Source organism: Gossypium arboreum, chromosome 2, assembly GCF_025698485.1.
Source record: "Gossypium arboreum isolate Shixiya-1 chromosome 2, ASM2569848v2, whole genome shotgun sequence".
Lineage (NCBI taxonomy): Eukaryota > Viridiplantae > Streptophyta > Magnoliopsida > Malvales > Malvaceae > Gossypium > Gossypium arboreum.
Genome location: NC_069071.1, coordinates 113,690,647 through 113,811,539, shown reverse-complemented (window position 1 = coordinate 113,811,539; position 120,893 = coordinate 113,690,647). Strand labels below are relative to the sequence as shown.

The 120,893-nt window shown below is 31.0% G+C and overlaps 14 protein-coding genes, 1 long non-coding RNA gene and 2 pseudogenes across 22 annotated transcripts; 9 read left to right on the top strand and 8 right to left on the bottom strand.

Moving 5' to 3' along the window:
* Positions 1 to 4,315: 4,315 nt before the first annotated feature.
* LOC108464908 (APETALA2-like protein 3) lies at positions 4,316 to 7,532 on the top strand. Its single transcript, XM_017765194.2, has 10 exons — positions 4,316 to 5,131; positions 5,269 to 5,294; positions 5,420 to 5,450; positions 5,553 to 5,640; positions 5,735 to 5,880; positions 6,289 to 6,333; positions 6,422 to 6,525; positions 6,619 to 6,755; positions 6,838 to 6,954; positions 7,062 to 7,532. Exons 1-10 carry the CDS (start codon positions 4,632 to 4,634, stop codon positions 7,311 to 7,313), a joined length of 1,446 nt encoding a protein of 481 aa, XP_017620683.1. The 5' UTR covers positions 4,316 to 4,631; the 3' UTR covers positions 7,314 to 7,532.
* Positions 7,533 to 14,593: 7,061 nt separating this feature from the next.
* LOC108466789 (uncharacterized) lies at positions 14,594 to 15,468 on the top strand. Its single transcript, XR_001868699.2, has 2 exons — positions 14,594 to 14,770; positions 15,145 to 15,468. It is a non-coding gene; the product is annotated as an uncharacterized LOC108466789 (long non-coding RNA).
* A 6,981-nt stretch (positions 15,469 to 22,449) lies between these two features.
* LOC108466765 (geranylgeranyl pyrophosphate synthase, chloroplastic-like) lies at positions 22,450 to 23,526 on the top strand. The gene has a single exon (XM_017767133.2). The coding sequence runs from the start codon at positions 22,468 to 22,470 to the stop codon at positions 23,371 to 23,373; it is 906 nt and encodes a 301-aa protein (XP_017622622.1). The 5' UTR covers positions 22,450 to 22,467; the 3' UTR covers positions 23,374 to 23,526.
* Positions 23,527 to 33,552: 10,026 nt separating this feature from the next.
* LOC108466308 (geranylgeranyl pyrophosphate synthase, chloroplastic-like) lies at positions 33,553 to 35,252 on the top strand (annotated as a pseudogene).
* Positions 35,253 to 43,344: 8,092 nt separating this feature from the next.
* LOC108466307 (beta-glucosidase 44-like) lies at positions 43,345 to 46,161 on the top strand (annotated as a pseudogene).
* A 2,969-nt stretch (positions 46,162 to 49,130) lies between these two features.
* Positions 49,131 to 52,242, top strand: LOC108461340 (nuclear transcription factor Y subunit B-10-like). Of its 2 annotated transcripts, none has more exons than XM_053025205.1 (6): positions 49,131 to 49,389; positions 49,507 to 49,746; positions 49,905 to 50,481; positions 50,605 to 50,679; positions 50,904 to 50,948; positions 51,864 to 52,242. In XM_053025205.1, exons 2-3 carry the CDS (start codon positions 49,517 to 49,519, stop codon positions 50,044 to 50,046), a joined length of 372 nt encoding a protein of 123 aa, XP_052881165.1. In that variant the 5' UTR covers positions 49,131 to 49,389; positions 49,507 to 49,516; the 3' UTR covers positions 50,047 to 50,481; positions 50,605 to 50,679; positions 50,904 to 50,948; positions 51,864 to 52,242. The 2 variants fall into 2 exon arrangements, with proteins under 2 accessions (XP_052881165.1, XP_052881164.1); XM_053025204.1 differs by having other exon boundaries at positions 50,892 to 50,948.
* A 1,134-nt stretch (positions 52,243 to 53,376) lies between these two features.
* LOC108464539 (protein SRG1-like) lies at positions 53,377 to 56,299 on the bottom strand. Its single transcript, XM_017764895.2, has 4 exons — positions 55,974 to 56,299; positions 55,452 to 55,702; positions 54,399 to 54,720; positions 53,377 to 53,884 (listed from the first exon to the last, which is right to left on the bottom strand). The coding sequence occupies exons 1-4, from the start codon at positions 56,214 to 56,216 to the stop codon at positions 53,648 to 53,650; spliced, it is 1,053 nt and encodes a 350-aa protein (XP_017620384.1). The 5' UTR covers positions 56,217 to 56,299; the 3' UTR covers positions 53,377 to 53,647.
* A 3,598-nt stretch (positions 56,300 to 59,897) lies between these two features.
* On the top strand, positions 59,898 to 63,487 carry LOC108467227 (PWWP domain-containing protein 5-like). Its single transcript, XM_017767814.2, has 3 exons — positions 59,898 to 60,060; positions 60,210 to 62,070; positions 62,170 to 63,487. The coding sequence occupies exons 2-3, from the start codon at positions 60,219 to 60,221 to the stop codon at positions 62,796 to 62,798; spliced, it is 2,481 nt and encodes an 826-aa protein (XP_017623303.1). The 5' UTR covers positions 59,898 to 60,060; positions 60,210 to 60,218; the 3' UTR covers positions 62,799 to 63,487.
* Positions 63,488 to 64,432: 945 nt separating this feature from the next.
* LOC108464163 (uncharacterized) lies at positions 64,433 to 69,168 on the top strand. Its single transcript, XM_053022819.1, has 9 exons — positions 64,433 to 64,816; positions 65,184 to 65,378; positions 65,824 to 66,090; positions 66,452 to 66,486; positions 66,576 to 66,734; positions 66,844 to 66,870; positions 66,964 to 67,114; positions 67,213 to 67,877; positions 68,023 to 69,168. The coding sequence occupies exons 1-9, from the start codon at positions 64,693 to 64,695 to the stop codon at positions 68,791 to 68,793; spliced, it is 2,394 nt and encodes a 797-aa protein (XP_052878779.1). The 5' UTR covers positions 64,433 to 64,692; the 3' UTR covers positions 68,794 to 69,168.
* A 915-nt stretch (positions 69,169 to 70,083) lies between these two features.
* On the bottom strand, positions 70,084 to 71,677 carry LOC108463708 (40S ribosomal protein S23). Its single transcript, XM_017763614.2, has 4 exons — positions 71,546 to 71,677; positions 70,684 to 70,839; positions 70,469 to 70,595; positions 70,084 to 70,381 (listed from the first exon to the last, which is right to left on the bottom strand). The coding sequence occupies exons 1-4, from the start codon at positions 71,548 to 71,550 to the stop codon at positions 70,241 to 70,243; spliced, it is 429 nt and encodes a 142-aa protein (XP_017619103.1). The 5' UTR covers positions 71,551 to 71,677; the 3' UTR covers positions 70,084 to 70,240.
* Positions 71,678 to 72,261: 584 nt separating this feature from the next.
* LOC108463733 (interactor of constitutive active ROPs 2, chloroplastic-like) lies at positions 72,262 to 75,341 on the bottom strand. 4 transcript variants are annotated; one of them, XM_017763639.2, is made up of 4 exons: positions 75,148 to 75,341; positions 74,351 to 74,429; positions 73,966 to 74,149; positions 72,262 to 73,881 (listed from the first exon to the last, which is right to left on the bottom strand). In XM_017763639.2, exons 2-4 carry the CDS (start codon positions 74,368 to 74,370, stop codon positions 72,340 to 72,342), a joined length of 1,746 nt encoding a protein of 581 aa, XP_017619128.1. In that variant the 5' UTR covers positions 74,371 to 74,429; positions 75,148 to 75,341; the 3' UTR covers positions 72,262 to 72,339. The 4 variants fall into 4 exon arrangements, with proteins under 4 accessions (XP_017619128.1, XP_017619133.1, XP_017619129.1 ...); XM_017763644.2 differs by having other exon boundaries at positions 72,262 to 73,878; XM_017763640.2 differs by having other exon boundaries at positions 73,966 to 74,146.
* A 6,602-nt stretch (positions 75,342 to 81,943) lies between these two features.
* Positions 81,944 to 83,099, bottom strand: LOC108466306 (cytosolic sulfotransferase 17-like). Its single transcript, XM_017766638.2, has one exon. It carries the CDS (start codon positions 83,080 to 83,082, stop codon positions 82,090 to 82,092), a length of 993 nt encoding a protein of 330 aa, XP_017622127.1. The 5' UTR covers positions 83,083 to 83,099; the 3' UTR covers positions 81,944 to 82,089.
* Positions 83,100 to 84,478: 1,379 nt separating this feature from the next.
* LOC108463679 (ribonuclease MRP protein subunit POP4) lies at positions 84,479 to 91,634 on the bottom strand. 3 transcript variants are annotated; one of them, XM_053025202.1, is made up of 13 exons: positions 91,319 to 91,634; positions 89,101 to 89,323; positions 88,977 to 89,012; positions 88,811 to 88,887; positions 88,462 to 88,727; positions 88,011 to 88,079; positions 87,818 to 87,876; positions 87,101 to 87,202; positions 86,883 to 86,972; positions 86,739 to 86,766; positions 86,368 to 86,463; positions 86,090 to 86,272; positions 84,479 to 84,793 (listed from the first exon to the last, which is right to left on the bottom strand). In XM_053025202.1, exons 2-11 carry the CDS (start codon positions 89,300 to 89,302, stop codon positions 86,460 to 86,462), a joined length of 933 nt encoding a protein of 310 aa, XP_052881162.1. In that variant the 5' UTR covers positions 89,303 to 89,323; positions 91,319 to 91,634; the 3' UTR covers positions 84,479 to 84,793; positions 86,090 to 86,272; positions 86,368 to 86,459. The 3 variants fall into 3 exon arrangements, with proteins under 3 accessions (XP_052881162.1, XP_017619094.1, XP_017619065.1); XM_017763605.2 differs by lacking the exons at positions 84,479 to 84,793; positions 86,090 to 86,272; positions 86,739 to 86,766; XM_017763576.2 differs by lacking the exons at positions 84,479 to 84,793; positions 86,090 to 86,272; positions 86,368 to 86,463 and having other exon boundaries at positions 86,573 to 86,766; positions 91,319 to 91,628.
* A 1,670-nt stretch (positions 91,635 to 93,304) lies between these two features.
* On the bottom strand, positions 93,305 to 94,923 carry LOC108466462 (mitochondrial import inner membrane translocase subunit TIM14-3-like). Its single transcript, XM_017766824.2, has 3 exons — positions 94,767 to 94,923; positions 94,488 to 94,666; positions 93,305 to 93,746 (listed from the first exon to the last, which is right to left on the bottom strand). The coding sequence occupies exons 1-3, from the start codon at positions 94,797 to 94,799 to the stop codon at positions 93,587 to 93,589; spliced, it is 372 nt and encodes a 123-aa protein (XP_017622313.1). The 5' UTR covers positions 94,800 to 94,923; the 3' UTR covers positions 93,305 to 93,586.
* A 916-nt stretch (positions 94,924 to 95,839) lies between these two features.
* On the bottom strand, positions 95,840 to 99,188 carry LOC108463363 (protein IQ-DOMAIN 2-like). The gene is made up of 6 exons (XM_017763311.2): positions 98,931 to 99,188; positions 98,590 to 98,686; positions 97,646 to 97,933; positions 97,014 to 97,235; positions 96,776 to 96,895; positions 95,840 to 96,687 (listed from the first exon to the last, which is right to left on the bottom strand). Exons 2-6 carry the CDS (start codon positions 98,662 to 98,664, stop codon positions 95,992 to 95,994), a joined length of 1,401 nt encoding a protein of 466 aa, XP_017618800.1. The 5' UTR covers positions 98,665 to 98,686; positions 98,931 to 99,188; the 3' UTR covers positions 95,840 to 95,991.
* A 10,547-nt stretch (positions 99,189 to 109,735) lies between these two features.
* Positions 109,736 to 112,179, bottom strand: LOC108466925 (elongation factor 1-alpha-like). Its single transcript, XM_017767304.2, has 3 exons — positions 112,115 to 112,179; positions 110,826 to 111,307; positions 109,736 to 110,729 (listed from the first exon to the last, which is right to left on the bottom strand). Exons 2-3 carry the CDS (start codon positions 111,285 to 111,287, stop codon positions 109,848 to 109,850), a joined length of 1,344 nt encoding a protein of 447 aa, XP_017622793.1. The 5' UTR covers positions 111,288 to 111,307; positions 112,115 to 112,179; the 3' UTR covers positions 109,736 to 109,847.
* Positions 112,180 to 117,538: 5,359 nt separating this feature from the next.
* LOC108466743 (uncharacterized) lies at positions 117,539 to 118,316 on the top strand. 2 transcript variants are annotated; one of them, XM_017767117.2, is made up of 3 exons: positions 117,539 to 117,776; positions 117,864 to 118,006; positions 118,091 to 118,316. In XM_017767117.2, exons 1-3 carry the CDS (start codon positions 117,692 to 117,694, stop codon positions 118,109 to 118,111), a joined length of 249 nt encoding a protein of 82 aa, XP_017622606.1. In that variant the 5' UTR covers positions 117,539 to 117,691; the 3' UTR covers positions 118,112 to 118,316. The 2 variants fall into 2 exon arrangements, with proteins under 2 accessions (XP_017622606.1, XP_017622607.1); XM_017767118.2 differs by having other exon boundaries at positions 117,553 to 117,776; positions 117,864 to 117,997.
* Positions 118,317 to 120,893: the final 2,577 nt, after the last annotated feature.

Here is a 120,893-nt window from a genome sequence, read left to right as displayed (position 1 = left end):
AAATTTATTTTAAGTATTTATATAAATTATTGAGTTTAGGGCATAGATTCGGGTGGACCCATTAGGTTTCGGGTTATACCCGCAATGTATGGGACAGGTGGAGCCATTTTAAAAAGTGGGCGACTGTACGGATGCTGCCCTTTCAAACCTAAGACAATGCCCAACTATTTCTATTATTGTTATTATTGTTGTTATTATTTTCTTTTTTGATTTTTTTCGTTTTATTCATTTAAACAAGACACAGATATTTTGTTAATTTCGAAAAATAGTAAAAAAGAATTTGTGAGTTTTTGGAAATTGATTAATAAAATGATTGGAATAATTTTAAACAAAATTAATTATTAAAACATAAATGAGATATAATTTAAATTTAAATAATTCTAAATATTAAGTTTTTATTTTTGAAAATTTTAAAATAATAATTCTATCAATTTCAATTGCATAAATCATTATATATATATTTTAAATACTATTATTAATAGGAATTATGAACAACAATAATATAAACGATAAATAAATTGTTACAAATTAATATACAAATGTCATGTCGTAAAATAATCTCAAAAAAAGAGAAAGACAATTTGAAAGTAACTGCGACATTAAAATAATTCAGAAATTAATCAGATATGTATCAACTTGATTAAATCGTTGAAATTTGCATCCTAGCATCGCCATCATCAAATCAACCCAATCTACAAAAAAAATGTCAAAAACCTTAAGAGACCTATTGTATCAGTGATGCACAAAAGGACAAATCTCATGTGGTTTATCTTCGTCCTCGTCATCTCAAATTTATCAATGACATCGTCGCAATGATGTATCATTATAAAGCCCTTCGAGAATGGTTCCTAATAGATACGACAAACCCTTATATTGACAAATCGAGTCTAAAAACGAGAACATGACTAAAAATTAAAAGTATAAATAAAGTCAAATTGCTTTCAAAGAAAACAAATTGGAAAAAATAAAAATCACGAAAAATGTGTACAAAATAAAATCACAAAACTTTGGACAAAATAAAATCACGAAACTCTGGACAAAACCAATGTAATGTGGACTGAAATTAAAAAGAGAATAAAACTATGAATAAAGAATTTTTTTGAAGAAACTGCGACTACCAACCAACCCAAAGGCTTGCGGCATTGTCGTCGAAGCAAAGGTTTACTTTTAAAAATTGAGCCGCTAGGATTTTTTTATGAAAAGAAAAGAGATGATATATTAAAAGGGAGAATATTTGATGCATCATCAATGAATAATAACATGACATATATTCATTAAATAAAATAAATAATAGTTTGAAGAACTTATAAATAAATACTAATAAATTTATTTAAACATAATTAAATAATAATTACTTATAAATAAATGTTAAAACCTTAAACCCTAAACTCGATATCTTAACCATTTAAACTCGATACCCTAAATTTGAGAGTTGTTAATATTTATTTATAATTATTATGATTATTTAATTATGCTTAAAAAAAGTTATTCATGAGAATTATATTGGCACGACAATCTCATACTACCTTAGCAAGGAAAATATCAAAAACGGACCAAATAGTACTATGTTTGGCAACAACTGTCATATAATAGACACTACCATACGAAAAGTCCTTTCCTTATTATTCCCCAACACATGATGTATGAAAGATCTCTCTCTTCTCGTCACTTAAGTCTTTCACCTACTTACTTAGCCCTCTCCTGTCTCCTCCTCCTCCTACTTTTCCTCTCTCGATTCTTCCGTCTCTCCGTTTATCACAGATGAACTAATTTCATAACCACTACTATCATTACCTTCTTATATCCTCCTTATAGAATTTCAGTATCAACAATAATTTGATTGTCTACATGAAAAATCTCAAACTTACAAAAACCTACTCATATAAACATTTATTATTTTATGTGGTATAAATGTTTAAATTAAATCCTTAATATCTACGCCCCTACCCTCGATTATATACATAAAAATAACATGCAAAACTATAATAAATGCTAACATCTATGTTTTAATGAGGTTAGGCTTATACAATAAATATACTTAAATGAAAAATAAATTTAATTTAAAATTTGGAATTGATTTATTATTTGAATTCCTAAAATGTAGTAAATAATATAAATTTAAAAATTAAAAATTAAAATCATAACATATAATAAATTCAATATTTAAATTTGAATCTATTATTTACAAAAAAAAATTTCCATTAATATTCACATATAATTTGAACTCATGGGTATCTTATTTGAACTCACTGTTTATTATCATAAAATTTAGCTACTTTTTATTCGATATGTTTTGATATACTATTATTACATTAAACTTTAGTTAAATTTAATGTCGAGTTGAGTTAAACCTTAGTCGGAGATTTAAAGTTTTGTTGACAAAAGGTGACCCCCCAAATCTAGAAGGCTCAAGCTTGAGTTTATAATGTGTGGGTTTCTTTCTCACTATGCATATGTCTTATATGGGTTCTGTTTTGTTTTTTTTTTTTTCCGATTCTCCGCATGTTGTGTATCGTTTGTTGATTCTACATAACATTGTAGTTTATCATACATGTAGTTGTACTTGTTCTTACAATTTATATTATATCTTGTACCATGTCTTGTACTAGTGAAACTTAAAAAAAAAAGCACCTAATTATATTTATTTTTCTTTTAAATTTACTACTTAAATTATAAAATATTTTAAAATGATTGTCTAATTATATTTTTTCACCATTTAACTATAAAAATTATGAAGTAATTATTTTTTCTATCATCAATTGACTACCATAAAACGGAAACATCTAAAATTAATAATAATTAGATGACAAAAAAAAACTAAAAACTTCGACGATAATTTTCTAATTCTTTATAATTAAATAAAATTAATTTAATATCAAAATTTTTACTGCTGGATCCAACAAAATAATAATATATGGAAGGTTGAATCATGGCCGTTGAAAACCTAAGAGGAAACGAAGTAGATGAAGGACACTTGTCGAATAAGGGGCAGGCGGTGGAGTGTGGGGCCGTGGGGGACGGTTTCTATAGCAATAGTGGCTTAGCCTAGGCCTAGTGATTGTCTAGTCACACTCGTTTTCCTTCTTTTATTTCCTTTTTTTTTTAAATATTTTTTTTCTTAAATCTCTTTCTTTCTTCCTGACAATTCTTGCATTTCGATATTAATGCAATCCAAGTGAAAAATAAATAATCATTACTTTTATTTTTTACAATAAAAATTAGTTTCAAATTTTAAAATATTTTTTAATTTCTTAATGTATTTATCGAATCGAGCCTAATAATTAATCATCCGTATCTTATAGGTCCATTAAAGGATAAATACTAATTATAAGTTTTAAAGTTACTTCATACCCAATATAAAAATTAAACTCTCGACTATTAATTAAGGTACGAGAGACTCTTATCATCTCATCTAACTCTTGAAATTAAATTTCACATTACTCATATCAATTAGCCATTTGATAATTTTAACTGTCGATTTAGTCTGTAAATGAAAGCATATGTTATTTTGAATTTATTAATATTTTTAAAAATATATTTCATATTTACCTATATTACATGCATCCAATATGTTTACATTCAAATATAGAAATTATTATTATTAATTGTGTTCATTAAAATTTAATTGTATAAAATTTAAAAATAATTAAATGAAAAAATATTAAAATTTATTTTAAAAATATAATTTTATATTAATCCGTAAAATTAATGACACATCATAGACTGAAAAGGGCCGAAACAAATAAAACAAGTCAAAAAATTAATCAAAATGGAAATTAAACTATTTAGCATCGGTCTAAAATATGATTTACACGTGTCAAACTTAACATTTAACACTTTACCGATTGGGACTTAGTTTAGTTGAACTATTCAAAAGTCTTTATTTAAGTCGTCAGATTGGTAAAATTGTTGCTATATGGATTTCTCTATTCGCATTGTTTGCATCAATCAAAATCTTTCGTTCCCTTTCTTTTCCACAGTTTAGTTTTTTCTTCGACACTAACTATCATATTGATAAATTTAAACTTTTACTCATTGATGAGTATTAATCTATTGTATCAATCGTTAAATCAATACTTAAAGTTATAGGGTCAAACTTAAAAAAAAACTTAACAGCTCGATAATTTAAATAATTTTTTTGAATAATTTAATTATAATTTTATAATTTTTGGAAGTTTTAAGTTATTAATAATTTATTGAACCCTAAAAAACACTTGTCTTATAACGAATTTCAAAAGAAAAAGCAACAAGGGAGTAGGATTTTGATTTTTGATTTTGTAATATAATTTAGAAAAAAAGAAAAAGAAAAGGATGATCAAAAATGGCAAAATAGGTAGCTATTTGTTCCCTCTTACGTCCCATCGTTCCCTTTTGAGGGACCCCTCTGGCGTCCCTTCTCCTTTTTCTCTTTGTTGCTTGCTTCATCTTTCACCTTCCTTCACAAATCACAAGCCATTTGTTAAAAAAAAGAGAGAGCCTAAAATGAATCCTTCCATAGCTTTCCTTTGATATATCCTCCTCCTTCTTCTTCAAACCCACACTTCATTTCTTCTTTACACTTCATATTTTCCATTATTTTTGACTCTTTTGAATCCTTTCTTTGTTTTCCCCATTTATTTAAAGCTTTAGTTATGGTGCTGGATCTTAACTTGACTGTTATTTCCGATGTTGATGACAATTCAATGGCCGGAGGTTTTTCCGGTTATAATAACAACCAAATGGATAGTTCCGGCGGGAGCTTTGGTTCCTCCGTTGTCAACGCCGACACAGCGACAACCGCCGGGGACGATGACTCCTCTTCCAACGCGGCTGCCACCGACACTTTCGGTTACTCCTTCGACATCCTCAAAGCCAGCCGAGAAGAAGAACTGGATAAATACAACAACCGGACAACCATCCCGCTTTTCCCGGTCGACGTTGAAGGAAATGGCTGGAAGTCAACGGGATGGCTGGATCTCGCCGGCTCCGGCGAAGTAGCCGCGGAGCAGAGGATCGTACCCCATCAGCATCAACAGCAAGTTCAGCTAAGGCAACAAGTGAAGAAGAGTCGACGTGGTCCCCGTTCTAGAAGCTCTCAATATCGTGGCGTCACGTTTTATCGTAGAACTGGACGATGGGAATCTCATATTTGGTAAATTTATATATACATGTGTGTATACATACATACACACATACATATATGCGGTATTATTAGCTCATTTTGCTTAATTATACTGTTTAAACTTTTTTTTTCCTCATTGGGTTTTTTTTGTCCTTCTAAAAATGCAGGGATTGTGGGAAACAAGTGTACTTGGGTGAGGAGAATTCGATCCATTATTCTCAATATATATTTTTTTTTTGCTTTTTTTTGAAGCTTTGAAAATGATGGGTTTTAAATTTTAAATCTTTAAAAAATCTGGGTTGTTGTTTATTTCTACAGGTGGGTTTGATACAGCACATGCTGCGGCAAGGTAAATTTTTCTTCTCATATTTTGGTCATATATTTTTGAAATTTTGGGTTTTTTTTTGAAATTTTGGGTTTTTTTTTAAAATTTTATTTTGATTTTTAACAGAGCATATGATCGAGCAGCAATCAAGTTTCGAGGAACCGATGCTGATATTAATTTTAACGTTAGTGATTATGATGATGATATTAAACAGGTTAGGGATTTAAATGTGATTAAATGAACTTAATTTATGCCTTCTGAAATAATACTTTTCAATTCAATTGAATGATTCATTTTTGTTTTTGTAGATGAGTAATTTCACAAAAGAAGAATTTGTGCATATCCTGCGTAGGCAGAGCACTGGTTTTTCAAGAGGAAGTTCAAAATACAGGGGCGTTACGTTGCACAAATGCGGCCGATGGGAGGCTCGAATGGGGCAACTTCTTGGCAAGAAGTAAGCTTCATTTTGCTAATTTATGACCTTAATTTCATTTAGTTAGTGTTGATCTTTAATTATGTTTATTATATATACTTTGGTATAAATAAAGTCCCAGCACTCAAAATTTTGTTATATATAAAATCTTTGGTAGAATATGAATATGGTGTATTGTATCGAGCATTATCCTCTGAATATGCGAGAGAAACTTGAAAAAAGTTTTGAGTGTACCCATGTTGCATGCATAGGCATATCAGATGCTCGTTATTAGAATCGTTCGGTTTAACCTAAACAGTCTAAAATGGTATTAGTGTTTTGGTCGATATGTTGTTTTAAGTGGTGACATTAAACTAAGAAGTTGAATTATGAATTGGTAACTGTTGGAAACTTGGTTTTGATTGGTTTATCATAATTCTTTTCTTGCAGGTATATATATCTTGGGCTATTCGATAGTGAAATAGAAGCCGCAAGGTGTGTAGATCATAAATTTTCTTGTGATAGTACCAATTTTTTTATTTCTCAACCAGCTCGATATATGTTGTTCTTGTTTGAATATCAGGGCTTATGATAAGGCTGCTATAAAATGTAATGGAAGAGAAGCGGTCACCAACTTTGAGCCAAGCACCTACGAGGGGGAACTAATCTCCGAATCTGAAAACGGAGGTACTTTTTTGTTTTGAGAATTGTCATCTTCAATCTGCATATATTTTAAACAATTTTTTAGTGTCCTCTAAATTGTTGGTCCTCTTGTTACAGACCAGAATCGAGTTCTTGACTTGAACTTGGGCATAGCACCCCCTTGTACGTCCAATCTCCAAAAGGAGAATGAAAATTCAAGCAACTTTCCTTTCCAGCACAGCTATGATGGCTTGCCTGTTGCGAGTGGAGCAAGGGTAATGTTGATTACATCCTCAAAATTTATTTCAGTTCATTGATTGAAGGATGCATTTGGTTGCTTATATTCGCCCGTTTCAGTTCGAGAACTCTGCTTCGGCAACAATGAGAGTTCAACCTAGTCTTGGCCAAGCAACAGCATTCAAGCACGTTCCGAATTGGAATGTTGCAAACCCCAGTTTCTTTCCAGTTTATAGGGTATAAGCTCCACATCTCTTTGGTTAACCCCTAATTTGCAAAACTATTTCCTACCTGTAGTTCGAAATAACGGTGTCGGTTGACGGTTTTTGTTTATTTATTTACAGGAAAGAGCAATAGAGAAGAGGATAGAAGTAGATTCCACACCATGGCAAATCCAAGGTCCTTATGGTGGAACAAAAGAAATGTCACTCTTCCCTAGTGCAGCATCATCAGGATTCTCATCTTCAATAATTACTTCACCATCAGCTGCTGCTGGCCAACTCCGAGTTCCCAACGCAACTTTCCTCCAACACCATTTCCCCCCGGTGATCATGAACCCGAGCACCCCCCATTTCTACTGCAGAACCGAAAGGTAGCTGATTACCATGCCACCCCCATCTTATATTATCTGTAGCTAAATCGATGAAAAAAAGAATTCGAGGGCGTACCGAAATGCCGGTATTTAAGAAGGCTGGGCTAGGCTACTTGACTGATCATATTTATTGTTGTAAAGCTCATCAAAGCTACTTAAGCTAATGTATTATATGTGGTTGAAATGAACAACATTTGGTCAATTAATTAGACTTGGTTTGAAAGTGACTTCTTGTTTTATGGTTTTTGAAATCTTTGTTTTATGTTACGTGTTGCTAGCAAATATGTTTAGCCTCTTGAGACATGAATGACTGGCAGATAGGGAAAGCAAAATGTTAGGCATAATAGAGAATTTTATTATCATATATCTTAAAATTATATTATATATAAAAAAGGTATTTCCATAATTATCCTCGGATGGGTGGGTCTTTTCGTCTTGGTCTGACTAAAATTCGATTCGATTTGAACAATTAAGTTAGAACCTAATTTTCGATTTGAAAAATAAAATATTTGAGTTCATTGGATTGGGTCGTAACCGTGTAACCGTTTGATTTGGGTTTTTTTGTCATCCCTAATTGATAATTTATGGTCAAATTATGGTTTTATATTCATTAGATTTTTTTTTAAAACCCAAAAACATTTTTTATTTAAAAGTAAAATTCTAGTTGTTAAATGGGTATTCTTTTAAGCTAAATAAGCAATATACGTCGATTTCTTTTAATTTTTTTTAATTGGTCAAGTAGGTCATTTTTTATTTTTATTTGAAGATTTAGAGAAATAAGTCGATTTTAAAGAGAGTATGAAAGATCATCAACTTGGGTGTATTTTTTTTGGGAATTTTCAAAAATTATTTCCAGCTGAATTCGTTTTTCCTTACATGTCAGTAGAAAGTTTGTCCAGTTAAACACACTTTCATATACTCTCCCAAAAATCAACTTATTTCCCTAATTTAAAAAAAACCTATTTTTAAATTAAATTTTCATTTAGAAAAATTTAAAGTTAACAAAATGATTATTGATATTTAAATATTTTCATAAAATTATATTGATAAATTTAGTCTTTATTTGTTTTTTTTAAAGTTAAATTTTACATCAATTTTTATTAAAAAGAATTTAAAATATGTTGAATTACATTTTAAAACATATCAATATGACTTCATGTTAATTTTTTAAAATTATAAATTATTTATTAATATAACATATAAGACAAAATAATATCATATATTAACATTAAAAATACACGGATTATCATGTAGTTTGTCACATCAACATCTTAAAAAAACCAATATTTTAGCCAGTATTTTCCAACTCTTTTTTAAAAGTTTATAATCAAATTTAGCCCCTCAAAAATAAGGATGAAATTGAAAAAAAAAAGAAAATATAAAGGTTAGTAGTGAAATTTGTGATTTTAGCATGAGACAAAAAACGCCTGTTTTTCCTATTAGATAAAGGGCCTCTACTTCCATAAGTCAAGCCAGTAAACTGAAACTATTCACAGGTACTTCATTTTAAGAATAATAATTTAAAAAGAAAAGTTGAAAAAAAAAGAAAAAAGAGAGAAAAATGTGTGCAGTATTGGCAGTGCATCTGCTTTGTTCAAGGAAAAGTAGTAGACCATGCAATTGCAAAAATAAAAATGAGTAGTGAGAGGTGAGGGTAAGAGCAGAGCAGCCATGAAAAGGCTGGTGTACCTTTCATTGTAAAGAATAGTTGAGGTGTTTAGAGGCTTTGATTATTCCACAAGTGCATCAACATAGTATTGTTGTTGTAATAGTGTGTGTATTTGACAGCTGCTTCGCAAACTTCAAGGGATCTTTGTTTTTTGTTGGGATAATATACAATTTGACCCCTAAAATTGTCTATTTTACCTACATGGTCCCTGAACTTGTATTCCGTCGACTATGTTGGTCTTTCTGCCCTAACACTGTTAGTTTGTATTGACGTGGCGTTTTTAGCTAGGGGTGTTCAAATGGTCTGTTTGGTTAATACCCGAACTGAATTACTCGAAATGTAAAAATTTTTAACTGTTAACCGAACCAAAATATCTCGGTTAATTCAGTCAGTTAACGAAATTAACCGAAATTTATATATTTTTGTCTTTTGGTTAAAATAAGTATACAACATATAAAAAATACATTGCTGATGTTCATTTTCTTTTATTTAATAGTTCAAAAAATTTTAAATGGAGGTGACAACAACAAATAAGACATTAGAAACACCACATAAGTCTTGAAAATAACAAATATTTCGGTTAAATTAATTAATAACTAAAATTTTAAAAAACTATTAACCCACCTTCGACCAAACAATTTCAGCCACTGACCGATTAACCGTATTAGATTGGTTCAGTCGGTTAATTCAATTTTAATCGAACTGTGAACATCCCTATTTCTAGCCAATATGTTAAGGGAACAACTATCTCAAAGGTTATGGTGTTAGTGCAGAGGGACTAACTTGATTGGCAAAATACCAATTGAGGGAACAACTAGGTCCAAAAAGAAATTAGGGACCAACTAGATACAAATAAATACGTTCAGGGGTCAAATTATATATCAACTGCTTTTTGTTTCTCAGTCATAATAATTCATGCATGAAATACTGCTTCCAACAGTGACTCAGTCGTCCCTGACTTGAAAACAACTGTTGCATCTTCATTTTTTATTGGGCTCTATGTCTAACTCTTTCGTTTTAGGTCTTACCCTTGGGTATTGTACTGATTCAATGGTTCTACAGCTATGGGGGTTTCTCTTGTATCCATGGAATCCTTTTTAGTGTATCATTATCAAGTTTTTGAATATTTTCATCTTGGTTCATAGACACAACCAATGTCAAAACCCAATAAATTATAAGTCTATATTTTTATAATATTAATATTGAAAAAAATAGGATGAAACAATGCGAAGTAATTATGAATATAACCAACATCTACGACTGCAAATATTTGTGGAGTAGAGATACTCGTAGTAATCCTCGTCTCATTCAAGTATATCAAATAAGTATTCGATTGAGTTGAAGCAAATAATTGCACTTTTCCATCTTCACAATCATATCCTCTCCTCAAAATGGGTAATTCAAGTTTTTCTATAGGAACACAAATTTGAATCCCGAAAAAATCATACTGAAAAGATTAATCGAATTAAAAAATACTAATGTTCAACAAATTATCTGATATTTTCGATAGCTCTCAATAAAAATAGTGGACAAATAGGGAACAAGAAGCAGTCAAAATGACCCACCACATTCAACATGCCAGCTCTATATGTTGGCATCTGGTTTTGTATAGGCAAACAAATCATTTATGGAGTATTATTGCATTTTTGAAAACCAAGATTAATCATAGGTTTGGTTCATTTCTTTTCATTTCCACTTCCATCATCAAACGTGATAAACATTTATATAAAAGTTGGTTAATATACCACTTTGATCCCTCTTAAATTCCTTTTTATAGTAAATTAATCACAACGTTAATCTTCAAAATTTATACGTTCTGTCAAATTACTCTAAATTGCTATATAAATATTATTTAAATCCAAATTGCTTTACCCCTCTACTGGTCTCATTAATATTTTGACAATGAAATTTTTTATTAAAAAATTAAAAATTATATAAAAAATTAAATTTAAATATAATAGAGGGGCGAAAGCTAGAAATTTCATTTAATTTGTCTCTATGCAGATAGGTGTGAGCCATTATTGTTCACTGACAAAGACCCACGTGTTCGACCCTGTTTTGGCAGCAACAACAACAGTGCTATTTCTGCCAAACTTTTTGTGAACTATTCTTTTTTCATCAATTATTCATATATACCGTTCCATGAAAAAGGACCAATAAGTAATACTATATAAGTACTGGTGAAGGGCATCGTCTGCTAGGGGCTTTACTGTTACTTCTTACTACAACATTAAAGCTGTATGGAAACAGGGGAATTCCTGGTTTTAGGGCTTGGGTTTTTGTCTCTTTTGCTGATTCATTTTGGAACTTTGTAGGAGTAAAAGTATGATGGATCTAACGGTAATTTGATTGTATTTTCACTTTTTAAAAAATGAGTAAATTAATATTTATATATTAAATTAAAGAGTAAATTAATTATTTTTATTAAAAAATTTATCTATTTGTATTGTTAAAAATTTTAAGATAATGCAACTATTTATAATGTAGGGTTTGTATTTGATATATAATCAAAGTATCCTTGTTGGTACAAGCGTTCAATAAAGAAGAAGATAGCAAGAGATGGTAGTAGTGATAAGGAGGTCGGTTGGGAGAAGTAAGGAGAAGGGAGCTTAAGGTAGATAAGGAAGATTGTGTGCTGGGTCGAATGCTTATGGTTATTGAAAGGAAGAGAAGATCCCATTATTATTGTGTGTTGGGTTGTATATAAGAGGAGGATCCATTTGTTTGGTAATGTCATATCATTAACAACTTTAAGATATGACGAATGTATGATTGAGTAGGTAGTAAAGCTGTTACACCTTGATTGTTGTCAAGTGTAGTACATCATTCTTTTGTTAAGATAATATGAGATTATTAATCTTAGTGTCCTCTTAATAAGTGCGTGACCTAATGAAGAGTACACTATTTAGTGATGGACCTAATGGGAGATAAAACATGTTGGTGGTTGGTCACCCAGTGACCAGCTGGATGGTGCAAGTTGGAGAGTCATTCGTACTAACTGGAGGGTGCAAGTTTGAGGGTCGTTCGTGAACAGTGGGTGCTTCCAGGTTGCTCCCCGTGACGCCACTTGTCTTGGATGCTTTACTCGTGAATATGCAATTCAGTGGAATATATTTGGGTGACCATACGACAAGATCGAGTGTCGTAAGCCTGTGATATGGCCGAGCCATTATTTATTTTAGCAATCTCCAGGTCACGCACATGTACTAAGATATAGACCACAAGTCTAGAACTAGACTCCATGGGCATTTGCAATTGGCCAACCCATATATATTTTATTTAATATTTATCTTTCATCAAAATGTTAAATATAAATAACTGTAATATATTTTAATATTTACATTATAATATTATATATTTAATTTTTGTATTAAATAAATTACACGTAAAATTCAAAGAAAACTAATATATTATAATATGTAAAGTGAGAAGTTTTGGGGGATATTATTTGTAGTAAAAATAAATGGAAAATTTGGTAAAAGGGGTTTCGTGTATTTAATTTGTTTTTAAGGGGGTTTTGCATTCTTAAATTACAACTTTAAGTCCCTAGGGTTTCAATTTCTTTCAAACTTTGAAATTTAAACTTCAGGATTTACAAATAAGGACCTCCATGCTTTTGATAGTTTGTCAAAATTCTCTAGCACATTATGATAGCTTGGCGACTCCATTAAGGACATAGAAAGTCGAACTGTCGAAACCATTTTTTTCAAAGAATTTAAAAATGATGGATCGACTTTTGGAAAGCGAAAATGGAGTCGCCACCAATCTTTTTTTTGTTTAGGTGTGATTGGATCACCTTGTAAAAGTGGTTGTTTTTAATAAATGGTTTGATTTATTTAAACAACAATTTTGGTCCACGTAAATCAAGAAAACAGGTTCGGGAATCGGTTACGCACAAGGAAGGATTAGCACCCTCGTAACGCCCAAGAATTGGTACCTAGTTGATTAATTAGTGTCTTAGTGTCGAAAATTTGAAAACTTGAAAGAATTTAAAATGCGATCCCTTTTTGTAAAGAAAATGCTCAAATGTTAAAGACCTTCTCGTCTCAAAATGTAAAATGTCACATCCAGTAAGTTAGGACACGACATTTTAAATTTTCGAGAGCGAGCTTGCCTTTTATATAAAAATTCGTGTATTTCAAAAGGATATTCGGTTAGTTAAGGTGAACGAGGAAAGTCGAAACCCAGTAAGTTAGGGCACGTTTCCTCGAATTACCAAACATTGAACATTGCCTTGCCTTAGAAAACACGAGTGAAATTCCAAAGGGATATTCGATTATTTTGAACAAACGGGAGATTTGCAACCCAGCACGATAGGGCACTATTCCCTAAATTGCTAAATACCGAACATTTCCTTTGTTTTTATAAGTTTTTTTTTAGAAAATATGAATGAAACTCTAAAGAGACATCCGATTATTTTGGGCAAACAAGAAATTGCAACCCAGCACGATAGGGCACGATTCCCCGAATTGCTAAACATCGAACATCATCTCCGTTTTAAAGAATTTTTAAACGCATAATTATAAACCGGCTTGGAATACCCAAATTTAACTTGAATTAGATTTAGAGAATTAGAAATCATAAAGTGATATTTGTAAATCGAAATAAAATAAAAAAAGGGGATAATATACATGAGCATAATATATGCATTAATATAAAATAAAATAAGAGACGAGAATAACAAAAATTAGCTAACACGCGAAATAATCACAGATCAAATATAACGAAAAGTAAAATAAAAACTTAAGTAAATGATATATACGTAAATAAATAAATAACACAAACAACGATAAAAAAAATAATAATAATGATAATAATAATAATAATAATAATAAAATAATAATAATAATAATAATGATAGTAAAATCAAGAGCATCAAAAAACATAAATAAATGAATTTTTAGTATAAAAGTTAAAGGAATAAAGAAATAAGTAGATGAACAAGATAATAAATAAAACAATTTAGTTTGAAACTATAAACAGAAAATAAAATAAATAGAACAAATAAGACCGAATAACAAATAATATTGATGGAGCAAAAGGACAACGTGATAAGGATATTAATAATAATAATACAATGACCAGTTGTAATAAGCCATGAATGTAAAAATAAAGGCAAAAGAATAGTACAAAACAATGGTGAAATAAAAATAAAGAAAAAAACAAAATGGAAACTAAAAGAATTTGAATTAACATAAAAAATGAAGTCTAAGGCGTAAAATATAGGTAAATTAATAAATCTAAAATAAAATAAAATATAAGGGGTTGAATTTAAAAAGAGCAAGTAAATAAAATACTAAAGAAAATAAAAATAAAACCAGAATATTGAAAATAATAAAAAGAAGGCCATCAAGGATCGAAACGAATCACGCTGAAACAACGAAGGACTAGCTGGAAAATATTCCTAGCCTTTTATGCGCAGTGTTTCGAAGGACCCAGATGTAATCCAAACGAAATCTAAGAGCTAAATAAAAAAAAAACAAAAGAAAACAGAAAATGGGGGCTGGTCGAATAAAGTTGCAAAGGAGAAGGATTAATCTAGCAAATCTCCCATTTAGGGATAATGCACACCCCACTCCACCAAACATGCCGTTTCATCCTCATCATTTAAACATAAAAAGACCCCCTTTTTTTTTTATTACCAGCCCCAATTTCAAACAAAAGAATAGAGAGCTTCTCTGTTCTCTCCCCCTCCCCCTTTTCAGCTAGGATTTCAAAAACTCATCATCGCCGTCGTTCACCATGCCGAACGGAGAGGAGGACTCCGACGACACAGCCACGAGGTGGATCCGGTAAGACTCTCTTCTCCTCTTTTTTTTATTTTTTATGTCCACTTTCGTTTAATAGATTTGTAAACAAAAATAAAAAGAAACTAAAGAACAAAATGAAAACCAAGAGAATACGGTCGGAAATCAACCTTTTTTGTATTTTTTTTTTATTTCTGAAAAATCCTCGGTACAAGAATGGGGATCCCTCCTTTTACGATTTCTTTCGACCTCTATTTTTAGCCAAAAAAAAAATCAGATAGAATCCAAAATCCCCCCCAATACAATCAGTTTCATTTCGGCTTTATAGCCGATTCCCATATTAAAATATTATTGTTTTATTCTCTGCTACTGTTTGTGCTTTTTGCTGCCATTTTTCCTCTTTTCCAAATGTTTTGCAGGTCATGGGAGTGTCAGACGCGTGGAAGGCCAGTGACTGGCGCCCCGAGCGGTGGTGGCGCACGTGAGAAGGCTGGTGGCTGAAGGCATGCGGCTGACAACTTTGGTGGCTGCTGCAATTTTTTTTTTACATAGTGGGCTATTATTTGGGCTAGGGTTTGATGTAAATTGGGCTTGGGTAATTTGGCTTTGGGTCATTCAATTGGGCCCGGGCAGATTTGGGTCCCTACACGAACCATGAACTTAACTTCTGACATTTAGGGTGTTTGTAAATATGTATGATTGTCGATTGAATTTTAATTCAGTTAGTATTGTTGCCAGTATAAGAGGATATGAGTTTGAGTGCACTAAAGTGCATTATCCTCTTAAAGGTTGAGGAGGGGCTATGAGTAATTCTAGACATTATATAAAAAATCAAAGACTCGACATTGTATCGAAAATTGGACCCCCTAAAATCAAACCCTTCCTTTTGAAGCTTGTAGAGGGTGAGGAAAAGGGAACATTATCCTCCATGGCTATCGGTAAACTAATTTGGGTTCCTTTTTGTATTAGAATTAACATTAAGCCAACATATAATAGCCCTTTTAGTTGACTGACCGTAGGATAGAACCACGCCCAAATCTTCGTAGAAATAAAAACCTTGTAAGCTGCATACATAATTTTTGTTACATGTGTTTATGGTACTGACTTGATTTTTCTTTGTCTCCTCATGCATCATACGTAGTATTTTGTACTCATGTTGAATCTTTGCCATCCCATATGTTAGTCTTTTATTATTTGTCTGTGTATTTCGTGCTTATAATAGATCATCATAAGAATTACTGTGCCATACAATATATATTGATAAGATGTGCTTTGTTACCATCTTTGCTTTAGTGTAAGCCTATGCGTGTCTTTTGATGGCCATTAAATCTCTATGATTATATTTTGTGTTGCCTATAAGTTTATCACGATCACCATAAACCTTGTATATAAAAGACTTTTTGTTTTCGTTTTTTTCTCTATAAGTATTGTTCATATGTTCATGCAACCTGTTAGAGATAGTGTGACCCGAATCCCGTCACTTGTTGAAGAAACAAATACAGTGGCAAAATAATGGGATCTATGGGGGCGAGAGGCCGGCACAAGTTGAATCTGTATAGAATTATTCTTCTTCTATTTGACTTTGATTAAAATAAGGTTTTTCAACCTTTAAATAGATGTAGTTGAAACTCCTCCTCCTCTACCCGTGGTTTTTCCCCGAAAGGATTTTCATGTAAAATCTGTGTGTTCTTTTTTTTGTTATCGCTTTGCGATCGTTCTACCGCCATTATCGACGTTTGTTATAACACATCCATTCTCTTAAGGCATATAGGATAGACTCTTTTCCACATGTATATAGGAACATCACATTATTTATTTTATGCGTCATGCATTCATGGATAGTCTATGATAAAGCTTTAACACCTTTGCAACGACTTGCCATTCATGTTTATAGGGCCAAGTTACATTGGAAAGAAGAAGAACCCTAAGGATTAGAAAAGCCTAATATTTCTGACATAGAGGAAGCCCATAAAATGAATGTGAATGAGGAAAGGTTAAAGGCAATTGAAAGCATGCATTTCTATAGGTCTATAGAGGCAGAAGGTCTGTGCTTGGCTCTTGATGTTGTCGTTCCTTTAGAAATTGAAAAGTATGATGGAACTAGTTTGTATCTTTATAAGAGATGGGAAGAGCTATTCACAACCTCTATTAATTTACCACATTCGGTAGATATTCCATTTGGTCTCATCGAAAATGATTCCACACGTCGTCTTACCACTACACCTAATGAGAAAGGCAACTCGATAGATGGGATCCACGATCAATTCCATTATTCTCTATAAATACTTCCCACAAACTCTTTGTATAATCGCTTCCTAAACTATTCATAGTGTGAATCGTCTTCATACTATTCATAGTGTGAATCGTCTTCATCCTATCGTTTCTGTATACTCTCATGGTGCAAATTGCCATTACAAATAAGGATGAAGTGAGAAATTTTGTTTAAGAGGAATCGTGATAAGATTATAAAATTTGAGGGGCCAAAGTTAAAAAAATTGTATTAAAAATGCTTAAATTAAATTATAAGTTTTCAAAAGAGCTAGAATTATATATATTTTTCATTTAATCTAAAGTTAAAAAGAGACTAAATTAGTTCTTTTAATTTTTGAGAGGAGCTATAAAACAATTTTCCCATTGAACCTAAAGAGGTCTAGACCCGTACCTGCCTCTTTGGCTACTCACTAGTTACAAGCAACTCCTATTTTTTCATTTGTGTAACGCTACATAACAAGCAACATCAAGATATCTCATCTATCTTCAACATCGAAATATCTCCTGTTTCATAACTGGGACACATCACCTGCCTTCATCTGCTTCAAAACTTATCGGCTTGGATCTTGAAATCCATAAGCACGAAAGCTTGCAGCAGCAGTAAGTTAGGCAAAAATCGTGGCAACCTCGGTATGAAGACATTGCAAGTTTCATGCTGTAATTCCAGCTTTCGAATCGTGAGCAATCATTATATGTTCCCATACAGGACTTGTTGACGTGTTGTTGTTGCTTTAGACTTAATCGCACTTTACATTAGCCATGTGTCTATGGACAATTTTTTTTTTGTCAAAATCAGGGTGTCTATCAACAGTAGCAGTGATCACCCATCACTTTGACCCCGATCAGATATTCTACCGCCATGCCCGGGCCATGACTCAGAGCTTAAAACAATTTAACTCATCCTGAATCCGAACTTGTAATAATCTAAATTTTACGGTTATCGGGAAAGTGAATTTTCGGGTCTCCATTTCTAAAAAAATAGATTCGTAAATATTTATTAAAAATATTTACGAAGTCAATTGAGTGGTTAATTAGACTTTAATTAAGTAAATTTAGTTTAATTAAGAGTAATTAGTGAAAAGGATTAAATTGAATTAAGTGTGAAAGTTTAATTATAGAATAAAGAAAAGTGAAGGGACTAAATAGGAAATAAGCCAAAAGGGATGACAAAGGTATGGTTAAAATAAGTTAAATGTGTACAAATATAAATGGTATACATGTATTATACATGTGTATTTACTTATTATATAAGTAAAATAATAATAATTAAAATATATTATATTAATATTATTTTATATTAATTAATTAAATAAATAAAAGTTATAACAAGTGTAAGGTGATAAATTAATATATGTGTATTAATAAATATACACATGTATAAATAATAAATATTATAATAGTTTAATAATAAAATAAAGAAATGAAATAAAAGAAATGAAAAAGAAAAACAAAGCAAACGAAACAGAGAAGAACAGGGGAGAAAGAAAGGAAAGAAAGAAAGAAAGGGAGAAAAGGGAAAATTGAGGTTTTGAAGCTTTAAACTTTAATGGATATGTTAATTTAGCCCTTTTTACTTAATTTTGATGTTTTAAAAGCTTTAGAACAAAGTTTTGATGAAATTAAGTTGATATTTTGAAAGTTATTAGATTTCTAAATATTGTTCATGTTGAGTAAAATGATGAATTAAGGGCTAAATTGATAGAAATTCAAGTTAGAAATGAAATAAGGATTGAATTGTAAAGTGATTCATAAGTTTTATGCTTTAAGGACTAAATTGAAAGAATTTCGAAATTATGGTTTTATGATGAAAAATAGATAATTATGTCTAAGTTTGGTTAAAAATTGAGTAGAAATTGAATTGTAAATTATGAGATATAATGAATTTTGTGAGACAAGGTCAGAATAAATTCGGGTTCACCTGTTCTGACTTTGGAAAATCACCAAAAATTGGAGAAAAATAATTAGAGGGTTAAAGTTATATGTTCAGAATCCCTAATGAGTCTATTTTTAGGAGAAATCAACGGGAATATTATCCGAGTTCTGTACTGTGAGATAATTAATTTTTAGTGAAGAAGGGTCGAAACTGTCAGACAGCAGAATAGGGGTGAATTTAAAGAATAAATTGTACTTAATGGCTAAACCAAAAATTCTGAAAATTTATGGTAAGAAGATTTGTGAGTCTAGTTTCAGGAAAAATTAACGGATCTTAATTTAGAATTCTGTAACTCAAGATATAAATTAGTAATTTATTAATGATTATGAATTGTATTAATTTCAGTAGTCAATGTGGTACGTAAAATCTCGCTAAGAAAGGACAAGACAAAGTCAACGGAGTTAGCTCGAAAGTTACGGTTTGTATTTCTATAACCCGAACTTAATATTTAATTATTAAATTTATTATTTATTATGTATGGTAGGTGCATTGATTAAATTATTTGAAATAAAATAAATTATGAATATGTGTAAATATGTGAATTGTGTATTGATTGAAAAGTGGTTGGAATTGAACCAAAGTATGATTATATGTGAATATCTGAAATATATATTGGTATTGAATTGTATACTGATCAGAAAGTGGAAAAGTGAATTTGAATTGAATTGAATTGAATGGAATGGAATGGAATTATGATTAATTGAAATGTGTATTGGTTGGATATTGAAATATGAGAAATTGTGATTGAATTGAAAGCGAATTTGAAATAGAAAAATGATTTGAATACCCTATTAACTAGTCGGACTGAGTCGGATATAGTTGGCATGCCATAGGATTTGGAAGTGTTCAGGCACTGAGTGCCATACTGGTGTGTTTGGTTGGAATCCGTATATCCGCCAAAGTCCGAGTCTTGTTAATAGGGGTAAATATGAATATTAAGTAAAATTGGAATAAGAATTAAATTTCCTATTAACTTGTCGGGCTAGTCGGATATAATTGGCATGCCATAGGATTGGAAGAGTACGAGATTTATCGACTTTACCGATCGGGCACTTTATGTGCCGTATTTTAGGCACTTATGTGCTAGTTACTGTTACCGCTACTGCTACTGTTACCGATTCGGCACTTTGTGTGTCGAATATTGTTACTGCTACTGTTATCGATTCGGCACTTTGTGTGTCGAATCGAATATTGTTACTGCTACTGTTACCGATTCGGCATTTTGTGTGTCGAATATTGTTATCGTTATCATATCGATTCAACACTTTGTGTGTTGAATCTTTATCTTATATCGTTACTATTCGGATTTGTTCCAATGAGGTACTCGTGTACCGCATTACTACTCTTATTCTTTATCGTTTCGCCGGCCGATGAGGCACTATGTGCCGTCTTGGTGTGTTGGTTGGATCCGTATCCGCTCGAGTCCGAGTCATGTTAATAGGGTAAATAAAGGTATAAAATAACGATTATTCTTGAATAATTGATTGTTACCGGATAATTGATCATTATGGATATTAGACATTCTTGAATAAGCGAATATTCTTGAATAATTAATCATTACTGAATAACTGATTGTCACTGAATGAATGACTACTACTGAATAACTTAATAGTTACTGAATATCTGATTTTACTGAATAATTGACTGTTACTAGATAACCAATCAATTGATCGATATTGAATAACTGGTTATTATTGAATAATTGATTGTTACCGAATAATCGATTCTTGAATAAATAATTATTCTGAGTGTTAATGAATATTACTGATTGATTAATTGCTATTGAAAAATAATAAATGATTTGAAATTTAAAGTAGACCAAAACATTGGTTGGAAAGTGAATGTTTGAATTCTCATTGAGTTTGAATAGTTCAATATATGTATTAATATGTTTTATAATTGTTTAAGTGTTCAGATTATAGAAATACCACTGAGTGTATACTCAGCGCACGGTTTGTTTCCGTGCGCAGGTTAAGTTAAGGCTAGACTGTTGAATCAGCATTCCAGGCCGATCCCGAATTCAACGAGGTAAAGTATGTTGAGTACTATTGATAATGGCATGTACCTAGGATGTTTAATGAGAGTCATTTAAGTTATAAAAGTATTGATGAAATAAGTAAATTATGGTTGGCAACGGTATATAGTATGAATTTTGAAATATAAAAAAAAAATCGTATTGATTCTAAATTAGTTCCAAATTGAATTTACTGTCCATATTGGACCGCGAGGGCCTATTAAAGGGACGACATCTTAAAACTAGGATAAGTGTGAATATTTATTTTAATTAATAACTGAAATTGGACTGTACTGACTGGTAAACAGTATAGGGTTAGGGGACGTTACAGAACTCAAACCTGAAAACTAATTGTATACCCAACTCTGATCCGACCTGACCTGAATTCAAATTTTTCATTTAAAATTGTGATTAATTAAATTAAAAAATTATTTATAAAAACATGCCTAGATGACCAAGTAAAAAAATTATTACACCATAGAAGAAAAAAATAAGGAACGAAAATTAGAGGGATACTTGGAAAAATATATTGAAATGAGAGAAGAAAAGAAACTAACGTGAAATGGGAGCAAATGTGGTAAAATGACGTAAGTAGTGATAAATTTTAAGGATTTTTTAACTTAATTAATATTAAAAAAAATATAAGGGTAATTTCATAAATATTTCGGGGCGGGGCGATTTCTAGCAGACCTTACCCTAACCTTCCACGAAACTTGATGTCAAGAAAAAAACCCGATTCTATTGGGTCGGATTGATTCGAAACTTTTCGATTTCAGGTTTTTTTTTGTCATCCTAATATTTTCCTTGTTGCGGGTGCTCTTTAAAGAGGTAAAGGTCTGATAATAAAATATGCTCTATTCTTATGAGCAGAGATCGAATCTCCCATTTCGTAATTAAAGGATAAGATAAACAATAACCGATCAAGTAAATTTATGATTAAGCTAAGCAAAACAATAACAAATTTTGATCGGAATCTTATCTCAATCTTATAACTTGCGTTTACGGCTACGTTTTAATGATGAATTAAACAAAGTTTTTATCGGAAACTTATCTGGAAAACAAAACCAAACTTCTACTTATGGTCGACCCATTTTAAGAGATCAGGTTTTGTATGTTAAATTATTTTCTTAAAAGAATGATAGTTTGTTCTTAAATATAGTTTTTAAAGAATAAGTGAATTTTTTGACAAATTTCTATTATATTAATTAATAAATTTTTAAGATGATTTCTCACGAAATAGATTTTAAATCAAATGCAATCAAATAAAATCAATTAAATTATTTTTATTAATAAAAGAACTTTAGGCTGGCTGGCATGTTAATTATTCCCTTACAATAAGGTCCTTAACCAACAAGCATGGCTAGCCATATTCAAATTTGTTTAATTTCATGCTGAAATATGAAATTTAATGATAATAGAACAGGACGGGTTGATGTGGAATTTATTGCCGATTCGGGGTTTTCCAGCTTTATAAATAACACTTGGTTCAACAATGGCATTACATACCAATTCAAGAGCTTCATTATGCAAGGCAGTCCATTTCAAGGATTCGAGTTTGAAGCATACATGGCCATAAAGGCCAAAAAGATTAACAAAATACTTGATGATGCAATACCATTGCGACATCCTTTAAAAATTAATGAGGCAATGAGGTACTCTCTTCTAGCTGGTGGCAAACGTGTACGTCCCATTCTTTGTATTGCTTCATGTGAATTAGTGGGAGGTGATGAATCATTAGCAATGCCAATAGCTTGTGCTATAGAAATGATACATACAGCATCGTTAATCCATGATGACCTTCCTTGTATGGACAACGATGATCTTCGAAGAGGTAAACCAACAAACCACAAAGTTTTCGGTGAATCAACCGCTGTTCTTGCCGGTGATGCACTTCTTTCCCTTGCTTTCGAATACATTGCTTGTAACGCAAATAACGTTTCACCAGATCGTCTGGTTCGAGTTGTTGCTGAGTTAAGTTCAGCAATAGGGTCAAAAGGGCTTGTGGCGGGTCAAATTATGGATATTGAGAGTGAAGGAAGAGTGGTGAGCTTGAAGGAATTAGAGTTCATTCATGTTCATAAAACAGCTAAGCTATTAGAAGCTTGTGTTGTTTGTGGTGTAATAATAGGGGGTGGAGATGATAATGATATTGAAAAGGTTAGGATATATGCAAGGTGTATAGGGTTGTTATTTCAAGTGGTGGATGATATTTTGGATGTGACTAAGTCATCAATGGAGTTGGGGAAGACAGCAGGCAAGGACTTGGTTAGTAATAAGGCAACTTATCCAAAGGTGATGGGTATTGATGAGGCTAAAAATTTTGCCTACCATTTGATGAATAAAGCTGTTCAACAGCTTGCTTGTTTTGATACTGCAAAGGCTGCTCCATTGTATCATTTGGCATATTATATTGCTAATCGACAGAACTAATTACTTGTATTTATTAATATGTAATTGGAATAAATGTTTGTTGATGTAACCCTTGAGTATGGGTTTTATGTAGGTAAAAGTATCATCCATATATTTATATTAGGAGTCAAATTGTATTTTGTCATTTCTATTAATAAAACGAGTAAATTAGTTCTCGTACATTAAATCAAAAAGCAAATTGGTCATTTCTATTATAAAATCCATCTATTTGTATTGTTAAAAACTAACGTGGCCAACAGATTAACTAGACAGTGACACAAGATGAGTCACGTGTACTTCATGTTGACATATAAGGACTGTTTTTAATAATAGAAATGGGTGAAATTTTTAAAAGGAGGACAGATTTACTCTTTAATCTAACATAAAAGGACTAATTTACTCTCTTTTTTAGTAGAAGGGGCAAAACGCAATCCGACCCTTAGTACAAGAACCTTTATTTTACTTTTACTATTTTATGTACTATTAGTGAATAATAGTATAACATCTTATCATTAAATAAAATAAAAATAGTGGAATATTTATAAATAAATACTAATAATTTTATCTTTACATAATTAATTATGACTATTATAAATAAATACTAAAAATTCTAGCAGATTTAGTTCACAATAAAATCATCGATTCTGGCCAATTACTCTAGAAGTTTTAGGTCTCAAGTTTAAGGTGATAATTCTCTTCACCGATTCCAATTTTACAGAACATCAATATCTTGAATATTTCATGTAAAGATAATATAATTTTTTGCTCCTGAACTTTTCAAACAACGAGTTTCCAAAAACACCACTATCAATAATAAAAATGAGGCTTAAAGAATAGATGGCTCAATAGAGGAATATTTTTCAAACGAATTCAAGTGCAACCGCAGTTTTCCAAAATGAGTTGAATTAGGGTTTTATGGTCCGAAGGTTTACTTAGTCATTTCGATGGTTAGTGTAGTCTTTATGATCTGACTATAACGTCTAGGTTAGGTTAGAGAGGCTACAATAAGGTACCTTTTTCCTTTTCTTATTCATGTTTGAAGCTTCCCATGTTTCTTCTTATTTGATCTCATGGTCAAGAAATTTTCCAAGTATATAAACTATTTGTTTCGATTATATCAATAATCAACTAATTTGAAATAATTACCATATATAGTTTAAGACTAATTATTAAAAATCATACTTGTATTATTAAAATTTATACAAGATTGGAATGTTTGTAATTTCATCATCTCTTTTTCCATCCATTTTTTTAAAAAATTATGTTGTTAACAATTAAATTTAAATTTTAAATTCGAAAAATAAAAATACTAAATTCCTAAAATAAAAATATAAAGATTAAATTTTAAAAGTACAGAGCACAGACACTTTAAATTTACTCTATAATTTAACCCCAAAAATTAACTCAACCTAAACCTGATACCAACTATACTAATTAAATTATAAAATTAATTTTCAATAAAAATAAAAATAACAAAATTAAATCCAGTTCATTTACTCTTTCTTATTAATTACAAACCAAACTTGGCTGATCCCTAATTTAATTCAATTAAATGTTAAAGAAAAGTAGATAAAATCTAACACCCAACCTATAAAACCAAAGGTTGAAAATATGTGATTTATTATATGTCACATCAAACATGGGTTAGGTATATGTAATTTAAGTAAAATCTATATTTTTCTAAAAAAAATGTGATTTATTATTTTTGATGATTGAGTCTTAACTCGATTGTATTAGCATTGTTGTTAATGCAGGAAGACGTGAGTTTAAGTGTGTTGAAACATATTATCTTCCTATTTATGGGTTGGGGAGGGGCTATGGATATGTAAATCCACAAAAATTTGAGCTTTGATTTGTTAAATTTTGTCAAGTGATTTGCTTCAATAGTTAAATGCTTTGGATATGTGTTTGAAGTCATATATTCAAATCTCGTTTTTTGAAATTTTTGCTATTTTTGTTTCTGTCCCTATTTCTGTTTATTGCACTTAAATTTTATTTTTACACAATTTGCGCTAAGAATGATCTTGCTAGTTTAGTGGTAAGGAGTCAACTTATCTTTGAGTTTTGAGTTGGATTTTATTTTATTATCTTTATTTTATTTTGAAATTAAAAAAAAAATTCTCAAAAACTTTCCCCACTTTGCACATTCCTTCTTTTCTCCCTATTCAGTTCACTTTGTTTCTCTTTCCTTTTCATGTGGATTCTAGAAAAGGAAGGTCTTCGAATTTTCTTTCTTCCTTTCTTCATTTTGTTTCCCAAAATTTTCTTTGTGTTCTTGACTTGTTGTTCTTGTGGTACTCAATTTTTGTAACGCCCCTTACCCGAGACCGTTGCCGGAGTCGAGCACAAGGCACTACTAAACTTATTTGAGCACTTAACCAAATTCAGATAATTTATATCATACTTTTCAGACAAGCTGTCCAACTGCGTCATAGTTGCTAAATAATTCATATCTCGAGTTATAAAACTCGAAATCCAAATCCGTAAATTTCCCCCGAATTTATACTCATATATCTACTTAAAATTTTTTTTATATAATTTTTGGTTGGTCCAATTAGTACAGTTTATTAGTTAAATCCTCCCCTGTTTCCGGGTTTGGCTACTTTGACCCCTGTGCACTACGAACCAAATTTCTCTCTGTACAAAATTCAAATAATCATGCCGTTTGTTTCTATTAAAAATATACCCAATGAGGAATCCATACATATACAGTATGACTCATAATTATTTTTGTGCAATTTTTAATGATTTTCTAAAATCAGAACAGGGGAACTCGAAGTCATTCAGACTCTGTCTCACCACAATTTAAATATCTCACAACATAAAATCCAATTGCATGCACCGTTTCCTCTATATGAAACTAGACTCATTAGGCTTTAATCTCATTTTTTTTCCAGCCCTTAACTCAATTTCCACAATTTATGGTGAATTTTCAAAGTCAAACTACTGCTACTTACCAAAAACTATTTTAGTACAAATATTGTTAACTAGTTCATAACATCTTTACTTCAATTCATTCAAACTCTATGCATGCCATATAAATCTTTAAACATAAAACAAAAACTACCAGAATTGATCTGAATAGTGTGCCCTGTTGTGTTGATCCGATCTACCCACTTCAAGTCAATCTACATAAAAATATTAAACACACACAAGTAAGCTTATTGAAGCTTAGTAAGCTCATAGGCATGAAAACACAAATCATATCAAATATCGTACACAATCATATATCTATTAGTTTAACTATTTCATCCTCCAAATCACAATTTCATTAATAACTCATTGGAATAATTTCCATATGGCTACTCACAATTTAACTCCCTTAGGCCCATTTCTCATTTACTTCATTGTCAAATTAGGGAACAATAAGGGAATTGAGTGCTTCATTATCACATTGCCATAGTAAACTATGGTCTTTCACATTGTTACGCATCACACACGAAGCCATAGCCTTGCCATGGTCTTACGGTTCACATATCATACCGAAGCCATATCCGGACATGGTCTTATACGGAATCACATTATCACATTATATCGATGCCATAGCCCACTATGGTCTTATACTGAGTCACATTATCACATTGCACCGATGCCATAGCCCAGCTATGGTCTTAAACGGGCGCACTTATCACATATTTTTCGTCAATTCATCAGGGTCACAGAATAGAAGCACTCAAATCCATTGTTCCTACTAATTTGTACTTTTAGTTACACATTATTTATTAATTAATGCAAATCGATAGTATTCATCAACAATGAAATACTTTAACAATCATAAGATTTTCATATCAAAACATTGAACTTTGCCATATGAACTTACCTAGACTAATTTGCAAAAGTCGTAGAAATTCAGGGACTATTCTTGAATTTTCTCCTTTCTACGATTCAATTCGTTTTCTTGATCTATAATTATAAAATCATTCCTTCATTAGCATCCATTTCAATTCTATTTCACTTCACAATTTATGCTGTTCAAATTTCGAAATTGCACTTTTGCCCCAAAATTTACAGTTTTCACAATTTAGTCCCTGCTCAGTTCACCCATCAATTGAACTAATTTTTCTCAATTAACACTTTATTTTATCATTATAAACTATTTCAAAACCTTTTATATTCTGAATTTCAATAGAAACCTTCAATTCACAACTTTTTCACAATTAGGTCCTAAATATCATTCCCTATCAAAATCACTTAATAAAACCACCTTAATATGAAATTAGAACTTAAATTTCATAATAATTCATCATAAAATTCCCTTATCCATCCAGGGTAACTTCCAATTTCACCCATAAAATCAAAAACTAATGAATTCTACAAGTGGACCTAATTGTAAAAGTCATAAAAACATAAAAATTATCAAGAAAAAGCAATAATTAAACTTACATGATGTAAAATATGAAAAACCAGCTTTCTCCAGACCTTCTATGGCGTTTTGGCTGATAAAATATGAAGAGATCTTTAGATTCTTCAATTTTATTCTTATTTTATATGTTAAAGTTGTAAAATTTCCAATTTTGCCCTTATTTCCCTTATTTTTCTGCTGATTTTCTTGCCTTTGCCGTCCAGCCTATTCACTTTTAGGCTTAATTTCCCTTTAAATCTTCCTTCTTTTAACACTTGAGCTATTTAATCCTTTTAGCAAAATTTATTTTTATTACAATTTAGTCCTTTTTATTTAATTGACTACGTAATCGTTAAAATTTCTCAACCAAACTTTAATACTAGCTAAATGAAACTTCATAAATATTTATAAATATATTTATAGCTTGATTTTCAAATTCGAGGTCTCGATACCTCGTTTTTGACCCGTTTGACCTAATAAATTCTTTTAATTCACTAATTTCACCATTTCACAAATTCTTCTAAATTCTTACTTGACTTATAAATATTAAATTACTATCTTGTTCAATCTTATTTGTCGGATTTAGTGATCTCAAATCACCATTTCCAACACCACTGAAAATTAGGCCATTACAATTTTGGTGGTGGGTGTTGATTGAATTGTTTATAACTCAGTTCTTGAGTAAGTACTGTCGATATTTGTTTCTTCTGTTACTGAAATTTTTCCTTTCATTATTTGTTTTTTTTTGGTAAGTTGGGGTTTAAGTGTTGTGTTTTCTATTATTAATCTTTTGGGATATCTAGGTGAAGGTTACGGAACGATTAATCCATCAGAGGATTACGGCTTGTGAAGGTGTTATTTACGTCCGAGGGTAAGGGATTTATGCCAATTTGGAACCGTTGTGGCTGTTTGGGTTAATCGTTTTGTGGGTTGGATTGATATTTTAGGAAAATCAAGGAATTTATCCTCTCAAATCGATTTGCTATTGTTGGCTAATTCGTTAAGTGTATTATGCTTTAGGTGCCAAAATACTTGTTTTTGGAACCTACATCGGAAAACTTCCAGAAGTGTAACAAAAACTTGAAAAATAGTGAACAACTGAAAGCTGAAAAACTGGACTGTCGATGCCACATGGTTTATGTAACACCCCCTACCCGTATCCGTCGCTGGAATAGAGTACGAGGCATTACCGAGGAGTACAAAACACTTACAGATAATTTAAATATATTTTCATAACAACTTGTCTCGATTTCATACTATTTCATATTTAAGCTTTACTCACCAAAGTATTTGAAATATCATCTTTATGCAAATAGCACACATGAGGTACATAATTCCATAGTTAAGAATGAACACATTTATCAAACATATTCCACATTCATATATCAATGTCTTACATTTCCATATATCAATAACCGTCATTTTCTCTTGTTTTTCAGATAATTATGTGTAACCATTGATAAGCATGTAATTCACTGTTTCTTCCTGTCAATCACAATTTTAAATGACAAATTCGTATGAATCAGCTCAACCTCATTAGGTGTTTAAATTCTGTCACTTTGATTCACATACTCATAATTTACTAACATATCCTGTCAAACACAATCTCTGAATGATAAAATCACATAATTGAGCTCAATAATAATAATGATAACATTACTTACATTTCTTTTTCCACATGTTACATTTATGACTTACCAACTTGTCCATCCAAGGAACAGCTTACGGATTTGAGTACATCGTGATCTAAAGCCCAAAATCTAGCTGAAGCACATAAGTGTTAAACGGAAGCCGAAGGCTAAGCTGAAGCACATAAGTGCTAAACGAAGCCGGAGGCTAAGCTGAAGCACATAAGTGCTAAGCGGAAGCTTAGAAGGCTAATGAAGCTCATCGAGTGAACTGAAACCCCAAAGGGTTAACTGAAACTCATATGAGTTAACGAGGCTCGTAAGAGCTAAGCGGAAAGCAAACACGAGAATTGCAAAAATGCTGAATCTCGGTTTACTTGGGTAATTCTTGTCAATTCATCTTTTCTTTGAAAGATTGTACTCATTTCTGCGTTAGTTCCTCCGAAATTCTCGGTTTAATTTCATAACTTTTGTACATAATTTACTTATTTTCAACAATTAACATACATAAATATTAATCACCATTCATAAAATAATATTGAAATTTAATAATATTAACAAATGGTCACTAAATTTAGTTATATAAACTCACAAGTTCGATTTTTGTATTATAGCGATAATTATAATTTCATAATAAATATTCTAAATAAAACATTATATCGTTTCTAATTCAACACTTATCGATTATAATTGGGCATGTGATCAATTTATACACGAGTCATTCATATATTTTTATATATTTTCCTCCCCCTCCTCTCCATCCACATCCTTAATATAAACAACACACTTGTAAGTAACATTATCTATAATTTTCACTATCTACTTATGTGAATATTCAAGCTGTCCATCTATGTCATAGATACTAAATTATTTTTATCTTGAGCTACAGAACTCCAAATTAAGATCCATAAATTTTCCCAGAAACTATATTCATATATCTTTTTACCATAAAATTTTCATAATTTTTGGTTGGTCCAATTAATACAGTTTATTCATTGAAGTCTCCCCTGTTCTGCTATCTGACAGTTCCAACCCTTCTTCACTAAAAATTAATTATCTCCTCGTACAGGATTCGAATGATGTTCCCGTTTGTTTCTCTTGAAAATAGACTCATTCAAGATTCTAAAAATATAAATTTAAGCCCATAATTATTTTTATTCCATTTTTTATGATTTTACAAATTCAGAACAGGGGAACCCGAAATCATTCTGACCTTGTCTCACAAAATTTATCATATCTCATGATTTACAATTCCATTGCTTACATTATTTCTTCTATAAGAAACTAGACTCAATAATCTTTAATTTCATATTTTATTCATCCTCTAATTCCATTTCTACAGCTTTTGGCGATTTTTCAAAGTTAGACTACTGCTGCTGTCCAAAACAGTTTTAGTGCAAAATGTTGATTTTCATTTTGCCCCAAATTTTACAATTCATACAATTCAGTCCTTGCTCAATTAACCCCTCAATTAAGATAATTTTCTCAATTAATACTTTTAATAAACATTATAAGTTATTTCATAACTATTGAATTTCAGAATTTCCACATAAAACTCTAACTTCAAACTCTTTTACAATTAGGTCCCAAACATTCACTTTCTATTCAATTCTTACAATAAAATCAACATATAAACAATTTAAAGCTCTAATTCCATGCCAAATCATCATATACTTCCAGCACATATGTATAGAAACTTTCAATTTCTTTCATAGAATCAAAAACTAATGAATTCAACAATAGGACTTAGTTGTAAAGTCACAAAAACACAAAAATTTCGAGAAATAATCAGAAATTGAACTTACTTGAAGTAAAAATATGAAAAACCAGCTTAATAGAACTCTTCCATGGCGTTTTTATGATGAGAATGCGGAAAAATAAAGAGAAATCTAGATAATTCCACTTTGGTCCTAGCTTTATTAAGTAAATTTTGCAATTTTCCAATTTTGCCCTTAATTCTCCTTATTTTCTTGCTGATTTCATGCCCTTTCTGTCCAGACCAAATAGACTTTGGGTCTATTTTCCTTTTAAACCCTCTTTCTTTTATCAATTAAGCTATTTAATCATTTCCCACAATTTTGTATTTGATACAATTTAGTCCTTTTTGTTCAATTAACTATCAGAACTTTAAAATTTCTTGACGAAACTTTAATACTAACATATTAATACTCCATAAATATTTATAAAAATATTTATGGCTCGATTTAAAATTATCGAGGTCTCGATACCTCGTTTTCGATTCTAATTATTTTAATATTTATTTTTAGTATACTATTCACTATTTCAAAATTTTTCCTAACTTCACATTTAATTTATACTCACTAAATTAATAATATTTCCTACTCATTTGTCGGATTTAGTGATCTCGAATCACTGTTCCGATACCACTGAAAATTAGGCTGTTACAGTTTAGGTCAATTGGGCCTTGTAGGCCACATGGGCTAGCCAAGTAGGCATGTGGGCCACACAGACGTGTGAGCCCAAAATTTAAAATTTATCCCTAAGGTCGTAATCATCGTATGAATCGAATATAGCCCTTCCATAGGGTTCGTGTTTTTTTATGTTCTGTTAGCGTTAAATATGATTTATGAACGCATGAGTAGTATGTTAGATGTGATAGCATGATCTGTTATATGTTAATATTATCTAAATTTGATGTGTAAAGCATGTATGTAATACATGTAAATGATATTTGTTTAGTTCTACATATACATTGGGGTGGGATTATAATTATTGAGGAAGTGTGAGTAGTTTAATTTATCTATCATATTTGGTGACTCAGGCACATATATCTGTTTCAGGTGGGTTACGGCATTTTGATCATGGGCTTAGTCTGCATATATTCTATAAAGTGACATATGATCACTTAGAGGTATGTGGGGTTGGATGGGTATTTAATGCCCTAATTAGTGTTTAGGGATGGTTGGAAATGGTGTGTAGTGAATAATGGTAGGATTTGAATCTATATCTGTTATGCATTTGAATCTGTATTTGCTATGCATTGATGTCTATATCAGTTCCGTAGTTTGTTTAAGCATGATTATCTAATTTATTGTATGTATTGAGTTATACACTGAGATTGTAAGCTCACTTTCTGATTGTTTGATTCTTAGGGTAACCCTCAGACATAAGACGGATCAGTGTAACGAAAGCTCGGTTTTACATATTTGCTTTGCATTTCCTTAACTTTTGTCCTATTTAATCTAATTTCATTCCGTTGGACTATTTCAAAATTTGGGACTGTTTTGAATTTTTGGAACTGTTTTTAAATCCAGTTTTTTGTTTTATTTTTCATTTAGAACCATTAAAGCATTTTAGATGACATCAAATCTTTATGCAAATTATGGACTTCAAAATCAAATCGTGTTTTCCAAAACTTTATTTAACTAAAAAATTCCACTGCAAAACAAAGTGATTTTACAAGTAATCATCAGCAAAACTAATACATTATCTAAAAGGAAGTTTTCCTCAATCAAACTGGAGTTTTTTCACTCCATGTTGGCTTTAATTATTTTACTGTTTCAAAATGGTTTATGGATTTTCGAACGAATTTAGACAACACCTCCAGATCTGGTCATAACATCTAGGTTAGGTTTGAAGTGTTACAGGATAATTCTATACATTGTGTCAAAAAAAGTAGATATGATTAAAACCTATAAAAAATGGTTTAAAAAAATTTGTAATTATTTGCTCAATTTTATTAATTTTAGTAGTGAAAAGTGTCAGTATTACTTCAATTGTACTTATCTACTCAATTTTAAACATTATAAAGATTAAATTACCTCATTATTTTCACATGGATTAAATTGCTGGTTATCTTATAGGTTATTAATTAAAATAGTTATCACTATCATCAAGTGTCCTTATTTATTTACTTTCTATTAAATTGGTGGAAAACAATAAATTGCTTCTAACATTATAATACATAGGCATTCTAGGTATTTATCCTATTAATTGAAAATATTCTCATTAAACTAAATATTTATTTATAATAATTAATAATTATTATACAATTATTAAACTATTAATTTTAATTCTTATACAATTATTAATTATTATAAATAAATATTTAGTTTAATGAGAATGTTTGCAATTAATAGGATAGATACCTAGAATGCCAATTTATTATAAGGTTAGAAGCAATTTGTTCTTTTCCATCAATTTAACCCCTATATTTTTAATAGTTTATTAATAGTTTAATAATTTAACTATAACTAATTAGGGATGATAATGGAGCGGGACAGGTCGATACGAAATTTATTGAGCGATTCATGTTTTTCCATCCTTCTAAATAACACTCAGTTCAACAAATACGGCACATACCAATTCAAAAGCTTCATTATGCAAGGCAGTCCATTTCAAGGATTCGAATTTGAAGCATACATGGCCATGAAGGCCAAAAAGATTAACAAAATGCTTGATGAAGTAATACCATTGCGACATCCATGAAAACTTAATGAAGCAATGAGGTACTCTCTTCTAGCTGGTGGCAAACGTGTACGTCCCATTCTTTGTATTGCTTCATGTGAACTAGTAGGAGGTGATGAATCATTAGCAATGCCAATAGCTTGTGCTATAGAAATGATATATACAGCATCGTTAATCCATGATGACCTTCCTGTTAACATTATGATTAATGGCAGACAATTTTAATGGCAAACAATCCAAGTGGTGCAAGTTAAGCACCCTAAAGTTGACTTTGAAAAAGTGGCATGGGATAATTTTTTTTTGGTCCTTGAGATAATGGGCTATTTATTGTTTGGTCCTTGAACCTCAACTATAAATAGGCCTTCTCATTTCTCATTTCAATTCATCCCAACCAATCTTTCTCTCTTAGTTTTCTCTCTTCTCCCATTTGAGAATTCTTAAGGAATTCTATTTGTTTGTAATATTTTGGAGATAGTAAAGTTATCATCGGTGTTAGTGCCCGAAGGCGTAGGTATAATTTACGAACCTCGTTAAAACTCTTATGTTCTTTTTGTCCTATTTTCTTTCAATATTTGAGGGTATAATAGTAGTATTTAATTGTGCTATTAAATTACTATAAAGGGATATTCGACTAAGGAAAGACTTGGTATTTAAGAGATCCTTGTGATCCACCTCTCTTCCCTGGGAATTGAACTTTGTGTGATTTTTTAGTACAATAATTTACACGCTTCCGACCCTATTGGAACAACACTTCCTTGTATGGACAACGATGATCTTCGAAGAGGTAAACCAACAAACCACAAAGTTTTCGGTGAATCAACCGCTGTTCTTGCCGGTGATGCACTTCTTTCCCTTGCTTTCGAATACATTGCTTGTAAAGCAAATAACGTTTCACCAGATCGTCTGGTTCGAGTTTTTGCCGAGTTGAGTTCAGCAATAGGGTCAAAAGGGCTTGTGGCAGGTCAATTAGTGGATATTGAGAGTGAAGGAAAAGTAGTGAGCTTGAAAGAATTAGAGTTCATTCATGTTCATAAAACAGCTAAGCTATTAGAAGCTTGTGTTGTTTGTGGTGTAATAATAGGGGGTGGAAATGATAATGATAATGAAAAGGTTAGAATATATGCAAGGTTTATAGGGTTGTTATTTCAAGTGGTGGATGATATTTTGGATGTGACTAAGTCATCAATGGAGTTGGGGAAGACAGCAGGCAAGGACTTGGTTAGTAATAAGGCAACTTATCCAAAGGTGATGGGTATTGACGAGGCTAAAAATTTTGCTTACCATTTGATGAATCAAGCTGTTCAACAGCTTGCTTGTTTTGATACTGCAAAGGCTGCTCCATTGTATCATTTGGCATATTCTATTGCTAATCGACAGAACTAATTACTTATTGATGTAACCTTTGAGTATGAGTTTTATGTAGGTAAAAGTATTATGCATATCTTTATATTAGGAGTTAATTTGTATTTTACCCCCTTTATTATAAAAACGAGTAAATTAATTTTCGTATATTAGATCAAAAAGTAAATTACCATTTATATTAAAAAATTCATCTATTTGTATTATTAAAAACTAAAGTGGTTGACGGAATAACTGGACAGTGACACATGACAAGCCACTTGCACGTCATGCTGATGTATATAGACTAGTTTTTAATAGTAGAAATGGCTTGTTTGCTCTTTAATCAAACATAAAAAGACTAATTTGCATTTTTTTTGGTAGAGGGGGGCAAAATGCAATTCAACCCCTAATACAAGGGCTCCATAATACTTTTATCATTTTATGTAGTATTAGTAAATAATAGTATGACATCTTATCATTAAATAAAATAAAAATAGGAGAAGACTTATAAATAAATACTAATAATTTTATTTAAATATAATTAATTATAACTATTATAAAAAATACTAAAAACTCTAGCAATTTTAGTTCTCAAGTTTGTTGTGATAATTTTCTTCATCGATTCAATTTCGTGTAATTTTATTATTTGTGAACAATATATAATTAATTTAAATATCTTAAAATTATTATTCATGCAATATTAAGTTTTGATTTACACAATATCAATATCTTGAATATTTTATGTAAGTACAATATAATTTTTAGTTCATCGAACTTGACAACTGATTCCACTTTGCTTCATGTACTTTTTATCCACTTTAATGTTTGAATTTGGTAACTAAATTTATTTTAGCTCCTAAAACTTAACAATATAAAACTTTAGTTTTTAATATTGTGTCGCATCATCACTTGAAAATTTAAATTTTTTTATAAATTTTGAAGTGATAACTTAATACAATCTTAAAATATTGCATACAATGTTTTAAACATGACATATTCAACCCATAAATAAACAAGAAAGAAAGTCTGCGGTTCTCAGCCTGAAAAAAAAAAATCTGAATTAAGAGTACTGAGCAGCCATGAAAAGCCTGGTGTACCTTTCACTGTAAAGAACACTTGAATGAGTTGAAGGCTTTGATTATTCCATAAGTGCCTTTCAAAGCTTCTCCCCATAACATAGTATCTGTAAATATTGCATAGCCAGGCGGCAACTGCGTCTCAAACTTCAAGGCTTTGGTTTCTTTAGTCTCTCGGTCATGCATGCATGCATTAATGCTCCACTTGGCTGATGCAGTGATGCCTCTGCTGGTTTGGGTTCACCACTGAGTCCCTGACTCACTATATCATCGTCTTGTTTTGTTCATATTGTTGTTGGGCTCTATGTCAAGTGTTTTTTCTAGGTCTTACCCTCGAGTATTGTTATATAGGGTATTTCTATTTTCCAATGGTTTTTTAGTAAGATATATCGTACTCTTTTGTATATTTTCCACCTTTGTTCTTAGACACAACCCTTATATGTCAATAGGATAGTATAAAAATTGGTAAAAGTATTATAAAACCCTTATAATAAGAGTAGATTACATTTTATCTTTTATATTAAAATTATAAAATAAAATAATTTTATACGTTAAATTAAAAATAAAAATAAAAATTTCTGCCTCGTACCCGTCCAAGTTCCTGTATGATTCATTATATGTATATGAAACCAATGAACCCTATCCCTTATCTCACTAAACATTATGAGAAACACAATTTACACTAATCATCCCATCATCATCATTATCATCATATTCTGCATGCCAGCTCTATGTGAAAACCCTACCTCGTATATATAAAAGTTTCAAAACCCTGTTTTTGTTGATGTCTGTTGGATATGTCTTCGTTTTGCAAATATCCATGCATCTCCATGTATGTGTTTGTATATATATGTGAGTGTATGTATAGCTGAAGGCTTTTGAAGCCAACATCATCGTCACTGTCCATGACCCACGTGGTCGGCTCGGTTTTTGTAGCAGCAACAACAGTGTTTGCGTCATTCATATACAGTTGCTATGTAAAAGGACCAATAGTTATTACTATATAGTAATAGTAAAGTTGGTGAAGGGCAGCGTAGGCTACAGTATATATTACTTGGTTGAAATTTGCTATTACTCCTTATATTTTACAAAATTATGGATTTAGTATTGTATTTTAATTTAACTATTTTTAGTATTTGTATTTTTAAAATTTTAAAATTCAAATATTTACTAAACAATAATTATTAAATTCATTATATTATGTTATTTCCAGAATTTAATATGTCAATATATTATTATATGTATAATATCATATTAACTTGTTACTCTTAGATAAGTGTAACATCGATGTAACATTCCTTACCCAGATTGTGTTGGTATGGGTCTCACTATGTGGGAAACCCATATTTTCTGCCACAATGTTTTGCCTTCTTTTTTATTTTGTCAAAAACCAATTTTTTGGCCTTTTAACGTGGGAGTGGGTAGCATTTTTTATTGAGAGCAAAATTCTCAATTTCATCCAGAGAGAAAGAGAGTGAGACTGAAGCTCGTTGGAGAAAAAGAGAGAATAGAAAAATCAGTTTTTCAAGCTTGGTGCAGCAGTGATGAACTCTTCAATCGAAGGTCCATCCGTGGTTCGATTGAGCTATTTTTTGGACAGCAGCTAGGTGATAAGGTGTTCTTGATTTTGGACGGTCGGATTTTTCATCCGAGTCTTGTAGTATCGAAAATACCCATTTTTTAGCAGCTGCGTTTTTTGTGATGTTTTCTCATTTTTCTCTCTTTTGCTAAAGATTACATATTGTTAGCCTTGTTGGAGTTGAATGCTTGTTGTAGGCTTGAAATTGTGATCTTGTAGTTGAACATTTGATGATAGTGGAGCTCTTGATCGGACTCTAAAGTCCTGTGGTTTTTACCCTTGATTTAGATGGGTTTTCCACGTAAAAATACCGATGTCTCTATTTATTTTTGTTGTGGTTGCATTAGTTGATTTGTGGTTGATTAAGGTTGCTAGAGAACATATCTTGTGCTATTATGCTTGCCATAATTTTTTGACAGGAGTTATAGGAAGAGAAAGAACACCGGTTGTGCTTTCGCTTTGTTTCGATTATTCGATTTCTTCCTAACAAACTGGTATCAGAGCTTGGTTATTGTGTCAGATAATTATGGAAATTAATACGAGCAAGATGATTATGTTGAATGGCACAAATTATCAACTTTGGCGGAATAAAATGAATGATTTGTTGTTTGTGAAGGCTTTGCATCTTTCGGTCTTTACTACTCAAAAACCCGATTCAAAAGTGATGAAGAATGGGAATTTGAGCATCAACAAGTGTGTGGCTTTATTCGCAATTTGTTGAAGAAAATGTTTGACCACATTGATCGGAGACACATGCTCGAACATTGTGGGAGAAGCTTGAAAGCTTGTATGCTTGAGGTCGGGCAATAACGAGTTGTTTTTTTGAAGAAAATGATGGGCTGAAATATAAAGAAGGAATGTCTATAGTGACCATGTTAGTGAATTTCAGAGTGTGATGAATCAGTTGCTTGGTATGGGTGTCAAATTTGATGACGAGATTTTAGGACTTTGGTTGCTTGCTACTCTATCAGACTCTTGGGAGACCTTTCAGGTCTCACTCATTAATTCTGCCCCACAGGGTATTATTACTTTGGATTTGGCTAAGAGTGGTGTGTTGAATGAAGAGGTTAGAAGAAGATCTCAGGGTTCTACATCACAGCCCAAGGTGTTGGTTATTGAGAACAAGGGGAGAAACAGAGACAAAGATGGAAAGGGTAGAGATAAAAGCCAAAGCAAGTCAAGATCGAGATATAAGAATCTTGAGTGTCATCATTGTGGTAAGAAAGGTCATATCAAGAAATATTGCTTCAAGTGGAAGAAAGAGAACAAAGGTGGTGGTGATAAACATGATCGGAATGACGATGAAAAATCTGAGCGCGTTGCTACTGTTGCTCGTGAAGATCTATTAATTATTTATGATGAGAATTTGGTCAACCTAGAATGCGACGAGACCATTTGGGTGATTGATACTGGTGCATCACTTCATGTCACGTCGAGGAAGGAATTCTTCACATCTTATACTCTTGGTGATTTTGGGGTATTGAAGATGGGTAATGACGGTTTGGTTTCCGTTATTGGTATGGGAGATGTTAGCTTGGTGAGTAACAATGGAACAAAGTTAACTCTCAAGGATGTCAGACATGCACCGGATATCCGTTTGAATTTGATTTCTGCAGGAAAGCTTGATGATGAGGGATTCTGTAACACCTTCAGTGAAGGGCAGTGGAAGCTGACTAAAGGCTCCTTGGTTGTGGCTCGAGGAAAGAAGAGCTCAAATTTGTACTTGATGCAAGCTTTGACTTCTCGAGAGACGGTGAATGTGACAGTGAATGACAGTTCAACTAAGTTGTGGCATAAACGACTCAGTCACATGAGTGAGAAGGGGCTTAACTGTTTAGCGAAGAAGAATCAACTTTCGGGTTTAAAGAATACTACACTGAAGAATTGTGCTCGTTGTCTAGTAGGAAACAGAGAAAAGTTTCATTTAGAAGCCATCTCCTCATAGAAAATCAGAGTTGCTAGAGTTGGTCCATTCAGATATTTGTGGTCCGATAAAAGTAAGATCACATGGTGGTGCACTTTATTTTGTAACTTTCATTGATGATTGTTCAAGAAAGCTATGGTTTTACACTTTAAAGTCTAAAAATCAAGTCTTTGAGGTGTTTAAACAGTTTCAAGCATCAGTTGAAAGGGAAGCGGGAAGAAGTTGAAGTGCATTCGATCGATAATGGTGGCGAGTACAGTGGTCGTTTCATGAGTATTGTGCAGGACAGGAATTAGACATCAGAGAACACCACCAAAGACTCCACAGTTAAATGGGTTAGCTGAAAGAATGAACCGAACATTGATTGAGAGAGTCAGATGTTTGTTGTCAGATGCAAAGTTGCCAAGATCGTTTTAGGCTGAAGCTTTGAATACAGTGACACATGTGATAAATCTGTCTCCTAGTGTTCCTTTGAAAGGTGATGTGCCAGATAGAGTTTGGTTTGGTAAAGACGTGTCACATGATCACCTACGTATGTTCGGTTGTAAAGCATTTGTTCATGTTCCAAAGGATGAAAGATCCAAGTTGGATGCCAAGGCTCGACAATGCATTTTTATTGGTTATGGTCTAGATGGTGAGTTTGGTTATAGATTCTATGGTCCAGTTCAGAAGAAACTCGTGAGAAGCAGAGATGTTGTCTTCATTGAGGATCAGACCATTGATGACATTGATAAGACGGAGAAAGTGGATTCACAAGGTAGTGGTAACTTGATCGATGTGAATTCGGTTCCCCTAGACTCTTCACCAGATCCTATTTAGGATAATGTGCATGGTGATGTTAGTGGTGACCATCAGACTATAGGTGACTTTGATACTCCCATGGATGATGTTGTGAATGATCAACAACATGCACCTATAGCTCCACCAGCAGTTCCACTTCGAAGGTCTTCCAGAGATCGACGATCTTCTGTCAGGTATTCTCCTGCTAAATATGTTCTTTTGACTGACAGGGGAGAACCTGAATGTTATGAAGAGGCTATGGAGAGTGAATGCAAAGATCAATGGGTTGAAGCGATGAAAGACGAACTTCAATCCTTGCATGAGAACCATACCTTTGAATTGGTGAAACTGCCTAAGGGCAAAAGAGCTTTGAAGAATCGGTGGGTTTACAGGTTGAAGCAAGAAGAGAAGTCTTCATCTCCACGATACAAAGCTAGATTGGTCGTCAAGGGTTATACTCAGAAAAAGGGGGTTAATTTTGAAGAAATATTTTCTCCGGTTGTGAAGATGTCCTCTATAAGAACTATACTGAGTTTGGCAGCTTGTTATGACTTAGAGGTTGAACAAATGGATGTAAAAACCGCTTTTCTTCATGGTGACTTGGAAGAAGAGCTTTACATGGAGCAGCCAGAGGGTTTTGTTGTACAAGGGAAAGAGGACTACGTGTGCAGATTGAAGAAGAGCTTGTATGGTTTGAAGCAAGCTCCAAGACAATGGTACAAGAAGTTTGAGTCTGTTATGGGGGAGCAAGGCTACAAGAAGACTACTTCTGATCATTGTGTGTTTGTTAAGAGATTCTCTGGTGATGATTTTATTATTCTTTTGCTCTATGTTGATGATATGCTTATTGTTGGTCAGAATGCTTCTAGAATTGAGAAGTTGAAACAAGAGTTGAGTAAATCCTTTGCAATGAAGGATTTGAGGCCAGCAAAGTAAATTCTTGGCATAAGATTGACACGTGATAGAAAGGCCAAGAAATTATGGTTATCACAAGAGAGGTATATTGAGAAAGTACTTCAAAGGTTTAGTATGGACAAAGCTAAAGCGGTGAATACTCCCTTTTACTATGCACTTTAGATTGAGTGTTAAGCATAGTCCTTCCACAGAAAAGGAGAAGGAAGAGATGCAGAAAATTTCTTACTCTTCAGCCGTGGGTAGTTTGATGTAAGCAATGGTTTGCACGAGACCAGACTTGGCTTATGCCGTTGGTACAGTTAGTCGGTTTCTTTCTAATCCAGGCAGAGAGCATTGGAATGCAGTGAAGTGGATTATGAGATATCTTCGTGGCACTTCCAACATGAAACTTTGTTTCGACAATGAGAAACCTGTTCTTGTTGGATATACAGATTCAGACATGGCCAGAGACATTGACTCGAGGAGATTCACTTCAGGTTACTTAATCACTTATGCAGGGGGAGCTGTGGCATGGCAATCGAGACTGCAAAAGTGTGTTGCATTGTCCACCACCGAATCAGAGTTCATTGCAGCAATCGAAGCATGTAAAGAGATGCTTTGGATGAAGAAGTTTGTGCATGAGCTTGGTTTTACTCAGGAGAAGTATGTCCTGTATTGTGATAGCCAGAGTGCTATTCATCTTGGTAAGAACTCAACTTTTCATACTAGATCTAAGCATATTGATGTGAGGTACCATTGGATACGAGATGTTCTTGAAGCTAAGCTATTAGAGCTTGAGAAGATACACACTAATGATAATGGTGCTGATATGTTGACGAAGGCCTTACCAAGTGGAAAGTTTGAAGCATGTTGTTTGACCTCCGGCATAGAGGCATTCCCCATATAGTTGGAGGGGGAGATTTGTTGGGTATAGGTCCCACTATGTGGGAAACCCATATTTTCTGCCACAATGTTTTGCCTTCTTTTTGGTTTTGTCAAAAGCCAATTTTTTGGCCTTTTAACGTGGGAGTGGGCAACATTTTTTATTGAGAGCAAAATTCTCAATTTCATCCAGAGAGAAAGAGAGTGAGACTGAAGCTCGTTGGAGAAAAAGAGAGAATAGAAAAATCAGTTTTTCAAGCTTGGTGCAGCAGTGATCAACTCTTCGATCGAAGGTCCATCCGTGGTTCGATTGAGCTGTTTTTTGGACAGCAGTTAGGCGATAAGGTGTCTTGACTTTGGACGGTCGGATTTTTCATCCGAGTCTTGTAGCGTCGGAAATACCCGTTTTTCAGCAGCTGCGTTTTTGGTGATGTTCTCTCATTTTTCTCTCTTTTGCTAAAGATTACATATTGTTAGCCTTGTTGGAGTTGAATGCTTGTTGTAGGCTTGAAATTGTGATCTTGTAGTTGAACATTTGATGATAGTGGAGCTCTTGATCGGACTCTAAAGTTCCGTGGTTTTTACCCTTGATTTAGAGGGGTTTTCCACGTAAAAATACCGGTGTCTCTATTTATTTTTGTTGTGGTTGCATTAGTTGATTTGTGGTTGATTAAGGTTGCTAGAGAACATATCTTGTGCTATTGTGCTTGCCATAATTTTTTGACAGGAGTTATAGGGAGAGAAAGAACACCGGTTGTGCTTTCGCTTTGTTTCGGTTGTTCAGTTTCTTCCCAACAGATTGTTGACGACCCTTGATAGGTGGCACTACATTTGATGCTTGAAAGCTTCCAACCTCCTACTCAAATCAAACTATATCATAAAATCCAACTTATAACAAAAGCTCATTTCTTAAACATTTTCTCTTTTCATTATACATATAGTTAGTTATAGATTCTCTAAACCAATAAAATATTGTTTAAAAGATTTGATTTTTTTTTATTTGATTTCAAAATATTATATTATGAAAAAATCATTTGGCATCAAAATTTTCCATCCCACACCTCTCTATAAATAGGGATGGATAACAAGGTTTTTAATTCATTAAGAAAACCAAGCCTTTAACCACCATGAAGCCTTTAGTGATTTTACTATCTTTCACTTTTTTTAGTACAACTTTATATGCAAATTCCCATTCACAACAGCATTTTGACACTGGAGGCTTGAGTAGAGAAAGTTTTCCAGAGGGATTCTTATTTGGAACAGCAGCATCAGCGTACCAAGTGGAAGGAATGGCTAGCGAAGATGGTAGAGGGCCTAGCATATGGGATGCATTTGTTAAAAGTCCAGGTTAAATGAAATGGTCTCTCTTTTTTCTTTTTCTTCTTTGTGGCCTTATTTATTTATTTATTATTCTGATGCTAAATGATGCGATATGACTTGAAACAGGACGTATTGCAAATAATGAGACTGGTGAAGTTTCTATTGATCAATACCATCGCTATAAGGTATCTTTTTTCCTTTTTTATTTCACATTGCATTACAAGAAAAGCATTCACTTTCTTATTCCTGTGTGAAGCTCCCCATGCTTCCAATTTTATCACTACCTATTGTCTTTCTTCTTGTTTGCAGGAAGATGTTGATTTGATGCAGATGTTGAATTTTGACGCCTATCGATTTTCGATCTCGTGGTCGAGAATTTTCCCAAGTATATAAGCTATTTGTTTCGATTATATCAATAATCAACAAATTTGAAATAATTATCATATACATTTTAAGACTAATTATTAAAAAATCATACTTGTAGATGGGACAGGAGAGGTAAACTGGAAAGGAGTTGACTACATAATAGATTGATTGACTATTTACTAGAAAAAGGTACGTATAGATACAGATACATACACATGTTGAGCATAGTTAATATAACATGTGGCATGAACGCAGGAATCACTCCACATGCGAATTTGTATCACTACGATTTGCCACTAGCACTTCAGGAAAAATATTTAGGTTTGCTGGACAGACAAGTTATGTAAGTCCAAAAACTATAAATATTTTTCAAAGAGAAAAGCTAATATTCGAGAAATTTTGCTTAAATTGGAAAATAATTTTACTGTGATTTGAATTTTGTAGCCAGGATTTTGCTGATTATGCAGAATTTTGTTTCAAGACATTTGGTGATAGAGTAAAGACTTGGATGAGCTGCTCTTGGTTTTGACAATGGCATCAACCCTCCTAATAGATGTTCAAAGCAATTTGGAAATTGCACTGATGGAAACTCTGCCACCGAGCCTTAGATTGCAGCACATCATTTGATTTTAAGTCATGCAGAAGCTGTTAAAAGATATCGTGAAAAATATCAAGTAATTGTCTAGAAATTGTTGTTTTTTTATATATTTACGTAGATGTCTAATATACTTATTTGAATGAATTTGATGAGGTCTCTTTTCAGGCTAAACAAAATGGAAGAATAGGTATTTTCTTGGACTTTGTTTGGTACGAATCTCTAACAAGATCTAAAGCTGACAACTATGCTGCACAACGAGCAAGACACTTTCATATTGGGTGGTAAAATCTCTGATGAATACACAAATTAATCATCCTATAGAAATGCTTATATGTTTTGCGAAAATATAATAAATGAAACATTTCTCATCCAAAAGACCAAAAATATACCAACAGGTCCTCGTTGTTTTAGCTTCATTTTCTTTCAAAAATTCATATCCAAAACATATTGTTATTGAATTTGATTTTGTAGGTCTTTGCACCCTCTAGTTTATGGAAAATATCCAAGGACGATGCAGAAAATTGTAAGAGAAAGGCTTCCAAAATTCACCAAAAGTGAAGTGGAGAAAGTGAGAAACTCATTTGATGTTCTTTGTGTGAACCATTATACTTCGTACTACATATACGAGCCGCATCAACCTCCGTCCAATGTAACTGGTTACCAACAAGATTGGAATACTGGGTTTGCTTGTAATTTCATCATCTCTTTTTTTCATAGAATTTTTTTTTATTGTTTCCTTACTATGAACTAATTAATTTATGTTTTCATTTAACAGATGAACGCAATGGTGTACCAATCGGTCACCGAATAATTATTGTGCAATTACATCATCAACTTTTTCAATCTATTAATGCTTTTTACAGAACATAAATTAATATATAAAAAGTATTATGCTCAATTTTGACTTTGGTGGCAAATTTAAGATGTTTATCTCAGAAATGAAAATTTGATGGCATTTTCAATCTTTAATATTCTTAATCATGTCAATTCTAGCTCAAATGTCTAATTTACAAGAAATGTAGGCTCACTCCGAATGGTTATATGAAGTTTCATGGGGTATGTACAAAGCAGTGACGTATGTAACAAAACGTTATGGAAGCCCAAATATAATTTTTCTGAAAATGGTGAGACGACAAATATTTCCACTCGAATATAATTTTTTTGTTTGTCCATTTTTTATTCCTTTAAAGAAAGTGTATCTAATTATTATTTTGTTTTGTTAATTAACGACAGGAATGGATGATCCTGACAATCTCACATTTCTTGAATCGTTATATGATATTAATAGAGTAAACTTTTATAGAAGCTACTTAAAGGAATTGAAAAGAGCTATGGACGATGGAGCTAATGTTACCAGCTACTTTGCTTGGTCAATTCTAGATAATTTCGAATGGTTATTAGGATATACCTCGAGATTTGGTCTGGTGTATGTTGATCACAATGATCTCAAGAGATATCCCAAGCTCTCAGCATATTGGTTCAAGCAAATGCTCGAAAGAAAGAATTCTTAGTATTGATTAAGAATACTTTTAGGATTTTAATGTCGTTTTAGATTTTTTTTATCGTGATTTTGGTTTTAACTTTTCTATTTAGAATAATCTCTTTCTAGATTTATCATTTAGAGATTTTGTAATAAATTATTTGGTAGACAAATTTTAATTTTATAATTTATGGTGAAAAATGTTGTCTAGCCATATTAAGGTTCATTCCTTTTAAAGATACCTATCATTCATTGTATATGAAATTTACTTGAAAGTTATATTTGTAAATAGTGATTAATGAAAATTATAAATTAAATAAGAGTATTATTAGATGTTTACAACTTTGAACGTTACAAATCTGTAAACTAAAATTTAAATAATTTTTTTATCTCGATTGGGATGAACAAAACTCGATTCGAAAAAATAAAAAGAAAATTAAATTTCGAGTTAATCGAATCGAGTTATTTGAGTCAACTTAAATAAGTAATTCGAGTTTTGAGTTCAAGTCCAAGTTGAATTTTACAATTCAAATAACTCAAATAATTCGAATATTTCTAATAACATATTAACGTAAATACCCCTTTGGTCCTTTTCAATTTTTAAAATGAGCAAATTAGTCTCTCTCTCAACAAAAATTACAAAAAATTCAAAAAATTTAAAACTTAAAATATTTTTAAAAATTTTAACATTTATAATTTTAAAATATTATAAAATTTTAAAAAATTCTAAAGAATATATAAAGAAACTTAAAATTTTAAAATTTTCTAAAAAATAATTTTGGGACCTAAATAGATAAATTAATTATTCAAGCTTATCTTTTTATTTTTTAATATATATGGTTTCAAATTTATGTGCTCAAACATGGAATTAGTTTATTGCAACAATATTTTAATTGACATGTTTAGTTTTTTAATATAACTCGAACAATTTTACTTGATTCGACTCGACTCGATTCGAAAACATTTCAAATCAAATTAGGATGATAAAATACGATGATAAAATACGACTCGTTAACTCGAAATTTTTTCACTTGATTCGATCAAAGGCTCACCCCTAATCTCTAACACTTACTATCAAATCAATTAGGATTTAAGGTAAGCTCTGCTACTCATCAATTGGTATCGATCAACCATTTTGATCGTCGAATTGTCGCTTGAACATCACTAGTTGGACTTTAAAAAAAATTTAACAATTCAATCACTTAAATAAAAACTTTCTAATAATTTATTGACTTAAATAAAAAATTTTAAATAATTCAGTAACTAAAACGTAAATTTACTAATAATTTAATGATATTGAATAAGCCTTACCCATTATAAAAATATGAAATAAGAAAAGTATTCACTCAAAATTTGTGATCACAAGCTGAGAAGTAGCCATCTCTTTACTTGAAAGATGAATTATGACAATAACATCACATTGCCATGTCCACCATTATTGTTGCACCATCACATCTCCTTAACCCATGATTAGAAGAAATAGATCTTAGGTACATTAGGATATAGGGTCGAAGGTACTGGAGGATATAGGGTTGTCTAAGGATTAAAATGAGAATTTGGTATTAACTAAAATTTCATTTCAAGGAAAGTTCTGGACATCTAATTATAATTTTAATTATTTTATTGTGAAATTACGATTTAATCTTTATATTTTAATAACATAATCTTATCTTATTGTTTTTATAAGAAAAATAATAATATGACGGTCCATAAGACGTCCATTGCAACTTATAGATGAGTTTTCTTTGTCATAGATAGTACGTAATAGTACTTAAAATTTTTTTTTTGGTCACAAATGGTACTTAATAGCTCTTTCATCAAATAAAATCAGTGTTTTAGAATCGGATTTGACTGATTGGCCGGTCGATCGAACCGATTGGACTAAGAATCAACTTGGGTACTGTTCCAAAAATAATTAATACAGATCAATTGAATTAAACTAAAAAAATTAATTGAACCGATTTTTCTCTATTTTGTAATTTTTTTTATTTTTTTATGAATTTTTAATAATTTAGTTAATCGAATCGAACAAACCAATCAAATCGAGAATCAGTGGCATGATCGGTTTAACCATTGATCTGATTCTAAAACCATTAATAAAAACCATGTAACCCAAAAGAAGTCTAAGCGAGAGGAAGAAAAATGAAAGAAAATATAAAGTAAAAAAGAAAATAATTTTTCTGTTCTTTTTACCGCATGATAAATTTTAATTTGATACTTTAAAAAATAGATTTAACGATTGAACTAACAGAAGTACTAATCCGAGAAAAAAATAATTTAAGTAACACTTATGACAAAAAATATTTAGGTATTATAACGAGAAAACGATATAGTTTAAGTACCAATTTACAAATTTTGAGGTATATAATTTTACTCAATTGAATTAATATTTAATTAACCGAGACATTAATTCAATTAAAAATTATTTCCTTCTATGTAAGCATTATGTCATTAATGACATGAATAAAAATACGTCATAGCATTATCATAAGTTGAATGTACAGCTTGCTTTCTTTTAATGACGTGAAATATTTGGAGTAAACTAATAGAATAGTAATTTAAGCATCAAAGTTTACCCAAAATAAATTTAGGTAAATTATATTTAAAGTTACTGAATTATTAATAAGTTTACATTTTGATCATTTAACTTCGAAAAGTTCTAAAATAATCATTAAACAATTTAAATTTTTTATTTAAGTTACTTTTCTCCTCTTCTACAGTTTAATTTTTTCAAGAAACAATTTTGAATGTCATCAATTTACAAAATAAAATCTAAACAACTTTCTTTTCTGATCTTCGATATTAATCATTAGATCAGCTTGGATCTAAGATTTTTTTTTTTTACTCATCGATGAGTTTTATTCCATCATATTGATCATCAAATCGTCGCTCGAAAACATTCGAATAGTCTTGTGACTATTTTGTAATATTTTAAAGTTAAACCATGAAAATATAAACTTACTAATATTTTAAAAGCTTTAGTGTAATTTACTCATAAATTTAAATATCAATGTAAGAAAAAGATATTATTTATGAATAAAGCTATAAATAATAATAAAAAGGAAAATAAAAAACGACGGCGTTTAGGTTCTTTTTGACAGAGTGAAAATCACCGAACAAGTGGTCAAATAAGAGAGCAGAGTAGCACATAAAAACCGTGCCTCCCATAACGGAACACCTTCAATATATTATTTTTAAAAATAAAATAAATAATAAAAAGGGAAAACTCAACGAACGGTGTTGATAAAACCTGGTTGGCTCATCAGATCTGATCTGAGTCGACTTATCTTTTTCCTTTCTTCTCCAGCGTCCGATTTTCCCTTGAAAATCCAATCTCTTTCACTCCCGCCCTTTTCCATTTTTCTTTTTAATCAATTTCAATTTTTTTCCCACTTTCTGGTAATTTTCTCCCTTTTTTTTCTTCCTGGGGTTTATCATTTATGTTTAGAAAATTAGAGATATTTTGATTTTAATTAATATTTATTATGATTTTCGATGATTTATTGGATGAGTTAGGATTCTTTACATGGCGACGTCGGCACCGGTTCCGGCGAGTCCAGGCGGCGGTGGAAGTCACGAGAGCGGCGGCGAGCAAAGCCCGAGATCCAACGTGCGAGAACAAGAGAGGTTTCTCCCTATCGCTAACATTAGCCGTATCATGAAGAAAGCTCTCCCTGCTAACGCTAAGATCGCTAAAGATGCTAAGGAGACCGTACAAGAGTGCGTTTCGGAGTTCATCAGCTTCATCACTAGCGAGTTCGATTCTTTTGCTTATTTCCCTTCTTTCTTTTGTTTTTCATTTTTTTTAATTAATTTTGGCTTTTTATTAACTGTTTTAGCTGAATTTTGTTAATTTCATCATATGAAATTTATTTATTTTTAATTGTAAAATTGGGCATGAAATTGATGTGCAGAGCCAGCGACAAGTGCCAGAAGGAGAAGAGGAAGACAATTAACGGGGACGATCTTCTCTGGGCTATGGCAACTTTAGGGTTTGAAGATTACATCGATCCGCTTAAGATTTACCTTACCAAATATAGAGAGGTAATTATCTAAAAACTGTTCTTTGTCATTTGATCCATTTTTACCCTTATGGTTATTTTGGATGTTTATTTGTGACCTTTAATCTAAAGTAAAACTTATTATCATCCTATATGTTAGAGGCAGAATCAAATGACTTCGTAAAAACTTAATAGGTATTTGACAAGTATATAGATAATAGTGAATTAACAAAAAGAAATTTATATAGGTAATTGTCCATGTGAAAATAATGGCAAATAAATTTGGCTTATGGATGGTGACATATATGAGATTTCAATTTTTTTTCTCTGAAACCAAAGGGCCCTCTGGTTTTAAATAATTGTGTATTCTCTGACTTCTATATTGGTTTTGATAGCTAATTTTTTTGTTAAGTTGTATTGGACTGATTTTTGTTTTTTGGTGTGTATGTGTGGTTATTTTCATGGTCAATTTGGGTCATTGCAGATGGAGGTGAGTTAATGCTTTTCTCTACAAATCAAGTTGCTAATTATTAAATATTATATTGCCTCATATTTGTCTCCTCTAAGCTACCTCTCTGATATGCTTTGTTTTTCAAACTATGTTGTTTGGTAGGGTGATACAAAGGGTTCGGTTAAAGGTGGAGATACATTTGCTAAGAAAGATGTCCAACCAGGTCCAAATGCCCAGGTAGGGTGTAAGGTTTTTTTTTTTTTTTCGTTTGAGATTTCTCCTGCATTCATTTAAGTTTTGGTCCTCACTCATGCATTGCACATCTTTTGTTCCTTTCTTAAAATTAAGGTCCTCCCTACACAAATTATGCCATCTTTTTCTTTGATCTTTCTGGTAAACTAGACAAGCTTTGACATCTTATTCCATCTTCTGGTAAATAATTCTCACAGCTTGCTCATCAGGGTTCATTCTCGCAAGGTGTTTATTATGGGAATTCTCAATCTCAAGTAATCTCTCTCTCTCTCTCTCTCTCTCTCTCTCTCTCTCCCTCTTTTTGTGCTGTGGAACCTATTAATGCATAAACACACTAGTGACTCCTTACATATGGCAGCTTGTGGTTATCCATCTCCTTTTTGTTTGGTGATGTTGAATAAGACGACCTTTTCATTTTTCATTCTGATTACTTTTTCATATTGAAAAAGTAATAAGAATGAGAGGTGTTAAGCTTTTTATCTTATGCTTGTTAACAATCATAACCTAGCCTGTCAAAGTACAAGTGGTGAACATTTTTTATTTGCTGAATGCTTTTCGCTTAACCTGATAATAAATAACCTAATAACATTAGTTTGTCAATGAAACCTCAGAAAGTATCTTCACAGAGTTTAATAGCTATTTGAGTATTGTACTACTACTACATTTATTTCCAAACTACCCGTGATGATTCATTGTTGTTGTGATGCATCATCTTCCATCAATTTTGCTTTAGGGTGTGCTTGGTTGAGTGAAAAGAGGGAAGGACCAAAAGATGAGAGTGGAAAAGTTGAAGCAAAATAAATTTTGAGCTTACTTGATAAGAAAGAAAAATGAGAGTAAAGAAAATAAGAAAGACGAGTATTTTCCATGATAATGCATAAAAAGAAATCATTTTAAATTGGAATGACAAGAGGAGACAAAATGAGAGAGATATAAGTAAACATTATACATTTGTTAAAATTTTCATTTTTCCATCTTTTCTACCAAGCACTCTAGTGAAAATATATATATATATATAATGCTTATATCTTTCAATTTTCTGTCTTTTCGATGTTCTTTTCACCCTACCAAGCAAAGACTTGATGATATTACTCGATGATGTTTAAATTTTAAGACAGAAATAAGATTTAGTTGGTCAGTCCGGTTCTAATATCTCGTCACTTTTGTAGTCACAAGCCCATATGATGGCTTCTGATGCCAGGCACTGAGAACGAGACCAAATCCTTCTTGAGCCAATTTCATCATCCAAATCTCATTGAATTATCATGTTTCAATGGTGGCAAAAACAGGTGTGAAAAACTGACATTTTGGATGGTTCAGATCATCCTTCACATGTAAGCTGTTAATATCAGTATATTTGGAGTAGATTGAGTTGTGTGAAAGAAATGGTGTAAATGTTAAGAGGGTATTATTGTAGATTTGAACTGTTGGAGAGAACATAATATTGTGTTATTAATGACATTGTTTAGGGAACTTGGTAGTTTATGTTCATCATATATTTATAACTGAACAATTTAAGGTTCAAATACAATGTACAAAGTTTATTTATGTGATTGCTGATTTCTACTCTTTGGATATTGTTATTGTTGCCAAATTTGGTGATTGTTGATTTCTACTATTTTATGTATCTCATTTTTATGGAATTATATGATTTCTTGTCAAATTTGGTGATTGTTGATTTCTACTCTTTTATGTATCTCTTTTTTATGGAATTGTATGCTTTCTTATTGTGGAAAAAAATTGGAGGATAGGGTAAGGATTAGCTTAGAATTTTTATTGGGTTACTTTCTGAAAAGTTTGGTTTGGAAAAGTAAAGACTTTTGAAAATTGTTGTGCAAAAAAAGTTTAGCATTTATATCAAAAGTATTTTGAAAAGTAAAAATAAGTTATTTTAAATTATATTTAAAATTGTTGAATATAAATATTAAATGTTTTTTAAGTAATTAATATAAATTGTTTATAATATTTAATTTGAACATATAAATTATATATTAGATATTAAAAGGTAAATTACACTAGTAGTTACTTAACTATTAGTATTTTTTTTTGTCATTCAACTATTCAATTTTTTCTTTTATGGTCATCAATTGTTAAGTTACTTATACCAATAGAAGGATGTAGTAGTTTTTAAATTGTCATAATAGTAATTTTAACCTTCAAAATTTATATATTTTATCAATTTAGTCTTAATTATAAAAAGTAATTTAACTCTTAACATTTACACATATTTTGGTCTCTTTTTTATTGTTTTACTTTTATTTGTGACATTAATGATTAATTTTAAAAGAATAAGAAAAATAAAAATTATTATCTTAAATTTTTAGATGGTTTTATTTTTTAATATATTTTTGATCAAATTTAGTTGATAAATTTATTTTTTATTATATTTATAATCTAAATTGATATTTGTTAATTCTAAAATAGTAATATTACATCTTCGTAATAATTATTTCTATCACTCACGATTTTTAAATTTACAAGAGTTATGTTTATACACTATTATAATATCTAAAATATGATTCATATATCAAAATTGTATTTTACAAAAAAATTATATTAATTGCTTAAAATTATTTAAAATCGATATTTCACATATCACAATATTAACAAATTTAAATATTATTTAAATTATCTTTATAACATCGTATCTAAAACAAACACTTTTTAGAACGGCTAAAACAATTATTTTAACTTTTCACAACATTTTTAATAACACTTTAATTAAATTATCCTAATTACATACAAACATATATTAATTGTATATTTATTACATTCTTTTTTCAACCCAATCATTTATTATTTTGACCCCAAACTTAACTAATTTCTCATTAATATATACAGGTGTTTTACTAATAAATATTGGCTGCAAAACGCAAATTTAAACCTTAAAAACGATATTATTGAGAAGATAACTACGAACCTTATACATAAACTGTAAAACCAACCAATTATTTTAAACTTGTGCAGTATGGAGAGCTCTCATACCTCTTTGGTAATGCTCCCAATGTATGATTTCATAATCTCTAACATGCTTGAAAAGTCTTGGTCTTTCCTCATTCACTAGACCATCTTGGGGTCCAATCTCTTTGTTTTTCTCTGGTGTGTAGAAAACTGCAATTGATGTCCTCACTTTCTCTTTGTCTGTTATTACTCTATGAACTGGGCTCTTGAATATCCCATTTGTCATTATCTGTCACAAATTTCGAATATAAAAAGTAAAACAATATGAAAAATATTCTTTGAAAAAATCATAGTCATCATTATTTTCGTGTTTATTTCTTGTATTATAATCAAGTAAAAGTATCATAGATGACATTGTACTAGGAATAGGATTATATTTTAGTCCATTTATTTAAAAAAATAGACAAATTAATTATTATATGTTAAATCAAAGAGCAAATTGATCTTTTATATTAAAATTTTCATCCATATCTACTGTTCAAACCGTATTGCTAATAGAATAACCATAAAGTTACATGTGACGTGTCGTGTGTACTTCATTCTGACAGACAATGACCAGTTTTTAATAGTAGATATAGATAAAAATTTTAACAGAATGACTAATTTGCTCTTTGATATAATATCTAGAAACTAATTTATCTATTTTTTGAGTAGAGGGATCAAGTCAAAACACAATCCGACTTTTAATATAAAGGTCCACATTACACTTTTATCATCATAGTTGTGTATGTATGTACGCATACCTCCATTTGATCACCCATGAGGATGAAGAGGGCATTTGGTACGGTGGGAACAGTAAGCCATTGTTGATTTTGGAGGATTTGAAGGCCATCAATATCTTGCAAGATGATGGTGTAACCTGTGCCATCTGAATGAGGTTTTAAGCCAAGAACAATGTCAGGCCTTTGACAACATGGGTAATGGTTAAACCTTGCTTGCAATGTTGCTCCTTCACCAAATTGTTCCAAGAAGCAGTTTTCCTCTAAATGCAATGACTTAGCCATGGATTTTGAAACAAGCTTTGTCACCATCCTCATCTTGCATGTGTAATTTTCTAAAATTTCGCTGCAATAAAGAATGGTGGGTTAGTCACATCTTCACAACCATGAAGCCTGTTATGGTTGCGCATAAAAGTCCGTGATCAAAGTACATAAAACAGTCTAAGACAATCATTTGAGTAAAGGAAAACTATATTCATATCACTAATTTATTAGAAAGTTTACGTTTTTTTCAAAAAGATACAAAATAGTTACTAAACTATTTAAAAATTTTTGCTTAAGTCATTGAACCAAAATTACTTGGCAGTTAAGTTTTTTTTTTAAATTTGGCTAGCAAGCTCCTAGTGACAATTTGACAATCGATATGATGGATCAATGCCTATAGATGAGTAGAAGAACATATCTTAGATTCAAGTTAAATTGACAGTCAATATCGAAGACTGGAGAAGAAAGTTGTTAGATTTTGGTTCATTTATGATTCAAAATTGTTTTGTAAAAAAAGCTTAATTACAAAAAAGAAAGGAAAAGATTACTTTTAATTAGTGCAGACGTACAATGGTGCAAACAAAAAATATCATACAACAATGATTTTAAGACTCTCATAGTGAAAAACCATCGACAAACTCATGTTATGCATAGGTGTACTCAAATTGAATGAAAGGGGAAAGGTCCAAGAATTTCAATACCCTTCAATTTAAGCCATTTTCAACATAATGTTTACTTTTTGACCCCTCCAAAGTTTTAAAATTTTATTTTGACCCAATATCGAATTCCTAGTTTTGCTCCAAGGTAACTCACCTGAATGATTGAGGGTTTTGAGGCCAAAACTTGGGGACCCTTAAATCATAAGGGTAAACAGTGAGAAGCAAACGATCTTGCCAGTCAAGGAATTGACCTTGTTCAGGGGAAGGATCACCTCCATATCCTTCCATCTCTTCCACTACTCCTTTGCTGTATTTCTTCTTCTCTTCCATTGACTGTCGAAAGAATTCCCTCGTCACTTGCTGAATCTCATCAAGAAATGAACTTGGTATCCCATGATTTATAGCCTGAAACAAATTAACCATCCTATTACACACATCTCAAAAAATAGGTAAATTATTTTATACATATTAAATACTTGTAGGGACTAATTTTTAACAACAAAAATAAATAAAATTTTTAATAAAGTGATTAATTTACTCTTCTTTCTAATTAATTTATCTATTTTTTTTTTTAAATAGAATGGAGTAAAATGAAATCCAAATAAGAGAGTTTTTAATGGTACTTTTAGCTCTAAAAAAGAAAAGAAAACTGGGTTTACACTGTTGAATTCCAAACCTGAAAGCAACCCCAACAGCATAGTGCTGATTTCAGCCTCTGCAATTCTTCTTCAGTGCTTGATGATGAGAGGAGACTAAGGTCGATAATAGGGATTGGAGCTAACGGGGAAATTGGAGCATTTTGAGCATCTTTTTCATCTCTACAAATGTAAAGTGATACAGGTTGTTCGCCATTGACGACCATTTCTTGAACTCGCCTTGACAACAGCACCTCAGCAAGGGTATTTGAAGAACTCGCCATGTTTGATACTACTAAGATTACTCGGAAATCGCTTTGTATTAACAAGGTGAAGTTAAGTTTATAAGGTAGGCGTTGAGGGGTATCAAACAGAAATAATGACGTCTATGTCACACTATTAATAGTTTTCCGTCGTATCAGTAATTCATTCTAAATTTTAATATTTTTATTTTAAAAAAAATTAAACCTAAATAAAAATTCCGAAATTTAGAACAAAATTATTGATGTGATCGGAAATGTATAATATCTCTATTTCATACTATCTGTAAATTAATTTTTCTTTTTTAAATGTAATTATAAAATAAAATCAATTAAGAATGAATTGCATTTAAGGTCACTAAATTATTAGTAAATTTACAAAATAGTCATTAAACTATTTGAAAGCTTTTATTTAAGTCATTAAATTGTTAAAATCATTATTATACTTGTATGACTTTTTTTGTTCGCATTTGATATTGATTTTGACTCCAAAGGTATCTATTGGTTGATACAAAAGTATGAGAACGACATTGAGGTATATATTTAAAGAAAGAAATACTTTGATTTATTTTTAAATTGAATAAATATAATTATATATGTATGTAATATATATACATAAAATGATATTTTATCAATAATTATATAAATAATTTATAAAAAATCAAACTAAAATTTTATATATAAAATTTTATAAAACTACATATTAAATTAAAATTTATGTATAATTTTAAAATTCATCCCTATAGCTTGTGTACGAGGGTCGGTTAAACTTTCAATGACATTTGATTGGACCAAATTGAAAGATAATTTTTTTTTTGTATAATTTTTCTGAATAGATGTTTAGATATTTTTGTGCACAGCCCTTGATGACCAGAGGAAAAACGTAAGCAGTGATGTAATTTAATTTAATTTTGTGAAACAATTATTTACGTATTATTCATTTCTTTTAAAAGAAATTATGTTTAGTTTTTTTAATTATAAATAATAAAAATTATTTTTTCTCAAAATTAATTTTTAGACCATGACTTTAACTAATATTTTGAAAGTGTGTTAGCCCGTCTTTGAAGATCAATGATTTATTATGGATTGGATCCAATTGAATCAAACGAATCAAAAACTTAATTTAAAGAGATCCGATCAGATAAATTGAAGACTTATTTTGAATATCTCTAAAATATTCTAGACTTTATTAAGATATTCTTGATGTTGCATTTGTTGTGCTTTGGTGGGAATACAGATTGTGTTTAATTCTTTATAGTACCAAGTCCGATATACTTTATGCATCGAGGTTTTAACACTTAAATTGTTCTATAAACAAATTAGTCGTTGAATCTTAATTTTGTCAAAATCATAAATAATAATGAAATTCATACTAACAAGAAAGTGAATCAACGTTATTGGATTGTGTGCCATCACTATAAAGTGCCTACGCATATCAAGCCAAAAGTTGCTTCAAAATCTTGAGACTTGAGGTTGAAGTAGGCATCAATATTTAAAAGATTATTGTTAATCTAGTGCGGTATTTTGATAGTGGATGCTCTCACCACATTAATAGTAACATCGTTATAGTACCTAATATAACCGTCACCGTTATTTTTACACTAATTGTAAGTAAACGCATTGTCCATCCAAATGGGCCGTTAATATAAGTTATAGATGAGTCTATAATACCAATTTTATGTCTTCAAAATTTAATGAGGTGTCATTATTTTATTTTATTGAGGCTTAAAAACTAATATGATTCTAATATAAGTTATTCCCTACAATAAATATAGATTCGATAATGGTGAATGTACCAAATTAGTCCATCTACTATTGGATGGATCAATTTAGTCCATGTACTATTAAAAAAAATCAATTAAGGCCAAACTAGAACATAGCTAACGTTATACTGTTAAAAAAGTTTTTATGGTTCTGTAAATAAAATATTTTATCTAGAATTGAATTGCAATTGAAAATAATAAATTACAATATATTTTTTCAATTCAATTATAAAAATTTTTATTTAGATCAGACTTGAGTAAAAATTTAGACTCATTTTTCGAGTCGGATCCGGGCCTAATAATCGGGTCTAAAATATTGTTAAAACTTGGCTCAAATCAACCCGACCCATGAACAACTCTGATTGAACATTGGTATGTATTCTTTTCACACAGGTAAGAGTTTTTTTTTTTTAAATTTTAAATCACTAACCAACCCCCAAAAAAACTCAATTAAATATCAGGATATTATTTACTTTTTTAAGTTAACTCCTTATTTTCCGTCATTTTCTGAGCATCCAAACAAAAAAAAAAACCTCCAAAAGTCAATTAAAATACCCAGGATATTATTTACTTTCCCAAAAAAAGCAATTTTTGTTTAGAAAGTCAACTAAAATACTATTATTTATTTTCCAAATATATCTCCTCATTTTCTCAAATTTCTCAGCATCCAAACAAATCCGATCTTTAAAAACAATAAAAAATACTAAAATAGTGTACGCAATATCAAAGAAATTCAAATCTTGAAATACATAATCCTACTGGAAAATCAACCTCTAAGGAAATAAAATTAAATCCAGAAAAATAATAATCAATAAAAATATTAGGATATTATTCAAAAATCAACAAGAAAATTCGAACGAGAAGTACATCGTTAAGGTTGAGAAGAGATCACGGTCGGAATTGAAGGTCGATTAAATGACTATATTTTAAGGTCGAGCTTAGATTTTGTTGAAACTTGAGTCTCAATTTCATGGTTAACAATATCACTTTTAATAAAAGTCATTTAAAAATTCGAGAAGGGAAGAAGGAATAGAGTTTGTTAGTGCTATTTTTGAATTGAAAAACACGCCAAATAATGAACGCGACTATTAAATGACTAGGGTTATGTAAATTTATTATTCGTTAAATATAATTGAATTTTCACGTGATATTGATTGTGTGATCAAATAACAGTAAAATAATATGTTAGTTTAATAGCAGCAGCTAACAATGTTATCAATTTGGACATACTAATAATATTAAATATCTAAAACTATCTCATATTAAAGTATAGAGATTTCGTTAAAAAAAAGGGCAAGTTGCACTTGAGGTCATTAAATTATTAGTAAGTTTATATTTTGGTTATTTAATTTAAAAAAGTTACAAAATAGTCACTAAACTATTCAAAAGTTTTCATTTAATCACTAGATTGTTAAAATTGTTGTTACATGTCTCCTCTATTTGCACCGTCTGTACCAATTAAAAACTCTCTTTTACCTTCTCTTCTATAGTTTACTTTTTTTTTTCATGAAATAGTTTTGAACATCATGAAACTACAAATCGAAATTCAAATCGCTTTTTTTTCTGATCTTCGACACTAATTGTCAAATTGACTTTGATCTAATGTATATTCTTCTTCTACTCCTCGATGGTTACTGATCCATTGTACTGATCGTTGAATAATCGCTTGGATCCTCACTTGTCGGACTTTATAAGAAAAAAGAAGATAACAACCCAATAACTTAAATAAAAACTTTCAAAAAATCTGGTGATTAAAATGAAAACTTTTGAATAATTCAGTAACTATTTTATAATTTTTTTAAGTTGAGTGAATAAAACATAAAGTTACTAATAATTTAATAATCTTCAATGTAGGTTAACCAAAAAAATAGAGACTAAATATCAAATTTCAACATAGTAGAGGGACTAAAACACAAAATTAGACCAAAAGAGGAAAAGAAAAGAAAATGAAAATCCTGTTTAACACACCAGACACGATTCCACTTCCCTCAATTTTTTTTTTTTACTCTCTATCCCCAAAACCCTTTTTTCCCAAATTTCTCAGGTTTTTTCATATTTGACTCTCGAATTAGAGCAACTTCATTTCTCTGCTGCTCCAAAATCAAGTAATTTCGTTAATCTCATTGCTAATTAGTTTCATATATTAGTACTTTTTTTTGTTCTTTTAACTATTTACTAGGTTTGTTTTATTCTAGTGAATTTAGAGTTTTTGATGTTTTCTTTTCCTTCTTTCTTTTCTTGTTATGATTTTTAGGGTGCTTTAATGTCGCAAAAAGTTAGTGAAGAAATCGACTTGAACTGTGATGCTGTTTCGGTTGACCGTGAAAACGGGGATAATGATGTAAATATTAGGGATTCTGGAACTTGTTTGAAAGAAAGTGCAAATGAGGCAGGGGAAGGAAGCAAAGTTGAGAGTGTAAAAGATGAAGAGGTAAATTTGGAAGCTGATATTGGGTCTTTAGGTGAAGAGGTGGCTTTCGGCTCGGGTGAAGTTTCGAAGATGGAGGTTGATGGAGAGTTGAAAGGAAATGGAGATGGTGAGTGTGTCTCTGTGGAAGAGAAGAAACCAGTGGTGGCCGAAGAAATGGCTGTGAAATCTTCTAGTGAGGTTGCTGAAGACCTTAATGTTGGACTGTGTCGTAGTGGGGATCCATTGCTAGAGGGAACTAGTGTTCAGTCTGTCTCAATTGTTGACGATACTACTCATTCTGGTGACGAGAGGCTGAATTCTCCAGATTTAAGTGATGAAAACTCTTTACCTTGCGGGGACCAGAAAGAGAGTTTGAACCATCGATCTTCTTGTGGATTAGAAAGCCGGGATATGGAAATTGATGCACACGATGATACCAAAAAGAAACGAAATGCAGAAAATAGGTCTAGTGTGTTAATTGATGGGGTAGACTCGAATCAATCTACAAGCACGGATGAGGACGAGGATGAGGATGAAGATGTAAAACACGAAGAACCTGAATTTTGTGTCTCGGATTTAGTGTGGGGTAAAGTAAGGAGTCACCCTTGGTGGCCAGGACAAATATTTGATTATTCAGATGCCTCATCGAAGGCAAAGAAGTATTTTAAAAAGGGCTGTTATTTGGTTGCGTATTATGGTGATCAGACATTTGCTTGGAATGAAGAGTCACGGATCAAGCCGTTTAGGCCTCATTTCTCGCGTATGGAAAAGCAGAACAATATGGAAGAGTTTCACAATGCTGTGGATTGTGCTTTGGACGAGGTTTCTAGACGGGTAGAGTTTGGTCTGGCCTGTTCCTGCATTTCCAAGGAAGCATATGCTGAGGTCAAAACTGAGATAATTGTTAACGCTGGGATCCGGGAAGAATCTAGTAGAAGAGTCGGTGGGGATCGATTCTCGACTGCTGCTTCTTTTGACCCTTCTGAACTTGTTGAGACTATGAAAGCGTTGGCCCTTTCACCTTTGTACAGTGAGGTTGATAGACTGCAATTCACAACATCACAGGCACAATTATTGGCATTCCATCGTTGGAAAGGTTATTCCCAGCTACCCGAGTTTCTAAATCTTGGTGGCTTATTAGAGACTGATGCAGAAATCCCTTTGTTTGAGGAAATGAAAACTGAAGTTCCTAGTTCCAAGGTTGAAAAAGAGATGCCCGAGAATCAAGATAAAATCCCTGCAGGTTCGTGCAAAAAGGAGAAAAGCTTGTCGGATTTTTTAGCTGAAAGACGGTTGAGTTTGCAGAAAGTTAAAAGGAAATTGAAAAACAATGCTGGTGACAAGTTAACTTCTTCTTCACCTGCGAAAAAACTAAAGGCTGTTGACACTCTGCATGATGACTCAGCATCGAAACTGAACAAAAGTTATGTGTCACCAGGGTCTGGTGATAAGTCTTTGCAGTCTAAGCAAACTTTCAGGGTTGGAGCTAGCATACTTAGGGTTGCAAGTCTACTCAATGGTTCAACGGTTTCATCTCCACTATTTAAGCATTGCGATGGGAAATTTCAAAAATCTGCAGTTAACAACAAAAAGAAAGGAAAATCTATGTCTGGCAAGTCTCCTGGGAAGGTTTCTCGGACAGGTGCTTCATCACCTACTGAGATTCACTCACAGCTTTGCTCGGCTGCCACAGATCCCTTGAAAGGTTATAATTTATTGACCCCTATAGTTTCTTTCTTTACAGAACTGAGGAATTCAATTGCTACGGATCTTAACTGCTTTGAAATGTCTGAACAATCTTTAGATCAAGGAACGGATGATATAACGAGGGAGAAATCAACTGGTTCCAAAGTTACTGGAAGGTCTGAGCTGGCCTCGATTAAAGACTCTTCTTGTCCTGACAGGATAATCCGATGCCTTCCTGAAGAGCAATCACCGTTTGACAAGGGCAATGAAACCTCCGAGGTTTCTCCAAACACACAACCAACTGTTCAAGCAAGTGTCAATACGGATTCTGAACCGAAACATACAGTGGAAGGTGAAATTCTTGGAACAGAAACAGAGAAGCAGCAGATAGCAGACTCAGATGAAAGTTTTACGAAGGATCAAACTCCAACTGCCCTGATTCTGAACTTTTCAGACATCGATTCAGTTCCCTCGGTAGAAGACCTTAATAAAACCTTTAGCCATTACGGGCCATTGGTTTCACCAGGTGCTGAAGTGTTCAAAAAGAGCACCCGAGCCAAAGTGGTTTTCAAAAGACGAGCAGATGCAGAAATGGCCTTCAGCAGTTCCGGAAAGTACAGCATTTTCGGTCCCTCACTTGTTAGTTACCGCCTGAAACGACTAGCTGTTACACCAACTAAAGCTTCTACCGGTTCAACGAAGCGAATCAGGGTGGGTGAAACACGTGAAGATGAAAATACTACTTGATGATGGCTTATAGTATGGTGAAAGTTGATGTAGAAAAGAAAGGTTAAGCCATTCATAGCTCAAGGTATGAACTTCTAAAATGCCTTTCTTTATGAAAATTATATTATTATATACAATTATCTTGGTAGGTTGTATTAGTTGAAAATGTTGGTAGTATCAAAACACTTGACTTAGCTATCAAATTCTTAGTGGCAAGCAGGTTAATTTACTTATGGCTTAGTAGCTAACCATCTCTAACATTTTGATTTTGTTGTGGTCAAAACTTCTTTTACATTCATTTTCACCACATTTTTTGCATTGCTTTTTCTATTTCTCTGGGTGTTGTATAGAAATCCTTAAGCATCAAAGCATCATTTTGAGTATGGATTTCTTGTTGAATCAGATGTTTTCTTAAATTGCAACAGCTTTTTGAGATAAAAGATGGAACCATTAGTAAGTCTCAAATATTTAGTTTCATCAAATTATACCTTTGAGTTCTATTATTATCAAGTCAAGACACTTGTGTTCATTTCATTGAGTAGTTTTAAGGTACAAAGTTGCTCATTTGTGAATTTCTGGATCTTGTGTTAAAGTGTATGATGAGTTAACTTTTCCATATTAGAATTACTTGGGGAGTTAGTAGAACTTATCAAATTTGTTAAAGTTTGGTTATTGATAATAAAATTATAAGTTAATCCTTTCAAAAATAATATAGTAATAATTTTTTATTATTTAGTTTTAACTCAGTTGATCATCTTATTATTGCAATGAGTTTAATGGTGTTTTTGGATATAATAAAATATATTTGACCTATTCAAACATCTGGGGTGAATGGCAGGGCATATTTTGAAACCCCCACATGGCATTGTAATGATGAAGATTTGAAGGTGGCAAGCAGCGCCTTCTTATCATCACCTTAACCCGCTCATCATCTGACAGGAAATAATATGCCCCAACACATTATAAAAAGATTTATACAAACACAATACACTGAATTACTTGGATCCTGAATTATTTGACTTTCATCTTTACCAAGTATATAACAAATTCAACAAATTATACTATTTTTTCATCAATTTTTACTATTTACATTGTTGATAAAAAAAATCAAAGATGTGTTAAGTATATTTTAAAAAAAATTAATTTATTCTTTAATTTATCGTAAAAATAAAATATAATTTAATTTTTAATACAAATTATCGTAAAACAAATTTTATGTATCATGCCATTCAATTTTTGCTAATTTACAAAAGGTTAAAATATGTCATAAATTTGAAGTTTAATATTTTTTCCTTATTTTAAAAATTTAACATATTTACTTTTTAAATTTCAAGATTTAAATTTAGTTATTAAAACTATTAAAATTATTTCGTTAAATTTTACATTATTACTAAGTAAGTATTGTTTAATTTCAAAATATAACACCAACAAAAAGAACAAAGTTGACACTTAGATCAAAATTTTGAAATCTGAAAAATGGAAAGATTAAATTTTTAAAAATAAAAATATAGGGATCAAATTCAAATTTATAAAGAATATAAGGACCTATTAAAATCTAAATCTCATCAACCGTCGCATGATTCAAAATCCAACGGTCCAAATCACCTAATCACCACCACTAAAAGTCACAAAGTATTCGTACATACACCTCGGTGAAAGTGCTTTATACATAAACCAATCCCAAACTTTTCTTTAAAAAAAAAAGAAAAATCTTTTTTTCACTTTATTTAATTAAATTTAATTTTGAACCGCCTCTTCTCCCAAATTCAAAATTTTTCCACTCTCCCTCTTCTTTTTTTTTTTTTTCATTCTTTCACTCATCTCGCCTTCACTTCTCCATCTTTGATCAAGCTTTTAAATTAATCGGCGTCTTTTTTTTTTTAAAATACAAATTGATATTAATCTCTGTGTGGAAATGGTTGATTCAGAGAAACAAAGCGATTCCAATATGAAAGGGCTAAGCCTCATCGATGTTTCGTCCGAAGACGATTCTCTCATCAATTCGCCACTCGCCGATCCTATAAACCTTAAATCTTCAGGTTCGGATTCGGTTGTAGCACTGTTTTCTATTTTTCCCCTGTTCAAATGGTTAGATTTCCTTGATTTGAGTATCTTTTATAATTTAATCATGTTTTAAGATCGTCTTAAATGTTTTTGTCTGATTTTATTAGTTATTATCAGTAATTAGTTCCGAAAAGAAGTATTAGATATTAAGTGATTTTTTGCAATCAGCTCGCTTCTTTTTCCGTTAACTAGTAATGTATTCTTTTTTTCTTTTTCGAACTAAATTTGTTGGGATAAATTCTGGGCTGCTTCATGATGATACCCCTCCCCCCATTTTACATTTTTCGAGTTGAAATTTGAACTTAAATCGTGTTTTTATTGTTGGGGTTTTATATTGTACAGAGAAAAAAAGTGAAACCAAGACTGTTAGGTTCGCTGTGGATCCCGAGAGCGTAGAAATGGCAGTAGGCTCCATTGAAGAAGCTGGAAAGGTAAAGGAACCATCGGAGTCTTCAGAACAAGAGAAGACAAGCAAAAATGGAAAATATAATTTACGCAAAAGTTTAGCATGGGATAGTGCTTTCTTTACTAGTGAAGGTACAAATTTGTTTAATTTTAGGTCAAAATATGCTATCTGTCCATATAGTTTGACGAAGTATGAGATTCAGTTCATGTAGTTAGAAGTTAAAAATTAAATCTTCTTACCTTCTTTGGTTTAAAAATACTAATTCAATTGATACTGTTAGTAGTTTCTTTGTCAAATTTTCCTTCTGCCTACTGAGTTTATTGTAATTTACTTTTGAGGTTGGTATGATTGCATAAATATATTGATGGTAAATTTTCACAAAAAATTGTCAACATTGATCCGAGACTTTTAAATCAAAAAGTAAGAGAGTAGTTTTTAACTTATTAAGTAAATGGACAAAATCTCAAACTTCATTTAAGCATATGGCTGACTACATATTTTGATTTTACTTGCATTTGACCATTTATGATTCTAAAATTCCGGTTTTACATAATGTTTTGTGCTTTGTTTTTTTAGGTTTTCTGGAGCCGGAGGAGTTGTCTAGTATGCTGGGAGGCAATGAGAAAGGTCAAATACAAGCATTGCCTGGGATTCAAGAGGATGTAAACAAGTCTTATGATTCATTAACAACATTGGATTCTGAAACTTTGACTTTGGAAAGTCTTGAGGCTGATTTATTTGAGGATGTAAGAGCTTCAATCCAGAAATCTAACAAAGTTTCTGTCACTGCGAATTCTAGTGGCAAAAAGGAGTTCAAAACAACAGATACTAAAACTGTGTCATGTAAGTATAGTTTGTTTCCCTTTTGTCTCTGCATTGTTTTATTCTAGTGCATCCCTGATTTTTGTGTTTGATGCCACACAACCACATATATAATTTCAAAGGGCTCCTCTTCTGTGCAATGTGATCATTAGCTATATGGAACTTATACTCTACTTATATGATACTCATTGAAATGAGCATAGGGAAAATGAACATTCATCGCCTAGTTACCTAGAATGCCCTTTGATCATATTCTGAGGCTTTCTTCCTTCTTTTTTGTAAAGAATATTACATGGAGTTTAAAGCTCAAATTAACATTCTAGACATGCATATTCATCGAACAAAAGTATTCTCAAACTGACAGTTCCCTTTTTATTTGCAGCTTCAAAGAAGGTAGAACTTCCAACTCAAGATAAGGTACATTGAAGAAGTTTCAGCTGCAGTAATTTTTCTTTACTAATAAGTTTGCTGTATTTCTCTACAATAACTTTTTCTTTTTTAAAAAGAAAATCCAGATTAAGCAAAAAGCTACTCCAAAGAAGCCTAATGTTGGTGTCAAAGACTCTGGGAAAACAGTGAAGCAGGTTGTTGTCCATCCACAAATTTCACAGGCATGTACAGTGCTATATCATGCAAATGAACTGATAGTTGTATTGCCTTTTCTAGTTGAGATAAAAATAATATTATTCAACAATATAGTGTTCTAAGTAAGTCTTAAACTTCCAAATCTAAATATTTAAGTTAAATTAACTGGCTGCTTGTGTTATACTACAGGTTCATAGAAAACTATGCTATAAGCTTGTAAAAGTTCACTTATTGTAACTGCTAGACATGCAGCCATATAACTGCTATTTACTATCACTGAAGACTTTTTTTTTTTTTAATAAACACTAGACTGTACGGTCCGTTGCTAGAGCCGGAGAATCAACTTTATCTCTTCATAAGCCACCAAAAATATTAAGTGGTGTTGGTCATACACCAACCAAAAGGGCTTCATTGGGTGCTAAGACTGTCAAAATGGATAAAGATGCAAAAACTGTTACTGGTAATTTGAAGTACACTTTTTACAGATTTTTTTTGAAAATTGAGGATGTTTCTTGCCTTCTGCTTAATCCATTCTTCAATTAATTTTAACGGTTGCAGGTAGAGGGACTACAGTATTAAAAACTCCTGCCTTGGTTGGTTCTAGAAACATTGTGCCTAGGCCTAAATTATCCTCCAAATCTTCTTCCTGCTCCCCAGCCTCTAGCAAAACGGAGCTGACATCTTCGTGTTCCTCACTTGAAAGTTGTGCCAGTTTTTCATCTAACAGAACTAATAAATCTTCCTTGAATTTGATTAAACACAAAAATGGCCCCCGAATTGTTAACCCTTCCTCTGGTTCCGCTATTAGTGCTCGATCCAGAATAGCACCAAAAGGTAAAATTCAAGCAGGAAGCTCAAAGCCCCCAACATTTGTGAAGTCTTCTACAAAGTTCTCTTCCAGTATATCTCCCGCAAGCTCTATCAGTGAATGGTCCTCAGAGTCGTCATCATCAATCTCTGCCACTAATCAAAGTTCTAATGTTGTTAGAGATAGCCTTGGCACTGGCTCCCGCAAGGGACTTACTACAAAACGTGACGCCCACCAACGTTTGGACTCGCAGAACCTTCCTACTGGCTCAGAGGGAGATGGTACTGAGGTTAATGGCTCACTTGATGAAAGTGAAAACAAGGTCTCAACTGGAACGAGTCGGCTTCTTAATCCAGGTTCAGTGAAACCCTCTGGACTCCGAATGCCATCACCAAAACTTGGCTTCTTTGATGGGGTTAGTTCTTATTTCTTGAACTTTCTCCACAATCTATTCAATTATGAAATCTATATGATAAACACCACCTCCTTGTTTATTCTAAGCTCTAGTTTGCTTTGTCGATCAAGGAGTATAACCTGGGTGAAATTGGTAATGAATGCAGGTACGATCATCGGGACGTACTCCAAATGGGAGTATGCTGTCTCATTCTGGTGTAACTAGTGGCTTGCCTAAAATTGGAGCAAAAAGCACTAGTCCAGGTGGAAACTCAAACAAGGCAAAGATTGGAAAGCTTCAACCTGTTAGATCTCTCACTGTAATCCAGAGCCCCAAGGTAGATGTTAAACAAACTTCCTCTGCTGTAAAATCGAGATCTTCCTTATCTATCCAAAAATCTCCGGTTGCTGCAACAAAGGTACCAAGTTCTTTGAGAAACCTCAACACCAGTACCGGCATGTCTCTGAAACTCCAGAGTACATCCTCTCCAAGAACTGGTAGAGAAAGTTACTCAAAGGCTCAGGGCATTGGTTCAGCCGGGAAAGTAGAGATTGTTCCTCTTGACGGAGTAACCGAATCAACTGCTGATATAGCTTCCAAGACCGATGTTCAAAACACAATTGCATCAGAAGCTGAAAACAAGACATACGGTTATCCATGTTTCAAGAAGGAAGAAGCTCCTGTTGAAGACCGAATTGTCGCTGTTCAGAAAGAACCCATTGCTGACTTCGAGAACAGTATGTCAAATCCCACTCCGACATCTCCATCCCCAATGATTTCTGAAGTTACTTGTGGCTCAAGGATACCTTTCTCGGTCAAGGATTCTTTTTGCAATACAGATGCATCACTTGATGTTTTATCGGGATCAACAGTGGTGGCCGAGAAGACAACTGTATTACCATTGTCGGAGAGCACCTTGTCAGAGAATAATATCTAAGTGCAACAGTCTAGTTTCATATTCTTTTTAAGGTACCTTGGTATGTGCCTCTTTCCAATTGTTCTTATTTGGAATTTTTGATACAATCTTGTAGATTCAATCATAAACTCTGGTAATTCAGTAGAATTTGTACTCAGTTCCATCACGGTTCGAATTTCACCAAATTCGAATCTGATATTTTCTTTCATTTAGGTAGTGTCTTATGATGCGCGTTTCACAGAGTTTCCGGGCTGAACTTGAAGTTTTTAGGTTTAGATTTATCTTAGTTTGAGCATTGAGAGCAAGCATTATAAGATCTCATGAAACAGTTCATGAATCATGTCTGCAAATCTCAACATATAATGGAATTTCTTGTTCTTATGGAATTTTGCAAAACTATTTTGTTCATAGTTTTATATTTCATAGAACTAATATTCTAAATGAATATCATATTGGAATATGTTTCATTTATGGATAGGATAAATATCAGAATTATACATTAATTTTGATGTTGTGCGATTTACAAATGTTAACATGTATATATATGAATTACAAATTAAATTTCATATGTATAATTACATAAAATCAAAATTTATATATAAATTTGATATTTATCCTATAATATGTATGGATGTCTTTCCAAACTCCCATATACTAGATGTAGATATCAAATATGGATAATTTAAAAGAATAAAAAAAACAAATAATATAAAGAGAAATTTTAAAATTATACATGAACTATAGTTTAATATGTAATTGTATACATCAAATTTTGATTTAATCCAATTCTCGTAAACTATTAACTCAATTATTGATATAATATTATTTTATATTTACATATTGCATACATAAATAATTATATTTATTCAATATAAAAATAAATTAATATATTTTTTCTTTAAATGTATATGATTAAATTAAAATTAAACTTTTAAGTACATATTTAAACCATAATTAGAGAATTTTACATGTATAATTACACCAAATTAAAACTTATGTATACAATTACACATCATATAACCATAGGACTCGTAAAAAAAAGGCATGAATTTAAATTAGAATGTTATATTTATCTCATTTTTAGTATTTTTCAATATTTCTTATAAAAATATCGTTATATTAATATTAATGAGATTATTAAAACCAATTTTAAATAATTTCCCTCATAAAAATAGGTTTTTAATAATTTAATTTTAAGTAAATTTCATGATTAATAAGTATAGATATTTATAGAAATATGCTTCAAATGTTGAACACAAATACTTGGAAAAATTATGAATTCCAAACAATAAGTAGGAAACACCAAAATACTTTTTGGATCAAACCATAACATCACAAAATTCAATACAATAACCAGAAAATTAAACAAAATGTTACCAACAAAAGCTACCGAGCAACGCATTGCTTTAAATTCAATCTCAAATAAAACTACGAAAACATCATAAAAGACATCCTCATTGTTGCAAACTTAGGATCTAGGCTTCTCCTTCTTCTCTTTGAAAAGTGCCAATAATGAAACACCAGACACCTTCACAACCTTGAATCTAACACCGGGAATATCACCGACGGCATGACCCTTTCGTCCAAATCCAGCAATCAACACCTCATCCTACAACAAATGTATTATCCTTGTAAGAACATGGCTTAAAAACAATTTAACTATATTGTAAGGTTTCATTCAAGTACTGCTACTCACATTTTCTTCGATGTAGTTTAAACAACCGTCGTTTGGAACGAACGCGGCAATCTTTTTTCCATTCTTGATCAATTGAACTCGAGCACACTTTCGGATAGCAGAGTTAGGTTGCTTAGCTTCAATACCTCTGCACCATATGAATTTGTTAGTACAAAAGTATCGATTTTTGGGGTAATGAAAGAAAGAGAGATGATAAGGAGAGGATCTAGTCTTACATCTTTTCAAGGACAATGCCTTTGGCATGGGAAGAACCAGCAAATGGCTTCTTCCATTCATTACCAAGGTTGGATTTTTTGTATGACTTATCGGCCCACCTTTGCCTCCTTCGGTGGGTCCTCAGCTTACGTCCAGCTCCCATACCTCGTGTCTTCCTGAAAGAAACACCATTAAAGTCATAATCCGACTCCTTAAACACCCGGATTCCGGCAATGAGTGTATAACATGGGTATGCATTTGATACAAGTATGTTGTAAGTTTATAAGTTGCTTTTCATATATTTGAAGAATCATACCATATAGACCTACTAATTTGTGCACCGAATTTAAAAACTCAATCCGATTTGACCATAAAAGGTTAAAAAATCCAAAGCATTCCAACTTAAAACCATAAAAACACGAATAGAAAATGACCCAAATCGAAAAATGCAGAAATTAAAACGAACAAGACCCAAAAAGACCCTCACAACAAGCCCAAAGTGACTAGAATCTGAAATAATCTGAACCCAAAACGACCTAAACCTAAAACCCCAAGCATGAAATCTGAACGAAACTATCAAAAACCCAAAAATTTAAGTTTTTTTTTAATTAGTCTAATAAATGAATGAATATGGAGACAATAACACTAGCAGTGAAGGAAAAATTACAACAAAAAAATCATTATTCAAATATAATTCTCCACAATCGTAAGCAGAACCCAAATTAGATCAACTAAAACGAATCCGAATTAAATTTCAGTTCAATACTTTAGAGCAACAAATTATCAAAAAATTCAAAAAAAAAATCAAAAGCAAGAACAGTATAAAGAACTAATAGAAAAGCTAAAAGATTTGAGCTAAGAACTGAGAACAATGAAACATACCCCATGTTGGCTGCTTGTTTTCAATTGAAGGACAGTTCCAAAAGGGATTTGAATCGAAAGCCGAAAGAAACCACAGCCGCTGAGCTTAAACCTTCAAGGCTTTAACCCTAGAAAAGGAATATATATATACACACACATATGAGTACTTTTAGTGGGCTGGAATTTGTGCCCAACACTAACCTTTATTAAGCAGTCTCTTTAGGATATTAGGCCCAAGTCCAAAAACTTGGGTCTGGTTCGTCTAAGCCCGTTGAGGTTATGGCCCGTTTTACTATTTAAAAAATAAATTTATATTTTATAATTAAATTTAAATAAAATAAAATGTTTTTATTAGTAAATAGTAATTTGGGATAACTGGTTTCAATTTTAAAAAAATTATTCTAATGTTCGACAAATTAAACCTCGACTCTTAAACTAGTGGTAGCGGAATAGCTCTATTGGTCAACGTTCAACCAACTGAACATCATAATCAATTAAAACTCAATGCTTCCTAACCTCTCCTCAACTCATAAAACGCACTCGAACTTACATCCTCTTACACTGATATCAATACCTATACCAGTCGAACTAAGACTCAATTTGCCTTTTTATCTTAATACAAATTGACTAGATATACTAATCAATCAGTGGTTTCCATGTAAAAAATTTTCCATTAAACTCAATTGAAATCACCCCTTAAAAACAGGCAACTTTAAAAGCAAAATTAAAAGACAAAATTTCCTTAAAATAACCATAAAAAGATAATGTTTATATCAGAATTATATGCAAACCTGCAATGCAAATACAATTAATCTTTATTTTTGACCTTTCTTCCATAACACACCAATCTTTCTCAACATATTGTTCTTCTTTTTCGATGAATCGTCATCATCATCGTCATCGATGTTTTCCCACTTCGGTGATCCGATAGTTATATCAAAAGGTATTGTCTTGTCTGAATATTTCCCATTGTTAGACAACATAGCAGTAGCTGCTTCGGCTGCTTTTCTCCATTGATTTGCTTGTACTTTAAGTCTCTTCAACTCGGCTTCCATTTCTGTGTTTGCTGCTTGCGCTGATTCGAGCTCTTCAGTCAACCGAGCTGCTCTTCGGTTACTCTTATCGGTTTCTTCCGTTAAATATCCGACTTTCATCAATGCTGCTCGCTCTGCAGCCTTTGATGCTTCTAACAACACAACAACTGGTTCATCACTCTTCGTTTTGCTCTCGATTTCCCTTTTGAGCATTTTGTTCTGCCCAGTTATGGTGTTCAGTTCGGTTTCCTTGACTGTCAAGTTATCTTTCAATTCTTTCAAATCAAACTCTAACTTCTTCAACTCCGCTGCAAGTTCAGATTCTCGAAGACCCTCATTTTGTGATCTTAATTCTTCAACATTGGCTTTCGTTCTCGTTAATTCAGCCTCGAGTTTGGCTTCCTTTCGGGACGACCCTGATTTTATGCATTCCACTTGTTCATAAGCGCTCCTAATTTGCAATGTGCTTTTGATATATTCTTCTTGGTACCTAACTTCAGCTTCATCCAATGCCGATCTCAATTGACTGATTTCAAGTTTCGCGAAATTAAGCTCGGTTTTAACCCGTTTTATCTCCTCATTTTCTTCATTCTGTTGTTCGGGATCCTTAATGCAGCCATTACCAACCAGTTCTACTTGTAGCTTACTAACAAGTCCTTCTAATGACTTAACTCTACCTTTTGATTGTTCCAACTCCAATAGTAACATGTTGTAAGCTTCGGTTTCTTTGGTTGCATCAGAACGTAGCTTTTCGATCGTTTTATTTGCTACTTCGAATTGCATTCGGGTTTCGCTAACAAGTTCGAGACCCCGTGCTTCAGATTCTCGGCAATCAGTGAGCTCGGACTTGAGTTTTTCGACCAAGGAAAGAGTTTCGGTTAATTCAATTTTCATATTCTGAATCTCAGCATGTGCGGATTCAGCATGCTTCGTTTGAATAGATTCAGATTCATAGACCTTTTCGAGCTGAACTTTAAGCTTTTGAATTTCGTTCATAGCGGAAACCAACGCAGCCGAATCCATCGAGTGTTGTTTCTGGACAGCCTCAAGTTCGGACTGCCATGCTCTATCTCGATCTTTCGATATTTTACGGAGTTCTTCCACTCGGTCATCCTCAGAAGCAGAAATTTCCATCAATTTTCGTTCAGATTCTTCGAGCTTAGCTGACATTATCGATACCTCTTTCTTCGCCTCCTCAGCCTCCTGTAAGGCCAACCTCTTCCATGACTCAGATGCAGTTAGTTGATCCTTCGTCTTCTTCAACTCACCTAGGAGTTGATCGAGCTGTGCTTCAAGTTCCGCCACTCGGCTCAGTCCATTCTTCTAGAACTCATACAACAAATGGCAATCACATAAGCACGTGAGTAAATAAACAAATGTTTTATAATATAAGTGACTAAAGAATACCTCAGACACCGAACTTTTCAATGCTTTACGCTCGGTAACCTTAGGACTTTGTTCTTTTGATGCCTTACTTGCCGTATTTGGTGACGAAACAGAACCCGAATTGGCTCCGGGTATCTTCAACTGTCGAGCAGTTTGTGGTGTCATAGGAGATTTTTTCCGAGGCACTACCACCGAGCTTGTTCTACTGTCATAACATGAAAACCAATGAAGCCTATGGCTAAAAGCCTAAATCAACACGGCGCATCATATGACTTGACCATCGGTTAAAACGGCTGGTCAAGCCAAGAAGCTGATGTTTGCACGATTTCTAACAATATGACATAAAAATCTTTACAATCTAAATCATCAAAATGCAATAATTAGATCGATTAACAACCTATCATACCTTGCTTTCGGCGTTTGCATGATACCCCCGAGTCGAATCAAGAAAACGAAAGGATTTATATGTCCTCTGCTCAAAAAACCTGCAAATAGTTCAATCATGTACTAAGAAGCTATATATATACATATATGCATGTATGAAAGACCTAACTAACAAACAAATAATACAAATAATTCCTTCAAAGAAACTCAATAGGAACTACATCCACTACCACCAACCAAAACTAATTGACGAAGTTTAAAAACAAAGGAACAAAATAAGGTTGCCATCAAATGAATTCAACATGTTTCCACTTTTTATTGTCTTTTTTGGGTCCTTCCATTATTGAAACCAGAAATGAAAAATTATGATTTTGGACCAAAAAGTGAATCATTTTGTCTTTAATGAAATTTATGTTTTATTCATTGAATCCAATCAAAGAAAACTACTACTCTTTTTTTTAATCTAAAGTTCCCATTTTTTTTAATGTAAAAATTTAAGACGAACTTGAAGAAAACAAAGTTTCAAGGATCAAAGAGAAAAAAAAAAAAAAGAAGTATCAGAGGAAACTAAACTCTGGGTAGTAGAGAGCTAGCTTTAAACAAGCTTTGCAGTAACAAAAAAAATGAAGCCATGAATTTTCTTGGAAAATGAAACAGAAAGAAGGAGATAAGCAAAACCCAGAAAGAAAATCATACTCAAAGTATTGAAAACATTACCAAAAACATCAAACACTAAGAAAAGTACAATGCTCAATAATGAAATGTAACATGAAACAACACAAGTCTCAAGCCAAAAGAAAAAAATGACTTGATTTTTACCTGAAAGAGAGGCTTAGCTTGAAAGAGAAAAAGGGAGAAAAAAAAAACCAGACAATGTTAAGTTCTGTTTGAGAGTTCAGCTGTTTGTCTCATTTTCCCTAAAGCAAAACTGTAATAAAAATCTTTCCTTCTTTATTTCTATGTTTCACTTTTTTTTTTTTTTTTGGTTAAGCAGTGGCAACAATGGCTCTTATTGGGACGTTTACAGAAAAGCTTGTGATTTTTTTATTAAAATAGAGGTAAATATACCTGAGATGTCCCTTTATTAAGTAACCTGATCAAATTAGTCCCTCTATTATTAAATAAATCAATTTAGTTTCTATATTATTAAAAGAATCAAATAAGGCTAAATTGAAATAGAACTAACATTTACTGTTTAATAAATTAATATTTTCAAAGTTTTTATTGTTCTATAAATGGAATTTTTATTTGGAATTGAATTACAATTAAAAATAATAATTTTCAAGATAATTTTATACATTAAATATTAATTATGTTGCACTTTAGTCTTATTTGATTCTTTTTAATAATATAGAGATTAAATTGATCTATTTAATAAAGAGGACTAATTTGATCAAGTCTCTATAATGCAAGGACCTCTCACATACTTTAACCTTAAAAGAAACATTACACTACACTCTTCCACGATCATCGTTCATGTGCCATTTTCCTTATTTTAGAACTTTTATTACAGCCATTAAAAACGACATCTTACTCTTTGTCGTTTTTCCTCCTAATATTGCCAACATAAAAGATAAAACGACATTTAGGATACCTTCATAGAATGTAAGAAATTTAACGATAAAGTTCTTAAATATATATATATATATATATATATATATATATATATATATATATAAGTTTAGGATTATGATGAGAACTCGATTTTGAACTTCGAAGATGGCAGTGTTGTTAAGAGGAGTAGTCATGAATCTTGAAAAAATTAGTTTCCATGAATCGTATATCAAATAAAAAAAGATATCTTGATTATTCTATCAAAACTCAAATTCTGATTCAAAACTTTTGATGCAAAATTAATTAGTGTAAGAGATCGAAAAAGACTTGCACGAACATTTGAAAGATGTTAATATTGGTTCGAAGTGTGGGTGAGTCATGAAATTGATTGAGCAAAGTTTCGATAGTAAGTTCGTATAGAGATTGGACCTTGACACAAACCCTTCCAGACACATGTCATTTTGTGATAACTTGATAGTAAGGTCATAGAATGCTATATTTTGATGGGATATGGGTTAAACTTTTATAAATCAATGATAAAACTTTCGAGAGCTTTATAAGATACGATGGAGAAGTTATTTAGTGAATTTTTATGTGATTTAGTGACGATTTACATGATAAATAAACAAGAATCTTTCGGTTAAACGAACTATTCTGCAAATAAACCTCTCTTTGATCAAAATGATTAACTCGATAAAATTTTCCAAACAGAATGATTACAATGAAAAATGTCACGTGTCAGTCACTCAATGTGCCACGTCAGCAATCCGTTAAAAGAAAAGAAAATTTTAACGACAATGACTAATTCGCACAATTATTTTATTTAAAGTGACAAATTTGAGAAAAAAATTTGAAGTGACCAAAATAACATAGACGCTATTTTAGAGTGACCATTGATATAGTTTACCTTTATTTTTATAATATTATCAGTCCTTTGATTATTCAATTAAAATAGTGACGTAAAATTTTTTCAAACATCTCTTTTAATTCATCATATTGAATGAGAACATTTTAAGAAAATGATCGTAACTATTATAATCATAAGAGCTATCGATGTTAACTATTTAAATTAATTAATAACATTATAAAAGAGATATTAAATTATATTAAACTTAAGTATAATGATTAAATCTTAAATTTGAGTATAATAAAGGACCAAATTCAAAATTTGACCTTTCCTTTTCTTATATAGAATTTAGCTGTCTGACTAACCCTTGTATGAATTTATTTATACATTTTCCTAGAAAATCTCAAATTTTCCTTTTTGGAACTTTCCTTTTGCATTGACAATGGTGAAATATGAGACAACCTAATGAGCCAATCGAACCTATATATATATATATATAGTAACATGAAATTAATTAAAATTGTGGGGGCGTTGGATCCCAGTTTCAAGTTTCAACCAAGCATTTCACATGCGAAAAGCCTTGTGATTCATGGCATCATTTTGTTTTTGTGTGGATCCCTAGAAAATAAAAGGTTAAATTGCCCAACAGGTCCATGTACTTTAATCTTTGAGCAAACTAGTCCCTCAACTATAAAAGTGAGTAGGTTAATTGTTAATATTGTAATATACTTAATTTTAAAGCAAATGTGTAATATTAAACTTTAAAAAATGCTACCTTACCAAGAACTCATCTCTATTTCTTAAGACAAAAAGCACTCTAACTGTAAGGTTGACCAAGGGCGAAACGAGGAATTTTTTTAGGATGGACAGAGATTAAGTTATAGATTTTTAAAAGAGAAAAATTGTAATTTCATCATTGTATCAGTTTATATTTCTATAGTTTTCAAAAGGACTAAATCAAAATTCTAGCATTTTTGGGACCAAACTATAATTTTACTATATTTTAACTTAATATTTTATGAAATTTAGGGTCTAAAACAATAATTTTCCATTTTATGGAAGGCAAGGTACATCAAGTTTGTTGAATTTCGGGTTTTTTTTTACTTTAAAACACAACAAGTTAACTTTTTAATGTTTAAACTTGCTACCATTTAAAATATTTATCTTTATACTTCTCGTTAATCTATAATAAAAAGACATGTCAAATAATGCGTCTCAAAGACTAAATACGTCAATATTTTATATCACAAAATAACCATTCAATGACATTGAAATGGGATAAAAGAAATAACTAATTTTTTAGGGTTTCAAACATTAGAAAACAATCATATTTTTATGTATTGGATTGCAATAAAACCTTTTTTTTTTCTCTTTGTATATGAAAGGATAAGCTTGCAAAAAAAGAGAGAGATAGAAAAGAGGTGTTTTCATGTGTTTCAGACCCTTGCTTTGTTTGCAATGAAAGCAACAACTAATAATGTACTGCTTGTGATCTTTGATTTTTTTTTCTTTTCAAATTGGACAATAAAGGGACTAAAAACAAATAACATGACAACCTAGTGTTATATATATATATATATATATATGTATGTATGTATGTAAAGTGAAATAATAATTATTGACACTAGTCAAAAGGAAATAACTAATAATAAAATAAGTCTAACAAAAAAAAATTGTTTTTAAAGAATTTGAATTTGATTTTTCAAGGTGCACATTGTGATTTATGGCATTTTGTTTTTGTGGATCCCTAGAAAATAAAAGGTTAAATTATCCAGAAGGTCCTTTTACTATAATCTTTGAGCAAATTAGTCTATGAATTATAGAAGTGAGAGGAATTAATTGTTATACAGTTAAATTTGAAGCAAGTAGGTAATATTATAAATAATAAGATTAAGGGTGTGTTTGGTTGGGTGGAAAAGTAGAGGGATGGGAGGAGGTAATAGAAAAGCGACAAGAAAATAAATTTTGAGTATGTTTGATTGAGAAGAAAAGTGAGAGGAAATAAAATAGGAGGGATGATCATTTTCCATCATAATACATAAAAATCAATCCTTTCAAATTGGAAAGACGAGAGGAGAGAAAATGAGAGAGATGCATATGTTAATTTAAACGTATGAATTTTTCACATGTTTCATTTTTTTTCCTCTCGTTGTTCAACTTTACCAACCAATGAATAAAAAGAAAATTCTTTCTATTTTTTTATCTTTACTACCAAACACAACAAAAAATGAAAAATTTTGTCTTCCATCCTTATAGTTTTTTACCCCTTCAATTTTCCATCATTTCAGTTTTCTTTCCCCACTACCAAGCAAATCCAAAACATTAAAAATGTTACCTCAAGTACAGAAGTTGAAAAACATTTTTATAAAAGCAAAATGTTAGATGAAGAGGTATATGGGTAAAAATATAATAGAGGTTCTTGTACTAAGAGTTAGACTGCATTTTTCTCCATTTACTCAAAAAAATGAGCAAATTAGTTACTGTACGTTAGATTAAATAGCAAACTAGCAATTTTTGCTGTTAAAACCCGGCATTGCTGACTGAATAACCAGACAGTCACATGTGGTATGTCACGTATATCTTATTCTAATATACAAGGGCCAATGTTTAACAGTAAAAATGGATTGAATTTTTAACAGAAATACTAGTTTAATCATAATTTCTTTAAGTTAAAATCCCCTCATGTGTATTTTTTTAGATTTTACATAAGATATAAAATAAAATAACATTTATAGTAATATTTGTTACTTTATAAATGAAATATGTTTTTGATAAATTTCCAATTGAGTTGAGACCCGATTGATGAGCAATACAACCACTAACTCAATCAACTATACTGATTGAATTGGTGCCACAAATTAACCGGATGCCAATTCAATTAGATAATGACAAAAATACCCTTTATAAAGTAAATTGTATTATATATAAAAACATTATGACTACTTGTAGTAGGGGGCTGGAGTTTTAGCCAATATTGACTGCAGTCTCTTTATGATGCTTGCCCCAAGCCCAAAAACTTGGGTCTGGTTTGTCTAATCCCATTATTCAAAAAATATGAATTAGATTTTATATTTTACAACTAAGTTTAAATAAAATAATAATTTTCTCTAAACACAAAATAATAAAAATAGAAATTTTAAAATTATTTTCAAACCTAAATTTAACAATGTAAATAGTTTGAATTGAATTTTGAAAACTAAAAAATAAGACTAAATTTCTAGAAATTATAACTCAATTGTAATATTACTAAAATAACTCATTCATTTTATAAATTAAAATACTTATTTATTTTAAAATTTTGATAAATCTAAAAATATATAAGAATTATAAATTTTCAATATTAATATATTTAGTACATAATTTTTCAGTGAAATCATAAATGAGTAATAATATAATATTTATTCTCCTTCATAGTTAGGTAGGGGCTTCTGTTCTCTTTGTTTAAGGATTTTTTTATTTTTTATTATAATTTATTATTATAATTATAATATTAAAGATTATATTTTTGAACAGTTGATTGAGTCTTTATTTAGTTGGTATCGATATTGTTGTCAATACAGAAAGACGTGGATTCAAGTGCGCTGAAGCGTATTATACTCCTGTTTAAAAATTAAGGAGGGGCTATAAGTAGTTCTAAATATTGTATCAAAAAACAAATACTAAAAATCGAGATGCTACACTCATATGGAAAGATTTATTAAGTGAAAAGAAGGAAAGAGCTATGTACAAGGATAATGGGATTTTAGTTTTCTTTTAAATAAATTTTTAAAATAATTTTTGCATGAAAATTAATTTGAAAATATCTATAATTTCAAAAATATGAATTATTAGATTTTTTTTATATTTTAGTTATAGTATAGGGATGAAATTAACTATTAAGTTAATAAGCTTTTCATGTCTTTTTTTTATTAGAGATCATTTTATATTTTTTATAGTTTAATTATCAAAATTAAAATTTAATAATGACATAACTGTCCACGTTGGTGTGTTAGCAAACTAACGAAGTAACTTAAATTATTAATTTTGAAAATTTGAGTGATTAATTTGTAATTTTTTATAAATAGATGTCCTTTGGCAAAATTAGACAAAATGTGGGAGCGGTAGTTTGGAATTATGACGATGGAGGATAAATTATATTAAATGTTTACTAAATTATTAGTAAATTTTAAACTTTAAAAGGTTAAAAAATAATATCTGAACTATTCAAAAGTTATTATTTAAGTTATTAGGCTGTCAATTTTTTTTCTTTAAAAATTCAACTAGTGAGTTCTAAGCGACGAATTGGGGATCGATAATTTCTTCATGCTCGTTCCAAGCTCGAAGTACCATTTGTACAAATAAGAATCCAGAATAACATACCTTATATATAAGTCGATTTGAAAGTCAGTGTTAAAAATCAGAATAAAAACTGTTTGAATTTTGATATGCAAATTCATGACATTCAAAACTGACTTATAAAAAAGAACTGAATAATAATAAAAAAGGAAGAGATAGAGAAATAGATAATATAAATAAAGAAGGGTATACGATAACAATTTTTATAGTCTAATAATTTAAATAAAAAAATTTGTATTATTTAATAACTAATTTATAATTTTTTGAAATTAAAACTTACTAAGGGTGGGTTTGGGGCGACGAGAAGGTACGGTGCATTTAACTTATTTTTTGTCTCACGCTACAGTATCGCTACAGTATCTACTCTCACCGCCACCGCTATTTTTACACTAATCGCAGATAAACACACCGCCCATCTAAATTCACGCTAAAATTGATTTACCCTAGTAATAAATTATTGCTGTTGATATTGGAATTGCATATTACAAAGAGCTCAAATCTCGATAAAGGTAGAACAGTCCATTACCCAAGCCATGCAGCAGCATTATGAAAGCTGTAATAATTGTAATATCTGCAATTTATTATTGTTGATTGTAGGATTGTGTTTTTATGTATTTAGATTATATTTATATATTAAATTTATTTTTAATAATTGGAGAGTGAATTTAATATTCTTTTTAATTGAAAAAAATTATTTGAAATTAAATTCAAGTTTTCATACATAATATAATGTAAATCTAGATTAAAATAAATATTAAAATATTTTATCAAGTTTGATTCAATCAAATTTTTTTAAACAGTCAATCATAATAAAATTCGATTCGGTTAAATTCTTAATTCAATTTTGAATAACAACAATTTTTAATAACATGAATCAAGTTATTCCAAACATGAATCTCAATAACAGAGAGAAATAGGTTTCAATAACATGTTTGGATCTTTGAACAAGAAATTCAAAGCATCCCAACCAAACACAGTTGCAAATGAACACAATTATTACCCGAAAGACAAATGATTTTAGTCCATCAAGATGATCCATTGTTGAGTTCGAAACTCAAACCGGTTCCACTCAGTTTTTGCTCCACTATATTGTCGAGCCGATTAGCCATCTCGGGTGTAAGATGGTTTTGCCAATCCCCAACCTTGCCTTTTCTGAAGAACGTCTTGTTCGTTGCCTCATCGTCGTCTTCATGTCGTTTTCCCGTCTTGTTCACGTCTAAATTACTCAAGTTCTCAAAACTGCATAAATCTATTAGTTTCTTCATACCCCCACCTTGTTCTTCTTCAAAGCTAAAAGGGTACCCTATAAACTCAGCCAATTTTTTCACATACAACTCACTATCATTCATCAATTCTTCGTATTTCAAAAACATTACCTTTTCCGGTCGTTCTTGACTAGCTTTCCAATAACCCAGAATATGATCCCAAGCCGGTCCAAAAACAGACCTCCCTAGACAGAAAAGCTCAAAAGCCTCCTCTATCGCAATGTGTTCGTTTTCCTTAGGCCTTCGTTTGGCTGCAAAGTGAAACATGGAAACGAACGCATCTTTCGGGTCCCGACAAATGTAAACAACTTTAACATCATCGGAACCCAAAACAGATTTGGGCAAACAATGGTAAGGTGCATGGGTGGGTATGAGTGGGATCCCTGGTTGACGGACGTCTGGTTTATATTCAAACCCGACCATATTTGGGACACAATGATGAGGACCCTTGGTAAGTAATGGACTATTGGAGGTGTCGTAAAGGTTTCGAGTGACGATGGCGAAACTCAGTGCTTTGAGCCATGTAGTTCCACTTTTCGGAGCGCTACAGAGGAAGATATCGCCTGGTTTAGGCTTGAAGCGGTGTTGAGCTAATATGATGCTTTCGAGGAAATGAGCGAAGGTCCAAAAGCCTTCGTATAAGCGAAGAGGCTGGAAAGAATTCCACCCATTTTCTGTTGGGAGTGTTGACATGAACTCCACCACTCTTTCAATCGCCTCAGCAGAGGAAAGCTCTTCAATGTCTGCAATCATTGTGAATTAGCCTATGTTTTCTTAATAAGTCTTAGATTAAGGCTCGGTTTATTTTACTGAAAATAATTTTCGAAAAATAATTTACTTTTCTGAAAAAATTAATATTTTTTGGTATTTAGATGAATCTGTGTAAAATATTTTCGATCGTTTAGTAGATTTCTTAAAAATATTTCATAAAATTGTTTTCAATTAAACAAAGATACATTTGAAATTTTCTTATTTTTCATTGTTTAATTGAATTTACTTTACATTGTTTTTGCATATATTAAAATATTATGTTAAATTACAACATCATTTTTAATTACATGACTACTAAGTGAGTATTTTTATTTAAAATGTAACATTAACAAAATTGAGAAAAAATTAACAATATCAACAATTGGACTTAATTTTAAATTTGAAAAATAAAGGGACTAAATTCTTGAAAATAAAAGTACAAAATACTAAATTACAAATCAGAAAGTGTACATAGACTTATGACATATTTTAACATTTATACTATAAAATATTTATTATTAAAATATTAAAATTGAATATTTTCAATAATATGTGAATAATATTATTTAAATTTATTATTTTTAAAATTTATTACTAAAATAAAATTGAAATATTAAATAATTTATTAAAATAATAAATTATATTTATTATATTAATAATTTATTATAAGACTAAATATAAATAATTAAATAAGTATGTTTAATAATATTAAAAATATAATATTTTAAAAATTTTAAAATAAAAATAAAAATTATTATCAATATAATAATATTAACTTGATTAAAGTTAATTTTATAAAAAAAATAAAATTATCTATATATGAGCTTTTTTTCGAAAAATAACTTACACTTTTCAAAATGGTAAGTCATTTTACAGGAAAAAGGGCGTATTTTACCTTGACCTATAAATCATTTTTCGTTGACCAAACTATTTTCTGTGAAACAAATATAGGAAAATACAAAAAAATATTTTCCGTAAAACCTTTTACTTGTAAAAAAATGAGCCCTAATCTATCTTGAAAAAAAGCATAATGATAAATTTAGCCCTCAAACTTTACATTTTCTATCAATTCAACCTTTATTATTTTTCTGAATCATTTACCTTTCAAAAAAAAGTTATCGCTTCTCAATATTATTGATGTGACAACCTATATAACAGTCTCTTGTTAACATGACATTGATTGTCTTATATACCAACTCAAAAAATAATTTAAAAAATTTAAAAAATAAATCAAAATTTAAAAAAATATATTAGAATGAAGTACATATGGATTGTCATGGAAGCTACTATGTTTAAAAATTTAACATTTTAATCAGTATTTTCGTTAAAAAAATCATTACGACTCTTTTTTAAAAGGTTGAAAACCAAATATAAGATAAAAGTACCATGGAGGCCCCTATATTAGAAGTTAGATTACATTTTACTCCTTCTATTAAAAAAAGGACAAATTTGCCTCTATACCTTAGATCAAAAAGCAAATTAATCTTTTTTGTTAAAAAGTTAATCCATTTATATGGTTAAAAACTATACAGTTGATGAAATAACCGAACGATAACACAGTGGCATGCTACGTATAAAAAAAAAGAAAATTCTTAACAGAAATACTAGTTTACTCATAGTGTTGGGAAAGAATTCCACCCATTTTCTGTTGGGAGTGTTGACATGAACTCCACCACTCTTTCAATGGCCTCAGCAGTGGAAAGCTCATCAATGTCTGCAATCATTGTGAATTAGCCTATGTTTTCTTAACAAGTCTTGGTATTTTAGGGACACATTTATAATGAAAACATTAAACCTACCTTAAAAAAAAACATAATGATAAATTTAGCACTCAAAGTTTTTATTTTCTATCAATTTAACCTTTATTCTTTTTTAAGTTAAATTTGATCATTGATCTTTCAAAAAAAATTATCGCTTTTCAATGTTGTTGGTGTGACAACCTACATGACAGTTCGAGTGCAATTCATACTAACATAACATTATTTGTTTTATTATGTTATCTCAACAAATAATTTAAAAATAAAAAATAAATCAGAATTCATAAAAATTCAAAAAGAAAAAAGAATGAAGTACACGTCGATTGTCATGTAAGCTACCACGTTTAAAATTTTAACATTTTAGTCAGTATTTTCGTTAAAAAATCATTACGACCCTTTTTCAAAAGGTTGATCAAATTTCACTCTTTCAAGGTAAAAATACCATGAAAGCCCTATATTAGAAGTCAGATTACATTTTGCTGACTCTATTAGAAAAAGGGCAAATTTGCCTCTTTACGTTAAATCAAAAAGTAAATTGATCCTTTTTGTTAAAAAATTAATCCATTTATGCTTAAAACCTATGCAGCTGATGGAATACCCAGACGATAACACGCGACATGCCACGTGTAGCTCACATTGACGTATAAAAACTAATTTTTAACAGTAGAAATGGATAAAACTTTTAATATTAAGACAAGTTTACTCTTTGATCTAACGTGCAAGGATTAATTTATTTATTCTTTTAGTAGGAGGGTAAAATACAATTTGACTCCTAATATAAGGACCTCCATGGTACTTTTATTCCAAAATTGACAAAATACAATTTGATACCAAATTAACAAAAGGAATAAATGTTAAAGGACTACATTTTACATTATGCCACTAAAGAGTAGCAACTACAGATGCTATTTTAGAAGAAGACAATCATGAAAAAGACAAACAGTAAAAAGCAAAAAGGTGTTAGGTAAATTGAGGGGTCTAAATCAAATTTCAGTTCAATACTTAGAGCAACAAATTATCAAAATTCAGAAAAAGGGGCAAAGTTTTCATCAAAAGCAGCAGCAATACACTTAAAGCTATATATATATATATAAACCCCAAACCCCACATTTAAAAATCAGTATTGCATAAAAAGAAAGTACTTCCCAAGGCAAGAGAAAAAAGAAACTTTCATTGATTGTGCAAGAGCAGTGTAAACAATCAATAGAAAAACTAAAGAATTTGAGCTATGAATAGAGAATAATTAAACATACCCACGTTGGCTGGTTCTTTTCACTTGAAGTAGGGTTCCAAGAGGTCGCTGAGCTTATACCTTCAAGGCAGGAATGTAATATATACATACGCAGATAGTAAAATGGAATTAATTAAAATTGTGGGGTGTTTGCTCCTGCTTTCAAGTTCCAACCAAGCATTCGCATAAAATTTGAATGATGACACTGCTGTTTACGAAAACAAACATAAATAAGATCTTTTATAATTTTACTGGTACCATATGTTTGCCATGTTGAAAATAATAATATGGACAACTTGCCTTCTTTGCTTGTTTATTGATGTAAATTGCCTTCTAGTCCCATATAGTGATTTTATTCATGATTTCTGGTCATTGTATGCAAAATGTCTCATTTACCTAAAGTCAGCATGTGTTCTTAATTGGTGTTAAGAAAAGATAATTATTTAATAACCGTGCCAAACAATAATCTATTTAAATAATAAAGAAAACTAAATAAATGAGAGACTACAAAATAAAATGTGTAATTTTATTTTCAAGCAACCATTAATGGGTCCAATACAAAGACTACAAAATAAAAAAGGATAGAAACTTAGCAATTTGATTCTATTTCTTGAAGGAAATGGGCAAAAACACAGCATTCTCTAAATTTTCTAATTGTAAAGGAACTATACCTTGATATCTCTCTTCTTCTGGTATATTCTATCAAGGTAAAAAAATGATAACAAAGTTACTTTAACAGTCTCCTACGTGGAACTTTGAGTGAGAAGGAAAGCCTAAACTGGGATGTTTAGTATAAATGTTAAAACATCACAAACCCGAGTTTCTTGAAGTGAGTTTATCGCCTTGTAATGTAATTTTCCAACAATCAACTTGGAATATGAAGATAGATAACTTTTTGGGGACAACTGCAAACAGCATAAAATTGAATGGTTAAGTCATTGTTGTTAAAATCAAATAAATTATAACAAAAAATCACAAAAACAACATAAAAGTTTTTAAAATGCCACAGTTTTTAAATAGAAGGCTGAATTACCTCGGAATTTATTGTCCTGGGTTATTAGACCAAATGTTTCCGCAGTCTCACGAATCATAATACCACTCACTCCAGTGAAACTAGTTACCTTGCACTCGGCCACTATCAGAAAATAGAGAGAAGATTACAATAGAAATAAAAAATAAAAACCAACAACAACAAATTGAAAACCATCAGTATAAAGTTTGCAGATGAATTAAATTAGTTAGAATTAGTAATTACTGCATTATTTAAGCCTGTGTGCTCATTGTCTAACCCAAATAGCATACACAACATTCTTTAGTTACACATTTTAGAGCAAAGCTTTCAATAAATCAAAGGTGAATATATTCTTTAGTTACCCTTTTGAATTGATTTGAAAAATTGTGACCAAAGAATAGATAAAGGGTACCTATAGAGGAACTTATAATGGCTCCTATGGATTCTTTTTTCCAAATTGGCTTTTGAATTTTCAGGAATCAATGTAACCTCACCGAGAAGAGTTTATAAGTTCTTTCATAACAACACGGAAAATGAAGGTCCCTCAAAATAAACTTTGTTACTGCATTCATTCAAATACCCTACTGTTCCCATCAAATCAACATATATTGGTACAGTTTACGTAGTTGTAGGCTGATTGAAGTGGGCAGAGTCTAAAAGCATTTACAACTTCATAAAAAAAGATAAAGTTGCACGAATAATATGAATTATTGCTATAGAAGTAAATTATAGACTAACCTAGAATGAGAGCACCATGTAAATCCGCACCAATAAGACATTGAGCCAACTGATTTTTCCTACAATTGAGTGCTGAACAGATGTATCATTGGATCAAAAAGAATTTAACGATCATATGACTCAATAATAAATAGTACCCTCCAGCTCCACACTATTGAAGAACCAACATAAGTAAAATGAGATGATATCTCACCCACTAGTTTTTAGAAGTTGATTCATGTAGCCTTTCCACATTTCATGCATTGGTTTAAATGTATCAAACCTGAAGATCAAAGACATACCAAATATTTTCAAAATAAATGGTAGAAATGAACATTGTTACTACACCACAAACATATAAAAAGTAAATAAAGTATCCCCTTGACAAAGAAGTACTAACTAAAATCCTTTAGTTTTAATCTCTTTTTCTTTCTGTTTTAACAATCAACAAGGAGATCTACTGTTTTATCCTTATTCTTCTTCATATTCAGAACAAAAAGATCCCCATAATCTATTTCCAGATAAACATATGTAAACACTTGCTAACATCCTCACTCTTTCAATGCAAAGTGAAGAACACTGCAACACAATGGCATATAACAATATTCCTACAACAATAGAAAAAGGGAAAAGAGCATCAACTGTATCCTTGTTATAACACTCACTTTTGCATAGCCTGAGGCAGCTCAAATACTCCAGACTTCTTAAGCAGCTTCATCGACATATGTCTTTTAGAGCGCTTAGAGAGGTTCTTCAAAGCCCTGATTTGAGAACCGGTAGACATAAGTCGACCTTTCACGAAATTATCAAGGAGGATCCAATTTTCGAATTTGATACTTCTAGATCCTTGCATATATTTCTGAGCTGAATCACCACCTTGAAGAAGTTCATGCAATATCTTATCTGCCATGCTTCCTTTTTTGTTGGAAAACTACGACAAAAGACATCAACATTACATCCGTTCTACTAACTACAAAGTCTTAAAGCACCGCTATTCAAACAAAAAAAGGTTACCTTGGAATCAACTGGTAACAAATTCTCATGCATAGGTTCTGATAGCTTGGAATATACTTCACCATTTTCTTCAACATCTATATATGTAAAATTATAATTCATCTTATATCAAAACAAGGATATAATACATACTGAAATGTTCACAATCAGCAATACTAGAAACTACCTTGTGAACTAGAGGGACCCGAGAAGGGAAAATTTCCTAAATTTAAAACATAAATGGAACATAAATTAGCCAAATGAACATTGAATATATATATAGGGGAAGAAAAGTGAAAACTTTTGGAAACCTTTCTTCAATGACAAATTGGAGGAAGGAGCAATGGGTGCTTTAGTGCTAGACATTTCTTTTCCATCTTCTTCAACCAATGTCGTTTTGTTTTTCTTCTGTTCTTGAAGAAGCTCGGCTTTAGCAACAGCAAACCGTCGTTCCAATGCTTCTTCTAAACTTCGCTTTCTTTGATTTTGACTAACCGGGGTTGTTGTCGCCATCAGAAACTAAACTGGTTTAAGCTGGCCAGGGTTTAAAAAAGCAATTAGTGGTATAACGGTGTTAGCAGCATTCAACACCGCTAGTCACCACAATAGCAAAATCTAGATGATGAGACTAAACAGAGCAACAAGCAGTGATATTGAAAACAGAAAATCAGATATAGCAAAGAGCATATAACGCAAACAGAGCCATAACTCAAAATCTCATGAGTCAAAGTAGAAATCTTCTAAGTTAAGTTTGGTTTAAAATTTGACCTTAAATTAATTTTCTGGTATTTGGTCCGGTTGGAAACTTGAAGGCAAGATGGATGAGCTGAGACTGGGTCAAAAGTTTATAAAGGAAATTCAGATAAAAATATTAACAGTGTGTTCTTCATTGAGCTGATCATGGGCCGGGGCTGGGTCTCAACAGAATTTTAAACCCATTTTCTAGGCCCAACCCAAAAAATAGGCCTAGAATTTTGCCCAAGCCCAACTTGGATTATAGATTCTAAACCTGAGCCCGGCCCGTATTTTAGGAAGAATTTCCTAAGCCATCTCCAATGAATATTTTCCAGTGAACATTTAGCTTTAGTTGCTTACTCAATGACATTAGTTGATAGCAGGAAATAGTTGGTAACAAGCAATAATTGAAAAAAGAAGAAAAAAACACCTTGAAAATAAAGAGGAAAGAAAGAAACAAAAGATGTAAGAGATGGGAGGGTCATAACTGAAGGTACTAAAAAGGGAGCATTGGCCATTAAATCGGCCATGAAAGCTATCATACATCATATATAAACAAAGACTTAAGATCAATGAGTTGCAGACTTTTACATACAATTCCCAATTCAAATAATAAAGGAGGGAATATTGTACTGGAATTGCCATCGTATTAGATTTTTTATTATCACACCCAATATTATTCATATACATGAAAATAAAAAAAATTATGAAAAATAGATGGGATAGCAAATTATTTAATGAAATAGATGATATTTTACGGCACCTTAGTGAAGTCGGCAAATAATTACAAATGCATTACTTAATAAATTATACCTCAAATTATATGCAAATACATATGATTTTACAAACTCAGATTTAAAAAACAAAATAAAAAGCAAATTTCAAAAGTAAAGCAAAACACTAAAATCAAAACAAGGAAAAGACTTGAGCTTTTAAATTTCAAAGCAGTTAGGAAGAGCAAAATACTAAAATCATAACAGTTATGGAAGAGCAAAATAAAAAGCAAATTTCAGCTCTTCCTAACTGTTTTGATTCAAGGTTTTATATTTTTTTTTTACAAAAGAAACAGTAATGCAAATGCTAATATTCCAACTCTACATTTATTAAACAGTGCTGGTTCTTTTGTTCTTCTCAACGACTACAGTCGCCCAAAATCAGTCAAAGATTCTCTTAATGGTTGAATAAAAAAAACCAGCAACAGAAGATAAATGCCGAGAAACCATGTAGAAAATAAATCCACAGATCTCGAAAATTGGAGACATATAGAGAAAGGAAGCTCGAACGATCAGATAAAGTGAACTAAGAAACCAACAGAGCCCCAACTTCATGCTATTTACATACACAAAAACAAAATAAAACGAAGGCAGAGGATGTAGCAGTTTCAGCCTATTTTCTCACCGACCAAACAGCTCCAACAGAAAATCACCTAAAAGAACTCGAAGCTGCAAAAATAGAGTGCCTATGGAACGATGATGGTGGTGGCTGGTGGAGAAATTGGAGTGAGTAGAGTGGAGACAAAAATGTAATATGTATTAAAAAATTGCAATTTTAATAAAGGCAAAATTAATTTTTCGTCAACAAAATCAAGAAATTGCAGCTGTCCATAGAAAATAAACCAACTGTCCATAGAAGCCATGGAGAAGCAGTTCTAAAAAAAAAAAACGTAGGTCTTCGCCATGAAATCAAATCAACCAAAAGTTGTTATTTATGAATTTAATTAATTAGCAAAGCAACCCAACTGTTCTCCGCAATTCTTTTTTCTGAGTAGAGCAATTATCAGAAAATAGAAGATACCTGGAACTGGATGAGATTGACCGGCGGCACAGCGGCACGGAAACGTCTGAAGGCTGGAGCGGAGAAGCGCCAGCAGTGGTGAACTCCGGCGCGGGACGAAGCAACGGTGATGGGCGCCGGCGAAAGAGTAAGCGGGAGATAGAGAGACCGCCGGAGTGGAGACGGCTGTCGAAGGGCAGCGGCGCTGAACAGCTGGAGGTGATGAGCGGCACTTAGGGGATTTTTTGTTTTTAGGAATTGATTTGGGAAATTGGGATTAAGAGGAAGTCACAGGTCAGTATAATTAAAAAAAAGTCTTAATATGACATTTGGTAGTTGACTCTTTTCTTAATTTGGTGACTAAATTTTTTAATTTAATATTCGAACTTGATAATTTTTTTAATTTAGTACTAAATTTGATTTTTTCTTAAATTAATAATTAAACTTTTAGAAATCCAATTTATTACCTAAACTTAACTCTTTTCCCTAATTTAGTACTTAATTTTTTGTTCAATTTGGTAATTGTCAAACATTTTACAATTTATTCTAATAGACTAACAATGTTATTTTTCTATAAAGTAGCAAAATAATCAATGTATGACCAACATATGATATGGTATGATATTTTTATATTTTATATGTTCAATTACTTTTAATTTTATTTATCTATTTTATTAATTGAAGATAATGAATTTCTTTTATTTGAGGTTTTAAAAATCTTAATTTTGCTTATTTAATATTAATTCATTAAGCATAGCTCAATACCTATTTTTTTTAACATGAATTTTCTGATATTGACAATATTTTTGTAGCATAACAAAAAATAAATAAATATCGCTAGTGTTTTGTATAATTTGTATAACATTTGATAAATTTAGGTACCAAATTGAACCTAAAAAAGGCTTTAAGTACCAAATAAGACAAAATGCCAAGTTTAGGTACTGAATTGGATTAAAAAAAGTTTAGATACCAAATTAGAAAAAACGTCAAGTTTAGGTATCAAATGTTATATTAGTTCAGGTATTAAATGTTATATTAGACTTTAAAAAAATTAGTAATTTATTCGAGCTAAGTCAGACCCAAGCTGAAACACTTTGATCCGAGACTCGGTCTATTTAGAAAATAGATCTTATTTTTTGTTTAAATCCATGTTTTGAATTTGTCCAAATCCTTTTATTTTTCGAGCGAACTTTCGAGTCTAGACGGATAAAATGGCTCATAATCTCTTAAAATAAAATATCTAAATTTAAAATTAAATACCAAGAAAAAGTGATAATACGGTAAGTCACATAATGTTTAATTCGAGGAAAAAATAAAATAGAGAGCATAATTAATTTTTAATTAAAATTAATTCGTTTTTAATTATTAGAAGTTAGGAAAAAATGATTTTTTTGCAATAAGAAAACCATTATTTATAAAATGATTTTTTTGCAATAAGAAAACCATTATTTATATATTATAAAAATATGGAAATATTATTAAATCTAGTATATAGCTGCTCTCTTTGCCAACTTGATTGCCTGACTTCACAATACATGAGTTAAATTAGTTATCACAATAAACCCATTTGATGGCTTGATAGTTAAGCCTATTTATCATACTAGGTATAGATTGAGTTTGAGTTGTACTAAATACGTTTATTATTTAAATTTTAACATATTATTGTAATTCATTAAAAAGAATTGCAATAAACATAAAGTAATTGATATCAAAATTTCCGTGATTTGTTGTTTTCCTTGAAAGAAGATTATCCCATGTGGAATTTAGAAGTCCTTCATACTTGAGTGTATAACCCAACTTATAAACAAGTCTAGTGGAAAGGCTTGTTCGAATAATGAATATCAAATCCAACTTCGCCTTAAAAATTTTCCTTTTATACTTACAAAATGTTAAATAAATATTTGAATTTGAATAGTAATACTAAAGAGAATGCATTAAAGCAAATTTGAGGGTTTCAAATTTGAATTTTACAAAAATTCCAAATCTTAGAGACCTAATGCCATGCCATCCCCAAAAGCAACGCCAACTCTATTATGAATTTAGCTCAAAAATTGTATCCATTACAATTATATTGCCTCTATCAAACATCCAATCAAATTAGAAACTAAAATTTTGACAATCATATAGAAGGTACTCGTTTTGCAAACAGGTCTACAACTATTGGGTCAAAAGAATGATATGAATAAATACCTTTGCTCTCTTATTTCGTCATACGGTAATCACAAGAAGTGTATAATCTGGGTAAGAAACGACACCGTTCGAGTTAACAATCGTAAAACTCCAACCACATCAAAATGCTGAGCCACTGCCACCTTTGTTTCTCCTCATCATCATATCTTTCGCTTCGTTGATCTTCGATGCAAGGTAATGGCTTCCACCGGCGTCGGGATGATTCGCAACCATCACCCTCCTATGTGCCTCCTTAATCTTTTCCGCCGGAGTACTTTCTCTGTTTGGAAAAATTATATATAGAAAGAAAAACGTTCATGCATAGCTCGTGAAAGAACATTGTTTAGATGACATTGTTTACGATACAAGGTGCAATGGCCGGAAGAGAACGAAGGTAAATGTATTCAAAGAACCCTAAATGCAATAACCGAAGCAAAAGCTCACAAAAGAACATTGTTTAGATGAAATTGCTCGCGAAACAAGGTGCAATGGCCGGAAGAGAACTAAGGTAAATATATTCAAAGAACCCAAAGCAATACAGCCTTTGTTCATTCTTGAAACGAACTTGAACCCCGAATATATGATTAATTTCTTAACAATCCCCAATCTTAAACTAAATCTCAGCTAAGATCATAAAACTAACATCAATAAAATAGAACCTATAAACTTCATTAATATGCCACAATAACCACAAAATCAAACAAAGCCCGTTTCATTAAAATCTACTATAAAGCATAAATTATTTGAGACAAACAAGGGGTTAATTGTCATTAATAATTACTAACAAGGTTCACAACATCAAACACCATTAATGATTAACAATCATCCGTATTGGAACTATACTAATTACCTCTACCCTCAAATTATCCCACATAAAATTCATTCATTTGACGAATAGCCCATAAAAATCAAACAAAACCATTTCATTAAATTCAATTTTCAACTTCAACTTCAAACATTTCATAACATAAAGCAGAAAATTCAACACAAAAAAAGGGGTTAAAAGAGGAGAAAAAAGTACCTTACACCGAGAATAAGAGCGGCTTCTCTCCGTGTCATACTAGGCTGAAACCCACCTTCATAAAATCTTCGAACCCTAGCCGTCGGCGGTCTTGCCTTAAACGCCTGCCAAGCCCTAATACTATATCTCCCCGCATAAGCAGCCGCCGCCACCGCGATTCCGGCTATTAAAGGAGCAACCTAAAATTAAAAAGAACAACCCAAATCCTTTTTAAGCATATTTGAATATTAAATACCTATAATTTCTTACATAGAAGGAGAATCAATTTCAGGGACTCACCATTTCTGTGCTATCTCTGGATTGTCGTTGCATTTCGTTATAAAAGATTTTAGGTTTTAGGGTTTTTATGTGATGAAAGAAAACAGACCCGATTTGTTATTTATATTACTTGACCCACCCACCACCGACCCGGCTTTTGCGTATTTCCCAAGGAAAACATTTCTTTTAGATTTTTCTCTCTAATTTATGGACCGCTGATTTTTCTTTATAAAAAATTATGGTTTTCTTAAAGGCATAATTTTAACTTTAGCCCCTAACTTTTATCTCTTTTATCAAATTGGTCTCAACTCTTTTTGGGATCACCTTGACATCAACCTTTGAAATTTAGTCAAATTATTTTTTGATAGACGAAAAACTAATAGACCTGTTAAAATTTCGACAACATTGAACGGCAGCCTATGTAGTAGTCTACGTGTACTTCAATGTTTACGGGGATAATTTTTTTTTATAAAGTACACATAATCCATCATGCGGACTACCATGTCATCATTGTTAAAATTTTAATAGTCTCGTCAAATTTTAGCCAAAAAAATAATTTGATTAAATTTTGAGAATTAAGGACCAAAGTGAAAAAAAAGAAGATAAAGCTCAAATTGACAAAATAACTAAACATCATAGGATAAATTTGTCGCTAACACCTTTTTCAAATTCCTTGATCTTAATTTTACCAAGTTTATTTTAAATTTATATCGTGAACTTTGATTTAATGCAATTTGATACATAAACTTTAATTCGGATGCACTCATATACATTTGAAGAAATAAATACATTAATTTATTTTTATATTGAATAAATATAATTATTCGTATATGCAAAATATAAGTATAAAACGATACTATGTGTTTATAATATATAAAATTTGATCAAATCAAAATTTTGTTTAAATTTACACAAAATCGAAATTCATTTATAAAATTACACCGTAAATCAAAATTGATGTATAATTTTCAAATTTATCCCTTTAATTAAAATTAATATATTAACAATTAAATCGTTCGGATTTATCAAATTTCATCAATAAATTAGCAGATAAATATCATAAAATACAATTAAACAGTGTAAAAAGCTCAAAATAAACAAGTAATGTATATAATTTATTATACAAATCAATACAACACCAGCACAAAGAATTATAATGAACAAATTGTCAATGAACTAAAAATTATGCGTAGTTTGTTCTCAAATCTCACAAATAAAACCTGAATGAATTAAAAATATAGAGAAATTAAATGACACCACCATTCACCGCACCAATTTTTGTATTAGTAATAATGCTGGTATCGACTCTCGGTGGACCAGAGTGCCGCCTCGGTTTGGCCGGTGAAGGTGGATACAAGAGTCGTTTTTTGGTCGACATGATTGGTCCTTTGTCGGGTGTACCATTTGCTTCTAGTCCCAAGGGACTTTGCAACCTGGTTTTGGCCCTTGCCGATTTAGTTGGTACCATATAACTCGGAAGTGACGGCGAGCTTGCTAAGCTCTCGTCGTCACGCACCAGTGAGCCGGCAATGCTGTGTCTTCGGTTCCGTTCGGATTGCGCGCTGACTATGCTTCTTGTGTCGTCGTCCTGGGCAATGATACTGCCGCTAGGGCTTGCGGACTTCAGCTTTCGGGATGGTGTGGAAGGTGGTTTCGGAGAAGGGGATAGGTGACTTGATGTTCGGTTAGGCTTTTGGCTCGATTTCGGGGATTGTTTATTATCCAAATTGAGTTGGTAACGAGCGTAAGCTTTGCTGATTTCTCCTTCGAAATGTGCACTCTTTACCGATGACTGGTCGTTGTTCGGTTCCTTTCCCGTCACGCCACGTCCTTCCCATGGTCGAGCTGCCATCCATCGTTCTAACCAACTCCAACCCCACGTCAGGTTGTTCATATCCATGAATAACGGATTCATAGATTTCGAACCGTTCTTCCAAGTTTGCTGCAAAATTGGGATATTTAGAACATCATCACCATTATTATATTTCAATCCGTTAGTGTTTCGAGTTTATCGTAATGCTCGGAATTACCTGATGAGTAAATGAATAAGCCATTGCCCTTTCTCGTCTCATTGCAGCCTCGTGTTTGCTCAATAAGCTCGCTTCGATTTGTTCCTTCGATTGCAAGCTATCGTCCCAATCTTCCCCCATCTGTTTAAACAACCAAAACCGGCACTTTCCCGATGAGAAAACTAAGCTGTTTAACGAACATATATAACAAAAATCACTCAAAAATGCACTGTAATAACCCCGATTTTATAGAACTTACCTGCAAATTCACAAGCTCTTTCGCATGTTTCTGCAAGATTTGTCTCTGAAGAGCTTGATTTTCTTCGGTCATACGGATTCTCCTCATCCGAATCTGACACTGCACACGAGAAAGTGTTTGCATACAACGAAGGGTACTCGTCACTTGCCGTTTCACCGCAGGTCCTTCCATTAACGATTTCAGCCTCACAAGTCCTCGTAAAGCACGCAATGCTCTTTTCGCCTTTAAAACGATAAATCATACATAATCAATGAATCCATTGCTTAAATTTTCGGTTTAAATCGTGCAAAAACAGTAAAAAGTACTATGGAGGCCCTTTTACTAGAAATCAGATTGCATTTCTCTTTACTCAAAAAATAGATAAATTAATCTATGTGCATTAGATTAAAGAGTAAATTAACTTTTTCTGTTAAAAATTCCATCACTTTTTACTGTTAAAAACTGATGTATCTAACAAAATAATCAGACAGTTACACGTGACACGTGTACCTCAACAATGACTAGTTTAGTCTTTAATCTAATGTACAAGGACTAATTTACTCATTTTTTAGAGAAAAAGACAAAATAAAATCTGACTCCTAATACAAAGCCCTCAATGACACTTTCACCTGCAAAATACTATCCAACATTACCATGTAAACTCGAAAAGCTGTCTGAATTTTGATCACTGCAACTTCCTCCATAGATTTTCCAGCGAACCGAGAGTCTATATTAAGTCGGCGTTGAACGACCGTAACAGCAGCCGGGGTCGGAACAGCTGGAGCAACAACAACATCATCATCGGTAGCTTCAGCAACCGTCTCGGGTTTGATTATTTTCTCATCTTCCGGCTGAGGTGGAGGGGACAAATTAACAGTTTCTAATGTGGGTGCAGCTGCATTAGAACTACTAGGACCCAAATGCACTTGCTTATCCAAAATCTGTTCTTTTTACATATGAAAAGAAAAGCGGTAAAATTGTAAGTTTAGTCCCTCTGTCATATTCAAACTTGAAATTAAATTCCATATACTTTAATTCGACATAATTTTATCATACACCTTTATAATCAGTAAATGTACGTTAGAGATCCCTCTATTATAAAGGCTTGATCAAATTAGTCCCTCTACTATTAAATAAATCAAATTAATCCCTATAAAAATAGCATTTACTATTTAACAAAGGTAATATTTATTAAAGTTTTTATAGTTCTGTAAATGAAACTTTTTCTTTTGGAATTGAACTACAATTGAAAAGAAAAATTAAGACATTTTTTACGCCGTAAATGTTAACTCTGTTACAATTTGGTATCATTTGATTCTTTGTAATAGTATAGGGACTCAATTAATTCATTTAACAATAGAGGGACGAATTTGATCCAGCCCCTATAATACAGGGACTTCCTAGGTACTTTAACCTTTTATAATCTCATTAGTCTAAATAATCGACGCCTTATACCAAACTAAACAAACCTCAAATTTCAGTATAACAAAAGGATCAAAATCACAAATTGACCCCAAAGAAAACATAAAAATTTAAGTACATGTGGGTTGACCAGAAATTTAACATGAATTATGGACTGAATTGAAATTTTTCAAACCTGATTTTTCTTTTCCTTTGACTCTGGATTGAAGGCTTTCTTTAAAGAAGATAGCCATTTTACTTTCTTCCCCATCTTTTCTTTCCTCGATATGATCCTTCAAAAACAAAAAAGAAAAAGAAAATCCATGATCTATCATGTTAATGTATATTTATTAACACAATCCAAAACATGATTAAAAAAAAAACAAGCTAAAAAAGTGATTTTTTTTCCTACTTCAGCTAAAAATTTTCTCTCTTTTTTCCCAAATTTTCTCACCAACCAAACAGAACAAAAAAAAAACCTGCTATTTAAAGTTTAACAAAATTGGGAATGTACCCAGATTTTGAAAGAGGGACTACCTGAAACAATAATGCCCAGATCTCAAGAAATTCGGAAGAACGAACTTTTTTTTTGTGTGTGTGTCGGTAAACAGTTACAGAGAAAGAACAAAAACAGATCTTGAGAAGAAGGAAAGTTTATGTTTTTCAGACAAATTGAAGAAGAAACAGCTGTTTTTAAGTGAAACCCCCCACTTTATTGGGTTGGTCAAATTGGGCCACTTTTAATTGAAAAGATTTGCCTATTCCTTATCTGATTGGTTTTTTTTTCTTTTTTAAAAACAGCTGTTTTTATTTTCACGAAGTTTAGTAACTAACACAGTTAAAAAAAGGCACCGCTTTTTTTTTCCTGTCGCTTTCGAGTTTTAATGGCGATTTTATGTTTTCTTTATATCGGTGAAAACTGAGACACAACTCCACATATTTTAGATATGTGTATATAGGTTAAAATATGTTATAAATCCTAGTATTTTTAAAATTTATAAATTTAGTCTATTTATTTTTTAGATTTTAAATTTTAAATTCAATCATTAGTTAAAATTATTTTATTAAATTTGTTAATGTTATATTTTAAAATAAAAAAAATACTCACTCGGTGGTCAGAGGCTAACGGTTTAAAGGACTTAGGGAAGCCAAAATTTTAGGAAATTATGATCTTTTTTCCTTGAATTTTTCAAAAAATTTTAATTAGACCCCTCAAAATTTTTGGAAATTATTTGAAAATTCTCATTATAACTTTTAGTTTTTTATAATTTTAATTAAGCCCACTTGAAATATTTGAAAATTCTCATTAAATTCTTAAATTTTTTGAAAATTTTATTAGGCCCCTAAAATTTAGTCCCAAGATTCACCACGTGTGGTGGTAGGCATGTAATTAAAAAATGATAATGTAATTAACCTAAATTTAACAAAAAAGTAATTGTGTTAATAGTTGGACCTAAATTTTGAAACCTAAGAGAGAGAGAGACTAAATTCTGAAAATAAAAATATAAGGACTAAATTGCAAACTTTCAAAACATACACAAAGTTATAATATATTTTAATATATTTTTGATTTATCTTTTAAGAGATTTACTACATAAAATAATATTAAAATATGTAAATTCCAACATACTTAAATATATATTTTATTTTATTTTAAGATTTGAAGAGAAATTTATAAATAATAGTAATAATTGTATTTACAAAATTCCAACCCAACTAACCACAATTTTGTTTTTATTTGGACAAATAATTGCAAAATGACTTGAAGAATATATTAAATATAATCTTTCTTGTCTTACACTTAACCAAATTATTCCTATTGTAGATTTATGAAAAGGGCCAAAAAAAAAAATTCTTTTTACTATCCTTGAATCTCTTTTAACAATAAAATAGCGAAAGGTTTCGGCCAACTTGTCTCAACTTTTTTTATTCCTTCTTCGATTTTATTTTCCTTGTAATTATCTATTTTCTTTTGTTGTCGGCATCATCTCCCGACAACAAAAGATTTTTGGCTAACTCACCCCAAACTTCCCTTCTCTTTCTCTGGCTTAGCCTTGAACTTTTTTTGGATTCGTCAAAATCAAATCTCAAAGTTTATAGAAACCATTTTCCAATCGTTGATCATTCACCGTTAGATTGTTGTGTTTTCCACGCCAAGATCTCTCTAAACCAGCTAAGAGACTTAACCTTTTAGAATTTTCTGTAAGACGTTTTGAATGGCAATGCGAGAATCAAAAGCCTAGAGTTTTCCAGAAGTTTTCATGGTTGTCAATTGTTTGGCCATTGAGCAACTATTAATGATCCCCCCACCATCCCTAGTCATGCCCTTAATGGCAACCAGGTTATTTTCCAAGCATATTGTGAAAAGGCTCCTTGAAATAATTTTTCTGTCAATTGTTTTCATCGTGATTTGGCATCATATGGTTACCATCCATGACTTTTTTTAATTCCTAGTGACTCAAGTTTTCTAATCGTTTATGATTCAAATCATAAATGATTTCACTATCATATCAATAAAGATCTGCACAAAAGCTCATCGTACCAAAAATCTATTTGTCTCCATGGCTAAAACGTGTTGAGGTTATATATCATGACCTCTTCTTGCGCCCACTCTATCATCAAGGAGGCTTGATTCAACTCATATTGGATGTTCATTTGTCTATCAAAGAGTGATATGCTTTACATGACTTTCGAGGCTTTGTCTTGTATGAGACCGAGATCCTCAACTGCTTTCCCTTTTTTCACGTAACTAGGTCTATGGCTTTGTTGGCTTTTGTTTGTATAGGATGTAGGTCCTCATTTGATATAATCCATTATTTCTTCAAGAAATGTAATGAATATTTGAAAAAAAAAATCCTTTACACCTATATAAAACCCTCCGAAAAAGTAAAGTACCAAAAAAAAAAATATTTTCCCTACATGGCTCCCAACCCACCTTACAACAATCAATCAACCAAAAGGCATGTACCACAAACACATTGTTTTCTCAAAATTTTCCCCTTCACATAGCTTGTATTTGAAGTAAGGGTACTATTTGTCTCACCCAAAAAAGAAGGATGCGAGGGGGACCAACCGAAAATTAAGTAAATCTTCGAGAAGATAAGCGCATTTCGAAATTCGAATCATCATTAAGTATCATCTTGTTAAAACTAAATCTTACCTCGACTGATCACATCAAGTCAACTTAAACAACCCATTGGTCTAACTACGGGCCTCTCTACTCCTGAAATCTAGGCGATAAAACCCTTAGTCAATAGGACCCACAACAAGCTCCGAGCTCTCTACAAAAACTCGTTCTTCACCAATGAACCCCAAGTTATCTTTTACCATAAACCTTTGTAAATTTAAAGGAGGCAAGCATAGGCCTTGACTTTTCTAAAAATAAAAAATTACTTGTTTAGTACCTTTTAAAATGATAAAATTATAAATTAACCTCCTAAAATTTTATAATTAAATTTTGGTCCTTTAAAAGATTTTCTAAATTCTCTCCGGACTCCATCCAACCTACTCGATCCAGCATCTTTTTTGTTTTATAATTTGGGTCACATAATTAAACTTCCATTGTTCTTAATCATTGCATGAAATTGTGATTATTATTAATGAGTTGGTAAAAATTAGATAATTAATGAATATTAAGGCATAATCTAACTAACCAACTCTCCAAATACTAACGTTCTTGTCCTAATTTGTTTTTATTTAATTCCGACAATAAAAATATATTAGATGGGTCCATTGAAAAAATTATTTTAAAAATTATTTTCATCACATTATTTATGGTCTCTTTTCAATTATTTAATGATATTTTAGCGAATTTTTTTATGTCATTAACACTTAATTTTGTTAATTCTTTTATCCTAAATCTCGAACTTAAAACCTTGAACCTTGAATCCAAAACTAAAGTACCAAACCCAAACCCTAAATCATAAACCTTGAACCTTGCACTTGGGTTTTGAGTTTTAGGGTTTAAAATTTAAGGTTCGATATTTGAGATTTAAGATAAAAATTACCAATATTATATGTCAATGAATGAAAAATTTTACTAAAATATTATTAAATAATTGAAAAGAAAACCATAAATATTGTGGTGGAAGGACCATAAAATAAATTTTCCCATTATTTGAATTATAATTATATCAATTAATTAATTTAAATTATAGGATAATGTTTGTTAATGTCACACTGTCATGTCTAATGCTTGATAATATATAAGACGTGGATACACGTCTATTTCAATAATAATTGGACACCCACAATCAAAATCAAGTCCAAATAATATAATATAATTTTAAAATAAAATAAAATCAAATAAAATCAAAATTATAATATGAAATTCCTTGGTTTAAATGGAAAAAAATGAATTTTTTTTATTATATAGGCATTGGGTCCAATTTGTTGGAAATTATTTTAATTGTAACGTAAAAGTCTCCATTTCAAAGTTCCGTTGAAAATATCTGTCGTATTTTGGAATTTGAATCATAAAACGACAAAGAAAATAAATTTTTGGGTAAATTAATATTATTTGATTGAGGCTAAAAAAATAAAAAAAACCAATATTTATTCCAGAGCTGTCAATTCATTTCAAAATGTTACAAAGAGGTCCACAAATTTGGCCATAGACAAATGTATGTTACCTGCTGAACTTTGAAATTGATTTAATCAAGTTAATTGACGGAATTTGATTAAATTGTTAAAATTAGGAGAAAATTTTTTAGGGGAGCAGAAATTAAATTGTAATTTTGAAAGAATTAAATTAAAATTTTGTCATTTTAAAGATGGACCAATGTGTAATTTTACGTTTACTAATTTAGAATTTTAAAAATTTTAGGGGGCCAGGGCTTATAAAATTTCAAATATATTTATAATATATAAACATTTAACTCAAATCTTGTTTATCGACTTACAAACCAGTCAAACCTATAAATTTTTTGGTTTAATCGAAAATATTAATCAAGTTTAAGTTAATTCAGTTTAATTTGTTATAATCATGATCGATTAGTTAATCAATTAGAATTTAGAATTAATCGATTAAATTAATTTTTATTTTTTTTAATCGAACCGATGAATTACTCTTTTCCGACAAATGAATACCCATTGCTTGGCCCATAATTAATTATAGGTCCAACCACTTTTGATTCTAACAAATCCATGTTCTAACAAACACATTGATGATCTTATCCCCTTATAATTGTGTTCAAAATATTTCATATTCCTAGTGATTAATTTATTATACAAACTTAAAAATACATTATTTTAAAGTAATAACATTGGAATTAATAGTGGTTGTAAAAAGTGGTAATATACTTCTTCTATAAGTATTTGGGTCAAGTTCAAATTCTAAAATTAACATTATTGAAAAAAAATTATCCGAATATCACCCGAGTCTAAATAATATTATTTTAAGATTGTAAAACTGGTAAAAACAGTGTACTTATAAAAACCAAGTAATAATATTGGACAACCAAACTGTTAATATGTTAAAGCATTTTGAAGATTAGGGAGGTAATAACTTGTATGAAAATGTTAACTCCTATCAATAGGTTTTTTTTTTTTAGTTCAATAATGGGGGAAGGGGGGGTCAGTAGCATAGATCACAAATTCCATCCATTTATGGGTGCAAGGATAAATTTGTCTAAGTCGAAAATGATTCACATAATAGTGTATACATGGTTGAAAGGGAGTGAAGTGGTTGAGTCATGTATACATGTATTTGGAAATTGTTGAGGGGATGTAACACCCCCTACCAGTATTCCGAGCCTAGAATAGGGTACGAGGCATTACCGAACTTAATATGATCAATCATGTAAAAATCAGCCATAAAATTTCTTCTAAATTAAAAACTTTCATATATATGTTTAATGTCCCTTATATGGGCCTATGGGGCCCAAAACATACATTCAGGGTGGTTCGGGACCAAACCGTAAACATATGAAACTTTTGCAACACTTAGAAAATTTTCACACTTTGGAGAGTCACACGCCCGTGTTTTCAACCCGTGTAACTCTCTGTTTATAATTTCATCACCCTTGTCAGTCGTACACTTCATATAAATAACAAGAAACGTGTATGGGCTCATTTCTCATTAAATTTCTCATATATATAATCAATTTCACGTTATGTAATCATACAACATATGTCACCATAGCTCGTAATCTAAATATATTTTATAACAACTTATCTTGATTTCATCTTGTTTCATATTTAAGCTTAAATAACAAGTATTTGAAATATCATCTTTATGCAAATAGTACACATGAGGTATATAATTCCATAATTATGAATAAACACATTTATCAAACATTTTCCATGTTCATATACCAATGTCTCATGTCTCCATATATCAATAACCGTCATTTTCATGAGTTAGAGTTCAATTTCATAATTATTTGTCTCGTGTTCAATTTATTCCATATCGAACTTTATTCATTAATACGTTTGAATTATCAATACATATGGACAAGTACATTCAAGATGAACAATTATATAATCACAAATGAATTCATTTATCAACCAAGTTCTATACTCATATCTTATCAACTCGTACTTCTGTATCACATAATTCCATGTAACACTTACCAAACTTTGTCAAATTAGTGAACGTCTTACGAATTGAGTACTTCGTTTACTCGATGTCATAGTTCAACTATGGTCTTACACATCTTCATTTATCGATGTCATAGCCCAGCTATGGTCTTACACGAAATCACATATCACATATCGATGCCATAGCCCACTATGGTCTTACCTAATTACATATCTCAATGATGCCATATCCCAGATATGGTCTTATACAGTAGCATATATCACACCGATGCCATATCCCAGATATGGTCTTATACGGAAATCACTTGTCACTTGTAGCCGAAGCTACCACTATTCACTGATCAGGTAGCTGGAGCTACCATTTTCACCGATCGGTAGTCAGACTACCATTTTCATCGATCGGTAGCGAAGCTACCACTTTTCACTGATCAGGTAGCAAAAGCTACCACTTTTCACTGATCAGGTAGCCGAAACTACCACTTTTCACTTGTCATTTGTCCTTGATCAGATAAGTGTAGCCAAAGCTATAACTTATCACTTTCACTTATCCTTGATCAGATAAGTGTAGCCGAAGCTCTCACTTATCACTTGTTGACATGGTCCAACTATGGTCTTTTCCTTCAATTCATCTTGTCACTGAACTGAAATGCTCAATTTGATCATTTATTCAATTTTCATGCTTTTACATTATTCACGATTTTATCATCAATACATATGAAATAACACATCATGAAATTCATAAAATTAACAAATAATCACTAAAATTTAGCCATATAAACTCACAAGTACAAATTTTGTATTATAACGATAATCATAATTTCATAATAAATATTCCACATAAAACATTATATCATTTCTAATCCAACACTTATCGATTATAATCGGGCATGTGTTTAATTTATACACGAGTCATTCATATATTTTTCCTCCTCCTCCTCTCCATCTACATCCTTGGTATAAATAACACACTTGTAAGTAACCTTATCCATAATTTTCACTAATTACTTATGTGAATATTCAGACTATCCACCCGTGTCGTAGTCACTAAATTATTTATATCTGGAGATAAAAAACTCAAAATTAAGATCCGCTAATTTTACATGAAACTAGACTCATATATCTTCTTACCATAAAAATTTCATAATTTTTGGTTGGGCCAATTAATACAGTTTATTCATTGAAGTCTCCCCTATTCTGCTGTCTGACAGTTCCGAATCTTCTTCACTAAAATTTAATTATCTCCTCGTACAGGATTCAAATGGTGTTCCTGTTTGTTTCTCTTGAAAATAGACTCATTCAAGATTCTAAACATATAAATTTAAGCCCTTAACTATTTAGGATTTTACAAAGTCAGAACAGGGGAACCCGAAATCATTCTGATCTTGTCTCACAAAATTTATCATATCTCATGATTTACAATTCCATTGCTTACATCATTTCTTCTATAAGAAACTAAACTCAATAAGCTTTAATTTTATATTTCATTCATCCTCTAATTCCATTTCTACAATTTTTGGTGATTTTTCAAAGTTAGACTACTGCTGCTGTCCAAAACAGTTTTAGTGCAAAATGTTGATTTCCATTTTGCCCCAAAGTTCACAATTCATACAATTCAGTCCTTGCTCAATTAACCCCTCAAGTAAGATAATTTTATAAATTCATACTTTTCCTAGACATTATAAGTTATTTCATAACTATTGAAATTCAGAATTTCTACATACAACTCTAACTTCAAACTCTTTTACAATTAGGTCCCAAACATTCACTTTCTATTCAATTCTTTCAATAAAATCAGCATATAAACAATATAAAGCTCTAATTCCATGCCAAATCATCATATAATTCCAGCACATATTCATAGCAACTTTCAATTTCTTTCATAGAATCAAAAACTAATGAATTTAACAAGTGGACCTAATTGTAAAGTCACAAAAACACAAAAAATTCATGAATAATCAAGAATTGAACTTACCTGAAGTAAAAATATGAAAAACCAGCTTAAGGGAACTCTTCCATGGTGTTTTTTCTGATGAGAATGCAGAAAAATAAAGAGAAATCTAGATAATTCCACTTTAGTCCTAGCTTTATTAAGTAAATTTTGCAATTTTCCAATTTTTCCCTTAATTCTCGTTAATTTCTTGCTGATTTCATGCCATTTCCGTCCAGCCCAAAGAGACCTTGGGTCTATTTTCCTTTTAAACCCTCTTTCTTTTATCATTTAAGCTATTTAATCATTTCCCATAATTTTGCATTTAATACAATTTAGTCTTTTTTGTTCAATTAACTATCAGAACTTTAAAATTTCTTGACGAAACTTTAATACTGACTTATTAACACTCCATAAATATTTATAAAAATATTTATGGCTCGATTTAAAATTCTCGAGGTCTCGATACCTCGTTTTCAATTCTAATTATTTTAATATTTATTTTTAGTACACTATTCACTACTTCAAAATTTTTCCTAACTTCACATTTAACTTATACTCACTAAATTAATAATATTTCCGACTCATTTTTCTGATTTAGTGATATCGAATCACTGTTCCGACACCACTAAAAATTAGGCTGTTACAGGGGAGATCGGTTTTATTCTGGGAGATGAATTTTTAGAGTGTTGTCCAGGGAGCCAACAAACCTCTCAATAATGGAGGTATTGTGTTTGAGGTGTTTACACTCGGGTTTTGTCTTCTGACTCTGAGAGTCAAGTGGTAGTGTTCTTATCTACTAATGTCATTTAAGAGCATGAGTTCGAACTCCACCAAGACCAATTGTTCACATCACCTCGAAGTCAAGAGACAAAACATAAGGCCTCGGGTAAAATACCTCCATCGTTTAGGGATTAACCGGCTTATTGAATGACACTCTAAGAAGATATCTCCCAGAATAAGACCAACCTCCTCTCGACAGAAATAATTAATGTTTTACCTATCTGTTTGAAGTTGGGTCGAGCATGACATGGAAATTACCCACGTATTAAACATGCATGATTTAACTGTCTAAAGAATGTTAGCCCTTGAAATCTCATAATTATGCAAAGTACAGATTTGAAAAATATATTTAGTTGCCTACGACGTTCTTAGAATTGTGGGGTGACCACATCTCTGAAGGTCCCAAAAGATTTTATAAGTTGAATGAAATTAAGGAAGCAAAATTATATTATATTTGTTGTACACCAATAATCACCAACTCAAAACTTGAATAAAATCCGTGTCATCTACCTGCGACCCGGTCAAGTCCCACCAGATGGATATGTGCAAGGCATACAACGAAAAGACAGTCAGGGGAACTCGCAATATCAGCTCACATGAGTCAAGGGGAGTTCGCGATCCCAGCTCGCACATACCTGAGGAGTTCGCATGTAAGGGGCCGCGAGGTCTAGCAGGCGGCTCAGAATGGTACACGTGTTCAACATGCTCGAGGCCTACTCAGAATGTTAGTCTTATGAATAGTGGGGTCAAGTCCATGAACAGTAATAATATATATAAATACTCAAATATTCCCTTTAATGAGACACACAAAAAATTTACTCAATAATATTATATTATAAATTTGTGGGTGAGAAGAAAATAATTACAAAGTAGATTAATTTGCATTGAATTAATTTAATTAAAAACATGTCATAGCAAGAACATGTTCTACAACCTTTTTTTAAAATTATTTAATTTTTGTAATTTGCCCACCAAAAATAAAAATCAAAGATTAAAAAGGAGCTTTGATATTTTCACCTACTAGCCAGCATATTATATTTCCATATTTTAGTATCAATGTTGAATAACTCAAATTATTATATACCTAACAAAAGCATGATTTTTGAAGATACTATGAAAGTTGAATAAATAGATATAATACATGAGGAAGAATTTGGTGAGGTTACATACTCAATTTGTTTATGTTTTCCAAACAAATCGAGATCGTAAATATCAGAAAGTCCGGCGAAATGGACGATCTCGATCCACTTGTAATGTTCAATGCATTTCAATGTAATATTATTTTGATTATCGAACTCTAATTAAACTTTATAAATCATAAAATTATCTTTAAATACCAAAAATATATATATATATATATATATATATGTATATATGTATGAACTTCTTTTAGTAATTTGGATACATTATTGGTATCAGAATATTGTTCCACAACGATCCAGAACAATGGTTGAGGAATATATTATAGTGAACAAATGGCAATTATTAATTTTTGCCACTAAACTTTGAAAGAGACTACTGATTGATTTTAAACTCTAGTTTTTGGCGAACCAGAAGGTGCGCCTTATCTTTTCATGTTCTCCTACGGATTTCTGCCACAAAAACTTGAGATATTTGCAAAATAGTGGATCACCGATCACTACAACTTTTTTATATAATTATAAATATTTTCTACTTTCAATAATAATTTAAAATTCAAGCTAAATTCAAATTCTAAAATCACTTTTATTATGGAATCGAACTAAACATCACTTAGAACTCTCAAATATAATACTTTTAATATAATACTTTTAATTTTTTTTATCTTACATCTAATGTCACCACCACTATTTTTACGCAAATCCTAAAACCAGTCAAATGCCAATTTGAAACATGATATTAAGTCGATTACATCAAAAATCAAAACAAATCAATTAAACCGTCATCGTTCCATACTAAAAAGTATAGCTATGTAAAATTTGCCTCACCTATTCGCAGGTGAGAGCACAGCTGAAAAGAACAGTGAAGGCTGTGAATTCTCTGTCGCTATGGAAGCATTCGATATAATATATAAACGCTCAGAATTGAAAAACATTAAAATATAAAACTAGAATTTGTTTAAAAAGCAAATCAACAAGTCTCATAAAAAGTAAATTTAAAGTCCAAATTTAAGATAATTGTCCAAAGCTGTAATGAAAACTGATAATTATCTCTGAAATAATCTCTCATTTCTTCTTGGCAGCAGATTTGGTGACCTTAGCACCAGTTGGGTCCTTCTTCTCAACACTCTTGATGACACCGACAGCAACGGTCTGGCGCATGTCACGGACAGCAAAACGTCCGAGTGGTGGGTATTCGGAGAAAGTCTCAACCACCATGGGTTTGGTGGGAATCATCTTTACCATACCTGCATCACCGTTCTTCAAGAACTTGGGTTCCTTCTCGAGTTCCTTGCCAGATCGTCTGTCAATCTTGGTCAACAGCTCAGAAAATTTGACAGCAATGTGAGAGGTGTGGCAGTCGAGGACTGGGGCATAACCATTTCCAATTTGGCCAGGGTGGTTCATGATGATAACCTGTGAGGTGAAGTTGGCAGCTTCCTTGGCCGGATCATCCTTGGAGTTTGAAGCAACAAAACCACGTTTAAGATCCTTAACAGCAACGTTCTTAACGTTGAACCCAACATTGTCACCAGGGAAAGCTTCCGGGAGGGATTCATGGTGCATCTCAACAGACTTAACTTCAGTGGTCAGACCAGTAGGACCAAAAGTAACAACCATACCGGGTTTGAGGACACCAGTTTCAACACGACCAACAGGGACAGTTCCAATACCACCAATCTTGTAGACATCCTGAAGTGGAAGACGAAGTGGCTTATCTGAGGGCCTCTTGGGCTCGGTGATCTGGTCAAGAGCCTCAAGGAGAGTAGGACCCTTGTACCAATCGAGGTTTGTAGATCTCTCAATCATGTTGTCACCCTCAAAACCGGAGATTGGAACAAACGGGATCTTCTCAGGGTTGTACCCAACTTTCTTAAGATAAGAAGAGACTTCCTTGACAATTTCATCAAACCTTGCCTTTGAGTACTTTGGGGTTGTTGCATCCATCTAATAATACCAAAAGACAATCAAAAATCAGTTCCAAACAACCAAAAACAGTTTATCAATTACAATATAATACAATAAACAAGTTCTAAACATTACCTTGTTGCAGCAGCAAATCATCTGCCTAACACCGAGGGTAAAAGCAAGCAAAGCATGCTCACGAGTCTGACCATCTTTAGAGATACCAGCTTCAAAACCACCAGTGGTTGAGTCAATAATGAGAACAGCACAGTCAGCCTGTGAGGTACCGGTAATCATGTTCTTGATAAAGTCACGGTGTCCAGGTGCATCAATAACGGTGCAATAGTATTTGGTGGTCTCAAACTTCCACAGGGCAATATCAATGGTGATACCACGTTCACGCTCAGCCTTAAGCTTGTCAAGCACCCAAGCATACTTGAATGACCTTTTGTTCATTTCAGCAGCCTCCTTCTCGAACCTCTCAATCACACGCTTGTCAATACCACCAAGCTTGTAGATCAAATGACCAGTAGTGGTCGACTTGCCAGAGTCGACATGGCCAATGACAACAAGGTTGATGTGAACCTTCTCCTTACCCATTATAAAACTCTGGAGAGAAGCTGAAAATCAAAAAACAACAAAATCCATATATAAATAACAAATAACAAATCTAAAAACCTACCAAGTTAAGAAAAACTAATCAAGTTAAAATTCCTTCAACAAAGATAAAAAGTGGCCGCTGGGATTCGAGCCCAGGTCCTCCATAGATATGGAGTTCTTTCCACTGAACTACAGCCACTAGATCTTAAAATATACTTTTCCATGAAAACTATCTTTGATTGTTTTGATAATTTTCAATAAAAATTTTCGCTTAGGCTGAATTTACTTCAATAGATCGGTTTTCACAGGAATTATTTTCTCAAAAATATAAAATTAAAATTTTAAATCATAAAAATATTAAACGAACATAGATGCATAAAACCTAAACACAAATCGATCAAAGGAAAAAACTTAGATAAGATTATTTACGTAAACAACTAAATCATATAAAAATAGAACTAATATTTCGGCAAAAACAATCAGGTAAGGTTATTTCTTCAAATCAATAAAACTAGCTTCTATATGTCAATTATCACAGGAATCATGATCACCAGAACTAAATTTAGAATTTTACTCCACCTTAGATGCATCGAATCTAAATAAAATGGATCGAAACAAACAAGAAATAAAGAACTACGAAATAAACCAATCAACCAGAAAAAATAACCCAAAAACAAACTTCGATTAACATAAACTGTAACTAAATCACGTAAAAAGTAGAACTAATAGACATATAAGCAAACAACCAATCAGATGAGATTTACATCTTCTAATCAAAAGAATAAAATTTCAAAAACATTAAAAACATATAAGAATAGGATCTATACCTGTAAGCTTAAAGAAAAGACTAACTGAGAATCGCTACACAAAAAAAGGCTCTCCACGTAATAGCCGAAATGAAAGTAGAAAGCAAGTGAGGGAGGCAGCCTGCTTTAGCTTAAGTAGCCAGTGATTCAACTTTGGTTTAACTAGGGTTTCTTTCTTATCCGTTGGATTAAAGATAATCCAACGGCTCATACTTGACATCTCACATCAGCAGCCACAAAGTTTTTTTTTTTAAATAATTATTTTTTGTGTATTTCGTCCTTGCTTCCTTGTTAAGATTAGATGCCCTAATCTGACTTCATTTGCTCTGGAAAACCCTAAAGTACCCTTTAACCTTTTGCAAAATAAAACCAGAGTCCTTAAATATTTGAACTGACAATTTTACCCTCCATTCTTTATTCAATTTTCGGTTTTTTGTTCTGAACTAGGGTGTATTTAGACCTGTCCTTGACTAGTAGCCCTCTCAATCCGACTTGAGTCGAGTTTGGATAAATATTTTCTGTGTCTCAAGTTGACCTAATTTAAATTCAATTTAGATAACAAAATATATTTGAAATTTAAAATTTAATTGTTAAATATTAATTAAAAATATATATTTAATATTTTATTAATTTTTTAATAGTAAAACAAGTTTTTTGAATAGACTGACTTAGTTTGAATTCTTTAAAAAAAAGGGTTTTGACTTAACTCGACCATGAACACCTTTTTAAGTGTAATTGAGTAAAATCGAGTTCAAGCTATAAGAAGCTAGGTTCAAACTTAGAGTTTAATTTAGGTTTTGTTTAGCATTGTAATTGAGTAAAACCAATATCAAGCTATAAGAAGCTAGGTTCAAACTTAGAGCTTAATTTAGGTTTTGTTTAGTATTGATTCTCAAAAGTGTTTTTGAGCCAAAAACAGTTTTGAGCAAAAATTAAAATTTTCTGCTTCTGTTTTTTGTGTTGGTTTTTGTCTAAGAAGCACTATTGAGAGTGTTTCTGGGACAAAAAATACTTCCTAGAAGTAATGTTAAACTAACCATTACTTTCATGTTTAAAGTTTGGATTTAACTCTTCCGTTAAAAAAATATATTTAGGTTTAACTCGAGATAAAAATGAAGCTACTCAAACTTGTTGGATTTGACACAATTAAGTTGTTAAACCTAATAAAAACGAGTGAGTTCACAATTGTTTATATTAGTTGGAATTGAAATTTTCAATACTATTTTATATAAAAAATTAAGCTATAGAATAATTAGAGCTCAAAAATTTACATTTAAAGTTTAATCGAGGTTTTCAAAACTGAACTAATGGTTGAATTAGTTAAACCATTACTTTCTGATTTGGTAATTTTTCAATTTAATTAAATAATTAAATATTCATAAAAACTTAAAGAAATAAATTTTATTAATTTATAGGTGAATAATACAACCTCTCTAATTGGGCCTAATTAATTTTCATATTTAAAGCCCAACTCGATCCCAATCAATTGTTTAAATAAAATAATAAGATCATTTATTCTTTATTTTTATTAAAAACATTAAATTTAAAATTTATTACCAAGCACACACTCTATTTTTTGGGATAAATTTTAAAATTATACACGAGTTTTAATTTAATGTGTAATTTTATATATGAATTTTAATTTTATGCAATTTGATACATGAAATTTTAATTTTATCCAATTCTCTTATACATCATCGTTTTATGTTTATATATTGCATACACATATAATTATATTTATACAATATGCAAATAATTTGATATGTTTATTTATTTAAATGTGTATGATTGAATCATAATTAAAATTTTATGTATACACTTGAACCACGATCAATGTTTCATGCACATAAATACGCCAAAATCAAAATTCATGTATCAAATTACACATTAAATCTAAAATTGGTATAATTTTAAAATTTATCCCTATTATCAATTTACTATCCAATACTTAAAATTGTCTATTTAAATAATTAAATTCCAAGCCCTATAATATCTAATAATTAAATATGACTTCAAAGCCCTCTATATTTGAAATTGGGAAAGTTATCTATGTAATTATATGATTTTAACTTCAATTTTCAATTTCTCTTCTTCTTTTTATCATTACAAATATAAAATTACTAATAAATAGACTAATTTATTAATTTTTATTTAAATATGATAACTAGGGGTGAATCTAGAATTTTTTTAAGAAGCAAAATTAAATTATAAATTTTTAAGATGTAAAATATAAATTTTATCATGCATTAATTCATAATATTTTTATTTTTAATGGACTAAATAACATTGTTTTCATTTTGGAGACAAAGCGCAATTTCACCTTAATTTATAACTCAATCATTTATAAGGATTTAGAACTACAATTTTCCATTATTGAGAGGGTCAAGGTCCTTATCTACCCCTTTTATTCGCCCTGATAATAACTAAAGACAAGTTAACTTAGATATTTATTTCTTACATAGAATTGACATCAAAGTTCTCAACATGCTCGACATTCCTTTCTCTTAAGATTGTATCAAGTATCAAATTATTACAATATAAATGAATTATTTGAGTAACTATAAAGTAGAATCAAACTATTATAGCACAAGACAAACTAATAATTGGTACAATCTAAACTAAAATCGACGAATTTGACTAAAACTCACACATAACAACTGCACATAATAAGACTAAAAAAATTATGCATATAATAGCACAGGGTGAATATTGAACCTGGATACTTAGAATTTAATGCCTCTATTGTGCCAAATTTTTTAACTATTTTACAGGTGAGTGACCATCAAACTTATTGCTATAGGCCGATAGGTGTTTTTATTAATATTTTTGTTCGATTTGTATATTAAAAAAATATAGGTATATGCGCGTGGTTCACTTTCTCAAACATTCAACAACGTATTACTACTCTATAAATTTTTGATAAATTTAGAAAGAAAAAATCCTCTTGAAAAGTAATACCAATGGATGACACAAAAGGAATCCACCTCCCACCAACAAAAAGAAAAACACACATTTCCCTGGTGCTAAATCAAGATTATGATAAAACTATAACACATATATATAGGCATAATTTAAGAAACGATCCTTAACATTTATATATTTTTACAATTTAACCTTTATTTTTTCTAGAAATTATGACCTCAATGACTCAATTTCAAGTGAAATTATTTTATTATTAACGAAAAAGTAATTTTGGAAATTAAATTTAGTTTGATTTGGAATATTTTTTAATAGTTAAAGTTAGAGTTGTCAATAGGTTGGATTGGGCCAGGTTCAGATAAAAAATTTAAGCATGGGCTCAACCTAAAAAATGGGTTTAAAATTTTACCTAAACTCGACTCACTGTATTAAAATATTTAAATTATTTTTATATAAAAATAAATTTTAAAAATATAATACATCAAATATACTAAAAATATTAAAATAAATGTACTTAAATAAAACAAAGATATGTGCAACTTAGCAAGCAAATACCTCCAAAATAGTAGTAAAATTAATAATAAAACAAGAGTTATACAATATCTAAACAATAACAACATAAATAGTAACAATATAATAACGAAACGATGGCAAAACAATGAAAAACAATAAAAAAAATTATTTTTTTCAAATTCGGGTCAAGCTCGAGCCAAAAAAGCTTACTCAAAGCCCGACCTATTTAGAAAACGAACATTAATTTTTTTATCCAAACCTATTTTCTAAACCTATATTTTTATTCAAATTTTCTTATTTTCCGATAGACTGAGCCATGAACAATTCTAGTTAAAATTCTGTATTTTTATTTATTAAAAATTTCAATATAAATATGACATGTCGACATCATTACCATATTATAACAAGGTGTAATATTTGGTTAAAAAGACCAACTTAGTGTTCAAAACTTCAAATATATGGTGGGGAAATTCATCACCGACTGTCTCCCACACCCCAAAGCTAAAATAAACATCATCAAGATTAATGTCGCCATCAATACTATGCCCTCAACTTTCATTACTAAAAGGGATAAATATCAAATTTATACATAAATTTCAGTTTAATATGCAATTTGATACATAAAATTTAATTTAGTATAATTACATATTTAAAACTTGAATTGTAGTTTATACTTGAACATGAAACTTTAATTTTGATTCAATTGTACACATTTAAATAAACAATATATATATTTCTATATTGGATTTAGGGTGGGTTTGGATGGGCGGTGAGGTTGCAGTGTGGTGCATTTAGCTTATTTTTTATCTCATGCTATAGTATCAAATTTCGCCGCCAACCGCAAGTAAACATATCGCCCATCTAAACCCACCTTAAATATAATCGTTTGTGTATACAATATATCAACGTAAAATAATGCTAATTCGATAATATTGTTAGTGATTTATATCAATTGAATCAAATCAAAATTTCATGTATAAAATTCAACAAAATCAAAATTCATGTATAACATTATACATCAGATCAAAATTCATGCATAATTTTGATATTTATTCCGTACTAAAAAAGGAAAAAAAAAAAAACAACAACAATACTATTTTTTTAATTTAAAGTAATTAATATCAAAATTTAACTATTAAATTAAACAAAAAAACAAAAGAGTAGGTGTGAAGAATGTGAAATCCAGCCAGCTAGACTTCATTGCCAATGGCATGTCCCTCATTTAACACACACATGGACCTGTCCCATGCCTCAATTCTTAATAATGATAATAATAAAAATAAACAAAATAAAACAAAAGGAATAGATGACATGAGAAAAGAAATTAAGAATGAGTATATTTTCTTTAATCTCTCAAATTTTTTTATTTTTGATTATAGTTTTTACGTAGAAAATTAATAACATAAAATGCATTATTAATGTATTTATCTAAATATATATTATTTAAAAATTTGGTTTAATTTGTATCTCCGATCAAACCCATTATTTTATAAAAAATAAATATTTTAAGGGTTCATTGTAATCTTCGTTATCTCAATTTTATCATTACACCCAAGTTCAAATTGAACTTAAATTGTTACATATATATTTTTAGTCACATCGTGAATATGTCATAATTTAATAATTTCAAGAAATATTTATATATAGTCATATGTTAAAAATAATTTATTTATCACTGATGCATCGATCTAATATCATGTATAAATATAAACCCTGAAATCCTAATTACAAGCAATGTATCCAAATAACTATAATGGGATAATCGAAATAAATCTAAACTTAAATCAAATAAATCTGAACTGAAAACCCATATGTAATTTAGCCACGACGAAACTCAATTTTGAAATTATCGAAACATCAACTTTATCATTAAACCGAGACATCATTGGCAAGACTAAAAGTGAAATGAGTGTGTGGTGTTTAGTTATGCTTAATAAATGTTCCAACCAAATCCAACACACCTTCTCAACTCATTGCTGTATAGATGCCGACGGTTTCATTTTTTCAATACCCAATAATTTTTTTCACCCCCCTGTTCAATTTATGTTTTGGTCCCTCGTTGCTTTATTTTCATCACTTAAATTCTCTCTTATCCACCCTTTTATATACCATTACCCCCTTCTCAACCAATAACTTATATTATTCATCATCTTCTTCTTCATTTCCATGGAGTTTACTATCATCAAATCTAGACCCATCTCCATTCTTTTGCTTCTTCTTCTCTTACTTTCCATACCCTATTTTTCAACAGGTTATTTTTGTTCCCTTTTCTTTTTTAGCAGGAAGTTTTAATTTAATTCAATTTAATTTGATATTGTTTTTTTTTTTTAAATCAAAGGTAGCTTCGATGTTTCAGAAAAAGAAGTTTATGAGATTGATTATAGAGGTCCAGAAACACACACTTCGATCCCTCCGCCTGGTCATGGCCACCGCAGTTCGGTTCACCAACAAACTGATTTACCAACTCATAAAGTAAGAAGTGTAAGTTTATATATATATATATTATTTTCATTTTTCATTGATTTTATTTATTTATTTATTTGTGTTTTTGGATTGATTTTGCAGGGAAATAAAATTCATGGGTGAATTAAGAAAGTTTTGAATTTATTGGGTTTTTTAAAGTTTTGCTGTAGTTTATATATAGCTATTTAGTTTTCTAGATTTGAATATCATATGTGAGAAATTTGAGATATTTATTTAAATCTGTAACATAGACTTTAAATTGTAAATTTGGATGGTGTGATTTTGTATCTATCTATATATATAAGATTTAGAGTTTGATTAAATGAAATTATATATAATATATATATATATATATATTTATAAATGAATTAAAATAATTACTCAATTAAATTAAAATTTTTAATTTTCAATTAACATTAATCTTGAATTTAAATGTTGGATAGCCGTTATTATTATTCCTCGTAATTTTTAAGTTTATAATATTTTATTAAGATGAATTTTAAAACTATCGTAAATTATGATTTAACATGTAATTTTATATATAATTTTTGATTTGATCAAATTCTCACGAATTATATATAAACATAAAATGATGCTATATATCAAAATTAAAATTTCATGTATACATTTGAATTGCAATCAAAGTTTCATGTATCAATTTGTAAATTGAATAAAAGTTCATATATAATTTTAGATTTATCCTGTTTTATTCTACTAATATTAAATATATAATTGAAATTTACTTGAAAATTATATAAAAAGAAACAAAAAATGGGTCATTAGTTTCTATTTTTATTATTTCGTTTTTGTTTAAGTAAAATGAATCAAAATTATTAAAAAAGAGAAAAATTATCAAAAAATTACATTGCCATGTAAGAATACCTAAGAAACAGATGGAATTACTATTATTTTATTGATTTAAATAAGATAAGAATTGATGGTTGACTATTAGCTCGATTGATATGAATATTGTTGTCAAATAAACATGTTCATGAGCCCGACTACCCGCCCAGGCTTGCCCGAAATTGGAAGGGTTTGAATAAAAATATTAATCCCGAAAAATGGGCTTGAGCAAAAAAACAATCTCAAGCTTAAACATTCAAGCCCGAGCCCGACCCAACCCGTTTTAATTTTATAATACTTTATATTATGTTATTTATATATATTATGTAATTTAGAACACATTAAAAAAATAAATCTATACTAAATATATATTATTACTCTAATGTAAATATTAAAATAATATTAAGATGACTATATAAAAATTTTCAATAAATGAAAAATGTAAAAAAAATATTAAATATTAAAATAATATAATATAAATAAATTAAAAATAATTAAAGATAATATAGGTGGGTTTAAAATAGGCTTCGGTTAGTCTTTTGCAAATATAGGCAGGTTTTGGCAAAATTTTAAGTCATATTTCGAGCCAAGTTGGGCTTGGGCAAGCATAAAGTATATTAATATCATGCTTAGGCCCGACCCAGCCCATGAGCACATCTATTCTCAATTCAAAAGGACGTAGGTTCAAGTGCATCAAATCGCATTATCTTCTTATTTATGGGTTGAGGAGGGATTATACCTATTTCTAGGTTTTGACAATATTTACTTATCACTTAACACATAATAAATTCAATTATTTTTATTTTATTCTATTTCATTTAATATTATATTATTCTTTATCAAATAATCTAATTATTTTCGATATTTAATTTTAAGTAATGTCTTGAATATATTTCATAACTTATATTCAACAATTAAAATTTTTACTTATATTTTTAATTTAATTTTTCAATTTATCAAACGTAGTTTTATTTTATTTCTTCTATTTCATTTAAATAAAAACTAATAAATTTATTAAATTAAGCTAAATTGATTAAATTTTGAGCTGAAAACCCATAATTCAAGAGATAAATTAATGAGAATAATAACATAAAAAAACCTAATTTTATTCAAGCAAAAGAGGCAATAATTGTGGAGTTTGAAGAATTTAAATGTCAAAAATATTTATTCTGTTGAATCACATGTTAGTGAAATGAATTTTGTGGACTAATGTCAAATCATGGTTAATCATACTAAATCATAATATGATAAGTACTAATTCATAATTGCATGCATTAATTAAACCAAGTTTAATTCCAAGGTGTTTAACATCAATTTTATCTACAATAATTAATCAAAATATATTGAATGAGTTAGGTCGGATGTAAAATTTTAGGTATGTTTTTAGGATTGAATTTAATTCAAAAATAAGTATAAAATTTTGTCTAAGTCTGATCTAAATAAAAATATTAAATTTGAGTCTGCCCAACCCGTTTGTATTAATTTTTATTCGAAAATAAATTTTAAAAATACAATACATCAAGTACACTAAAACATAAAAATAATGTTTCCTAACAATTTAAAAATATATTAAAAAAGTCGTTATACTTTAATAACACTAAGATAGTTGCAATTCAGTAAACAAATGTCTCTAAAATAGTAATAAAAATAACAATAACAGCAAAATAAAAAATATTATAATAGCAAAACAATAAGAAAACAACAGCAAAAAAAAGAAAGAAACAGATCTGGGCTCGGCCAAAAAAATTCACTCGAGGCTCAATCCGTTTAGAAAACAACCTTTATTTTTTTGTTCAAACTTATTTTTCGAGTCTATATATTCGCCCAAATCCTCTCACTTTTTAGACGAGCCTTTAAGCCTAGACGAATGGCGTAGCCCATGATCAAATCTACGTGAATCTTTTATAAGTAAAATATATTTAGTCAAATTCTTGTTCTTTAAATTAATTAGAACTGGATTATTTACCATGTAAGTGAATTTTTTAAAAAAATTGGTGGTTAAAGTTATTAATTAAAATTAATAATATATTTAAAAAATTTTATTTATGACTTCAAACTAAAA

Coding starts and splice junctions, on each gene's coding strand:
- LOC108461340 (XM_053025205.1), top strand. CDS start 49,517: ATGGCGACGTCGGCACCGGTTCCGGCGAGTCCAGGCGGCGGTGGAAGT. Junction 49,747..49,904: donor ATCAGCTTCATCACTAGCGA/GTTCGATTCTTT, acceptor ATTGATGTGCAG/AGCCAGCGACAAGTGCCAGA.
- LOC108464539 (XM_017764895.2), bottom strand. CDS start 56,216: ATGGCGAGTTCTTCAAATACCCTTGCTGAGGTGCTGTTGTCAAGGCGA. Junction 55,703..55,973: donor GCTGTTGGGGTTGCTTTCAG/GTTTGGAATTCA, acceptor AATTTGTTTCAG/GCTATAAATCATGGGATACC. Junction 54,721..55,451: donor CAAAACCCTCAATCATTCAG/GTGAGTTACCTT, acceptor TCTTTATTGCAG/CGAAATTTTAGAAAATTACA.
- LOC108467227 (XM_017767814.2), top strand. CDS start 60,219: ATGTCGCAAAAAGTTAGTGAAGAAATCGACTTGAACTGTGATGCTGTT. Junction 62,071..62,169: donor TGCCACAGATCCCTTGAAAG/GTTATAATTTAT, acceptor AACAATCTTTAG/ATCAAGGAACGGATGATATA.
- LOC108463363 (XM_017763311.2), bottom strand. CDS start 98,664: ATGGGGAAGAAAGTAAAATGGCTATCTTCTTTAAAGAAAGCCTTCAAT. Junction 96,896..97,013: donor AAGAGCTTGTGAATTTGCAG/GTAAGTTCTATA, acceptor TTGTTTAAACAG/ATGGGGGAAGATTGGGACGA. Junction 96,688..96,775: donor CTTATTCATTTACTCATCAG/GTAATTCCGAGC, acceptor CCAATTTTGCAG/CAAACTTGGAAGAACGGTTC.
- LOC108463733 (XM_017763639.2), bottom strand. CDS start 74,370: ATGCAAACGCCGAAAGCAAG. Junction 74,150..74,350: donor ATGCAAACGCCGAAAGCAAG/GTATGATAGGTT, acceptor ATGTTATGACAG/TAGAACAAGCTCGGTGGTAG. Junction 73,882..73,965: donor TGAAAAGTTCGGTGTCTGAG/GTATTCTTTAGT, acceptor TATGAGTTCTAG/AAGAATGGACTGAGCCGAGT.
- LOC108464163 (XM_053022819.1), top strand. CDS start 64,693: ATGGTTGATTCAGAGAAACAAAGCGATTCCAATATGAAAGGGCTAAGC. Junction 65,379..65,823: donor TGCTTTCTTTACTAGTGAAG/GTACAAATTTGT, acceptor TTGTTTTTTTAG/GTTTTCTGGAGCCGGAGGAG. Junction 66,091..66,451: donor AGATACTAAAACTGTGTCAT/GTAAGTATAGTT, acceptor TTTTATTTGCAG/CTTCAAAGAAGGTAGAACTT.
- LOC108463708 (XM_017763614.2), bottom strand. Junction 70,596..70,683: donor GGCATTGTCCTTGAAAAGAT/GTAAGACTAGAT, acceptor CATATGGTGCAG/AGGTATTGAAGCTAAGCAAC. Junction 70,382..70,468: donor TAAACTACATCGAAGAAAAT/GTGAGTAGCAGT, acceptor CATTTGTTGTAG/GATGAGGTGTTGATTGCTGG.
- LOC108463679 (XM_017763576.2), bottom strand. CDS start 89,302: ATGGCGACAACAACCCCGGTTAGTCAAAATCAAAGAAAGCGAAGTTTA. Junction 88,728..88,810: donor TGTTACCAGTTGATTCCAAG/GTAACCTTTTTT, acceptor CTTTTGTCGTAG/TTTTCCAACAAAAAAGGAAG. Junction 87,877..88,010: donor CAACTTCTAAAAACTAGTGG/GTGAGATATCAT, acceptor ACTCAATTGTAG/GAAAAATCAGTTGGCTCAAT.
- LOC108466765 (XM_017767133.2), top strand. CDS start 22,468: ATGCAAGGCAGTCCATTTCAAGGATTCGAGTTTGAAGCATACATGGCC.
- LOC108466462 (XM_017766824.2), bottom strand. CDS start 94,799: ATGCAACGACAATCCAGAGATAGCACAGAAATG. Junction 94,667..94,766: donor CCAGAGATAGCACAGAAATG/GTGAGTCCCTGA, acceptor TTTTAATTTTAG/GTTGCTCCTTTAATAGCCGG. Junction 93,747..94,487: donor GCTCTTATTCTCGGTGTAAG/GTACTTTTTTCT, acceptor TTTTCCAAACAG/AGAAAGTACTCCGGCGGAAA.
- LOC108466925 (XM_017767304.2), bottom strand. CDS start 111,287: ATGGGTAAGGAGAAGGTTCACATCAACCTTGTTGTCATTGGCCATGTC. Junction 110,730..110,825: donor TGATTTGCTGCTGCAACAAG/GTAATGTTTAGA, acceptor TGGTATTATTAG/ATGGATGCAACAACCCCAAA.
- LOC108466306 (XM_017766638.2), bottom strand. CDS start 83,082: ATGATTGCAGACATTGAAGAGCTTTCCTCTGCTGAGGCGATTGAAAGA.
- LOC108466743 (XM_017767117.2), top strand. CDS start 117,692: ATGGAGTTTACTATCATCAAATCTAGACCCATCTCCATTCTTTTGCTT. Junction 117,777..117,863: donor CATACCCTATTTTTCAACAG/GTTATTTTTGTT, acceptor TTTAAATCAAAG/GTAGCTTCGATGTTTCAGAA. Junction 118,007..118,090: donor CAACTCATAAAGTAAGAAGT/GTAAGTTTATAT, acceptor TTGATTTTGCAG/GGAAATAAAATTCATGGGTG.
- LOC108464908 (XM_017765194.2), top strand. CDS start 4,632: ATGGTGCTGGATCTTAACTTGACTGTTATTTCCGATGTTGATGACAAT. Junction 5,295..5,419: donor TGGGAAACAAGTGTACTTGG/GTGAGGAGAATT, acceptor TTATTTCTACAG/GTGGGTTTGATACAGCACAT. Junction 6,334..6,421: donor AGTGAAATAGAAGCCGCAAG/GTGTGTAGATCA, acceptor TTTGAATATCAG/GGCTTATGATAAGGCTGCTA.